Raw genomic sequence first — 144,179 nt, 5'->3', positions numbered from 1 at the left:
AGGCAGACCCCGTTTGCCAGCAAGCATACCATTCCGAATTATCGTTCAAATATATAGAATGGTCATGGCTGGTACCATCATAGATGAGGGGGCTTCTGTGAGTATCCTTTCCTCTATTTCTTGGAAAGCGCTTGGTTCGCCATCGCTTTTGCCTGAGATGAGAAATCTGACAGGCTTTGATAAGGGAACCAGTCGACCTTTAGGGATCCTTCCCGATGTGCCCATAACATTGAGAGGGAAGACAGTTCGCATGAACGTCATGGTAGTTCAAGGACCCTTGGATTATAACCTACTCCTTGGACGAGACTATATTTATTGCATGGGAGCCATCGTCTCCTCACTCTTTAGAGTAATGTGTTTTCCGCACGAAGGAAGAGTGGTCAAGCTCGTAGACCAGCTTTCATTTCCCGGATCACGCATAGCAAATAGTCATATACCATCCCTAAATGGTCTCTTCACGCAAGAAATGTCTCAATCCCCAATCCGTCCTCCTGATGAGCGCGAGTAATTCGGAGGGATATGACTGAAACCCAGGGGGCATGCGTCCTGGTCTGCTTCGACAGGAAAACTTCGGGTATGGGGTAGGTTTCCGTGGGAGAATATGACTAGTCTGTACCCCGTCCGTCGGTGGAAGAGGGGTTATTCTAGAATAATATTCTCTTGTCAAAGTTATGTGAGTTGGCGGATGTCGTTGCTCGCCCTTGTTTATCTCGATAGACATCGCCGAAGAAGTGTTTTGTTTGCTGTGTGAATAGAGCAATATTTGGGTAACCTGTAAGAGGTAGGCCTCTCCTGATAGAACAAATGTTTTGTCTACAAATTGAGGGGTAATCTTGAAACCATATTTTATACCTGGGGGCATGCAAACCTTTTGGAGTGCAAGCGAAGGGCGACTATTTATTTTTTAAATTTTTAGGTCCTCCCTTTAAACCCGTAGGCTAACCCTTTAAACTCGTAGGATTAGTCGTCACCTAACTTGCATAAAGAAAGGATGTGGGGCAAAAATCTAAAAGTTGCCGTTTTTATATGAGACATTCTTATCATATGACTGGATTAATTGAGCAGTTTTAGCGCATAGTTCAAGCTCGTTAAAAAATAAACATAAGACATGAGCAAATGTTTCCACTCGCGTTTAAGCTCGTTAAAAAATGAACTATTCCCCGGTAAATAACCACCGTGAATGAAGCATTTCAGCCATTAAAGCCTTCATCGTGTTTGCATCGTCACCTCCACTTTTCCATTGGCCGATCATTCACCTCCATTTGATTGTTTACCCATTTTGAGGAACAGCTGCGAAGAGTGATTTCACTAGCCATCCTTGTGACACTGCCGTGATTGGAAAATTCCAAACCTTACCTGGAATCAGCTGCTACCCATTTTATCACTCGTTCCTCAAAAGACGAGTCTTCTTTAAGCTCTTTTCAACTGACTCGTAAAATATGAAAAGATTTCCGAGTTTTGGCCTTCCAGCTCGTTAAAACGACAGGAAGTGCTATCCCTCCTCTAGATTTTAATCTTTTTGGACCTGAGGGATTATTGCACAAAAAGATCGAGCGCTTGTTTTGTTCGGCTCGTTAAAACTATCGAAAATTCATCCCTTCTGTATTGTTTTATACTTTTTCGGACTTAAGGGATTAGATGACGAAAAAGGAATTTCGGAGTTACCTTTACGTACCTTTTCAGACTCTCTAAAAATGAAAAGGACCGAGTTATCTTTTTCGTTAGACTCGTTAAAAAGATTAATAGCGACAAACTTGTCTTTAGACGAGAACGAGTTTCACTATCGCTAGGCTCGTTAAAACATAGCGATGGGTTTTCCCGAAGGGAAAATTATAGAACAAGCATATGTTATCCTCCTCAAGCTTGACAAAAATAAAGAGGTACTGGTCAGCAATGACTGGGGAAAAATTGGGAAGAAAACTTAAAGAATCTTTATTGGTAGCAAGTCGCTCTTGAACATGACACTTCCACTCCGTGCCCGAGTCGGGTTGGGTTGTTTCATTCACCGGTCGCATCACCATGGTCACGCCATACCATCCATATTTGGGGTAAATGCTACCAATCCATCACATAAGTGTCACCGACATGTTCAAGAGAAGTCATCCAGAGAAGTCACCTATGTCCCATCCACTACCATACATTATACTTCATTCTTTCATGACCGCCATCCTGAACCATATATCACCAGATCGTTTTCACCTCCATCAAAATCATTTGCTTTGTTCCATGTCATTGATGTGGGATTCATTAAGGCCCTCCTCTGACGGATCACTTCTTGTCGACATCAGCTCATTATCCAAGAAGTTGATCTAGGAACACCCCATTCAGTACTTTGAAGCTTTCATGCCTCAATGGCAAGTTTCTCACTTCCAGCGATAGGTATACATCAATGACCTTCGACCGAAAGATTTTGCGTGGTGTTCGATGCCAAGTCTTTTATTCACACCACGTGAATTGTACTGCAGTACCTTGAGGGTCATTATCATTATCGGTGATTCCTCTCGCGCTTGTTAACAGTTTACATCATTGACTGGTAATCAAGCGATGTCTTTCCATGTTCGACTTCAAAACATTTCTCACATGGATCGAATTGTACTTCGAGTGAAGATCGGATGAGATTGAAGACCCCGGATCTAGTTTCATCCATCCGGGCTGCGATATATATTCAGGAAAATAAAGACATTAAAATGTACAGCATTGCAGCACAGATAATCATCCTACCAAAAGGATGATGACTCTATCAGAATCATCAGTCTACCATCAGACGATTGTCTGTCCTATGTACATGAAAATGAATTTATAAAGCTGAGCATGGGAATGCCCGCCTCAGCTAGATCATGAAAACAGTATGAAGATAATGTATTGTATTGTATCTTATTACAGGTCTCCTCCCAGCATTGAAAGAACTTCGGATCCTCCTAATAAAGCATTTCACCCGATAAACGGCCTCATACTTTAGGGGGCAACTGTTATAGACATTTTTGTGCCTTACAGCTCTAAGCATGAAATGTCCATAAACCAAGGGCTCCTAAGTCCCTAAAAGTGTTGTTCTAACTCCTAAAGGAACAAGGTCAACAAATTACAGCTTCTCTCAGAAGTTCTCCACCAGAAACTGCTCAGAATCAGTCAAATCAAGATCATTTCAGCTGCTCCACTAGCCAATTGCATTGCATAGCACCCAAGTCCACTAGCTAGGTGTGTTGCAACGCACCTAAATGCACTACCAGGGTGCGTTGAGCGGGAATTGACAAGTGGCAGAGTCATTCCACGAGGTGGAGAGACAATGGAAGCTTCCAGAATCTTCTCCAATGACACTTGCCTCACTGAATTCGACCAAGGATGAGTAAGAGGCTCTCAGTCTCCAAGTGGAAGCAAGAACTGACAGAGAGAAGACACTAGTCAAATCATAAGCTGACTCATACTCCTTGCATACATCTATATATGGATCCCTCATCCCAGAGATCCAGAGGCTGGAATTTTGTACATTGCAAAGAATTGTTGTTGGTTTTGAGATAGATATCAGAGTATTGGGTGATTTATGCTTTGATGGAGGTGAAGAGGGGCTTCTCTGCTGGGAGGTTGATGCTGGATCAGGAATCATCGGTTGTAACTCCTCCTGAATCATCTTGTTATATCAATAAAACTATTTGAGTTTCTTCTACATGCTTGTGTATCATTGTTGCTTGTTACATTTGTATGTTTAGCTTAAATCTGATCCTAAGCTTTTTATGAGTATGAACCCATGTCTTTGTATAGTTTCCTTCTTCTGTGATCTTGCAGGTAGCTGGAAGCTGTCAAAGAGGAGAGAGATTGGATCAAAGGACTAGCGCAAGACATAGGTTGGTTCATCCTATTTCTCTTTGTTTATAGTTCATAAATAAGAATACAAAAGTAGTTTTCTCTGTTTGTTTCTAAGGTCACTGTCACACCTTAGTGGGATAGGGTCGTTCTGAATAGACACTTTTCCCGTTAACAGGGGGTAGCAACCCAATGCATGTTTAATGGCACATTCAAATCCTCTGATGCGATAAGGCATATCGTAATGGGCGATCGACGAAGTTATAAGAGCATAAGAAATAAGACTTGAATCCATCTCCGATTGCAATGCGTTAAATCAAGGCGCATGTTTCGAAAACGTAATTAAAAGGCTTGCATGCGTTGTATCTCCTTTCAGTAATCGAAAGATATTTTGGACAAATATTGAAGCCTTTCTATTCACATTACCAATCGCTGATTGCGATTTACTTCTGATTATCCGCCAAAGAATATAAGCCACGCTTGAATGGATCATTCATCATATAAACGATATAATGGGTATTTAAAATTCCTTTACCATGATTGACAGGTTAAACGACCAATTAATAAAGAAGTTATGGCGAGATTTTCCTTTAGATTATATCTGCTGCAGTTTCACTATAATCCTTTATTATCCACCAATTGACATAATTATTTCATATTGGTTTATACTAGCTATTCTCCGTATCACATTGGTTTGATTCCTTGTGCAAAACTCCACCAAAATAAATAATTTGAAACAAATGGGAAAGAAATCCAAGAAATTCGTAGCAGCAGCGGCTCCTACAACAACAGTGCAGCCAACCAATGATCCAGGACCAAGTAAAAAAGGTTTAATCTCAGACACTACGTGTCTCGGCCTTGGAAATACAAGTTGGCAAAGCATCTACAATTTAATTGAAGCAGAGGAGCCTGAGGAAGTATCGGAAGAAGCTACTGCAGACTTAACTAATAAATTGGAAGCTTCTCTTAAATATTTAGCCGATTCATATTTGCACAGGATAGCAGCGCGTGAGAAAATTCTTCCATACACTAATGTAGTGAGATGGGTGGTAAAAGAAATTCCAGTTTCAAATAGAACTTTTTGCACAGTTGATGGAAGGATTTTTGGCTCATTTCAGCCTGATGACTTAAGAAAGATGTATCACTTGCCCGAAGCTGAAAAGAAATACAACAAAGCCTTTCTTGAAAAGTTCGCAGAGGAGAATGAGACTAAATCAACCCTAATTAAGCAGTGGACACAGAATCCCGCAAAGCACAAACATGAATCATCGGGTAAGCACTCTATGTAATCATTGTCATCTCCTTACTGTTATGCTGGAGAAATGATGTGTAGAATGTGGGGAATGCATGACTCTACAAGGTTCACTATTGAAATGGTTCCTTTAATGGAAGCGACAGTTAGTAGTTATGTGATGGATTGGGCAAACATATTGTCCGATAAATTAGCCACTACAATTCTTGACTTTAGATCAAATTCACGTAAAACCACCAGGACCATTCCCCCTTTTTATTATAGTGCTTATATTATGGATATTCTTTGCTTTAATTCTGAATATCCTGTACTCGGGTGGAGATGGACTTCACAAGACCCTAAGCCAATCCACATTTATCATCAGATGTTATGGAAGGCACACTATAAAGACCACTTGTACCAAATCTGTAATGGTTTCATGTTGCCTATCTATTATGCCATTTTTGATAAGCCTGCCCCAAGGATTTCCAAGGAAGCAGGGATTGACTTGACTGCTGTAGGGAATTGGTTCGGGGAAGACAAGTTCACATATATAAGGGTTTATGGTAGCCTTGCAAGACCCCATGTCCTTCCTCTGTATGTACCTGATAAGCTGTTAGCTCGAGAATTGGCCTACCAGATAACAACAGTAGGAACATCCAAAACTCTTAGGAATTCTAAAAAGCAGGTGTTGCCTACATTTCCTTTGAGATGCAATGTTTACACTCTACATGATTACAAACATGCAGAAAAAGAGGCAGGAAAAATAAACATGCTCAATCTTGCAACCATTCCTAATAGGCAATACGATCCAAGGAAAGTTGCCTATAATGTTCTTGAACAAGCCAAACTTACAAAGTTTGATCATGAAAAAGATGAATTTGATGACTTGTTTTCTTCAGCAGAATCATTATTTCATGTAAAAACATTGGCCAAAATGAGATATAAAGATGAAGGGTGGTAGAATTCAATAGGCTCAGAGAACAGAGGTTGCAAACTCTGCGTCTGGACTTATTAGCTACTACCCCAACAACCCAGTCAAGCGAGCCTGAACAACAAATTATTGACAAACCTCCTACTATGGAGAAGATTCCCAAGAAAGGAAAAGAGCTAGAACAGGAGACATAACAGGAGAAAGAAAATGAACAGGACAGTGAACATATTGATATAAATACTCAAATTGATCCCAAACTCCTTAAAGAATGGCAACAATTTAACTCCATTATAAGCAATCCTAAAACTTCACAAGGTTTCAACACACCTCAAGTAACAGTTGGTCAAGATACAGTGACAACTATGGTTCCAATTGAAAGGACCAGCAGCCTACCCACCAGCAAAGATGTAGAAATAATTCCTAAGGATCCATCCGATCAGATTGTTTTGCAGATAGAAGACATACCACCATTAGATGTCTTTTACAGTCCTAAACATAGGGCTGTAGTGAAAAGACAAAGGAAAAAGAGAAGACTTGATCAATCTTCCCTTTTACCAGCACAAACAGAGATGGTTGATGTGATATGGAAAGAAGAATTTAATCCTTCCGATGACCTCACAAAACTTTCTCAGTATGCCGGAGCCTATTCGGCAGCCATTATGGATAAAGCATCGGAAGTAAGCAATCTACTTAAGGAAAAAGACCAAACAATTGTTTCATTGCAGTCACAAGTGTCCGAAAGACAACAAAAATTAGAACAGTTAGAACAACAACTATCAGCACAGCAACAGATAAACAATAAATTAAATGAGCAATTACTCAAGGAGAAGCAGAGGATAGACCTAAGCGCAGTACAGAAACAAAAATAATTATCCGAAGCATTGGCCAGGTTGAAGAGAATGAATGAACAAATGAGTAAGACGAAAGATGAGTAAATCACTCAACTGTCATACCAAGTAGAAAAGTTCAAGAATCTTCCTCAACCAGCAGATTTCAGGTCCGAAGCTCTCCAAATCAATAAAGCATTGATTACACAGCTAAAATTGCTATGTCATAATATTTCTCTGGTTGAGCCCCTCTGTGAGATTACTTCATCAATAATTGACAAATCAGTTGATGCCAGACAGGATTTGGAACAGGTCGATGAGACTTTAACCAACTTTCTTGCTTGGCAAGAAACCAGTGAAGGGTAAGCCGTGAATCTACCTAAGATTCTAGAATCACATAAAGAAATCCTTTTCCTAGAATGGCAGTCACAATTGATGAAAGCAGAAAGAGAAACCTCAAGATGCAAATTATCAACCAATAATTTAATTGAGTTAATCAATGACGCTCTTTATCTGTCTAACTTGATTTCACAGTGCACTCCAGGTAAATTGCCGTCAGCTAAAGAATTGGAACAAACATGCAATCAATAATTGGAGAAGAATGGAAGATTAATCGCCGACATCCAAAGTTTAACTTGGAATACCTTTTGGTTTTTCTTAGTTAAACCATACAGTCAAAGGGGCGCACTCAAATGTTTAACCGATGCGATCGGTTACATGATTCATGAAATCCATGATGCCACATACTCAGCCCAACTACATTCTCGTCTGATTCACCCTCCAGAATTGCAACCAATGCTTGCTATCTGCTAGCTCAAACCAAAGGAAGATCATCCGAAACAATGAATCATGCTGCCGACTACAAACAGGCCTATTTTGAGGAGATTCTCATGATTTAGTTATACCACCTAATAACATTTTTATTTCATAATTAGTTAGCTTAGATAGTATTTATAGACCCTTTCATTGTCTTTAGAGGGGTTCCTCAGTTTTTGTATAAACTCATATCAATAAGTCACATTATTGTGCTTCTGATATATTTTTATAAAGACTGGGCCAATATTTCAAATTTTAACGAAGAAAGCTTTGATGAAATATGCACTATTGCTTTGTTATGGAAGTGGTTCTAAGTTAGAAGAAGGAATCTAAATGCGATTGATATCGAGAGTGATCCAAATAACATATGGTACTATTATCTATGCTCTTTCTTTATTCTTTCATGTGAATCAACATTTATTTAATCTTGCTATCATTGGATATATGTATGTGTTTTAACAGTAGTCTTTATACTTATCACTATTGAATGTCTAAGGAGTGTTATTCTTTCAATCATATTTATGTCAATGATATATATGAAGAATAGTGTAATAATGTTTTCATGATTACTTGGTTCAACTACTTGAACAAAGTAATTATCATATGAATAAATGTCTTGGTTTACTAGTAGAGTCATCTATATGCCTGTTTGTAGATAAAGATCATCCAAAGTTACACTAAAGAAGAAATTTCTCGGGATAGGATAGTTGATTATAATTTTACTTTTTTAGATTAAATCATCCATCCATTATCGTTATATATTAGAGAATCAACCACTTATCCATCCTATTTATCAATTATTGGGAAACTGGTCCCATTATTTCTAGTCGAAGCCACCACACCAAACGGAAAAGGAGCTGCCTTTAAGGTCCAGACCGGGTGGTTTTCCCCGATGTTGTTGCAGCGATTTTCGAGGCATCAACATTTTTGGCAATAGAAGGAGGGCCTGAACTATGAATTGCAAGCCTACCCAAACCTATAACCCATTCTGAGAGTAAATTTCCCTCCACCTCACCTCAGACCTCCTGTTTGCATGCTGGGACACCAATATTCAAACGAGAAGAAGAGGAGTCAAGTACCACTGCTCAAACCCATCATACTTCAGAATGATTAAGTCCTGAGTCCCCTGAAGTTCAGTCTCTTATCCATAAACTTCAAGGCTTTTCGATATCACCACAGAAATCTGAGGTATCTCAAGGCAGTGAAACTTCGCAATTCAATCCACCTCACCCTCTCACCAGACTTCAAAGCGGAAAGCTCGGTATTGAACCTACTGAGTTGCCTTTACCCAAAAGGAAAAGGGCAAAAAAGACTACTGAAGGATCTGATAGTGAGACTTTCTCATCATCATCCTCCATTTCATCTTCTCCAGTGCGAAGTCAACCATCCACTCCTCCATTACACATTGTTGTTCAACAGGGATCAGGAACTTCACCACCTCAAACCTCAATATCAACTCCTTCCCAAACATCTGGAATTTCATCGGCAATATCATCTACTATTAATTTTACAATGGCTTAGAATCCATGGAACAATCCTGGTGCGATCACTATGCCTACACCATTACATCCATTGCCAGCACATCTTGAAAAATGGTTGCCAAAATTTAATCCAGATGCAGGAATACAAGCCGACGAACATATTAACAATTTCATGTTATCAGTTAATTTAAAAGGAGTGACAGAGGAAGACGTTGTTGTTAGGCTTTTCCCTTATACCTTACAAGGATCAGTTGGGTCTTGGTATTTCTCCCTGCCCTCTGGATCCATTACTAGTTGGAACATTTTCCAAGAACAGTTTTTGACTAAGTATGGCGATGACAGATCTTTAGCAACATTAATTAATGATCTCTTGAATCTTAGGATAGAATCCAAAGAACCTATAAAGGAGTTCAACTCACGATTTAATAAACTCTTGAATAAGATTCCAACCGCCTCTAAACCAAGTGAGAAAATCAGAAGCGAATAATATATAACAACCCTACCTTCAAATATAGCTATTTTTGTAGATAGAGATGCAAAACCAACTTTAGCTGAAAACATGAAAGAGGAACTTGTTGTAGAGAAACGCATTATTGCTTTAGAAAAGAAAGCTGTTCTTGAAGATAGAAAATCCAAAAAAGTTTTTTTTAAGGATGATTCAAAGAAGAAAACACCTAAAGATCCATATGATATGGAGGGCCTACAAAAATTTCTCAAGACTATTTCAAATGAAATGGTAGAAATCAAGAAGCAAGTAGCTGAAAATTCAATGAAAAAGCCATTTAGAAATTTTAAGAAACCTAAATCAAAACCACCAAATGCTATATCCAATGCAGACTAAGATCCTGAAGAGGAAGAAGAGGATGAAACAGTCTTGTCATCCAAAGAACCTGAAGAAGAGGAGACTGTTGAATGCCATGGGATATGGGACTTTATCTTACCTAACTCCGATACAGAAAATGAACAAGAAGCTTTCCCTGTAACTACCAGAAGTAAGGGTACTCCTGAACTTGTTCAGACAACTTCGAAAAAAAGAAATGCAGGTACCACTACTACCAAAGAAAAGCTCCCCACAAAGAAAGCTGCAGTGATACCATCCCAAAATCAACCATCATCTTCAAATCTACCTTCAACATCTAAGACATTAGTAGTTACACATTCTATGGACTACAATATTATCGAAGACATGAAGAAGAAAAAGGCAAATATTACTATGTTTGAGCTTAGTAAACTTAAACATCAACAGAAATTACTTCTTAAGGAGTTAAATGCTGTACCTTCTTCTCCTCTTCCTAATGCAGTATTGTCCAAAGCTACTAATGATTCAGGTCAACCACCTCTTGGTAGAGTAAAAGCTATTGATGCTGTTTTAATTGGGGATAGATCAAATTCTCATACTCCTCCTTTCCTCTTAACCTATGAGATCTATAATAGAAATCTACACAACTGTTTGATTGACTCAAGGGCTTCCTCTAATATAATGCCAGCTCTAGTTTGTTCAAAACGAAACATTGAACCCCAAAAGTCTGCAATTCATATTGTACAGTTGGATAGAACTAAGGTCCACGTTTTAGGGGAAATCAACTCGGTGACTATCAGGTTATCAGCTGATCCAAGAGTGGTTCAGAGAATTGATATTTTAATCGCTGATATACTTGAATTCTATGGTTTGATTTTGAGTAGAGACTAGTTAGAGAAACTCCATGGTTATATCTCCAGCGATTGGTCCCATATGTGGCTTCCTTATAAAGGAAAGCCAAATCAGATCAAGATCGATCGGGAGAAACACATGACCCATATTGTTACTGAATTCGAACAAGAAAATCAACCAATAGCATTCAATAAAAATATTTTGGGGAATTACTCATCTGAATCATTCTTTGGCAATTTTACTGCCCAACCATCTCCTTTCTCAGTTAATAATTTCACATCTCAAATCAAAAAAATTTCACAAACAGATAGATCAATATGTGTTAATATTACTGAAGAAACTGTAAACAAAATTGTTGATAATTCTTTATTTTGGTCATTATACTTTGATGGGTCTAAATCTAGTGAAGGTGCAGGAGCAGGATGTATTTTAGTTAGTCCCGAGGGAGAAAAGACCATGTTATCATGCAAATTAGAATTTGAATGCACAAACAATACAACTGAATATGAGGCCTTAGTTCAATGACTATACAAAGCAATTGGCCTTAAAGTTCAATATTTAAAAGTGTTCGGTGATTCTGAAATCATTATAAAACAAGTTAGAAATACAATTCATTGCCTTTCTAGTCATCTCAAACACTATCAGTCTTTGGTGCAGAACTCACATCTCAATTTTTAGCATTCAATATTTCTCCCATCCCTAGGTCCCAGAATGCAGCAACAGACCTACTAGCTAATGTTGCTTCCAAACTCCTACCATCCAAAGATTACAGCCCAGATAGATTTTCAGTAGAATTAATTTTTAGACCATCAATTCCCGATAACGTCACCAATTGGTGAGTGTTCAATCATGATGAAGACATTTTAAATTTCTTGACTTCTGACAAGTCCTACAATGATCAAATCATTCATGAAAGTGATCATGACCTTCAAATGAATGAAAAGCAAGAAGAAAACTCAATACCTAAACCAGTGCTCAAGCTTGAAGATCTTTATGATATTAAAGACAGGTTTAAATAGGTGACCAACTCAAAGCTCCAGAGTTCCAATTTAAGATTTGAATTGATAAACCAAGGTACTAAGGAAAACCCTCAAAACATCAATTTGGGATTATGACTTTCTTTAGAAGAAAGAATGGCATTCATTAGATTGTTGTGGAAAAACAAATATGTTTTCACTTGGAAATATGATGATTTGAAAACATACGATGCATCGATCATTCAGCATACTATTCCAATGCTTTCCGAACAAAAGCCAGTGCAACAGAAGTTAAGAAAGATTCATCCTAACCTAGAGAGTCAAATAAAGGCTGAACTAAATAAACTCTTGAAGGCTAAGATAATTTTTCCTGTCAGGCATTCAAACTGGGTGTCCAATATGGTGCCAGTAAGAAAGAAAAATGGCGACATTAGGATTTGTATCGATTTCAGAAATCTTAACAAGGCAAGCCAAAAGGATAACTTCCATTTACTTACAATGGAGCAGACACTCCATTCGGTAGCTGGTTCTAAGTTAATGTCATTTTTAGATGGTTTTTTAGGATATAACCAAATTTTGGTCCATCTTGAGGACAGGCTTAAAACTACCTTCAGAACTAAGTGGGGAACTTATGCTTACCAAAAAATGCCTTTTGGACTTATCAATGCTGGAGCTACATTCCAGAGAGCAATGGACATAACATTCAAAGGATTGATCAATAAATCAATAGTTGTCTATTTAGATGATATTACTGTATTTTCCAAGAAAAGATCTAATCATTTACATGATTTGAAACAAATCTTTGAATGCTGCAAAAGGTATGGTATCTCACTTAATCCAAAGAAGTCCTTTTTTGCTCTTAATCAAGGAAAGCTTTTGGGCTTCATTGTTTCAAAGGATGGTATTTATATTGATCCAGATAGAATTAAAGAGATTTCTGATATTCCATTCCCTCATAATAAAAAATCCATGCAGTCATTTTTGGGTCAAATTAACTTTGTTAAAAGATTTGTTCCAGATTTTTCCCAGATTATTTTACCATTGCAAACGATGATCAAGAAAAATTCGGTGTTTAAATGGGGACCTACAGAGAAAGAGGCATTTGATTCTATCAAACAATCAATCATTAATGCCCCTACTTTAAGCACTCCCAATTTTTCAAGTCATTTCATGCTATATACCCTCGCATCCGCCTCGTCTTATGCAGCAGTGCTGACCCAGATTAATGATCAAAACTTGGAAGCACCAATCTCATTTTACAGCTCAAATCTTCAAGGTGCTGAACTTAATTACTTGGAAGTTGAAAAACAAGCCTTTGCTGTGTACAAAGCCATTAAACACTACATACCCTTTCTCTTAAAAGTTCACACAAAAGTTATAATACATTTTTCAGTAGTAAGACAATTACTAGTTCAAAGGGAATTAGGAGAAAAGAGAGAAAATTGGGTCACAACATTACAAGAATATGACTTAGAAATCAAACTAGCAAAGATTGTCAAAGGCCAAGGTTTTTGCAGGTTGTTAGCAGGAGCATCCAATATTCAAGAACCTGAAGGTACAGAAGATACTCAAGAAATGAATCAGATAAGTATCACAAATCCTGAATCACAATATGCAGATATGATTTTCTATTTAAAAAATGGATACGCTCCTTCTAATATTTCCTATAAAAATAAATGCACCATTAGATTGAAAGCGAAAAACTTCATAATTGTGAATGATGTATTGTTTAGGCGAAATTATGATTCAATTTTGTTAAGATGTTTAGAAAAACCTGAAGCACAAAAGGTTTTGCAGGAGCTACATGACGGACCAACAGGAGGACATTTTGGAGCTGGTACAACAACTCACAAAATCATTCATGCTGGATATTATTGGCCCACCCTGTTCAGAGATACTCATGAATACGTAAGGAAATGCCAAAGTTGTCAAACCACTAGTGGAAGACAAAGAAAGCCGGCCTTCCCTTTGCAACCAGTGAACATTGAACAACCATCTGAGCAATGGGGATTGGACATCATTGGGGAAATCACTCCACATTTATCCAAACAGCATAATTATATCCTTACCTGCCATTGATTACTTCACTAAGTGGGTTGAAGCAATTCCTTTGAAGACAACAAACTCTGAGGCAATCATGGAATTCATAGATCAATTCCTTATTACCAGGTTTGGTGTCCCAAATGCTCTTGTTTTTTATAATGAATCCTATTTCTCTGGAAATTCTATATTTGAGTTTTCTATTAAAAGGGGATTTAAATTGAAGTATTCTGCAAGTTACTACCCTCAGGGTAATGGTTTAGCAGAATCCACCAATAAAAATCTGATCAAAATTATTAAGAGGACTATGGAGCATAATCATAAAAAACTGGCATAAATCTTTGATATTCGCACTATGGGATGACAGAATAACACGGAAGCCCTCCATAGGAACTTCTCCATTTAATCTAGTATTTGGAAAGGAAGCTGTCATACCAGAAAATCTACTACTTCCATCCCTAGCTTTAGTGCAGTTTATTGAAGAAAGTCCCTCATCTTCTATTCAAATAAGACATGATCAAATCTTGAAATTAGAAAAAGAAAGGGAAAAAGCCAGAATCATACATACAAAACATCAGCAAATTATCAAGTCATCATTCGATATAACTTCGACCAGTTCAAAACAATTACAAGTCGGTGATCTAGTTTTAAATGGGACAAAGCCCATGAAGATAAAGGGAAACACACTAAGTTCCAGAAAATGTGGCTTAGACCATTTCAAATCAGCGAAAAGATAGGCCCTTCCACATTCATATTGCAAGATCTATCAGGAAAGAGAGATTCTCTTCCTGTTAACGGCCTTATCTTGAAAAAATTCTTCAATTAAGGAGGTAACCCATTCTCCCTTGTAAATATTCAATTTTTAGTAAATTTGTGTACATAGTTTATCTTTTAGAATCTTAGGAAAATAAAGTTGTATGAAGCTTCCCATTAGTTTTTGCTATATTGAAGAGTTACTAAAAAGAAATAGTTTTGGTATTTACTTTTGAGAAATGGAAGCCTTAAACGAAAGAAAATTTTCTATGGAATTAGGTATATTTAGATTTTGAAAACCCCATTTTATTTTTGTGCAATCTTCTCAAGATTTAGAAGTACTGTAAATCATTTTAATGTTTTCAAGCAGCCTGAAAATGGTTATCAATACAAAATAAAAATTGATTCAATTTTAGCATCTGCAACTCTTACCCTACCATCCATGTTCTCTTAAGGAGAAAATTGTTCATCCGATTCATCAAAATTTATAATTACTCAGAGTGTAATTCTAAAATATGTATGATATAAAAGATAAGAGGTCTTATTACAAGCCTGCTTACCATGATCATTAGGGGAATAGTTAAATTGACATTACCAATACTGCATACCAAACAGGGTAATGGCTTATAATTATAAGACAAGGGGTCTCATCACGAGCCAGCTTGTTCAGTTAAATTACAACCAGTGAATGGCATTGTCTAAACAGCTGGCCACCAAACCAGGGTAATGGCTTTTTATCTTACAAAATAAGGAAAAAAGAAAAGTAATACAAAATATGGAGACATATTTTTTAATTCATTCTTTTTTATTATGCTCTGAAACGGATGGAATAATGAATGATCAAATGGTTAAAAGGTATCCCTGTCGAGACTATAGACGTTTGCTGGTAGCAGAGGCTCTACCTATGACAAAGGAGTTGTTATAAAGCTAAGTTGGAAAAGTCTTTTATTTTATCATTATCAACCAATTAAGGCTAATTTAAAACATAGAATGTATTTAATTTTAACAAGAGAAGAAAATCGCAGAAATAGTTATTATTATATTCAGGATTTATGATTACCTAGTTATATTAGAATTCTTCTATTAGATGAGATTTACAGATTAAGAAAGTTTAAGTATTTTAACATTTCTCAGAGATAACTGTTTCTCCCAGTGAATCGCTAATTGTTGTGTTGTACAACAACCCCCCATTTCATAAAATTTTACTTAAAAAAATCATAGTATGAAATGGGTCCCTTTTAAACTTAGATGCGTGAATAAAGTAGTATTAATCCATCATTAAGAAAACCCTCATCAAAAGGTCCAATGGAAATGATATATTTTAAAATAAACCTTTCTGAATAGAAATAAAGTCGGTCTTGTAAATAAATGTAAAGTTCTTTGTTATTGCGATAAAACGATCGCAAGATCGCATATCGCAATAATAAGGAAAACATATACAAACACCCATTGACTTACTCCGATCTGAAAAGTAAATAACTATCAGATATCACGAAACGTGAATCACAAGTATAATGAAAGACACTCCCTCATTTCTCCCATGCGATATCGCTATCGGCAATCGGGGGTAGCAACGCAACGCATGCTTAATGGCACATTCAAATCCTCCGATGTGATAAGGCATATCATAATGGGCGATCAGTGAAGTTATAAGAGCATAAGCAATAAGACCCGAATCCATCTCCGATTGCAATGCGTTAAATCAAGGCACGTGTTTCGAAAACATAATTAAAAGGCTTGCATGCGTTGTATCTCCTTTCAGCAATCGAAAGATATTTTGGACAAATATTGAAGCCTTTCTATTCACATTACCAATCGCCAATTGCGATTTACTTCTGATTATTCGTCAAAGAATCTAAGCCAAGCTTGAATGGATCATTCATCATATAAACGATATAACGGGTATTTAAAATTCCTTTACCATGATTGACAGGTTAAACGGCCAATTAATGAAGCAGTTATGGCGAGATTTTCCTTTAGATTGTATCTGCGACAGTTTCACTATAATCCTTTATTATCCGCCAATTGACATAATTCTTTCATATTGGTTTATACTAGCTATTCTCTGTATCATGTTGGTTTCATTCCTTGTGCAGAACTCCGCCGAAATAACAAATTTGAAACAAATGGGAAAGAAATCCAAGAAATCTGTAGCAACAATGGCTCCTACAGCAACAGTGCAGCCAACCAATGATCCAAGACCAAGTAAAAAAGGTTTAATCTCAGACACTACGTGTCTCGGCCTTGGAAATACAAGTTGGCAAAGCATCTACAATTTAATTGAAGCAGAGGAGCCTGAGGAAGTATCAGAAGAAGCTACTGCAGACTCAACTAATAAATCAGAAGCTTCTCTTAAAGATTTAGCCGATTCATATTTGCACAGGATAGCAGCATGTGAGAAAATTCTTCCATACACTGATGTAGTGAGATGGGTGGTAGAAGAAATTCCTGTTTCAAATAGAACGTTTTGCACAATTGACGAAAGGATTATTGGCTCATTTCAGCCTAATGACTTAAGAAAGATGTATCACTTGCCCGAACCTGAAAAGAAATACAACAAAGCCTTTCTTGAAAAGTTCGCATAGGAGAACGAGACTCAACCGGCCCCAATTAAGCAGTGGAGACAAAATCCCGCAAAGCACAAACATGAATCATCGGGTAAGTACTCTGTGGAATCATTGTCATCTCCTTACTGTTATGTTGGGCCAATGATGTGTATAATGTGGGGAATGCATGACTCTACAAGGTTCACTATTGAAATGGTTCCTTTAATGGAAGCGGTGGTTAGTAGTTATGTGATGGATTGGACAAACATATTGTCCAATAAATTAGCCACTGCAATTCTTGAATTAAATCAACTTCATGTAAAACCACAAGGACCATTCCCCCTTTTTATTAAAGTGCTTATATTATGGATATTCTTTGCTTTAATTCTGAATATCCTGTACTCGGGTGGAGATGAACTTCACAAGACCCTAAGCCAATCCATATTTATCATCAGATGTTATGGAAGGAGCACTATAAAGACCACTTGTATCAAATCTGTAACGGTTTCATGTTGCCTATCTATTATGCCATTTTCGATAAGCCTGCCCCAAGGATTTTTGAGGAAGCAGGGATTGACTTGACTGTTGTAGGGAATTGGTTTGGGGAAGATAAGTTCACATATATAAGGGTTTATGGTAGCCTTGCAAGACCCCATGTCCTTCCTCTGTATGTACCTGATAAGCTGTTAGCTCGAGAATTGGCCTACCAGATAACAACAGCAGGAACATCCAAAACTCTTAGGAATTCTAAAAAGAAGGTGTGGCCTACATTTCCTTTGAGATGCAGTGTTTACACTCTACATGATTACAAACATGCAAGAAAATAAGCAGGAAAAATAAACATGCTGAATCTTGCAACCATTCCTAACAGGCAATACGATCCAAGGAAAGTTGCCTATAATGTTCTTGAACAAGCCAAACTTACAAAGTTTGATCATGAAAAAGATGAATTTGATGACCTATTTTCTTCAACATAATCATTATTTCATGTAAAAACATTGGCCTAAATGAGATATAAAGATGAAGGGCTGGTAGACTTCAATAGGCTCAGAGAACAGAGGTTGCAAACTCTGCCTCTGGACTTATTAGCTACTACCCCAACAACCCAGTCAAGTGAGCCTGAACAGCAAATTGTTGACAAATATCCTACTGTGGAGAAGATTTCTGAGAAAGGAAAAGAGCCAAAATAGGAGACAGAACAGGAGAAAGAAAAGGAACAGGACAGTGAACATATCGATATAGATACTCAAATTGATCTCAAACTCCTTAAAGAATGGCAACAATTTGACTCCATTGTAAGCAATCCTGAAACTTCACAAGGTTTCAGCACACCTCAAGTAATAGTCGGTCAAGAGACAGCGACAACTACGGTTCCAATTGAAGGGACCAGTGGCCTACCCATCAGCAAAGATGTAAAAATAATTCCTAAGGATCCATCTGATCAGATTGTTTTGCAGATAGAAGACATACCACCATTAGATGTCTTTTACAGTCCTAAACATAAGGCTATAGTGAAAAGACAAAGGAAAAAGAGAAGCCTTGATCAATCTTCCCTTTTACCAGCACAAACAGAGATGGCTAATGTGGTATGGAAAGAAGAATTTAATCCTTTCGATGACCTCACAAAACTTTCTTAGTATGCCGGAGCCTATTCGGCAGCCACTATGGATAAAGCATCGGAAGTAAGCAATCTACTTAAGGAAAAAGACCAAACAATTGTTTCATTGCAGTCACAGGTGTCCGAAAGACAACAAAAAATAGAACAGTTAGAACAGCAACTATCAACACAGCAGCAGATAAACAATCAATTAAATGAGCAATTACTCAAGGAGAAGCAGAGGATAGACCTAAGCGCAGTACAGAAACAAAAAGAATTATCCGAAGCATTGGCCAAGTTGAAGACAATGAATGAACAAATGAGTAAGACAAAAGATGAGCAAATTTCTCAAATGTCATACCAAGTAGAAAAGTTCAAGAGTCTTCCCAAACCAGCAGATTTCAGGTCCGAAGCTCTCCAGATCAATAAAGCATTGATTACACAGCTAAAATTTCTATGTCATAATATTTCTCTGGTTGAGCCCCTCTGTGAGATTACTTCATCAATAATTGACAAATCAGTCGATGCCAGATAGGATTTGGAACAGGCCGATGAGACTTTAACCAACTTTCTTGCTTGGAAAGAAACTAGTGAAGGGCAAGCCGCGAATCTGCCTAAGATTCTAGAATCACAGAAAAGAATCTTTTTCCTAGAATGGCAGTCACAATTGATGAAAGCAGAAAGAGAAACCTCAAGATGCAGATTATCAACCAGTAATTTAATTGAGTTAATCAATGACACTCTTTATCTGTCTAACTTGATTTCACAGTGCACTCCAGGTAAATTGTCGTCAGCCAAAGCATTGGAACAAACATGCAATCAAGAATTGGAGAAGAATGGAAGATTAATCATCGGCATCCAAAGTTTAACTTGGGATACCTTTTGGTTTTTCTTAGTTAAACCATACAGTCAAAGGGCCACACTCAAATGTTTAACCGATGCGATCGGTTACATGATTCCCAAAATCCATGATGCCACATACTCAGCCCAACTGCATTCTCGTCTGAGTCACCCTCTAGAATTGCAACCAATGCTTGCTATCTGCCAGCTCAAACCAAAGGAAGATCATCTGAAACAATGAATCATGCTGCTGACTGCAAACAGACCTATTTTGAGGAGATTCTCATGATTTAGTTATACCACCTAATAGCATTTTTATTTCATAATTAGTTAGCTTGGATAGTATTTATAGACCCTTTCATTGTCTTTAGAGGGGATCCTCAGTTTTTGTATAAACTCAAATCAGTAAGTCACACTATTGTGCTTCTGATATATTTTTATATAAACTGGGCCAATATTCCGAATTTTAACGAAGAAAGCTTTGATGAAATATGCACTATTGCTTTGTTATGGAAGTGTTTCTAAGTTAGAAGAAGGAATCTGAATGCGATTGATATCGAGAGTGATTCAAATAACATATGGTACTATTATCTATGTTCTTGCTTCATTCTTTCATGTGAATCAACATTTATTTAATCTTGCTATCATTGGATATATGTATGTGTTTTAACAATAGTCCTTATACTTATCACTATTGAATGTCTAAGGAGTGTTATTCTTTCAATCATATTTATGTCAATGATATATATGAAGAATAATGTAATAATGTTTTCATGATTACTTTGTTCAACTACTTGAACAAAGTAATTATCATATGAATAAATGTCTTGGTTTACCAATAGAGTCATCTATATGCCTGTTTGTAGATAAAGATAATCAAAAGTTACACTAAAGCAGAAATTTCCCGGGATAGGATAGTTGATTATAATTTTACTTTTTAAGATTAAATCATCCATCCATTATCGTTATATATTAGAAAATCAACCACTTATCCATCCTATTTATCAATTATTGGGAAACTGGTCCCATTATTTCCAGTCGGAACCACCACACCAAACGGAAAAGGGGCTGCCTTCAAGGTCCGGAGTGGGTGGTTTTCCCCGATGTTTTTGCAGTGATTTTCGAGGCATCAACAGGTTCCCCCCCAAAATCTCGTCCCCATCACAAGGTATGGTGAGGATAAACAATATGTCCCCGTGACCTAATAGAATAGAGAAGGATCTACTAGGAACTTGCTTTACGACATGAATAGAAAAGAAAAATAGAGCCGATGATTTCCCCCTAATGCACCCTAACAAAGGTAAACCTAGGAATGTATAAATAAAGAAAGAGAACGAATAATAATGCAGATAAGTTGATGTGCTAATTATGGATTCATGTGAAAGTTTAATGATGATTGATGTCCTAAACCATTTCAACCTTAGGGAATAATCATACTAAAATGCCTCCTATTTATCATATAGTCACCCGTACTTAGTTCAATGATTTTGTTAACCCATAAATTTTACTTAGTTCAATGGTTTATTAACCCATAAATTTACTACATAATTCAATTCTTACTTCACATAATAATATAAATATTTGGAGAAACAAATTACCACTTCTTTTATCCAAATATTAATAACTTTTAGTTTATTTTCCAATGGTGAAATTTTTAATTAACATTAATTTAATAACCACCATAAAATTCAGTTCTTCTACCTTTAACTTATTTAAACAAAAAAAATACATATATCTCAACATAATATAGTTAGTTAAATATTTACCAAAACCACACGCTAATTTTATTTCCTTTATGTCCATAAATAATTCCCGTTGCACTTGCCATCTCTTTTGAAACACATCCATGTTATGTTATATTATGAGCCATGAATCTTTTTATTGAATTTAAAACTTACCTGTGAGAGTAAATATGAGGACCCATATATTCATTTTTTAAATTTGTACTTTACCTTTGATATAAATGTCAAAGTACTCACTTTAAAAGCTTTCACCTCACGAATAGATTCATATTATATTTAAAAATAATTTATGACTATTCTTTTTATGTTAATTAATTTACTTCAATGGTGAGTTGCCATTCACCATTTAACTTATACTAAATAAATATATTTAATTCATATGGACAATGTTATCTTTAAAATGTATTTTTTAATATTTATTCTCATAACTGAAACATAAATTTTAACTTTAAAATTCTTTATATATACATACTCAAAATAAGAAGTATAATTTATACATATACACAATTCATTCTCACAAAATACTCTTAAAATCTAATTCATAAAACCACTACACGATTTGAGGACAATTCCAATATGTATATATTTAAATGAAATTTATCTTTTAATTCTAGTTATTATATATATAGATTGATAAATAATGAATTAATATTTATATTTATATTTACACTCATAAATATTAATATTAATTACATAATTTAATTAATTAATTTTTTATTTTTTTTTTGCTAATGTAAGAGTTGGACCTTCTATTTTAGTAATAAAGTACAAAATTTACATCTATCCACAAGGAGTTGTGGACCAAGGAAGAGACCCACAAACTAAACAAAGAACGGGCCCGGGGCAAAAGCCCCTACCCCGAAAAACCCAACTTCTAAACTCTTAAAGTCAAAACAAAGATGAGGCCTACATCGTAACCAAAACAATTAGTCTCCCGCCTGAGACAAAATTCCTCCAGCCAAGAAAAAGTAGCATAAACTCTTCCCGCCAATTTCTAGACATGCCGCTTTAATCGTCACTGTTGAGCCAGCTGACCCAATCCGACGGTAGAGGATTAATTCGCCCAATCAAGAAGCGCTAAACTTACCCGCCTAGACAACCAACTGGCACGATCAATCGCAGCCATCGATCCGCCTTGCTTGATCCGACGACAGAGGTTCATATCGCGCTGGTCAATATCACTGGACTTTAGCATGCGATGAGGGCGATATTGTAGCTAACCCCACCACAACATGTAGCTTACTGTATGGAATCGCTTCCAAAACGGAAATACCATTTCCCACTTGGGAGGCTCGCGATCGCCGGAAAATCGCCCCCGACCCGGTAAATTGTGCACGGGCGGAAAACCCATGGTATTGCAGCCGCTGAAAGTGCTCGGTTTCTGTCCTTCTGTTTTGTCTTCTCCTCCAGAATCGAGGAAAGAAAATACGCTAGCTGACCTGCCTATCTTCGAAGAACCAAAGCCACCCGACTAGCTGCCGCATGGAATTGTTGAATTAACCAGACTCCGCCTCCATGGTTCTACTCCAAAACACGAACCTGTCTTCATCTGCCTGGTCATTACAAATCACTTTTAACCTACTCTAAGGCAACCCTTTCCAGCTCATCGCAATCATGTTCTCTGTGCTGATCACACCTTGATTGGCCGGAAGATTTGCCAATTTATTGGCCGATCTTCAGACATGTTTGAAGTTGACTGTACAAAGGCTTTGGAAATGTTGTTGAATCCATTGAAATCCCTGGATCAGCCTCCAGTTCCTTGAGACATTTTCCGACTTTGTTCCCCAGCTGATCCTCTTAACAAATTTGATGATTAACTCAGAATCGGCTTCAACTATCACATTTTGTCGGTTATCATGTTCCATGAGATCTAAACATTGCTCCATAGCCATCAATTCCACCACGTTATTGGTGGCTTTCCCTAAATGACAGTAGAAGAGAAAAAGGACACTTCCATCCTCATCCCTTAACACTCCCCCATAATCAGCGGTACCTGGGTTGCCTTTAGAAGCCCCATCAATGTTGAATTTCAAAAAGCCCTTAGGGGGAGGATGCTAGAAATCTTGCTCAGAATCCAAGGAGAATACAGTCCTATCCAGTCCTTGAGGAATAAGTCTCTGCAACCCCAACTCACTGAGAATTCTCAAATCAGCAACTGAAGGTGGGTTCTTAGGGAGAGTTCGCACAATAGTGTCGACTGTTTCCTTGAGTTGATTTAAGATCTGCTCAAAAAGGCATTGTGAAGGCTTCTTTTCATTCTTGAAGATTCTATTGTTTCATTCTTTCTAGACATTCCAAATAATGAAGCTTGGAATGATGGCCCATGCTGAGCCAAGAATTTCATTATCTGAAAAGTTTCTTCTCCATTTGTTTAGGGTATTGATGATACTCCCTTTGTCCCTATCTGTCTGTTGGAAAATGGTGGCAAAAGAATCCCACAAACTGGAGGTGAAAATGCAGTTGTTGAGAAGGTGCTCCATTGTTTCCTCTTGGGTTTCACAGTGTTGATATCTAGAAGGCCCTAGGAAACCCCTCTTCCTAATATTTTCCAAAGTTAGAATTTTCCTATGCTAAACCAACCACATGAAGAGTTTAATTTTCATCCAGCCTTGATGTCTCCATAGGCCTTGCCAAATCTTATCTGGAGCTTGAGAGTTAAGGTCAAGGAGAATGAGTTTAGATTCCTTGAGATTAAAGGCTCCCTCATTATTGTTGCCCCATCTTAGCTAGTCTTGCCCCTATGACCTCAAAATATTCCCTTGTTCTACCATTTTTTTTAGAGTCTCTGCTTTAGCCTTCAGTGGGTTGTCATCCCTAAAATCAAAGTTCCTCTAGGTTCTCCATTTTCCCATACTGTGGTTTGTTCCCAAAAGTCTTTTACTTTAGATAACCCTTTGGTATCTGTCTCTTCCTTGAGATCCCTCAAATCTTCTTTTAACAAAATAGGTTCTTGTTGCCATCTATCCTCCCAGAATAGGGCTAGGTTTCCATCTCTGATTTCCCAGAAACTATTTCCTTGGACTAAGCCCCGGTTATCCCATGCCTTATTCCAAATGTGTGATCCCTTTCTATATCCTGACATTCTTATTAGATCATTGTTTTGCCAATTGTTGGCATATTTTTCTTTCCAAATCATAGCCCACTGGGCCTCTGGGTCTTTTACCCATCGCCACCATAATTTAGCTCCTAAAACCTTGCTTAGAATCTCAGGATCATCTAATCCAAGCCCTCCATAGTTTTTAGGTTTGCAGATTTTTTCCCATGCTACCAAGGCCCATTTCTTTTTTTCTTCCCCCTTGCCCCAAAGAAAGTCTCTTTGTATGGTTTTGAATTGATGCAGGACTCCTATTGGTGCCGGGAGAGTTGATAGCATGAAGACTGGGATTGATTGTAGTACAGCCTTGGTTAGCACCAACATACCAACCAGATTTAATGATCTAATAGTCCATTTCCTGATTTTGTCTTGCAATTTGTTAATCAATGGTTCCTAGATACTCTTGTGTAAAGGTTTGGTCGTTAGAGGAACTCCCAGATATTTTGAAGGGAGGATCTCCCTTTGAAAGCCCAAAATTTTGGAAATATTTCTCTGAATAGCAACGTGAGTATTAAAGAAAAAAATCTTAGTTTTGGAGAGATTAACTTCCAAACTTGAAGCCATGGCAAAGTCTCTCAGGATTTGCTTATAAGAAAGAGCTTCTTTGACCATGGGGATACCCTATAGCATGGTATCGTCGACAAATTGTTGATGAGTTAAGGCCTGACCATCTTCAGAAAGTTGGATACCTTTGACTTTCCCAACTATTTTAGCATGCTTGATAGATTGACCTAGCCCTTCCATCATGAGTATGAAGAGAAAGGGAGAGAGTGGATCCCCCTGCCTAAGGCCTCTTAAAGGAATAAAATTTTCCAAGGGAGATCCATTAACAAGAATTGAAAAACAAGCAGAGTTTACTAAGGCCATTACCCATCTGATCTAGTTATGATCAAACCCAAAAGCAATGAGAAATTTTCTGATATAGGTCACGTTTAGCTTATCATAAGCTTTGGCTATATCTAATTGCATGATCATTCCAGATTTCCTGTTGATTTTCAGTGAGTGCACCACCTTATGTGCTTGAATGATGTTGTCGAGGATTTTCCTGCCTTCCACATATCCAGATTGTTCAACTAACACCAGGGTAGGAAGAAGAGGTTTGAGTCTATTGGCCACAACTTTGGAAATTATCTTGTAGACAAAATTGCACAAGGAAATGGGTCTAAACCTATCAGGGGCTTGAGCCAATTCCTGTTTAGGGATCAGGGAGATAGAGGTTGTATTAAGTGCCTCCAATATAGTCTTGTCCCTCCTGGAGTCTTCCACAACGTTCATAATGTCTTGTTTTACTATATTCTAGCAAGATTTAAAGAAATCTACATTGAATCCATTTGGGCCTTGTGCCTTACCATTTTGCATTTCTTTTAGGACCTCACTCACCTCCTCTTCTGTCACTGGTCTGTTAAGGTTGAATTTGTCCTCTCTGGAAACCAGCTTGGGTATATGTCTTGATATACACCTGATGGATTGCTCTCTGTTTGAATAGGTTTCTTGTGCAATACCATGAAAGTGTTGAACTAGAACCGCTTCTATTTCTTCATGGGAATTGAGAAGGTTACCTCCCTCATCCTTGATCGAAGAAATCCTATTGTGAGCTCTGTTAGCCATAGTGGATCTGTGGAAAAATCTAGTGTTTCGTTCTCCTTTTAGCCATTGCACCTTGGATTTTTGCCTCCAAAAAAATCTCCTCTTGTTTGCATAAGTTCTCCCATTCTTGATGATATTTGGTTGCCTGATCACTTCTATCTTTATCAAAACCATCCATGATAAGGGTTTGGTTGAGCTCCTGCATTTTTCCTTCAATAGATTTTTTTGCTACAAAAACATTTCCATATTCCTTCTTGTTCCATTCCTTGAGCCTGAATTTAATATGTTTGGGGCTTTTTTGAAGAAGGAACATTCTTGTGCCCTGAATATTCAAATCTTCTACCCACCAGATGGCTATGTTGTTGCTGAAATCTGGGTGGGAGAGCCAGATGTTTTCAAATCTGAAAGGTCTATTCCTGGGGGTACCAATGCCCTGAATTTCCAATTGTACCGGCCAGTGATCAAATCCTCCAAAGGGTAGAAATCTAGTAGCTATGTCCTTGTCCTTGAGCATGAGATCCTCTGAGATTATGAATCTATCTAATTTGGAGGCTACCTGAGATTCTCCTCCTCTTTTATTGTTCCAAGTAGAAGTCCCATTATTCATTACTATATCCACTAGCTTCATATTGTCTATGAAGGTTTGAAATGCACAAGAGTCTTTATTTAGAATTTTGGTACCCCCTTTTTTCTCCGATAGCAATTTGATCATATTGAAATCACCCCCAATGATCTAATGGATTCTTGCATGTCTTTCCCAGAGATCCTGTAGGGAATCTAGGAGCTTGAGTTTGCCATCCATTCTTTGGGGGCCATATACATTTGTGACCAAGTAAATATCCTTATCTCCCACTGGTTGCATGACCACTGAAAGATAATCCCTAGATGCCTTTGCATCTATAATGTCAATTTTTTGGGGGTTCCAAAGCATGAGAATGCCTCCTGCTGTATTCTCTTCTTTGACTTCCAGAAACTCAAATATATTGAGCCATTTGTTGTGAATCTCTTTTATTTTTTGAATGGAACATTTAGTTTCCTGGATGAAGATCATGTTCGGTGTTGCTTATTTCATCCTATTACTAAGTAATCTTTGTTTTCTTTTACTGCCTAGACCCCTAATATTCCAAGAGATGAACTTCATTATTAAATATTTGTAAAGGAGTAACTAGATAGGTCTTTCATCTTACCTGAGTCTATCATTAGCTTTCCACATTCCATTAAAAGCTTGTTCTGCTTTTTTTCTGCCTCTTTTCTTTCCTGGGTTTCTGGGTGCTAATCCTGGTTTGGTTTTCATAGATTTCACACCTTCGTTGCCCTGTCTTCCATTTTTCCTTTGCTTTTATCGTCCTATGGTCTGAGTTTTCCATATGAACAATTGTTGCACTCTACTGAACTCCTCTGGAGGTAAAAAATCCACTCCCTCCCTGGTTCCTTGTTTCAAGAATCCTTCTAGATCTAGATTCTCATTCTCAAGAATCTCCTAAAGTTCATGGTCTTCCATCTCCATCTCACTCTGGGTCATTTCCTGGTCCATCTCCCATTCTATGTCACTCATCATTTCTTATTTCTGTTTATTTATTTTTTGTGTTTGCTCATCATTATCTCTGTTCTCCTCCTCCACTAGACTGCCTCCCTTGGCCTGATCTACTTTCGTTATCACCTCTTCCTCTTCTAGTGCTTGAAACATGTTTTGGCTGGCCAGTTTCTTTTCTGTTTGAAGTGGCTTTGATCCCCTTTTGTTCCCTTTTCCTTTCTAGACCACTTTATGAAAGCTTTCAGTATCTTTCATGGTGTTGGTTTTACTCTTGTTTTCTGTTTTACTGAGAGGGCAATCTCTGAATAGGTGCCCATGCTCATGGCATTTGCGACATCTGAATGGAATGTGTTCATAATCCACTGCTTGCACCCATTCTTCATCAAACACTTCCAAGATTACCTCATCCGGCAGAGCTCCTGAAAGATCCATCTCCACACATATTCTTGCAAAGGATGTGTATTTTCCCTTTCTGGTGGCCTCAGAAGCTTTGACAAAATGCCCTAACTTATTTCCTATGGAAGATAAGGATTCCAGTTGCCAATAATCCAAAGGTAGAGAGTAGATTCTAACCCAAACTGGGACCGAGGTAAAATTTTCTCGTTCCATGACAAAATTCATAACCCATGGTCACATGTACAGGCCTGCATCTGCGTAAAAATAAGGCCCTCCTTCAAATACTCTATCCTTATCTTCAATATTTGCAAAAACTACAATAAAGATGTAGAAATTTTGAATAATATGACACTTATTCACATATATTATCCTGATTATACACTATTGTGGAATACATGCATAATACATAACCTCCTCTACGTTGATCATCAATTTAACATCATTAAAATCAATGAAACATCAATCGCATGCACACATTAACACAATATGTAACCTGGGGAAAGCTTACAATTGAAAACCCCACACTATCTGTATATTATAATGATTGAGAACATGTAACAATACATAGTACAATACTCCTCACAAGTGCTCAGTACTATCTCCACTTGTTACACACAAAACTAGCTCAGATCTGAAAAAGTCACAAGTTCAAATCTCCTCCACTGCTTTGCTTGCCTCCACTGCACAATCCAAAGTTAAAATCACGTGAGCACAAGCTACAATTGCCTTGGTATTGGCCCACACTGCGCAGTCCTCATTGGCATTACTCAATCCCTTTGATTGTGCAAGATCTCATGCACAACTATAGTCACAACTGATAGCAATCTCAACCTCTAACACCTGTCTCCACTGAACTGTACATGCACTGAGTTAACTGATGTATTCTTTAGTTTCTTTATGAGTTAATAATTAGTGAATTAATTAATATTTAATTCACAGTGTATTCTTTAGTTAGACTAAAATACAACTAGTTTAACCAAGTCAAACTGAACACAACTCCATCAACTCCTCAATCAACTCCACCAAACTCAACCACATGAGTTCTAACTGAAGTCCTGCATGCAATAGCTCAACTGACCCACAAAGAAAGCGTATTTCCTTCTGACAGCTACATGTGCCACACCTGTAGCTCGAACTGAAGTGCTCCAAGAGGATAAGATAAAGTTTATAGTCCAAATATTATTATGAGACAATAATATTCGACTGTTCGATTTTTAGCCTAACAGTCTAAAAATAGAAACCTACCCATATGTCTAAAAATAGAAGTCCATCTATTTTTACCGACATAAACAATCATCCACAAATAACATACTGCAACTCATAGACCATGATCCATATGTCTAAAAATAGACATAGTCTAAAAATAGACTTTGCGCCAAAAATAGCTTGCGGGACCACTTAGTGAAGGCGACTCCTTTCCACTAAGCTCCATCATCTTGTTGCATTTTCAACAAAAGAATCCTTTTGACCCAAGATGTAGTTCTATGATTCCTTTTGGTTTCCAGTGGTATTTAATCCATGTTTGTAAAGCCTTTTCGGTGGGCCATAAACCCATGGATTTACAAATGATTGCATATGTCTGCATGTGGTCTCTATGTGCCTGCAGAGCAGGATCATTCAAAACTACTCTGGGCGTGATTGTGGTTTTGGGCTTGCATGGTCCCTTTTGTGCTTTGACTTTTGCTCCCTGTTTCTTGTCCGTTACCTCATTTTTTGAAGAGTTGTTGTTCTCCTTAGATTTAGAGCCTTCCTGCTCCTCTTCCCTGTTTCCTTTCCTTCCAACTGAAGGACCTTTGTTATCTTCTATTGGTTTTTTACCTCTGCTGGCCACTGCCTGCTTGTAGGAGGGAGTGAAGCTCCCTCCTTTACGTCCTTCCATGGAGAACAAACTCTGCAAGCCTGTAACCCTAGCTCAAAACAAACCCAATTACCATTTAATTAATTTAAATTAAAAAAAATTATTAAATTAATAATATTGATTAACTAAATTAATATTTAACTAATTTAAATTAATATTGAATTAATTGAAATTAAGATTAAATTAATATTAATATTAATTTTAGATCTAAGATTTTTGTGATCCATAATGTAGCTATAAGTCTTTCGAATTAATCACATTGTTAAGATTTGGTCAACGTTTTGAATCAACAAATGTGGTCAATACTCAGAACAAGGTGAAGAGTCAATCGATCTTAAGGAATAAATAGTCTGGATGCATCATTGTCTAGAATTTTCAACAGCGAATTCTGTGCAATGATGCATCCATGCTATTTATTCCTTAAGATCGATTGATTCTTCACCTTGTCCTGAGAATGGACCACATTAGTTGGTTCAAAATTTCGACCAAATCCTAACAATGTGATTAATCCGAACGTCTTATAGCTACATTAATATTAATTATTAATAAAATTAAAATATTAAAATTAAAATTATAATATTGTTAGAGATTTCCGGAATAGTATTGTGTCTCATTGTTAGTGTCATTGGAGCTCCCACTCATGCATTGAGCTATTATCTAGCCACCAACCTGCAACAATTTATGGGCTCCACTTCTTCTTACATTAAGGATTCTGCTAACTTCATTGAGAAGACCAAAATCATCCCGATTGATGAGAATGGCTTGTTGGTCAGTTTTGACATTGTTTCCCTTTCCACCAAGATCCTTGTCCCCGAAGCTCTTCACTTGATCTCCCAATTAGTTGACCAAGAAACCCTAAACATGATCCAAATTTGCTTCAACTCTACCTTCTTCTCTTTTAAAGGCAACATCTATGAACATAATGAAGGCACAACAATGGGCTTTCCCCTCTCTCTAGTAGCGGCTAACACCTTTATGGAACACTTTGAAATCAGAGCTCTTAATTCATGGCATCTCAAACCCAAATAGTGGTTTCGGTTTGTTGATGACATCTTTGTCATTTGGCAACACAGATGCCATGCCCTTGACACCTTTCAGTCCCATCTTATTAGCATCTCCCCTTATATCTAGCTCACTATGGAAACCGAATCCAACAAATCCCTCCCTTCCTTCGATGTCCTTGTTACTTGCCTCCCCAATGGCTCCCTCTCACATCAAGTCTATAGGAAAAAGACTCATACTAATCATTATCTCCATTCCCTTTCTCATCACCACCCATCCCAAAAGTCTAGTGTTCTCAAAACCTCTTCTCTAGAGCTTTAAAAATATTGGCTCCCTAGTTTCTTCCAACTGAAAAATCCATCCAATTAAGGATTTCAAAGCCAATGGCTATTCCTCTGCTCATATCTCTAAATCTCTCTAGTATGTTTCTCACCCTAAACCCCAAAAGTCAAACCCCTCACCCTCCTGTGGCCAAGTCGCCCCCCACATTAAATGGACCATTGATCTTATTGCAAACATTTTGGCTAAGAAAAACGTAAAAACCGTATTTAAACCTGACAAAACTCTCAAGCAATTGTTCCGATAAGAGAAAGACTTATCAGATCCCATTCTAGGATCAGGGGTTTATAAAATTCCTTGTTCTTGCGGTAAATATTACATTGGTCAAACAGGTTCCCCTTTCAAAGCCTACTTCAAGGAGCACATAACTGACACCAACCATAACCATCTTTCAAATTCTTCCATTGCAGAACAATCATATAAGTCCAAGAACTTAATTTGTTTCAATCAATAAAAAAACATAGCTTCTGCACCATTATACAACTCTCGTATTATTCTAGAAGCCCTCGAAATTGAGAAGAACCCTAATATCTTTAATAGGGAAGATGGTTACAGGCTCAGCCAATCTTGGAAACCTATCATCCACCATCTCACCCAATGACTTTGACCCGACCCTAATCTTTATTTCTCCCTTTCAAGTGCCTCTTATTAGTTTTTTCCTTTTTCAATCATTTTCGTATCTTTTATCTAAAAAAATTTGGTCATCTTAAAGAATTCTTATTTCTTAACTTTATCTAACTAATAAATATACTTATTCTTCATCATCAAAGTTTATATTAATTCTTAACTCTGTTATATATATATATATATATATATATATATATATATATATATATATATATATATATATACATATTTTTTTTCTTTAATTCTTAACCTCTTTATTTTTCTAGCTATATTTTTTACCATTAACTATAAAATAAGAAAATTCTTGTTGATTTATTAATTCCCCTTCATCTTAATAATCCCTAATTCAATTAAAAGTTGGATCAAATTCAACTAATTTGTCATTTAGCATATTTAATTTCATGATACTAATAACAAATATAGATGAATATATTTGTTATTATTTCATCTATGTTTGTTATTAATAATTTTTTATTTTTCAAGTAATTATTTAATTATTTTTTAAATAATTATTAATTATTAATAATTTCCAATTTTCAACTAATTCTTTTTTTCAAAAATAAAAAAACTATTTCCTATTTCTACTAGTTAATTTCTCTATCAAATTTGTTTAATTTTTCAAAATTAATAAATCTTAATAATTATTTTATTATTTTTTCATAAAGTGGATGGTCAAATATTATATTTTTTTCAAAAAAGTGAAACTGGTTAAATATTATTTATTAATTTTAACTTTTGACCATTAATCCAAGCCAATACATAATTCAAAAAAAAATCCTATTAAAAAACTCTCCAACACTCTACTCACGAGGATTTCTTTGGTTCCTCATGATGGATGGAGTTCCCATCTGAAATGTTGGAAAGATCATATGTATTACATAGTGTTATTCCAAAAATCTCTAACAATATGAATAAATGTGAAAGTCTTCAATCAACTCATATCTAACCTCTACGGAGAGGCAAATCAAAGAGATAAAAACTTTTGAGAAACTGTGCATCAAGTACTACAAACGAGTTGTTGATTTAGCCTTTCTCAAGCGTTAGATGCTGGAATCTTTCCTTCTTTCACCCGTCTCCAATTTCCACAAAAAGGAGGAAATTTGGGGAGAATCTTAAAAATAACCAACATGGCCATCCTCCGCACTGAAATTTGATTGGTCAGGGATGAACTCAATAATCTTTCTCTAAATTTTTTCTCTATTCATATCAAACTAGCTTCTTGTATTCTCGCTAATATTTGGAATATTATTTATCGTCGCTCATTTACTACTATTCTTGCAGCCTTTCAATTCGCTTCTAGAATTCAAATTTGTAAATTTAACAACTTGCAATCCTCCCATCAAAAATCATATCATAACATCTTTCGCTCTAGGATCGTGGACCCCCTCCCTTCATTTTCCACCTCTGATGGTCTACGGACTTCCGTCACCCACACTTTACAAACCATCTCGCCTCTTAGCATCCGTTCTGACCCCTCTGTGGCGCTCACTAACTTGTAGCTGCAATCATCCTCCTCACCCTATCCGTTAACCCCCACTCATCCCTCTTTGCAATCACCCGATGTAGAAACCCATTGATGAGCCCCAAAAATGGATAATTATATGGGCTCATTCAACCTCCTAATTTGACTTAATCCACCATTCTCATTAGTTCATTGCATGTTTTTGATTATATTTATGCTAATAGAGTGAATTGGGTTAGTCATTATGCCAACAAGTCTAATGTGTGCTTTATGTAGTCTTTTTGGTCAATTTGGAGACAAAAATGAAGGTTTTAATGAGCACTTGGCAGCCAAATTCGTGGGAGAACAAGGGAGAGGATTTGTAGGAAGGTGTCCCCTTCATTTATGGGCCCTTACCTCGAATTCTCCACCATCAGCTCGAAGTTCAAGGGCCACCAAATCAATTAGCACAAGGGCAGCCAAGCAAGTCAGGTAGGACTGCTGTTAACTACAAGTTTTGGGCAGCCGAGTCCCTAAAGTTTAGGAGGACTGTTGGGGTCCTCAATTTGTATAAATAAGAAGGTTTAGGGCCTCATTTTGGTTAGCCAGTAGATAGTCATTTTGTATTCATTTTGTAGTCATTTTGTAGTTCAATTTTTAGGCAGTAGATTAGCTTTGCTTTCAGCACATTTTCAAGTTCTCCTTGTGGGCAGTTTTTGGAATGTAACGTTTCTTTTGATCAATAAAGATGAATCCAGCTTTGCACCAGCTCTAAATCTCTCTTAGGAGGCTGTAGCTCTTGGGGTTGGGCCCATCTCAAGCGCCTAGTACCTCCTTTGTTTACTTTCATGTGTCTTTGCTGCATTCTTAGAATAAAATCTGTTATTTAGATTTAAATCTTGTTTTGTTATTTAGGTTGTTTTTGATGAGTAAAATAACTTTTCATGCTCAGATTTATTTGATCGGTTGCTAATAGAAAAAGCTTCAAGGAAAGGGCCAAAAAACATTTGTGGTTTCACCTCTCCCTCAGTGGGATCAGGAGCTGTGACTAGGATGACTTTGCTGCCCACAAAAACACTGATTTTGCTTTGCCATGCAACCACTAGTGTTTGATCTTCATGTGTAGAAGTTGATTACAAGGTCAGACTTTCGTTTGCTTAGTTTCATGAGTTAAAATACATGGTTTCATTGCAGGTCACACTTCTGTTCATTCCCTTTACTGACAGCTAGCAAATTAGGTCAACGTAACTAGGTCTTTGAATTTACAAGTCTTTGTTGGTTCAGATTGGAAAAACGACTTGCAGAGCACTTGTACCATTCCTTCATCTGCTTATTCTCCATCAGCACCATCCACTCCACCCTCTACTTAGAATCCTTACCTCACGTTTGCCACATTTTCTCACATAACCCTAGTTTTTGTACATCATTGTTTCAACCTTCTTTGAGCCAACTTAGCTATCTACACCTTCTCACCACTCCATCCACCAGTCCCTGGGCCACTTCAGACCCCTATCCTACCTCCATATCCGTTCATGCATCTTCCCTCACTCACCCATCCTCCAAAATCCAATTTTTAAACATCCTGTAGAAATTTCTGAACATCCTGTAGAAATTCCTGAAACATCCTGTAGAACCCCTGCAGACTTCCTGTAGAAGCTCACAAATGAGGTTTATTGATAGCCAAACTTTGTGAAACTCTCTGGAAGGGTGTTAGGGACTCCTTAGACCCTCTCTGAACCTTCCCAACCTCTTCCAAGCATTTCTCCTCCTTGATGCACCCCTGCACAGTCAAAGAACAGTGAACGCATATACATGATGAAACTGACAACTTATTCAAAAATACAAAAATATGTTTCTTTTCAGATGTTATTGTAGAAGCAGCTTAGACACATGCATTTTACCTTCCTAGAAGTCAATGGAATCTCTTTCAATAGCTTGCATCTTCTTTTTCGCATTAGTAGGACTTAATGGTAAAATTAGGGTTTGCTAGGGTTTATGTTTCCTTTCAGCTTTTCAGTTTCTTTCTACAAGTAGATTAGCCTCGTTTTAGTTAGCTTTCGTCCATCAGTTAAAATGCTTCTTCTCAGAGCTCATAGAAGTTGGCTTAAGCTCCTAGCGGACTTGTGCCAGCTGACCAGGTGATAGCTGCGGCAAGATCTAGTACTTGTGCATACAGCACCGTCGCTTCCAAGTTTGTTACGAACTACCGAGTTGATAAAATTAAAGAAGGGAGTTCCAGGAGTTGCAGCATTATTGCTGCAATACTGGGGCCCACCACCCATCACCAGTGAATTTTCTCTCATCAGCATGAACCTCCCTTCTATCCCTCAGTGCAACATGCCTCCTCATTGGTCGATTGTTTTAATCGCGACTCCGTCTCCAGTTTCAACCTGTTGAACCACATCTTTGCCTTATCAATTGACTCGAACCCTAATTCTACATCGCTCCTATCGATTCGGATTTGAAATTTATTACTTTTGCCTCCAATTTGATTTCTCCCTTCGGTCAATGAGGCATTCAACCCTAATGCCTCATCAATTGTCTCTAACCCTAATTATACTCCCACTCCTCTTGATTCTGATCTGAAATTTATTAATTCTGCCTCCAATTCGCTTTCTTCGATCATTCCTTCGGTCAACACGGTAGTGAACCCTAATTACCCATCCAAAATTCTTATCTTGTCCCATTTAGCTAATCCCTCTCCTTCAAATTTCTGCTCCAAGGTTGCCCTATTCAAATTACTCTCACAATTATGAAGGCCCCAACCATTTAATCAATATATTCAACTTCCCCAATGTTCCATCTGTCATTCATTCTAATTCAAATTCTAAATCGAATCATGCTAATTAAAATCACTCTATTGGTTTCGATTTCCCCAGTGATCCCTCTATCAATCACTTAATTTGGAACTCTAATTCTAATTCGAATCATACAGTTCGAATCGATCTAATGATTTCAATCTCCTCAATAATCCCTCTATCAATCATTCAAATTTTAATTTTAATTTTAATTCGAATCATGCTAATTTGAATCATTCTAATTCTAAGTCATTTAATAAAGTCCACTCAATTTGATTTCTAATATTAGTTATGATCTTTCCCTTCTTCATAAACCATTATCTCCTTTTAATGTAGATCTTTCTAGTTCAATTAACATGTTTGATAATAATCTTAATAATTCTTTATCAGTGGCCAATTCCTATACTATTCCCTTAGCCTCTTCTCCCTCCAATTCTAGACCTCCTTATGTAGTGAACATCTCCTCACTCTTCATTGACCCCCATACCCTCTAGCTCCTGGAAAAAATCTTCAACTTCGCTTTTTCTCCTCACAAGATTCCCATTGAAGAGATCCTTTACTCCATAGAGCTTATTTCCCAAAACCTCCCTTCTCATATTACTGAAGAAATTTGGCAAGATTGTGGAAAAATTTTGCATCACGGTAAAGTGCCTAACCCTAACTTATCTTAAGATGAGTTCCAAGCCATCAAGCTTCTCAATGATAACCCTCATGTCCTTGTCCTCAAGGCAGACAAAGGTAATGCTATGGTTATCATGAACACTACAGATTATGATTCTAAGATGAAAAGACTCGCCTTCTTCTTCTTATAAAACATTTCCCAAGAACCCCCTTAATGCCATTTCTCTACTAGTCATCAAGGCCATAAAGTCCTCTTCTATACCTGTAGCCAGTCAACACAAGTTCATTCCCCATGCCCCCCAAACTCCCAAAATTTATGGTCAACCGAAAATCCATAAGCAAGATATCCCCCTCCATCCCATTGTTAGTGCCATTAGAGCTCCCACCCACACGCTGAGTCGTTATCTAGCCACCAACCTGCAACAATTTGTGGGCTCCACTTCCTCTTACATCAAGGATTCTGCTGACTTCATTGAGAAGACCAAAACCATCATGATTGATGAGAATGACTTGTTGGTCAGTTTTGACGTTGTTTCCCTTTTCACCAAGATCCCTGTCCCCAAAGCTCTTCACTTGATCTCCCAGTTAGTTGACCAAGAAATCCTAAAACTAATCCAAATTTTCCTCAACTCTACCTTCTTCTCTTTCAAAGGAACCATTTATGAATAGACTGAAGGCAAAACAACTGGCTCTCCCTGGTCTCCAGTAGTGGCTAACATCTTTATGGAACACTTTGAAACTAGAGCTCTTAATTCATGGCATCTCAAACCAAAATGTTGGTTCTGGTTTGTTGACAACACCTTTTTCATTTGGAAACATGGATGCCATAACCTTGACACCTTTTAGTCCCATCTTGGTAGCATCTCCCCTTATATCCAGTTCACTATGGAAACCAAATCCAACAAATCCCTCTCTTTCTTAAATTTCCTTGTTACTCGCCTTTCCAATGGCTCCCTCTCACATCAAGTATATTGAAAAAATACTCATACTGACTGCTATCTCCATTCCCTTTCTCATCACCACCCATCCCAAAACTCTAATGCTCTAAAAACCCTCTTCTCCGGAGCTTTAAAAATATTTGCTCCCCTGTTTCTTTCAACTAAAAAATCCCATCTAGTCAAGGCTTTCAAAGCCAATGGCTATTCCTCTACTTAGATCTCTAAATCTCTCCAGTCAGTTACTCAGCATAAACCCAAAAATTTAGACTCCTCACCCTCTTGTGTCCAAGTCACCCTCCCTTGCATTAAAGTGACCACTAATCCTATTTTAATATTTAGGCTAAGAAAATCATAAAATTGTATTTAAACCCCACAAAACCCTAAAGAAATTGTTCTGATCAGCCAAAGACTTATTATATCTCATGCTAGGATTAATAGTTTATAAAATTCCTTGTTCTTGCAGTAAATATTACATTAGTCAAATGAGTCGTCCTTTCAAAGCCCACCTCAAGGAGCACATAGTTGACACCAACCATAAATGTCTTTCAAAGTCTGTCATCGAAAAACACTAATACAAGTCCAAACATTTAATTTGTTTCAATCAATCAAACATCATAGCTTTTGCATCATTATACAACTCTCATATTATTCGAGAAGCCCTGGAAATCGAGAAGAACCGTAATAAATTTAATAGGGAAGATGGTTATAGGGTTAGCCAATCCTGTAAACCTATCATCCACCATCTCACCCAATGACTCTTGACATGACCTTGATTTCTGTTTCCCCCTTCCGAGTGCCTCGTATTACCTATTTCCTTTTTTGATATATATTCTTCGTGACAAGCTAGGATTTAAAGGAGGCATACTTGAAGAAACAAATCGAATACATACATGTGACTATAGCTGTGCTATCTGTGACTGGGGAGCAGTGTCATACCCATGAAACTGAATATATGCTTGTAGAAAATCATTTATATATGGATCTGTTAATGACACTTGATATCGAGGAACCACTAAAGACCAGACTGGACCATTATTTAAGGGGCTTTGAAAACCGCCTATTAAAGCATCTTCAAACTTATTGTGTCTGGTGTCAAGAACACATGTAAGACATGAATTGTTTAAACCTGGTCTGACTAGAGGGTTGATACCAAATTGAATGAGTCCAATATGAATGTACTTATATCCATGACTCAAACCCCATTCAATATCTTCTTTTCTGATTAAAGGAATCTGATAGACACTCTGCCCTACTGAAACTGGAGCATTTACAGAAGAAAACCTGAAAAGAGTAGCAACATGAAACTGGAAGATGGGTAGCTTGTAAATTTTATCAGTTTTGATAGAAGGTAATTCCCAATTGGGTTGGGGATTGAATTCTTGTTCAACTACTTTATCATCAAACAAAACATCTTTCTAATCATTACTAGTATACTTAGTTAACCATGACCATCTTTTCTCATGAGCTGCTTTTCGTGACTCAGCTGAGAAACCAAAATTTGAACTACTAGCCATATCGATGAGAATAAAGGAAATAGAAACACCTGGTGGTAGAGCAACAGTAGGAGTAATCTGCCCAACGCCCTAACGCCTATCCTTCAACAACAATGGGACTTATCACAGACTTACGAGCTCCCGGTGGTTCTCCTATGCACAAATTCTTCTTTTCCTTCACTCCGAAAGAATATGGATACTGGCTCTGATAACACAGATAGATGATCAACACAAGTAGATGAAACACAAAACCAAACTCTTGAAAATAAACGCAAAGCTTCTATTTCATGTAAATCTCAGTAAAACAAAAGATGTATTGGACAAAGGATCTTGCTTCCATATATAGGAAAACAGAGAGGTCTTCCAATCCTCCTTTCCCAAACTACGAATCTTTTCTAAAGATTTCAATAGTAACATGATATGAAACAAAGTGGAGATTCCTGACAAGGGGAACCCACGAAAGCCTGTACAATAATGGAGAATTTTTATGAAAAGTAAAGTGATGGGATACAAAGTGGAGATTCTGATAAGGAGAATCCATGAAAGCCTGTACAATAATGGAGAACCTTTTACAGAAAGTAAAGTCATGGGATACAAAGGGAAGATTCTGATAAGGAGAATCCACGAAAGCCTGTACAATAATGGAGAACCTTTTACTGAAAGTAAGGTGATGTGATACAAAGTGGAGATTCCTACCAAGGGGAACCCACGAAAGCCAAAAATTATTTATTAAAGCTTTGTATTAAAGCTTTTTACTAAAAGTTATATACATAGTACCTCAAGAAATTACCATTCTCCTTTAGGACTTTTGTTTGTATCATAATCACTAATGTCAAGACTAGAATCATATTCTTGAACAAACCTGTCTAAATCCAACCCTGGTAGATTTTGTAACCATGGGGGTTTGCTACCAAAGCTGGCAAAAAAAGCAGAGAATCTCATGTAAGGATCTAAAGAACCTAGAGGGATGCCCACTTCTCCAAAGTAGTTTAACTTCATTCTAAAAGACCCATCTTCTAATTCTACTAGATCTACAACTTTGTACAATAAATCAAACTCAAATATGTCATATCTTTCAACCCCATCTTTCATATCTTGATGGAGAATTGATAGAGTTGTAAACTCAGTTAACCTTCCCCGGTCTTCTTTTCTTGGTACAAATTAAGCCATTGAAAAATTAATCCAGTTGCTCCAAATACAAAATGAGGACACAACGTCCTCACGATACATAATTATATAAACTCTATCATAAATTCGGGATGTCTGAAGAATACAGTAATAATCTGACCAATTCAACACTGGGTCAAAAATATATACAATTCTTCTGTATGGATGCATCACTGGCCCAAAATAAATATGAACATTATTTATATTGGCAAGAGGAAGACCGTAACCCATCTTGGCATCAATAGAACAAAACCATTTCTCTATAATCATCTTTTGAATTTCAGTGGCCAATCTTTTAATTTTAACCAGAAGGAAATCTATGCAAAATGAATAATGACATTGGGGACATAATTGAACACAATATTTTTTAAAGGAGGATGAAATTTCTCCAATTTCAAACTTATTCATTTCCTTTTATTTTGATGTATCCCATCCTTCTCTTGTCATAAGATCATCAAGATAATTTTCTTTGCCTGCTTTATAAATTATATCAAAGTCATATCCATCTAGCCAAAGAGCCCATCTCATGAGCCTGGAGTTACCCTGTTCTAGAAGTCTTTTGTTTTGGAGCATTCCTTTCATATGCCTGAGGTCAGTATTGACTGTAAAATGAGTGCTCTTAAGGAACAATCTGAATCTTTTAATTCATTTCTTTACAATAAGAATTTCTTTGTGTGAAGAAGGGTAATTTAATTCTGGACCAGAAAATGTACCTGGAGTATAAGCACAAACCTCTCCTCTCTTCCCATGTTTCTGTAAAAGGATTTCCCCCCAGCAACAATCTGATCCATCCATTTTTAGTATAAAAGGAAGATCTTCTTGAGGAAGAGTGAGAGGTGGTAGCTGCTTAATCTTTTTCTTGATATTTTTAACTGCTTCAGTCATTTGACCAGACCAAATGCTTCCCTTTTTTAAATGATGTTGTAAAACTTTTGTATATTTTTCTTGTTCAGGATAGAATTGTCTTATATAATTCAAGCATCCCAAAAAAATTTGTACAATTCTGATGTCTAGGAGAATATTAGGAAAGTTAGCTAATGAATGTAGAACATGAGGCTGTAATTCGACTTTCCCCTGAGATATAAACAATCCCAAATATTCAATGCGAGTTTTGGCAATAATGAATTTATCAGATGAATTAGAGAGGGCAAGTCCATGTTGATGGACTGTTTGATAAAAACTCTCTAAATGAATTTTATGTTCTGCAATATCTCTGCTATACACAAGAAGATCATCAATATATACAATAATAAAAGAAAAATCTTTAAAGATATCTTCCATCCTTTTCTGAAACTCTGAGGGAGCATTCTTCAAGCCAAAAGGCATGACAGTCCATTGATACTGTCCTCCTGGTACTACAAAGGTTGTTTTGTATCTATCCTCTGGGATAATCCCAATTTTCCAAAATCCACTTTTCAAATCAAATTTGCTAAAAACATTTTCTTTAGCAATTTTGGATAAGAGTAACTCTTTATTGGGAAGAGGATACCTGATCGGCATTAGTGCTTCATTTAAAGCCTTGTAATTTATAACCAATCTCTTTTTCCCTTGTTTTTTCTCAGAGTGTTTGTTGACATAAAATGCAGGACAAGCCCATGAACTTTTACAAGGTTCAATAAGCTTTCTGAGCAGCAGATCTTGGATTTCTTTATTACACAATTCTTGTTCTGAAGGGCTCATATGATTTGCAGATGCTTTCTGAGCCATAATTGTGCCTTCTTTTTTGAATGGAAGAGAGACAAAATATTTCTCCCTGGACCAAAATGCATCAGGATGATCAGAAGTACAATTTTCTTTGATTTTCTGACTAATATCTGCAAGAACAGTAGCACCATGTGTATCAGCATGCTTAACAATTTTCTAGATTTTACTTAGATTAGCTAGACTATTCTCTTGATTAAGAGCTTCATCTTTAGTGTATATATATTCTTGGCTGGTATTGGACTCTTACTTCCCTGTACATTAAAAATGATTATATTTTTGTCAATTGTAATGGGCATGAATTTTTCATAAAATCTTGTCCTAACAATATATCTACCCCTGTATCATAATTAAACAGAGTCACAAAAACTTCTGTTGCTCCAAGCAATAGAGGAAAATCTAGAGCAATATATGAAATATGAATAAGATTTTTATTGACTACTCTGAACTGAATTTGAGTAGGCTTCCAGTAGTAAGCAGGGATTGCCTTGTATTTACAAAAACTACTCATAGTACCTGTATCAATCTGGGCATCTAGAGTATATTCTTTATGTCCAAGGACTTTTATATTTACAGGGATTGCCATCTTATCATCAATCCCACTTATATCTTGGATATTTTCATTGTTGGTTTGATTCTGTGTGGTCAAAGCTGTCTGAGAATCTGCAATATAGAGAGAAACAAACTTAGAATTTAATTCATCTAATTCTTGCATTTGAATTTTGATTTTGTGTGCAAGATCCCTCATATGTGCCCTATCTTCTTTTAAACTTTTTTCAGCCTGGTGAATTTTGTCCAATATTTTCTCTACAGTGCTAGTGGACAACTAAGGGTCCCAATCCTGGAAATATTCTAGTTTAATAGAAGTTTGAGGGAGATCATTTTTCAAATGATCTATTTTCTCTTGTATCCTTCTTCTGGGTATGAGTAAACTGGGATGTAGAGATGCCTTATCCCTTTCTAATTCTTCCACCTATTGTTTAAGAGTATAGAAGGAGAACATTAAGCAATCAGAGATATATGTACAATCACTCTGATTATCATCTAAATAGATTTATCTGAAATCTTCATCTAGATCTGAGGAACTGTTTGTTTGAGTAACAGAAAAGCTTTCAAAATCAAAATTAGACTAAGAGACAAGATCCCATTCTGCTGGATCATGTGCAGACTTAAATATAGAAGAAATTTTCTTTTGGATCTTTTTCTTTTCTTTATTGGGACAATTATTTGCCCAATGACCAAGCTTACCACAGATAAAACATTTTGTTTGTTTGGCTGGATTATTCCTCTTTCTGAATATAAATCTAGATCTTTGCTTTGGAGATGAGTATCTTTTCTTTGATCTAGAGGAATATTGCTTGGTTTTTCATTGACATTTATCAATTTGGTTTCTTTGAGAACCCTTCTTGGAGGTGTTCTTATAGCATCCAAAATGATATGTCTCTGAAAATGAGTCTCAAATAGCAGGACTGAAATGTAATTGTTTTTTGACATTTTTCTTGGTCTTATATGATGCACATTCGTTTTTCAATATTGTGAGTATATGCTGGTGTAATGTTGCTAATGATAATGTATCAATAGAAATATCATGGGCCAAAAGTGACTGATGAACCAATTCTGGAATCTTACCAGGCATAGATGCTATGTAATGCTAAGATATGCAGTGTTGTGATGATCAGGAATCTTATAATACAGATTCTGCATGGTGCAATAATATTCTGATAAGAGATCTAAACTGCACAGTCTTTGACTCATAAACATTTGGGTGAAGTGCTTATTATCAGAAGATATAATTCCCAAAAATTCATGGGAGAGAGCCCTCAGTATTGCTTGGAGTGGATTGTCACTTTCTAGAATTTCATTATGTTCATCTTTTTTGATAGTTTCCCACCACAGTCTTTCATTTCCAATTAGATTCCATGTGAGGAGAATTACTATATCTTTCCATGAAGCTTTTGTATCAGCTTTCTTTTGGGAAGCCCAAGCATTTATCTGCTGCAAAAGAATGAGGGTTTGATCTCTTGTTAAACAATCAAAATTTATAAAGAAAGTATTCCCCTGCTTATCAGACCTGAAAGTAGAAGATGGATCATAGTTGAATTCTGTAGAGGCAAGATTTCGTGTCCATGTGCTAAAGTGACTGTTCTTTGATTGTGATCCAATGTCAAGTCTTGTTGTTCATGTTTTTTTTTTTTTGAAAAATTAAATCTTTCATTCCTTTTGTTCTTTGGGGGATTTGATGATCCTTCATCTCCTGACTGGCTTGCCATCTTGATTTCTATAGTACAAAAATTTTCAATTTTTTGTTTTAGTAGATCCAGATTTTCCTGGGCTAAGCTAGTGCTTTGAACTAAAGTAGATATCTCGCTATCATTTCTATTCATCATTTTAAGTGAGAGTTTTTGTGAATTTCCAATGGCTTTGGCCAATGTGAACTTTAGGCCTTCTTCTTCTATCTTAGAGTAATTGGGGGGACTGTCAAACTTGAATATAGATGCTTCAAAGCTAGTTACAGCTCTACTTATTACTCCTAGCTGATCATTGATTATTCTGATCTGGTTTTCATATGTATCTTGAGAAGCATACATGGTATCAATACTCTGATGAATTTTTCTGACATGTTCTTCGACTTCAACCACCTCCTTGGCTAAGTCATCTATGTTCTGGGCTATACAAACTGACTGATAATTACCATAGTTTTGCATTTTAGTGAATTCATAAGGTTCTGGATCTATAGTTGTTCTATATTGCAAAAACTCAAGGTCACTTTGAACAACACCATCCTTTAATTTAGGTGTACTATTAATTGGATTTAATCTTCTTTATGGTAATTCCCTTCTATTTCCTGGCTTCTCTCTAGGGAGGGAAATCATGCATAGATCTCTTGCCAGAGGCATGATACATTCAGGACAATGTGAATGTTGTCCTAAATGTTGAGTTGTTACCACTGTTTGGTATTGTTTTTTTGTTTTTTCTTCTTTATCTCCATCGCAGTAAATGTAGTCTGCTAATGGATTGTTCTTATACTTATTCAAATACTTAGAAAATGTTGATGAAATATGTACTTGGTGAGGTAATCTGGATTTCTGACTTCTAACTAACTTTTTTGCGAGGCGTCTGATTGGAACCTGAGACTTGTACTACCATCTGGTCTTTTTATAGTTTTTAACTGTTTGGAGGAAGTATCGGCCAATTGTGGATATTTCTATGACATCAGGGTATATTGACTATTCCATTCAGATGGTAAACTTAAATCACAAAACCCTACTTGCAAGGGAGTTGTGTTTCCAGGGCCAATAATAAGTACATTCATATTGGACTCATTCAATTTGGTATCAACCCTTTAGTTAGACCAGGTTTAACAATTCATATCTTACATGTGTTCTTGACACCAGACACAATAAGTTTGAATATGCTTTAATAGGTGGTTTTCAAAGCCCCTTAAATAATGGTCTAGTCTGGTCTTTAGTGGTTCCTTGATATCAAGTGTCATTAACACATCCATATATAAATGATTTTCTGCAAGCATATATTCAGTTTCATGGGTATGACATTGCTCCCCAGTCACAAATAGCACAGCTACAGTTGCATGTATGTATTCGATTTGTTTCTTCAAGTATGCCTCCTTTAAATCCTAGTTTGTCACAAAGAGCTTTAAAAGAAGGTGTTATTGTTGGCCCTGGAAACACAACTCCCTTGCAGGTAGGGTTTTGTGATTTAAGTTTACCATCTGAATGGAATAGTCAATATACCCCGATGTCACAGAAATATCCACAATTGGCCGATACTTCCTCCAAACAGTTAAAAACTGTAAAAAGACTAGATGGTAGTACAAGTCTCAGGTTCCAATCAGACTCCTCACAAAAAAAGTTAGTTAGAAGTCAGTCCTCCAGATTACCTCGCCAAGTACATATTTCATCACCAGTTTCTAAGTATTTGAATAAGTATAAGAACAATCCATTAGTAGACTGCATTTACTGCGATGGAGATAAAGAAGAAAAAACAAAAAACAATACCAAACAGTGGTTACAATTCACCATTTAGGACAAAATTCACATTGTCTTGAATGTATCATGCCTCTGGCAAGATATCTATGCATGATCTCCCTCCCTAAAGAGAAGCTAGGAAATAGAATGGAATTACCAGAAAGAATATTAGATCCAAGTAATAGTACACCTAAATTAAAGGATGGTGTTGTTCAAAGTGACCTTGAGTTTTTGCATTATAGAACAGCTATAGATCTAGAACCTTCTGAATTCACTAAAATGCAAAACTATGGTAATTATCAATCAGTTTGTATAGCCCAGAACATAGATGACTTAGCCAGGGAGGTGGTTGAAGTCGAAGAACATGTAAGAAAAAATCATCATAGTATTGATACCATGTATGATTCTTAAGATACATATGAAAACCAGCTCAGAATAATCAATGATCAGCTAGGAGTAATAAGTAGAGTTGTAACTAGCTTTGAAGCATCTATAATCAAGTTTGACAGTCCCCCCAATTACTCTGAGATAAAAGAAAAAGGCCCAAAGTTCACATTGGCTAAATTCGTTGGAAATTCACAACAAATCTCACTTGAAATGATAAATAGAAATGATAGTGAGCTATCTGCTTTAGTTCAAAGCACTAGCTTAGCTCGGGAAAAGCTAGATCTACTATAAAAAAAAAATGAAAATTTTTGTACTATAGAAATCAAGATGGCAAGCCAGTTAGGAGATGAAGGATCATCAAATCCCCCAAAGAACAAAAGGAATGAAAGCTTTAATTTTTCAAACAAAAATGCAAGAACAACAGGACTTGACATTGGATCACAATCAAAGAACAATCACTTTAGCACATGGACACAGAATCTTGACTCTACAGAATTCAGTTATGATCCATATTCTACTTTTAGGTCTGATAAGCAGGTGAATACTTTCTTTATAAATTTTGATTGTTTAACAAGAGACCAAAACCTCATTATTGTGCAGCAGATAAATGCTCGGGCTTCCCGAAATAAAGCTGATACAAAAGCTTCATGGAAAGATATAGTAATTCCCCTCACGTGGAATCTAATTGGAAATGCAAGAATGTGGTGGGAACCTATCAAAAAAGATGAACAAAATGAAATTCTAGAAAGGGATGATCCACTCCAAGCAATATTGATGGCTCTCTCCCATGAATTTTTGGGAGTTATATCTTTTGATAATAAGCACTTCGCCCAAATGTTTATGAGTCAAAGACTGTGCAGTTTAGATCTCTTATCAAAATATTATTGCACCATGCAAAATCTATATTATAAGGTTCCTGATCATCACAACACTGCATATCTTAGGCATTGCATAGCATCTATGCCTGGTAATATTCTAGAATTGGTTTATCAGTCACTTTTGGCCCAGGATATTTCTATTGATACATTATCATTAGTAGCATTACCCCAACATATACTCACAATATTGAAAAATGAATGTGCATCATATAAGACCAAGAAAAATGTCAAAAAATAGTTACATTTCAGTCCTGCTATTTGTGACTCCTTTTCAGAGACATATCATTTTGGATGTTATAAGAACACCTCCAAGAAGGGTTCTCAAAGAAACCAAATTGATAAATGTCAATGCAAAACCAAGAAATATTCCTCTAGATCAAAGAAAAGATACTCATCTCCAAAGCAAAGATCTAGATTTATATTCAGAAAGAGGAATAAGCTAACCAAACAAACAAAATGTTTTATCTGTGGTAAGCTTGGTCATTGGGAAAATAATTTTCCCAATAAAGAAAAGAAAAAGATCCAAAAGAAATTTCTTCCATATTTAAGTCTGCACCTGATCCAACAGAATGGGATCTTGTCTCTCAGTCTGATTCTGATTTTGAATGCTTTTCTGTTACTCAAATGGATAGTTCCTCAGATCTAGATGAAGATTTTAGACAAATATGTTTAGATGATAATCAAAGTGATTGTACATATATCTCTGATTTCTTAATGTTCTCCTTCTCTACTCTTAAACAACAGGTGGAAGAATTAGAAAGGGATAAGGCATCTCTACATCCTAGTTTACTCATACCCAGAAGAAGGATACAAGAGAAAATAGGTCATTTGCAAAATGATCTCCCACAAACTTATATTAACTAGAATATTTCCAGGATTGGGATCCTTAGTTGTCCATCAACACTATAGAGAAAATATTGGACAAAATTCACTAGGTTGAATTTTTTTTAAAAGAAGATAGGGCACAGATGAGGGATCTTGCACCAAAAATCAAAATTCAAATGCAATAATTAGATGAATTAAATTCTAAGTTTGTTTCTCTCTCTATTGCAGATTCTCAGACAACTTTGACCACACAGAATCAAGCCAACAATGAAAATATCCAAGATATCAGTGGGATTGATGATAGGATGGTAATCCCTGTAAACATAAAAGTCCCTGGATATAAATAATATACTCTGGATGCCCATATTGATACAGGTGCTATGAGTAGCTGTTGTAAATACAAAGCAATCCCTGCTTACTACTGGAAGCCTACTCAAATTCAATTCAGAGCAATCAATAAACAACTTATTCAGATTTCATATATTGCTCCAGATTTTCCTCTACTGCTTGGAGCAACAAAAGTTTTTGTGACTCTGTTTAATTATGATACAGGGGTAGATATATTGTTAGGACAAGATTTTATGAAAAAGTTCATGCCCATTACAATTGACAAAAATCTAATCATTTTTAATGTACAGGGAAGTAAGATTCCAATACCAGCCAAGAACAGATATACACTAAAGATTAAGCCAGATGAAGCTCTTAATCAAGAGACTACTCTAGCTGATCTAAGTAAAATCCAGAAAATTGTTAAGCATGTTGATACACATGGTGCTACTGTTCTTGCAGATATTAGTCAGAAAATCAATGAAAATTGTACTTCTGATCATCCTGATGCATTTTGGTCCAGCGAGAATTATTTTGGCTCTCTTCCATTATGGCTCAGAAAGCATATGCAAATCATATGAGCCCTTCAGAACAAGAATTGTGTAATAAAGAAATCTAAGATCTGTTGCTTAGAAAGCTTATTGAACCTTGTAAAAGTTCATGGGCTTGTCCCGCATTTTATGTCAACAAACACTCTAAGAAAAAAATGAGGGAAGACGAGATTGGTTATAAATTACAAGGATTTAAATGAAGCATGAATGCCGATCAGGTATCCTCTTCCCAATAAAGGGTTACTCTTATCCAAAGTTGCTAAAGCAAACGATTTTAACAAATTTGATTTGAAAAGTGGATTTTGGAAAAATGGGATTATATTAGAGGATCGATACAAAACAACCTTTGTAGTACCAGGACGACAATATCAATGGACTGTCATGCCTTTTGGCTTGAAGAATGCTCCCTCAGAGTTTCAGAAAAGGATGGAAGATATCTTTAAAGATTTTTCTTTTATTATTGTATATATTGATGATCTTCTTGTGTATAGCAGAGATATTGTAGAACATAAAAGTCATTTAGAGATTTTTTATCAAACAGTCCATCAACATGGACTTGCCCTCTCTAATTCATCTGATAAATTTGTTATTTCCAAAACTCGCATTGAATATTTGGGATTGTTTATATCTCAGGGGAAAGTCAAATTATAGCATGTTCTACGTTCATTAGTTAACTTTCTTGATATTCTCCCAGACATCAGAACTGTACAAAGGTTTTTGGGATGCTTGAATTATATAAGACAGTTCTATCTTGAACAAGCAAAAGATACAAAAGTTCTACAATAGCATTTAAAAAAGGGAAGAATTTGGTCTGATCAAATGACTAAAGCAATTAAAAATATCAAGCAAAAGATTGAGCAGCTACCACCTCTCACTCTTCCTCAAGAAGATATTCCTTTTATACTAGAAACAGATGCATCAGATTGTTGCTGGGGGCAATCCTTTTACATAAACATGGGAAGAGAGAAGAAGTTTGTGCTTATACTTCAAGTACTTTTTTTGGTCCAGAATTAAATTACCCTTCTTCACACAAAGAAATTCTTGTTGTAAAGAAAGGAAATAAAAGATTCAGATTGTTCCTTAAGAGAACTCATTTTACAGTCAAAACTGACCTCAGGCATATGAAAGGAATGCTCCAAAACAAAATAATTCTATAAGATGGTAACTCCAGGATCATGAGATGGGCTCTTTGGCTATATGGATATGACTTTGATATAATTTATAAAGCAGGCAAAAAAATTATCTTGTTGGTCTTATCACAAGAGAAGGATCAAATAAATCAGAAGAAAAGGCAATCAAGAAGTTTGAAATTGGAGAAAGTTCATCCTCCTCTCAAAAATCTTGTGTTGAATTATGTGCCCAATGTCATTATTCATTTTGCACAGATTGCCTTCTGGTTAAAATTAAAATATTGCCCACTAAAATTCAAAATATGATTATAGAGAAATGGTTTTGCTCTATTGATGCCAAGATGGGTTACAATCGTCCTCTTGCCAATATAAATTATGTTCATATTTATTTTGGGTCAGTGATGCATCCATACAAAAGAATTTTATATATTTTTGACTCAACATTGAATTGGTTAGATTATTATTGTATTCTTCAGACATCCTAAATTTATGATAGAGTTTCCATAATTATGTATTGTGAGGACATTGTGTCCCCATTTTGTATTTGCAGCAACCAGATGAATTTGCTAATGGCTTCATTTGTACCAAGAAAAGAAGACCAGGGAAGGTTAATTTAGTTTACAACTCTATAAATTCTCCATCAAGATATGAAAAATGGGGCTAAAAGATATGACATATTTGAGTTTGATTTATTGTACAAAGGTGTGGATCTAGTAGAATTAGAAGATGGCTCTTTTAGAATGTAGTTAAACTACTTTGGAGAGGTGGGCATCCCTCCAGGTTCTTTAGATCCATACATGAGCTTCTCTACTTTTTCTGCTAGCTTTGGTAGCAAACCCCCATGGTTACAAAATCTACTGGGGTTGGATTTAGACAGGTTTGTTGAAGAATATGATTCTAGTGATAACTAGTGATTATGATATAGACAAAAGTCCCAAAGGAGAATGGTAATTTCTGGAGGTCCTATGTATATAACTTGTAGTACAAAGCTTTAATACAAAGCTTTCCTAAATAATTCTTGGCTTTCGTGGCTTCCCCTTGGCAGGAATCTCCACTTTGTATCACATCACCTTACTTTCAGTAAAAGGTTCTCCATTATTGTACATGCTTTCGTGGATTCTCCTTATCAAAATCTCCACTTTGTATCCCATCATTTTACTTTCTGTAAAAGGTTCTCCATTATTGTATAGGCTTTTGTGGATTCTCCTTATCAAAATCTCCACTTTGTATCCCATCACTTTACTTTTTTTAAAAATTCTCCATTATTGTACAGGCTTTCGTGGGTTCCCCTTGTCAGGAATCTCCACTTTGTTTCATATCATGTTACTATTGAAATCTTTAGAAAAGATTCGTAGTTTGGGAAAGGAGGATTGGAAGACCTCTCTGTTTTCCTATATATGGAAGCAAGAGCCTTTGTCCAAGTCATCTTTTGTTTTACTGAGATTCGCATGAAATAGAAGCTTTGCATTTATTTTCAAGAGATTGGATCCATGTTTCATCTATCTGTGTTGATCATCTATCTATGTTCTTCGTATTTGTTCTTCATATATATATATATATTATCCTAAAAGTTTTGGTCATCTCAAAGTATTCTTATTTCTTAACTTTATCTAACTAATAAATATAAATTTTCTTCATCATCAAAATTTATATTAATTCTTAACTCTGTTTAATCCTTTAGTACAAATTTATTTTTTATGTTTTATTTTTAATTATATTTTTTCTTTTATTCTTAACCTCTTTATTTTTCTAGCATATTTTTTACCATTAACTAAAAACTAGAAAAAATCTATTGATTTAATACTTTTCCATCTTAATAATCCCTAAAACAATTAAAAGTTGTATTAAATTCAACTAATTTTTCATTTAGCATATTTAATTTCATGATAGTAATAACAAATATAGATGAATATATTTGCTATTATTTCATCTATGTTAGTTATTAATAATTTTTAATTTTTAAATTTTTCAAGTGATTTTTAATGCTTTTATTAATTTTTAAATAATTATTAATTATTAGTAATTTTCAATTTTCAACTAATTCGTAAATTAGTATTTTTTTTTTCAAAAAATAAAAAAATTATTTCCTTTTTCTACTAGATCACTTCTCTATCAAATTTGTTTGAAAAAAATCTAGAATTAATAAATCTTAATCATTATTTTATTGAAGTATTGACGAATTTTCACAGTTAGATATCATTTTTTGGATTCAACTACGTTAGGTAAGTCATTCATCTATAACCATTTCCATGAGAGGTAGTCATAAGTGACTAATTTCTCATGATTTTTGAATAGTCCACTTAGCACTCATTGCATCGGGTGATGCTCACAGGGGTGAAGAAGTGGGATTGAAACTAGTGAAATGAATGATTTTTGAATAGTCCACTTAGAACTCATTGCATCGGATGATGCTCACAGGGGTGAAGAAGTGGGATTGAAACTAGTGAAATGAATGATTTTTGAATAGCCCACTTAACACTCATTTCATTGGGTGATGCTCACAGGGGTGAAGAAGTGGGATTGAAACTAGTGAAATGAATGATTTTTGAACAGTCCACTTAGCACTCATTGCATTGGGTGATGCTCACAGGGGTGAAGAAGTGGGATTGAAACTAGTGAAATGAATCACATAGCGTCAATCAACTAGGACTTGCACTCGGTAACCAAGACTTCCTCGGAGGTCACCCATCCTAGATTACCTATGGCTTAAGCACACTTAACTATGGAGTTTCCCCTACAATCAAGCCCACTTAGCTTGCTATCCCATTTGCAAAACGTTAGCAAGTATTTTTTTCCCTTGGAAAAAAGTCGTAATTTTCATTAATGAGGAAAATTACATTTTGTAGATGCCAGCGGCATATACTATATTGTGGGCTAGAAGCCTATTCTTGTGAGTTCAAACTAGATAGAGGTGCACTCCACGCAGGGAGACACTGCTTTGAGCTATGATCTTCAAAATTACTTATGTACTTACTCTATGCAGAGAGTATCAAAAAATAACTGTCATGTGAAAATAAACTACTTGATAAAAACTTCATATAAATATTTATATAAAGACAACACAAGAAAATATATACAACAAAACTTTATGTCATCTCCCATTGAGCTTTACTAATCTGATATCTATATGAAAGGACTATGATAATACTGATGGAAGGCTCCATCAATTTTCTCCAGTATGCTCCAAGTGCCTATAGGCCTGTGCGCTGCTTCCTTGGATAGTAGATCCATAGCTGTGTTCCTCTCCCTGTATATATTTTGACAAGTAAATGTGTCAAATAAATTTATAAGTCTAAAAATTTCTTCCATGATGTGTCTCAGAGTAAAAGCATGACAAATTGTAACTTTGTTAATCCAATTGCATATAGTTTTTGAATCTCCAAATAGTTGTAAGTTTCTGCACTGTTTTTCCAAGGCAAAGTGAATGGTGTATTTTGCTACTGAAAGCTCAGCAAAATTGTTTGTCCCTCTGCCCAAACCCATTTGAATTTTGTAAACATGATTTGATGTAATATGGAGGACAATGCCTCCCCCATAGCCAATGGCTTGAGCTGAGCCATCAAAGCATGCCTAGGGGTGGGATTGGTTTATGCTTTCGGGGATGATAAGCCTAGGATTTGGATTTGTTTCCTCCTTTGGTATCTATTGGTAGTCTGCTAGGATTTGTGCAGTAATGGCCGGCTAGTGGGGGGGGGGGGGAATTTTGAAATATGATTATGTTTCGAGTAATCCAAATGGCCCAGCAAGTCAGTATAGGGATGTCTTTTGTTCTTCCTAAGGATACATTAGACCACCATCCCTCCCAGACTTCCTAAGCGGTTGTGCCTTGCCACCTAGGGAGGGAAGGTATATGAGAGTGGATAGTATTCCAAAGCTCCCTTGTGCAAGGGAAAGTAAGAAAAAGATGATTCCTAGATTCATTGTCTGCTTTGCAGAGGCCGCACTAGAAGGGTCTATGAAATGATCCATTGATCAAATTTTCTCTTGTTGTGATTTTGTGATGTAGAATGGTCCACATGAGGAGCCTAGACCTAGGTGGTGTTTTAAGTTTCCATATGCTTCTCCACCAAGGTTCACACTGCGGAGGTTTCAGAGAGTTTATAAGAGCTATGTATCTCTCCTTAGGTGAGTATTTCCCATGCTTTGCGAGTGCCTAGATAAGCTCATCCTCCCCTTCCTGTATCCTGATATGGGGTTCCGTGAGTGCCCTCGTGTATTCCTTCCAATGCTACTGCCATTATGGAGGGATTTGTAATGTCCTTCCAGATTTCCAAGCTTGTTGTAAAAATGTAGGGCAACTACTGTCTGCTATTTGGTTAAGGTGTGAGATCCCTCTGGAGGTGAGGTATGCTCTGAGCTCATGCAGGAGTCTGTAGCGTTCCCACATCCAATACAAGGGTCCATCCCTATTTTAACAACTTCTCCTAACTGTATTCTCCATGTGAGTCCATCCCTAATAAGGGGCATAGCTTGTAGGACAGCTTTCCATATGATCTATTTTCTAGCTTGTGTCCACTGGAGTTATCAAATCCAGTCCATATTATTTAAAGGGGCTATGTATTTAGACATGGCCACTTTAGTCCACAGGCTGGAGGACATTACTAGCTGCCACCCTAGTTTGGCCACCATGGTTGCGGATAAAGAGTCTAGTCTTTTTATACCCCATCCTTCCCACTTCTTTGGGAGTGCCAAATAATCCCAATTTGTCCAGGCGAAGATCATTTCGGGTTGGTTTCCCTCTCCATAGGAACCTGCAGCATAGGTTTTTGATTCTGGATAATATTCCTTTAGGAATCCATGCTAAAGACATCCAATAGATTGGAGTTGCTTCCAGCACTGCTTTTATGAGTATTAGTCTTCCTGCTCTTGATAAATATTTTAGATACCAAATGTTTAGCCTTTTCTCCAGTTTGGTTATGAGCTAGATCCAATCAGAAATCCTATAACCATGTGGTTTTAATCTATAGCCCAGATATTTTAATCCCTCATCCAGATGTAGTAGGTTATAGGGGAATCTTCTCAGGGCATACTAGACCTTGTATGGAGTGCATCCTATAGCCGTTATAGAGGATTTTCCATTGTTAACCATCATGCCAATGGTTGCTAGGAATATAGTGAATGTATTGAGAAGTGCAGTCACATCTCCTATACTCCCATTTAGGAAAAGTAACACATCATCCACAAAGAGCAGGTGCGTTAATGTGCATCCTTCAATGATGTAGATCTCGCTAATCCTGCCTCTTTGTTGTTCTTCCTTTATCAAGAAACTGAGACCTTCCATGATGAGTAAGAAGAGGAGTAGGGACAAAGGACATCCTTGCCTGAGGCCTCTTTCGGAATGGAAGAAAGGCGAGGCCGCACAGTTTACAAGGACAATGTATGATACATTAGTGATACAACTCATAATCCATCTTATGAATTCAAATGGGAAACCCAGGTGTGTTAAGAGAATTCTGAGGTATAGCCAGTTGACTCTATCAAAGGCTTTCGAGAGGTCAACTTTCAGGACCATACCCTTCAACTTGTTGGTTTGGATAGAGTGTAGGATCTCTTGTTCCATTCCGACTGCCCCATGTATTTGTCTATTCTGTAAAAATGCAAATTTTTCAGCTGAGATATGGTTGGATAAGATTGGCCGGAGTCAATTTTCTATAATCTTGGAGATGATATTGTAGATACAATTACATAACGATATGGGTCAGAAATCATTGAAAGATGTGGGATTGTCCAATTTGGGAATAAGGGTGATAAAGGTTGAGTTGAAGGCCTCATACATTCTTCCAGAGGTTTTGCGTTCCTCTTTAACTTGTAATAGGTCCCCCAGGGTATCAAAAAAAGCTACATAGAATTCCACAATCCAGCCATCTGGACCAGGGCTTTTATCTCACTTGAAACATTTGAGAGTGTCCTCCAGTTCCCTTAGGGAGACCTCCTTAATCAAATCCCCTCTATCATCTTGGTCTACAAACCTTGGGAAAAGTTGGGATGTCTTCATTATGTCTCCCAGGGTGGCATTTGGTGGTGACTTATAAATGTTACAGAAGTGGGCAGAGGCCATAGCTGCCAGCTAGGGGAAGGTGTTCACTGGTTCTCCATACTCATCTAAGAGTTGCCAAATAGTATTGATAGTTTTCCTCCCATTTGCGAATTTGTGGTAAAACTTGGTATTGTCATCCCCTTCCTTCACCTAAATGGCTCTGCTTCTCAGTCTCCATCTCTCTTCTCTATTCTTTAGAATCTGGTTTCTCTTGGCCAGCAGAGAGGTAATTTGCTCTTTGTGATCTGGGGAGGAGAAGATTCCTTCATGGCAGTTTTCATACTTCTTGATGGCTTCTTTAGTTTGTTTGAGAGTATGGTCTTCCCGCTTTCTCTTCTTATGAGCCCATTTATTAGAGAGGCTCTTGAGTTCTTTAAGGTTTTTTGCAAAACCTTTCGATATAGTCCTTTCTGCTGCTGAGGATGATTTCTCCAGTAATTTGTGTCAAGGTGGATGTATTCATCATCCCTCAGCCAGGTTGCATTAAATTTGAAAGGACCTTTAGGCTTTTTCATACCTCCTCTGATTTCCAAACAAATTGGCCTATGGTTTGATATTCCTCCAGAGCCCACCCACTACCTATTTCCTAGTCTCAGGGTTAATATATGCTCCTTAATGAGATATCTATCATGTCTTCTAGAGAGGCTGTCTACTCCTAATATGTTGTTCCTCCAAGTGGGAAATATTTTTGGTGAGGGGATATCTATGAGATTGTGATCCTCCAGTTTGTCCTCGAAAAAATATGAGAGGATATCCCTTTGGGCATTATGTCCCCATGATTCCACATAACCGATGGAGAAGTTTAGATCCCCTCCCCCCCCCCCCAAGGACGAGATTGTCCTTTTGAAGAATGTGAGAGTCAAGGAATCTACTCCAAAACTCCTATCTGTTGTGACAGGGGCCATATATATTTATGATCCTGAGCTCGATATCAAGTTTTGAGGAGTATATATGATCTCCTATGTGCCCTGAACTCCCCCACATATTACAGATTCTGATAGATCAGTTTTTTACTCCTAACACCAGCCCCCCATACCTCCCTGATGCATCGAGGGTATGGAAGGTCCATCTAGGTAGCTAGGTTTCCAGGAGGTGGGTAATGACACTCCCATGGTCTAGGGTTTCTTTCAAAAAGAGAATGTCAACAGGTTCCGTTGAGAGTAGTCTCTTCATGGCTAAGTTTTTTGTAGGGCTAGCCAACCCTCTACAATTGAAGGAGAGTAGTTTCATGGAGGAGGGGCCTCTTGGGTATTCACTACTCTAAGTACCCGATCAATCGCCTGTTGTTTTCTTGAAACAATCTCTTCCCCTACTTGTACCTTGGCTTTGGATAGGGAGGATGGTCTACCTCTAGCCAATTTTAGAGGAGGAGGAGAGGTGATGAGACCGATACCCAGAGAGTCAGGGGCCTATGAGCGAAACCTAGCTCTAGTGGGGTATCTGAAAGGAAGAGGGATGGAATGAAAGGAAGGACCAAGTAATTGGGAATTTGGGGGAGGATGTTTAGGGAAAGAGGGTTGATTGCAAGAGATGGTGGGGGAGGGGGGTTTGATAGGGCATTCCACAACCTTAGGGGGAAGAGAGGTGTGAGAGGAAGATTGTACTGAAATGAACTGTTCATAATAAGTTTCAATGCCATGCAGAGATGCATTAGATTAAACAGAGGATGAGTTTGTAGCTGACATACCCATGGAGAACGCTGCCTCAGCAGCTACCCTAGCTCTTGTAAGAGGTGGAGAGGGTGCTCCGATGGGTGCCTTTCCCCGGTTCTTTCTAGTCTCCTTTGAGGGCACAAGTAATGCGTTTGATTTTGCCCAATTTGAAACTTCTTCCCCATTAAAGGGGATTTTTTGAGCTTGGGTTTTTTTCTGCATTGTGTCCTTCCCCCTGTCTCTTGCCCTTTCCTTCTTATTCAGTGGACAGTCTTGGTACAGGTGTCCCACCTTGTGACAATGTTTACACCGGAAAGGGACACCTTCGTAGTCTAGGGTTACTTATGGGAGAAGGATTTCCACTGTAAAGTAATGTGCTCCTAAAGACCGCCCCAAGTATCCAAGTGAACGAGAATCCTATCATATGCCATCATACCTGAGGCTAGGTATGTTCTTTCATGGTCTAGATAGGTGCCCAACATGTTGCCTATACGACAAAAGATATCCTCTGACCAGAATTGCAGGGGTAATCCTGGAAGCCGAACCCATATAGGGCCGACTCCCTTCTGTTCTTTTATAGGGTCAAAGAGAGGGTTCCATCACCGAAGGAGAACTGGAACATTTTCGAAATGCCAAAAAGATGATAGGACCCAGTTTGTGTGCTTCTCTCTAGAAAAAACAGAGCAAACCATCCTCTAACAAATGTTTGTACAGTTATGAGATCTGCCAGGTGTTGCCCCAATACCTCTGAGGCCCATATCTTAAGCCTGGCTGCTGTATAAATACGACCGCAAATTATACCTACCAGAACTCGGTCTGCCGTGTCCATGGTGTCACCCCACTAAATGTCCTTCCCAAGTCTGAGAATGACCTCCTCACTTCAGACCTTGAAGCACTTTATCTTCTTTCCCCTCTGCGACGACACTTCAGGGTCTTCTGTAATGTCCCCTGGCTGGTTAGGGTTTGGGTCAGGGGTTTCAGGGTGAGGGAGCTCAACCACTGGGATCCATTCGGAGAGAGGGGTTATCGTCACATAGCTGCCAGATGGATGCGCCTCAAGTACTAGAACTTGTGGTATTTCCTGGGCTAGAATGTGAGCTCTTAGATGGTTGGATGAGGGTTCACCAAGGTGAGATGAGAGGGGGGTTTGAGAGCTAGCTGCCTCAAGGTTTGTGTGAAGGTAGGAAAAGACAAAAATGGAAGGCGAAAGAGACAAAAATGGAAGGCAAAAGAGACTGCAGTGGTGAGGGAGGAAACAACCAGATCGGAGGAGGCTCTTAGAAGGTGACAGTGGAGTAGGGAGGTCTAGAAATGGAAGGAAGGCCCTCAATGGTAGCCGACAGGTCACAGCAGAAAGGAATGATGTTGTCGACAGCGGAGCGAGGGGTTTGCCAGATATTGACATTCTCCAATGGGTCTTCCAAGTAGTCTACTAAGTCAAGTTCCATACCTGTTCCAATGTGCTCTCCGCCAGTTGCTTCCAGGACCATTGTCACCGTCGTCGTAGGTAGGGTATCAAAAATTAGTTGAAGCCATAGTGAAATGGGGAGGGGACGATAACAACACTGTTATGGAGAGATCAGTGAGAAATGGATGTCACGAACCACTGCGGGTGATGCAGCCGGAGGAGGGAGCAGATGTCGACAGCTAGCAGGTAGGTGGGGTGAGTAGGGAGTCCTTGTGTCGCCATCAGCTGCAGCAAAACCTAACCCTTTTAAGACATCCTCATTAGCGCCATCTCGCCTTCCATTATCGCACATACTGTACCTTCATAACTTTACTTTTACGCAAATGTAGAGAATAAATATTTGTCCAAGTTGATAATGATTTTTCCATATTCATTTCTTTTAACATAATGCAATAATACATAAATTACAGTCCTTCTACTGGCCACTGCATATGTTACCAAATTTTGGGACAAATTAAAATCCCTTAGAGTTAACGACTACAATTATCATGGAGAAAAAAAAATTGAGAAAGAGGAATCCGCTCCAACAAGCTCAAAAAACTTGTAATGTAACTAAAAGAAGCATTGAATATTTTAGGAATAAGTTCAATAATATGAGAGAAATGGTTTCCTTAGCAAGTATTGTGCCTCATGAACCATTATTTTATTATTTTTTCATAAAGTGGTTCGTCAAATAGTATATTTAAGAAAAAAATGAAGTTGGTCAAATATTATTTATTAATTTTAAATTTTGACCATTAATCCAACAAATACATAATTCAAAAAAAAATTCCTATTAAAAGGTTCTCTAGCACTCGTTTACTCACAGGCTCTCTTTGGTCCCTAATGATGGATGGAGTTCCCATCCGAAACATTGGATATATCACTTATATTACATAGTGTTATTCCAGAAATCTCTAACAATATGAATAACTGTGGAAGTCTCTAATTACTCGTAAAATTAAAATATTAATTTTTTTACTACTAAAATTTATATTACTACTATTATTTTAATATTTTTATTATTACTATTAAAATTAAAATTAAAATTAATACTAATTAATATTATTATCACATACTAAAATGTTAGCCTCACTCTCTTAAAAACAATTGTAAATCCAAATAAAATAATTAATTAAATTAAATCATGAGAGTTAGTTCCTCAAACTAGGGAGTTTAGTTAGGAGGAGAGATTCTCTCCAACTAGTTCTCCTAAGTTAGTGTGTAGTTGAGAAATTGTCTCAACCATAGTGTCCAAGATAGATGTACTATCTTGAGACCAATTTCCTCATGTATTTATGTGTACTATTATCATTATTTGTACATTGGATTGATTAATAATAAGAATGTGAGGAATGTTGAAGGCACTTTGCCTTTTCTGCAAGTTTGTCTTTTGTGTGTTGCTGGTTTGATTATTGAGTATTTATTTTATGTGTGTGTTTAATATTGTTGAGTGAGTTTCCTTCATGTGGTATCAGAGCCACCAAAGTTCAGATCAATTTATTTTCTTATTGCTTGAGGACTGGTCGAGATCCGCCATCATTGGGCAATTGCATGAGTAGCTGTGTGATTGGAAGAAGTGACTATTGTGGGTTTATCGCAGGACTGGCGAACAAATACTATAGATGATGCACTATATCAGTAAGTCACTAGTGTGCTAAAACAAAAAATTCTTTTTGAGAAGTTTTGTTGTTCACCGCTGAGTTACCTTGGCTCTCTAGCGAGAGAAACGATCATGTGAAATATGTCTTACTAAATGGTTGAGCACAACATTGGTGTCAATGCAGTTTGTGGCAATAAATGTTGTCTCTGCCTATATTTTTTTAGCAAAGTTGGTTGGCTAAAATCTGGGCACAACTCTGGTGATATTTCAACAATTTCAATATTAAGCAAGAGATGTAGACCATTATGTACCGCCTACTTATTCAATGCTGTCAAGTGAAAATTTGTGCGTGGAAGAAGCTTGGAACATGGTGACCTGTGTGAAGGAATTGGAGCTTGGATCATGGCACAAATAGAAAAAAGTCAACAATTGAAGTTATTCTCAAATCATTTTATTGAATTGCTTTAAATATGTGTTCAGGATTTTACAGATGAGGTTTGGTGAATTTTTCTTTTCTCTTTGCCCTAGTTTGATATTGCTTTCGAGGTTTCTGACAGCTGAAGGTTTTCTGTTGGGGTTTTATAGTGATTTTCTGTTGATTTGTGATTCTCGATTCATAACGCCTAACAAATGACAAGCTTCGATGACTTCAACAATAATCCAAGCCAACTCTGCTCTGGTTGTTGCAGTTGACTCTATTCAAAATTTCATGCTGATTTGAATGATCCCCAACCTAGCATCCCTGTCGTTGTTCATGTAGTTGTTTTTTGTTGTTGCTCCCTTTGCTGCAGATGTTCCCCATCTTTTTCGTGTTTCTGTTGTTGCCTCTGATTTTCATCATGTTGTTGAGAAGTAAACGGCTACCAACGTGCACCAGATAAATTTGAACCTGCAAGTGCTCCTTTGGATAATTCTCTGTTGTTGCCGTGTGACTCGGACACCGAATCTGAAGCCGAGATTGGACTTACAGTCGATATTCCCCCAATGTCTCTGTTTAGGGCAGTGTTGAATGCTTCCACAACTTCACCCGAATGCATATGCTCATCCTCCACTTCTGCCTAGGGCTTGATGGAACGAGTTCAACTCCTAAGGGAGCCCACATCCTAGAGGAACTAGCCAAAAAGGAAGAGTCCCCTTTGTAAAGCCATGAAGGAGCCAACAAAACCGTCGTTCCACTCACAGGTCAACAAATGATTAATTCATATTACTTACTTTTCAGAAATCACTTAAATGAAATCTTCACATTACTTTTTATAAATCACTTTTGTAAAGTGATTTGAAAGTTTTATTAAATTGTTTTGTAAAGGTTTTTTTAATGTGGCCATGAAGTTAATAAAGGATAATGTATGTAATATATACTTTTTGGGAGTGATAAGTGAGTGGGGGTAATAAGTGATTTTTTTGGGAGAAATAAGGTATTTTTTAAGAGAGCTATATTAAATTTTTTATTTTGGAGAGATAAAGAGTGTATTTGTGGAGAAATAAGGTGTAGTTTTTAATTTTGAGTGATTTTTGGAGTGGATCAAATATTTTTTTTTTGGGAGTAATAAGGGTGAAGCTTGGGATTAATTTTGGATAAGGTGAGATTTTGTGAAGTAATAAGGTGAAATTATTTTTATATTGGGAGTGATAAGTTGAATTTTGGAATTTTTGTTATTTTGGAGTTAGAAGGAGTGCTTTAAATTTTTGGAATCAATTTTGTAATTTCATAAAATTGTTTTTGAAGTAAAGTGATTTTTTTTGTAATGGAGTAATAAGTGATTTTTTGGAGTCACAAGGTGCATCTTTTGTAAATTTGGAGTGATAAATGAATTTGCTTAGGTGAAAGATATTATTGTACTCTGTTATGAAACCAACTCACAAAAAGATAGAAAAGATAGATCAACGCAGTAGAATTCAGCCTCTTCGAGGGGGCAACCTCCTTTACATTACATAAATGAACAATTCTTTGATGATTCAAATGAAAAAACCTCTTTTCTATATATAGGAGTCTAACGAGTCACAATATAACCCAACTGACCTAACAATAATAATATAAAGGCACAAAAATAACAATAGAGGGATTCTATGGGGCACAGTAATAACAATATGGGGACAATAGGGGCACAACAATATTAATAAGGGATACAACTACAATAGTAAAGGAGTAATCACTATTATTATAGGGACCTAACATGCCCCTCTCCTTCAAAAAAGCATTGTCCTCAATGATTGAGTAGTTCTGGATGCTTCTGTATAAAATTCTCATCCTCCCATGTGGAATCTTTAGCGGATAAGTTCTTCCACTTGATGAGATACTGCAAAATTGATCGATTTCGTAGCTGTTGAGTTCTTGTTTCTGTGACTGCTTCCGGTTCCAATATAATTTTCCTTCCTCATCAAGTTCCGGCAATATTGTTTGAACTGGGATCTTGTCACCTATAACCTTCTTTAAACATGAAACATGGAAAACTGGGTGCACTCGAGAAGCTGCAGGAAGCTCCAATTTGTATGCCATAGTACCAATATTTTGCAACACCTTGTACGGACCATAATACTTTGGTGATAATTTATTATCCTTCCTAGCTTGCTTGAGGGACATTTGTTTATATGGTTTTAGCCGTAGGAATACCCAATCACCTACATCAAAACTTCTTTCACTACGATGTTAATCTGCCTATTGTTTCATTCTATTCTGCGCCAACACGAGGTTATCCTTTAAGAGTTGGAGGACTTGTTGTTGATGCTCGATGTGATGTTCCACTGCTTGAACCTTAGAATTTTCTCTTAAATATGATGTGATGGATGGTGGTTGATATCCATAAAGTGCCATAAATGGGGTCATTTTTGTTTCTGTATAGAAGGAAGTTTTATACCACCATTTAGCCAGAGGAAACCATTTGACCCATTGTGTCTGTTTATCAGATACAAAGCAATAAAGATATCCTTCCAAACATTTGTTTACTATCTCAGTTTGCCCATCAGATTGAGGATGATAAGATGAGCTATGAGCTAACTGAGTACCGAGACAAGAAAATAATTCTGTCCAAAAATTTCTAGTGAAAATGGGATCTCTGTCACTTACAATAATCTTCGGGTTTCCATGTAGCTTTTGAATTGTTTCCATAGATGCAGTAGAAACTATACTGGCTTTAAATGGATGTGATAATGCACAAAAGTGTGCATACTTGGTAAGTTTGTCAACTACCACCATGATGACACTCTTTCCCTCAGACTTGGGTGAACCTGTGATAAAATCCATTGAAACCTCCTCCCAACTTTGGCTTGGAATGGATAAAGGTTGTAATAGACTCGGGGTCTTAATTGTTTCAACTTTATTTTGTTGGCAAACCAAACATTCTGCCACAAACTTTTGAATATCTGATTTAAGGCCATCCCAAAAAAAATCCTTCTTAACCCTGTGGTAAGTTTTTAAAAATCTTGAGTGCCCTCCAAAAGGAGAAGTGTGCAATTCCATAAGAATCTTTTGTTTGAGTTGCGAATTCTTACAGAGGTATAAGCGATCTTTGTACCATAACGAATCATTTTGCCAACTAAATGTATCAGATGTACTGGAATATTGTTGTAACTTTCGAATAAGTGCCCATACTTCTTCATCATTCTTCCATTCCTCCCTTGCTTCATTTATCCAATCTGGTTGGATAATAGAAATGGCGCACAACAATGCTTCCACATCCTCATCCTTTCTTGAGAGTGCATCTGCCACCACATTTTGATTCCCTTTTTTGTGGATGATTTCAAAGTCATAACCCAACATCTTTGTGACCCACTTTTGTTGCTCTTCAGAGGATAATCTTTGTTCTAAAAGGTGTTTAAGGCTATCATGATCCGTTTTTACCTTGAAGTGTCTTCCCATTAGGTAGGGTCGTCATTTCTTAAGTGCATGTAGTATTGCCAACATTTCCTTCTCATAAATAGCTTTGTGTAAAAACTTTCCCTTGATTGGAAGACTTTCAAAAGCAATGGGTCTTTCATCTTGCATTAAAACAACACCAATTCCATTTCCTGAAGCATCACATTCCACAATAAAGGTTTTTGTGAAGTCCGATGTAGCTAAGACCGGTGCTTGGCACATTTCCTCTTTAAGATGTTCGAAGGCCTTTGTTGCTTCTGGAGTCCATGAAAATGCATCTTTCTTCAATAATGTTGTTAGAGGTGCTGCTATTCTCCCATAATTCTTAACAAACTTGTGATAATACCCTATCAACCCGATAAATCCTCGCAGATGCTTTATGGATGTGGGAATTTTCCATTCCTTAATGGCTTTAATTTTGCTAGGGTCTATCTTAACTCCTTCATTAAAGCATTGGGCTAGTCAATACATATTCTCCCATGGACAGCTTGATATTATGGCACTTTCCAGAGCAATTTATTATTCCTCCATTTGCAACCATCACTTGACACTTTGGTGCTGGATATAGGAAGCAATTCAATTCTTTTGCGACCTTACAATGAATAAAATTGTGGGTACTTCCTGAATCAATCAACACTATTACCTTTTTCTTTTTGATTTGTCCTTCTATCTTGATGGTTTGAGGGGTGGTAATTCTAGCCAATGCATTACAAGATATGGTCAGATTCATTTCTTCTTTATCTAGGCTTTGTTCCTGGAGTATATCGTCTTCTTTTGACCTTTCTTGCTCATTTTCTTTTTCCTCTTCACAATCTATGTAGAATAATTTATTCTCAGCACACTTATGATTTTTAGTGTATTTGCTATCACAACTATAACAAAACCCTTTTGCTCTTTTTTCTTCCAATTTTTGTGGTGTCAACCTTATAGGTTGTGGAAGACTAGGGGCAACAACGCTTCCATCTTTATAGTTGTGAGTGGTATGCTTCCTGGTTGCCATAATTTTGCTTTCCATTTTTCTTTCTAACCTGAATGCCTTCTCTAATGAATCAAGTTCCCAAAGGCGAACATCATGTTGGATATTATCCCTTAAATTCCCTATGAACACATCAATCCTATGCTCCTCTAGAATATTTTTTACCCTTATGTACAATTTTTGGAACTCCTCAATGTGCTCCATTATTGAACCCTTTTGTTTGAGACTTATCAATTGGCTAAAAAAAAGTGTTGCTTTTTGTATCCTCATAATGTGCCATCAATTCTTCCGTAAAAATTTCCCAAGTGATAATTTGTTTACGAGAACAAAGCCATTGATACCATACAAACTGATTTGGTTCCAAATATAAAGTTGCAATACGTACCTTTTGTGTGTTTTGCACATTATTGAGATCGAAAAATTGCTCCATCTGTAATATCCATGTTGCGGGATCCTTGCCATCAAACTTCCTCATATCGATTTTTGGAATATGGCGGGTCTTCAATCCAACATTAGAGTCTATGAAATCATGATTAACATTTCTTTTGTTCGTATCATGAGTTTCCTTTACTACCGTTTCACCATTAGTAAGTATTTCTTGTAGAAAATTTGTCAAATCTGTCTTCAAATCTGCCATGCCTATCTTCAAATCTGTCTTCAAATCGTCCATCTTAGCTTCCACGCCATTCATCTTAGCTTCCACGCCCTTTAACTTAGATTCCACGCCATTTATCTTAGCTTTTGTTATCTTTTGTGAGAGTGACATTTGTTGCACTTGGTCTTGCAATTTTGATATATCATGTAGCATTTCTTCCTCTTCTTCATGAGTCATGCTAGAGCTTTCAGGTTGCTTACTAAGTGTTTGCATTTTCTTTTCTCGGGGCATCAGTTACCGATAATAATGCTCTACTATGCCCTTTGAATTCCTTCAAAATAGCTTTTCAAACCAAGCTTAAGCAAAAATTCAAAAAAATATACACACCTTTTTTCACTTTGTAGGAGCTCGATATTGCCTCTGATGTATCTCTATAATTTCATATCATCCAGTTCTAAAGTTATGACTTGCAGTAGCTCTCTATCTCCTCTTTCCAATGCCACCAGTTTGATCCAAATTGGATTCTCCAAGGAAGAGTTATGCCAAATCTCCCACAGTGACCTGATTATAGACTAGTTCAGTAGAGTGAACTTGTACGACTTGCCACGTGTCCCTGTTTCGACCTTTGGCTATGAAAAATATATACAAGAAACTACATTCTCTCCCCTTTTTGTGCCTTCTTACGAAATTTCAATTTGATGCTCAGAGAGAAAGTTATGACGATTTTCCCAAGGTCACTGGTTAATTTAGGAGTCTGCAAAAAGACCAACTTCCTCAAATCATATCTCCACAAATATAGCACATAAAGCCCTGAAATTTGGACCCAAGGTTTAGTACAATTTTGCCTCAAATGGATTTTTTCTTCGCTTCTGAAACATTGCAGAAAAAAAAGTTATAGCGAAAATGCCATGATAACTTATTTGGAGTAGCAAAACCTTAGAATCCAAAGCTCTGATACCAAATGTTATGAAACTAGCTCACAAAAAGATAGAAAAGATATATCAACGTCGTAGAATTCAACCTCTTTGAGGGGGCAACCTCCTTTACATTACATAAATGAACAATTCTTGGATGATTCAAATGAAAAAACCCCCTTTCTATATATAGGAGTCTAAGGAGTCACAATATAACCCAGCCAACCTAACAATAATAATATAAAGGCACAGTAATAACAGTATGGGGCACAGTAATAACAATATGGGGACAATACGGGCACAACAATATTAAAAAGGGATACAACTACAATAGTAATGGGGTAATCACTGTTATTATAGGGACCTAACATACTCCAAAGTAATCTTTTACTTTAAGAGTGATTGAGTCACTACAAGCAGTTTTTTTGAAGACAGATTGCTTCAAGGAGTTCTCACAATTTGTGCTTGAGAAATTTCATTCACGATGATGTGAAGGTGAAGGTTGATGTAATTCACTACTTAATAAAAACATATTTTTTTGGTGGTGATTGTGTCCTAGATTCGCTCGAAATTGAATAAGGGGATCTTAGGTACACCATGTGTATGTTTGTGATGGCGCATGATTCTTGATATTGTTTTTGTTTCGTGTCTAGTTTTCACACTAACCTTCTTATGGTATCTTTCTAATATGGTACACACAAAAAATTAGCAAATTGCATGCCCATAGTCAATTCCATTCAAGCTTATGTAATCACGCAAAACTACAAGCAATCAAGAAGCAACAATACATAATCAAGTTGTCAACGACATTTCTACATCAACATCCAATCAAGTTGTCATCCACATCAACAATTTTTGCAGCAATTCAACAACAATTTTTTGGCAATTGCACTTGCACCATTTTTTAATAAGCTCAATACAAAACTGTAACTTGCAAGTTGGATTGTAATCAAAGTCAAATTAAGTTGAATTGTAAGGGTGCGTTTTCGGTTGTAACCGACACCCTCATTTTCTTTGTTAAAGTGCATCATTAAGTCAAGTCAGTTGTTACTTGAACATTGAATTTATCATTTTTCATTTGGGTGCATTTTAGACAGTGTCTGACACCCATCATTTTTCAGCACATTCAATGCATCACTATGTGCAGTAATCAACCAAGAGTTCAAGACAACATGTGTTTAAAGCAAGTACAATAATCATCAACAAGCAACCCTGTGTAAAGTTCATTAAAACACTCAAAAAGTTTCATTCAAGCAAAGCAATCATCATCAAGTGAGCGTCAAATCAACAGTTCAAGCAAGTGTTTAAAAGCTTCAGCAACAGTATAAGCGAGCGTGTCATTTCTGTCATCAACTCAAGTGCACAATTTTCAAACATGACTTCTATGACAAGTGAGCGTGACTTCCAAGTAAGAAAGACAACATGGCGACACACATTCAGTTGTCCCAAATTATTAACAATTTAATGTTATCATCAGCCAGTGACATGGTGCAGATCAACAAAACCACTCTTGCTGACATTCACGTGCATATTCAACATGCACATGAAACAATTGAGTTCCTTCAACTAGAGTCGCAACTCCAAAGAGATGAACTACAACAGAAGAGTACTTCTTCCAAGTCATTCAACCATACAGATGAAGATAAAGATGTTGATTCCAAATCACTCATCCAAACAACTTCAAGTGTCGAAGTTGTTCATGATCAAATTCAACTTTCTTCCAAACCCATCATCAAGCCATGGGAAGAAATTCAAAGTAATCGAAATCGACGTGGCTTAGGATATGTCGAAGATGACGACAACTTACATATCCCTGATTATTCAAAGCCCATTCAGTTCATCAGTGCCGGATTACTTGAACATATCACCTTAGCAAGTTCTCCGCAAGTTGCAGACAGACATCAATGCACACAAACTGAAAGTGCAGACAAACAGAAATGCATGCAAACTCTAGTTGTAGACAAACCGAAATGTTCTCATTGTCAAAGAACCGGTCATCTGGAAGATCAGTGCTTTGATCTCCATCCTTGTCACCATTGTGGCAAGTAGAATCATTCATCAGAGAAATGCTGCAAACAAGACCAACCTGCCAGATTAAAGATAAATTATTCATGGATTGATCCCTGGGAATGGTCATCCACAGCCAGAAGATTGTACAAGTTTTACAATCGGATTCACTCACACATATTGCAGCAAACAATCAAATGATGATGGTATTCTCATGCAGTTGAATGAGGGAGTACAACAGTGAAACTCTCCTACACCTAAAGGGGGCGAGTTTAGATATATTTTGGAGAAAATTGTCTCTCCTTTTAGCTGAAAAAGGAGGGAAATGTCAATGAAATTGACAAGTGGTTGTCAGAATGAAAGTCTCGACAACATCAGTGAAGCATCCAGTGGGCATCTTCATCAACTAGTGGGAATTTTTCATCAATAGTGACCATCGGCAAATTCGCCAGTGAGCGATCGAAAACAAAAGCAGTTGTGAGCAGCTTTCATCATGGCAAAAGCAACATTGAGTTGTTTTTCGACATCATTAGCCAGTGGGCGATCATCATCAGCAAATACACCAGTGGGTGTTCATCTAATTGTGTCAGTGGACACTGGATGTTGTTTTCAAGCAAAGGGTAGTTGGATCCTTTTGCAGCTTGGCATGTGATGGAGTTGTCAAGCATCATTCAGAGATGAATTAGGCATGCAACTGATTCATGTTCTCTTCAGATTTGAGTTTCTTCAGCATCCAAATTTGACGGTTTTTTTAGGCATATGATTTTTGAGGAGCAACTTGAGAACTTGGAAGATAGTTCCTTGTTCTTTTTGGATTTATCATGGGGGGGGGGGGGGGGGGGGGGGGGGGGGGAATGTTAGCCTCACTCTTTTAAAAACAATTATAAATCCAAAGAAAATAATTAATTAAATTAAATCATGAAAGTTAGTTCCTCAAACTAGGGTGTTTAGTGAGGAGGAGAGATTCTCTCTAACTAGTTCTCCTAAGTTAGTGCGTAGTTGAGAATTTGTCTCAACCATAGTGTCCAAGATAGACGTACTATCTTGAGACCAATTTCCTCATGTATTTATGTGCACTATTATCATTCTTTGTACATTGGATTAATTAATAATAAGAATGTGAGGAATGCTGAAGGCACTCTGCCTTTTCCACCAATTTGTCTTTTGTGTGTTGTTGGTTTGATTATTGAGTATTTATTTTATGTACATGTTTAATATTGCTGAGTGAATTTCCTTCATAAAATAAAAGTTATCACTAATTCAAATTAAATTTATTAATTTAATTAATTAATTAATATAAATTAATTAATAATAATAATAATAATATTTAATTAATTTAAATAAATATTAATTACAATTACTATTATTAAATATGAAAATAATAATAATAATAAAAATAATATATATTATTATTGATATTGATTATTAATATTAAATTAATATTACTATTACATGAGTGGAAGTAGGAAACCAAAAAATCTATTAAATGATGTAAGTTGAAAAAAATACTCACATTATAAAATTTAGACTATTAGTGATATCAAACCTGCTAATGGCTTCGACCGTGATATCTATTATGTCCTGACTATGACATCATAGGTCAGGATCCTTTCCATAGGTCGGGGTCAACCCTTTTTTTTTCTCTCCACGATGGCCGATTAGTTTTGGGCCTCAAAGCTAAAACACCATTTGTAACTCTGAGATGTGTAACCTTGAAAGCTTCCTCTTATTGTATTGAGCCCCTTCTAATTCTTTTATACTATGAACCGTGTTTCCTTCTGCTCTCCTATTCAAAGCATAGCCCTCTTTACAACAACAAAACTCCTTATGTTTTCATTTGTTGAATGGCGCTGGCTCCATTTAACTACGCTCCCCTCTCATTTTATGTTCTTGGAAAGTCAAAGCCCTTTTTACAAACTCGTTGTATGATGTTTTTTTCTTTTTTATGAAAATCCCATGGATCGACTATGTTATAAGGGGTCGAAGTTAATCTCCTCTTGCGAATTTCCAAATCCATCCGGGAGTATAATGAGGCAAAGGAATTGTACCGAAAGTTATGGAAATTTCGGTTATATTTAGAGAAAATCTGGCAAGGATTTTTGTAAATTCAAGTTATAGTTGTTAAAATTTAAAATTTTAGGTGTCTTAGACGTTTTTGATGGTGCTGAATCTATTTCCACCATCAAAAACATGATTCAAAGACTGCCTCTGCAAGTTTTTTTGGAATTTTTTTGCCCGGAATTTGACCACTTGTGGCCGTCCTAGCAATTCCTCTGCCTCGTTAGATGACTCCCTTTCAAATGAACTTAGTCCTGACCTCCAACTAGTCGGAGTTGGATATTTTCAAAAAGAATTGGAAAGAAATGAATTTCCTATCATATTTCACAAAAATATCATCGATGTCTATAGAATATAGATAAATATTTATAAATTTGAGCCAATGTTCTTCAAAATAAATCATTTTTTATATTTCAAAAATTATCATGGAAATATTATATATATCCAATAAATTTCACAAATATATCATTAAAATTTTAATGATATTAAAATTTTTTTCACAAATTTGAAGAATTAAAAAAAAAATAGAAAATTTTGGAAAGAATTTAAAAGAAAGTTCACTAACTACTTCTGCATCTTTGAAAATTTACATAATGTGGCTAGTTCAACCTGGTTGGTAATATAATTGTCGACTACGAAAAGGAGTTGCATCCGGATTAAAATTAGTAGCAGATGCAGTGTCGATATCAGTTACCAAGTGTATTAATACCAAGACGAGTGGCTAAATTTCTACCCCATTTTCTTTTAAAACTTTACTAAACAAGTTTGGATGTAAAGATCTAACTACATCTGCATTTGTAATATACCTCCAAGGAAAAATCTTTTTTTTTTGTAAGTTTTATTTTACGACAGCCAAGAAATGGACATAGATACAATAAATATGCTTGATTTATTTAATTTCACAGTAGGGTATTCATTTTTTGTACTTGAATACTTTCTGGATTAGATCATTCCCGCTATGGACTATATATTATTAGACTCATGGAACAAGGTACATTTATTCTAATTGTTATTGCAATCTTAAACACTTCCTTTACCTATGGCACCATGAAAGATTATTTAAATTTGGAGGGTTAACGAGCTCATCCGACCTATGTGCTCTAAATCTCGGTAGTGGTTTAGAGATATATTAATTTTGGAAAAATCAACCTACCTTGAGTACGTACACCAACCCATTTCGATGCTTCTCGAGACCATACTCATGTGTTGATTGCTAGATTTAGAATTTAGAATTTTTGTTTAATGTTGTTAGCATCAAATCTACGGTCGGAAGTGATTAAGGTTGGATGAAGGACAACGATTAGAGTGACGTGATTATGGGAGTAATTACCACCTTCCACAATGTTGCATCACCTCATTTGCTTCCTCCCCTTTGTTGAGAAGCTCTGCAACTTAAAGAAAAATCAAACTCCACCGCTGATAGAACCCCTCCCTTCGCTGCATTAATTCTTGGTGGGTGCTTTGATAAATTTAAATTCTTACATGAGTTCACATGCCCTATTCTGCAATTCATTTCATTCGGCGAGGTAAAACATAGCTCAGTGCTCTCTTCTGGTTCTCCCTTGCCTAGGATATTTGGTCAACACATTCTTTGGTTCCATGAAGGTAAGTTCTCCACCACCCACTTCTTGTTTTATTCTAGTTATTAAAACTAAATTATTTGTAAACTATGGCTAATTGTGCATTGAATCTTTGTAGGTGTTGAGTCTACAGATACCTCCCAAATCTACTTCTGCTTGTAGTTTTTTTTTAACAGAGATATTCATTAAGGGTTGAACACAGCCATCATGTCAAGTTTCAATGATTGACCTCCACCCAATTCAGATTTGTGCCCAACAGGTTCCCTTCCAGTCAATTATAGTCCAAGTTTCTTATGTTGCTATGATTTCTATGTTGCTCAAGGGTTGCTACTCGAGCATTCCAACCCTAGCTAGAGTAATTTACCGATATACAATATTGACTTTACAATCTCAAGTATTTACTGAAGGGGTTATTTTATTCTAATCCTCCATTAATTTCTTCACTTTTATTTATTTGTTGTACATGACTATAGGAAAGGTCCACTTCTTATATAATTTCTCATGTAAAGGCCCATTCTTCATACCTTTATTTTTATTTTATTTTATTTTCATTTAATATTCTAGCATAATTTAACTTGGTGGCCTTGCAGGTGAGGTTCTCTTCCTAGTTTTCAATGGTCGACTTTAGTTGCAACACTATGAGTTTTTCAGGTTTTAATATCAAACCTTGCTTGTCTCCAGGTGTCTACGAGTTTCGCGTTTCATTTTCCGATTAGAATTTCTTGGGAATAAGCGTTATGTACAATTTTTTCAATTAGGTTATAGTTCAAAATTATCTGGTGCCATGACCACGATTCTCTAGCCCTATTCTAGAAAAAAAAGCTCCCAAGGTTCTCACAATTTATTTTGGCCTAACGACCAAGAGTAAATTGTATTTGTTCATCTGTAACATTACTTTATTTTGAAACAGTGTGGTAAACTATATAATACACTATTTCCTTATGTCATGTGTGGCAAACTATATGATACACTATTGCTTTATGTCATTCATAGCTTCATAGTGAATTTCCTTTTTATGTATTAACTATGGCTCTTTCTGTATTGCGGCTATGCTTCCTTTTTTTCCTCATAATGTATAAATTTCATTTGGTAAACAATTATTTTAAAGGGGTTGATACCCTTTCTTTCTTTTCCTTATCACTAATAAATATTTATATAATTTTACTTTGAATGTTAATTCCCATACTCTAGTTATGATTCTACACCTACCGTTCCACCATATACACTATACAACACTATCACTATTGTAGTTGTCTTGCACATAGTACTTGTTTTGGTAGTATTAGCTTGGGGCATGTTATTTGTTATAGTAGTTTAGCATTATGCGGTATATTTAGTAACATAGTTTATGTTATAGAATTCAATTTTCAACATTTAACTTTATAGTAACTGGTATCTATTGTTTTTTCCTTTTATTTATTTTTTTCTTGCTGATCTAGAATTTCTAAATGGGACCTAACCTAAGGACCTGCTCTAATTATTTTAGAATTATTTTCTAAACTTAGTATTATTTCTCTAGGCTGTTGGTTAGATGAATAGGGCTAGTAACGAACATGGATTCAAGGATTTTTTTCTTTCTTTGAAATCAACTCAAATCACAATTACAGTTGGTAGATATTCATCACAGTTTCTCTATTCTTGAAAAATATTCACCAACAGACATAAACATCTAATCATTAGATAGAAAATAATAATACACAACAAATTGAAATACTTATCTTTTCTTTAATTTGGTCCAACCACAAAATCACCAGGAAAGAGAGTGCTCCACCCAACTAATGAGTACTGTATTTGCACACCAAGTCTCCCCCCTAGCCACTTTTTTCCCAAAAAAGTTACTTGACAGTGACCCAGTTAGGTCTATCTAGAGGCATCAAGACGTTTCTAGTCCAACATAGGAATTCAAACTCACAAGTTGTCTCAAGGATACCACTGGCCTCCCACCAACTCAATGATAACTCAAATGGGAGCATCCTGTCAACCTTCAACAATGTCCTTTTTTAGGTTCCAAAGCTTGATTCTCTGACTCCTCTCTTGAACCTCTTCAACCAAGTAAAAAGTTTCCAAGGCATCCTAAGGTTTTCTTCCCTCTGACCCTTTTGGTTCCCTTGTCCCAACTGAGATTATTCATCTCTAGGGAGAGGAATAACTATCCTAACTGTCTGGTAAATCAAACTCTCTTTTAGCACTTTTTCCCATAATTTTATGGTTGCCATAGTTTATATTATTTATAAAAAAATAAGTTCAATTACATAAAATAAAATTTATGTTTTACCATCCACCTTGGCCTTTACTTGACTCACAATTTTACCAAGTCATTTGCGGTAAAACAAAGCATTTACGACTTTTATCAAGGGGTGCAAAATCTTCCCCATCTCGAGCAAAAAAATGTCCTCGGTGTTTTCTTAGCCCTCAAAATAGGCTAGAATATGCCTCACACATATAATAATCATCTTCCCAGGTAGCCTCTCCCAGCTGAAGTGCCCCCACTACACTTAACCTAGGTGATCACTCATCTCTGCAGCACGACTTTTTTATTATCCAGTAAATAATACATAGCAGTTTGATAAGGAAATTTTCATTCAACCCAACCTACATTCACTGTCATCAAGGTTATTATTATTCCCCCTTAATTATTATTTACGAAGCATGTATACAAATTTAATAATTTCAAATGCTTTCACAAACATAACCAATTGTTACTTGTGTATTTAGTAAGGTCTTCAACACACTTCACCACTCCACAAGGTTAGCAACTTGCACTCAATAAGAGGCATCATTATATCTCATCAACAATATCCTTAATCCTTTTTACTTAGCCAATGGTTGTGCCAACTACTAAGGACCCCATCATGTGGTTCTATTATAAATCTCAGTTCATGGAAGTATCAACTATTTACATGGTAATAATATCTCAATAACCTTTTATTATTCTCTTCTCTCTTTTCTTCCATTTAAATGATGGATTACAGCTACTGCATTATTGTACTAGGTAGCATTTCAATGTTCTTATGATTTTATGTTACATGTGCATTAATTATGCTTCAAGTAAAGTTTGGGACAACTTCCTTTTCTTGCCATATTTAAGATGGCTATATTGTTGTCCACTTATCCAAGTAGCTCCTTTATGACTATATTAGATTGCTTGTTGTCTTCTTCCATCACAACACCAAAAGTTAGCATTCCCTCAATTTTGTCCTTTTTCCATGCTGCATTATAGGTGATAGATAAAACTTGTATGCAATTCGCTTCTATGTGTGGTCATGAAATTTCTCTCTTTCACATTTACACTCCTTCGTTAGTATAGTATATTGTTTCCTTATATATATATCTATCTATCTATATATATATATATATATATATATATATATATATATATATATATATATATATATATATATATATATATATATATATATATGTATGTATGTATATATGTTAGTTCTTCATATGTCATTTACTTCATTCAATCAACATGTTACTTTAATACATTTAAACTATAGGGTCCTAGAGATTGTTAAAAGAAAAAGAAACAACAACCTTAGCTCAATATGGTTTCACTATTCATTTCACACTAGTCATACTTGTTATCATCATCATTCTTTTATTCTTTTTATTTCATTTTATTTTGAGGGAGAGTCCCTACTTTGTCCCTACGATGGCTTGCAACTAAAGATATGTTCTTTAGACACCATCATTATTCCAAAATTTCATAACAACACGTTACCAAGGTTCTTGGACAACTGCTTCATCCCACCATTTCCACAGTAAATGCTACCTCTATTCTTGTTCAGGTGGACCTGATTTCGTCCGCATTGTTTATCTGTCATTATTTTCACATCGAAGTCGTAATTAGAATTTTATAATTCCATATATATATATATATATATATATATATATATATATATATATATAATCCATTCCTTTCCTTTGTTCTTTCCCAATACCACCAAGATTTAAAAGCACAAGATAATATTAATGGAGTCACCATGATGACTTAAGAACACAACTCAGAATAGTATGGCATACTTAGAATCAATGAAAGAAGACAATAAATTCATGTCACCAAATTTCATATCAGTATTTTGATAACTTGCCCCACGTATGAGTTCCTATTAGTTGTCATCTTCGTGTTTATGTCCTTTAGTTCTGCAACCATTAATTAGCGTGTTTGGGAAATCCTTTTCCCTTCAATATGTCATCTTTGTGTGGTTATCTTGACATGGTAATTTTGTAAGCAAAAATTCATTCTAGTCAATCACTTGACCAAACTTCATTTGTGTCTATCGAAGTCATATTTGAGGTATTTAACTAGGTAATATTAATTGGTGGCATGTTTCCCTTTTCATGTTGTAATACTTTTGTTAATGTGTTATCAACATTTTACTTGAACCCTCTACCCATTTTTTAAGGCATGCTAGGACGATGAAATATTAGAATTATACGTTTGTTGTCGTGTATATCTCACACACACATACATTTACATATGTTTTCATTTTCAACTTTATGATTTTGGCCAAAAAATTTAAAGAAAATGTATCAAGCCAACAAGGACCATAATTTATAACTGTATCATTTGGTGTTAATCTAATTTCCTACAGCTCCACTAAATTTCCCATAAAATCTAGCATACATTTACTCATATTCCTTATTGTATCAACTTGCCTCAAATACTTTAGATGTCATAGGAATTTCAATTAATCATGTTTTTTTGTCATCTTGTTTTCAATCACACTGAGCCTTTCCAATTGTGGGGTGGTTATAAAATAGACCACTTAGCGAGTCATTCTAGGATTAGTATTCGTGGAATCCTTGAGCCCTATGCCCTCACAAGGGGCATGAATTTCAAACTTATATGGATTCCTTTCTTATGTTTTAGAGACATTGTACTCCTTAGTTAATTTTCATGTTTAGACTCTGATCTTACTTACTTTATACTTGCTAAATTTTGATATAATGCAAACATCTTTTCTAGATACCAGCAACACCATTTTGACATGCTTCCACATTTATTTGGTATCGAGGAATAACCCAGATACACACTCCTACCAACTTAAAGGTTCCAATTATGTGGTTTACTTATTACTTGTGAAAATAATTTCCTTCCATCATACTTGTCACAACTTACCTCTATTTCATTGGTTCTTGAGCAGGTTTCTTGTCGAGCCATTCTACCACTACTCACAACCACTTAACTATTATAATCCTCTATGGTAATGGTTTGTGCCAACTGCTCTACTATGGTAACTATTCCCTTTATGGCTCCCTTTTAAAAAGGATTTCCAGTGCAAAATTCATTAATTCCTTTATCAATTTGGACCTTATTTTCCATTAATCATGAAATATGCACCAGAAAGTATGATTGCATTGGACTTATTTATACCTAAGATATAATATTGACATAATTTTTGTCTTTTATTTTCATCATTGGCAATATCTGCCATATCAATCGAAAGGATTCCAACCATCCCCACCAATCACCCACCATGGACTCATATTTGTACATATATTTTGTTATCATGAGCATCCTACATCCTCATTAAACTTGGACAAGAATTATCCTTAAGTGTGCTCAACTAGCTTCCTTAGGTATATCAGTATATCTTGCAGAAATTTGGTGATAGAATTGTGACTACTCAAGAAATTTTAATCTAAATCAAGAGACACAATTCTACTCTATTGATCTACGAAATTCAATTCCCAATTTAGAACAACAATCTCAGACATGCAATAAGAAATAAGACACATGCACAATATTTTTTCTAGGGGAACCTAACTGGGAAAAAACCCTCAAGCCTCTTTGCATTAATCATATCAATAGAGATGTAAAATTTCTAGCTTAGTTTGAGCTCAACCTACAAGTGAATAACCTCTCTCTCTGCTCAGTGAGAATTTTTGAACCCAAACTTAGTCAATTTCTGCGTCTGCTTGAGCCCTTATTTCCTTGTGAAATTCCTAGAGAATTAGCCCCTATTTTTTATGAATTTTCCTTCAATTGATTGTGCAATTCCAAAGGTTTAATCATCTGCTTGTATGCAACACATGTACACTCAAACTAGTTTACAACTTCTTGTTACACTTCCTTGGAATCTCCACCACACTTGGGAACTGAAATTATCTACATGCACTAGTTATTTTAGGCTAATTGATTAGTTAATTGGATGATCAATGAGTTAGAATATTGTCCCACTACACAACTAACCTTTCACTAGTTCCTCCAAATGTTAGAACTAGTTTAACTGATCTCAACTAGATATAATTGAACTGGATTACTAAAATTTAAAAATTACACATGCTTAATTGAACTCCAAGCCCTCTAACTCAAATTTACTGAGCTAACTGAGTGAAAATAGCCATGTTACACAATTTAACTACATCCAAGTTGTCTGCTGATGTGTAAATTTGAATCTTCTTAATTTGACCAAGGCAAAGTCAAATTGAGTATTTCTTACTCCACTTCATAACACTCCCTCTTAGAAAGAAAGTGATTATCAACCACCCCTGTCCTTCACCTGTGGAACTTGAACTCCCCTCTTGATAAATCCTTTGTCAAGATGTCAACATATTGTTCCTCTGTCAGAATTTATTGTAGCAAAATTATCCACCTTTGCACACAGTCCCGTAAATGATGATATTGAATATCTATATGCTTGGACCGATCATGAAATACCAGGTTCTCAAAGAGCTTAATGAAACTCTAATTATCACAATATATCAGAGTTGGATCCTTCATCTGACAAAACAATCCCACAATTATATATCTCATCCAAATCACCTCACATGTTGGTTGAATTGCAACCATGTATTATGCTTCTGTCAAGCCGAGTGCCACAAATATTTAATTCTTGTTGTACCAGGAGACCACTACCTACCTAACAGTGAAAATTCCACTCAATGTACTCTTTTGGTCAAATGGACTCCCTTCCCAATATGCATCTATGAATCCACACAACTTCACTCCCTCTTTCCATTTGTACCATAATCCATACTAGGTAGTGCCTCTGAGGTACTGTAAAACATGTTTATATGCCTTCCAATACAATTTGGTTGGCCTAACCATAGCTTGGCTCAGCTAGTTGACTGCATAGCACATATTTAGTCATGTGTTCATAAGGTACATTAGTGAACCCACGAACTACTGGTAAATGATAGAATCCACTTCTTCACTTGAAGTGGCAGTCTCCTTCCTCCAGTTGGTCACTAGAGATGTCTCCATGGACTTACAACTCTCCATGCAGAATCTAAATAGTATCTCATTGGCATACTTTCCTTAAGACACAAACAATTCCCCATTGCCTTTCCATACTTCCAGCCCAAGGAAGTAGTGCATGAGACCCATGTCCTTCATTTCAAATTCCCTTGCAAGGTCCTCGTTGCAAGAGATAATCAACTACTCATCACAAATCAATATTAATTCATCAACATATAAAATAATGATAAGAAAGTTACCTTCTACTAAGATATTATAGAGGTTTGTATCCGCTTCATTTCTTGTGAAGCCCAAACCAGTGAGGTAACTGTTAATCCTAGTGTACCAAGCCCGGGGTGTCTGCTTGAGACTGTACAATGCTTGCTTAAGTCTACATACATAAGAATCCCAACCAAATGTCTCAAAACCTTTTTGTTGCTTGATGTACACCTCCTCCTAAATAACACCATTGTTTTTACATCCATCTGGTGGATCATCCAACCCATCTATGAATCTAGGGAAATAATTTATCTAATGGATGAATACCTTGCTACAGGAGTGAAGGTTTCCTCATAGTCAATTCCCTCAAATTGAGATAACCCTTTGCCCATAAAAATGGCCAATACTTATTTATTCTTATTTCTACTAAATTCTTAACCTTGAAGATCCATCTCGAACCCAGAACTGATTTATATGTAGGTTTTGGGACCACATCCTAAACAATTTTCTGTTAGAAAATATATATTACAGAGTAATGGAACACATAAAATATTGTAGAAATATAATCACAGAAAATGCATAAAAACAGGAGAGACACAAATTTATGTGGTTCACCCATTTTGGGCTACATCCACAGAGAAACAACCAGTCCTTCTTTTATTATATTATCCAGTAAACTGAAGAGATACAACCTATAGCATATCCACTGTAACTCCCTCTTCGCTCAAAATATCCTCTCTCTTCCTCACTCAGAATACAGATCTGATATACATAGACGCAATAAAATTCCCTCATATATAGTGAGGGGTTGCTTTGTAGGGCAAAAAACCCTAAACTAAACATAACTTCTACAGTCAGATCATTTGCCTAATGAATGACCCAGATTGACTACGAATTACTAGACTTTTACAAGGCAATTTTACATCTGTTTTTAGCTTCGAGGGCACTACCCCTGAACCCCTGTTGGGGGACCGCTGGCCCCCGTACCCCCTTGAATACCTGCGGGGGGAACAAGTCACCCCCGCACCCCCCCGCGTGGAGGGGTGTATAATATTCCTGGGGTATACATCTGGCTGAGACCTTTGAATACAGAAGATAATCAAGCTCCACACCCAACATTTTCTTCATGTTGGATTCATATTCTTCCACCATTACATCAACCTAAACAGGTTTCTCTATTGCTTCCTCAAAAGAGGATGGCCTAGTCTCTACAAGCTTAGTCATTAGATCCATCTAGCCAATGTACCTATCAGGTGACCTCCTTTTCCTGCATAAATTTGAAGGAGCTCCCACATTCTCCCTCATATCTTGCACTAATCTATCAGCTTCCTTGGTTCTTTTTCTCCCTTCTCTGGATAGTTCTTCTTGAGTGGATGTCTCCACTCTCTGCTCCTTTATTTCTAGTTTCTCCACAACTCCTTGAGGCTCCTCCTTTGGAGTTAAAATCTCCTCTTCTGGTGGGATCCAAGGCTCCCACTCAAGAGAGCAATGCATCAATTTCTCCTCATAAAACTTTACATCCCTTCACACAACTGTCATTTTGAGGGAAGGTAAGTACATATGGTAATTGTGTGGAGTTTGTTTGTAGCCCACAAAAACTCCCAACTCTATTGTTGGCTCAAGATTCTTCCTCGAATCTTTGGAGACATGGAAGCAAGAAAATGCTCCAAAAATCCTGAACTGAGATACATCTAGATTTCTCCCCAAGAAATCCTCCTCTGATGTAATCATACCAAGAATCTGATGAGGAATTTTGTTATGCAAATAGATTGTTGCGTTACATGCCTCTACCCACAAATTTACTGGTAGGCCTTAGTCATGTAGCATGGTTGTCGAAGCTCCAACAATGCTTTGGTTATTTCTCTTAGCTACCCCATTATGTTATTTGTTGTGGGGTGTTGTCATCTCTCTTTGAATGTGTTATTTTGCATAGAACTCCTTGAAGTCATTTGAAACAGACTCACCTCCATTATCACTCTTGAGAGCCTTCACCTTCTTGTCTGTCTCTTTCTCAACTAGTGCCTTAAATTATACAAACTTTTAGAATGTCTCATCCTTCTTCCACATGAAGAAGATCCAACACTTCCTTGAGAAATAATCAAAAAAAAAAAATGCGTCTAGAAGTGGAGGTTGTTGAGAAAGGTCCACAAACATTAGAGTGGACACATTCCAAGTCTGCATGTGTTTTTTTGTCTCACTCATGGAATGTGGATTTCACATACTTCCCCAAGGTACAAATTTTTTAGACATCCTGCTTCTCAAATGCTCCTTCAAGGAGGCCAGTGGTTATTTGTTGCATAATTTTCAGGGTGCCATGATGCAAATGACCCAATTTCCTATGCCAAAGTTCACTGATATCATGACTTTGCAATTTCTATTCCTTACTACTTAATGCAACGTAATATTCCACAATACATGTTCTTCACTGAAGATCACATCATAACCATGGTTTTCCAAAATGACTACAAAGATGAGATTCTTCTTTAGGCCTCGAACAAACATGACATATTTGAGGTGAAGAGGAGATCTCAACTCCTTCTAAAAGGTTACTGTAATAATTCTGATAACATTGTACCTTCCATCATCTCCAAGTTCAATATGCATATGAAGATATTTATCCTCCAGGTCACTTAAAAACTCTTTACACCCTGTTGTCACTTAGTGAAAAATGTGTTTTCATCCGTCCAAAGAGTAAATTAGAAGAGAGGTTTTCAGTCATTTTCCAAGTAGCAGAAGGACTCAAAGCCTAAATCAAATGCTGTCCATTGGAAAATTCTCTAAACAAGCTTTCCAACGATATGTGGAAGTCCAAAAATGGAGTCCTGGATCAAAATATATGGTTTGCCGAAGTTTTAAGGATTTAAAGCCTTAGGAAAGAAGGAATATCGAAGGTCACAATATCAGAGGTCTAGAATATCGGAAATCACATATCAGAGGTCTAGTATCAGCACATTAGAACATCGACGTATCACATAATTGAAACTTCTTAAAGTGAGACCCTTTAAAAAGTTGTGATATCATAAAGTGTCGTTAGTATTAGAAAGTGTCGAGGAACGTCGATAAAATATTAATAGTGGATTTCATTGCAAAACCAAAGGTTGACGAACCCTTTTCTCTCTCCTCTAGCGAGACACATGGTAGCATACGATTGGCTCTTATAAAGACACATGACATCATATGATTGGTTCTGATAAAGTGACAGTGGCATCTAATGTCAACATGACGTGGCAGTACGACAAGACATGTGGCAGGAAGTTTTGGCATTTTGAGGGGCCTAAGGGGACAAATCTGGATGAAACGTGTCACCACTCATGAGGTGCCACATGGAGTGATGACATAATATTAGAGGTCAGTGTATTGGAGGTTGAAAATGTTGGCACTTTGTAACACTTGATACTTGAAAAAGTTCCGATATGGGGGCTCCGATATGGGGCTGACACCATGGTTGCAAACACTAAAAGAACCAAGGGCACTAAGCACTAAACAAAGGAAAAATAGTCCCCAGGTAGGAACAAAATTCTCTAGAAATTCAAATCTAAGTAGAAGGTCACAAGCCTGTGTCCTATGGTGAGAAATGGAGGAAGGGATAAGCGGAAGGAGCTCATCATATCAGAGGTCAGCAATTGGAATATTAGAATATTGTACCACTCTGAAGATTGTGATATGGAATTTATTCAATAAGAATGGTATAGAGAGTTAAAGTTGTATGGGTCGGAAGTTGCAATATTGAATGTGGGAACATAGGATTTGATCTTAGGAGTAATGGTGATTGTTAAAGATCGCTGGGTTAAGGCAGCAAGGACCATGAACCATAGGAAATAGTGTTGGGTCAACCTTGAAGTCATACATGCCATCTATGTGCTCCATTGCACGTCTTCAGTGAGACAAATGGAGATATGGACCTCAGGATGTAGTGTGTAGATCACCTGAGAATTAATTTCTCAGCATGGAGCTCCACATAGTTAGATAGTGAAGGACTACCAGGTAGATCTCTATTTCTACTTTGTGACAAACAACTGACAGTTGATCTCTCCCAGCTCCAGAGATTGTGGAATTCAAGAAGTTAATGTGAAAGCAACAGGTGAATTGTTCGAGCAACTAAAGAGGAACATCATGGAAAAGACATGGTCTGATATGAGGCTATCACAGGTGTTACACAAAAATATCGTCACCATGATTATTTGCAGTCAGTATGGGTCTATCATCACTTGTACTGTCCTCCTAAGCAAGTCTCAGAACTCAGCTCTTAAAATCAAGCCTTGGAAATGAGAGAAAGACATTAAAAATCAATATAACTCTGGTTCCGCACTTTCTCTCATGGTCACCTGCGGTCCCGCACCTTCTGTGTACAAAAACTGCGGACCTGCCCGCTCTGTCCCTAACGGTGTAGGTGCGGACCCCTATGAAAGTCAAAAGGCACAAGTTTTATCTTAAAAAAATCACTTTGGGTTAATTCTAGAGGTTTCTAGAAGGAATTTTGACGTGGATTGTTCGCTCTGAGGTGGTTCATGCATCCCAAAAGAGAAGGAGCTAATCCCTTGATGAGAGGAGCTATCCCTTTGAAGGAGGGCTTTATCCCTTTGAAGGAGGACCTAGTAGCCTCCCTCCATTGCACTATAAATATAGGCATTGGGCTGGTTGCTAGGGAGGTTAGAAGCTGAACATTTTTGAGGGTAAATGCTGGTGAAATCAAGAATTCCTAGTTGAGCTTAAGAGGAGATATCACACATCTTTTTGGCTTCATTGGGGAGTGAGTGAAACTTGTCAAAGTAGAGGAGACTTCTTGCTGGACCCTGGGAGGAGCTTGTACAACATTAAGGCAAAGGTTGTAAAGTTCTTCTTCTTTTGAATTAATACAATCAAACTCATTTTTCTCAACAAGTATCTTATGTTATTTGTTTCATGGACTCCTTGACTTTCATGTTAAATATGTTTTATGCAATTGGCTTTTCAGGTGCTATTTAATTTGTTTGCCTTGTTTGTGTTTGCAGATTTGCGAGAAGGAGCTCATTTGGATCCAAGGAGCGAGGACATCCACAAGCTTGCGTTGGACCTAAGGTAGGCCCTAAAAACACTTGTTTGCTATTGTTTATCAAAGCATATTTAGAGAAAGATAGTGTCTGGTTGGTTTGCTTGTCATTAGGTCTTTTTTAGATTCTAGGAAGGTCTATCTTGTCCGCAAGATCGACTTATTCTGTGTGACAAAATGGCGACTCCGCTTGGGACTTGATTGTTTTCCTTGTTTTTACTTTGACCTGAGAAACTCTATTTTTGTTTCTGTTTTTGGCTTGTTGTGTGTAAAATTGGGTAGAGTTTGTAGATCTAGGGTTATTTTTCGTTTTTCATAGCTTTGGGAGAGGACCGCACCCTAGCCGTTTGACACAGTGCGTACCTACCCACAGCTTGGCTTTTAGCACAGAGCGGGACCACACCTATGCCAACTGTGGGCCTGCAGACTCTGTCAAAATTTTGAAAACCCTAAGATTTCCTCTGTTAGTCAGCTTAGTTTGTGTTTAGAAATTGTTATCCACTGCCCAGACCTGCATATAACTTGTCAGAAGCTTTCCTTGGATTGATTTCGTTAGTGTTAGGGTTTTAGGTGAAATTCCTAGGAGTTTTGCTTGTTGGGTTTGTTTTTTCATTGTGGTTGTGTAGTGGCTCTGAGCTTAGAAGCTATAGGGACTTTAGATCACCTTAGTGTCTACCAGCCTTCTTATGAGTCTGACCATTGATGAAATCTCCCCTTGTTTGAGGAATCTGCTTTGAATTTTCTCTTTACAAAACTTCGAAAAGCTTGTGTTTAAGAGTTTGGATTTTCATTTTCAAAAAGAAAACGAAATTGGTTGTTCTTGACTGATTTATGATTCTGCATAAATTAGTCCTTAGCTTGCATCTAGCTGAGTAAAACATCCTTAAAAAATACTTTTAGTAGGCTTTGACTTCAAATAGGTTTTTATAGTTTGTAGATCTCAAAGTTAGTAGTTTGCATTAGTTTTGAGTGTTTTATTAAAAAATATAAAAATCTATTTTGGAAAAAAGTTTGTTTTTGTAGTGATTGAGTGCTTTGAAACAAAAAGGGAAATTTTTGTGAAATAACTAGTTGTCTCGTTTTTTGAGTGCTTTGGAAAGGAAAAGCGCTTCTTTTAATTTGTTTAATTGAGAAAGATTTGTGTTTACAAAGTATTTGCATTCTCAAACTATTTCTTAGTTTAGAAGTTCATCGAAGAGAAAAAAAGATTGTTTAGATCATCTTAGGTGCATTTTTAGTGATTTTGAGTCGAGTCTTCATACCACAAGTTTCATCTCCGCACCTTTGGACTTAAACAAAAACCACTAAAATTAACGCTTAAAGTAAAATTCACCTAGTAACTTTTTTATTTCTAGGGCTTTGATACACCAACTTAGCTTAAGCTAGTGTCTTGGAGTAGGAGAGTAATTAACTCTCCAAGACAGTAAAAACAAACAAGTAGCTGTATCTTGTGGTAGGGAAGAAATCCAATTGTTGCATTTATGCTCTGGAAAAGCTCCTCTTAAAGGAGAAGCACGAGATCGTGTCCGAACCAGTGTGGGAATCAATCCTTCCTCATTGGGAACGACGACAGATATTCACGTATTAAAAATGGTAAACCTCGGATTAACCATTGTCGAGGAGCCTGGAGTCACTTGTTGGTAAACCTTGGATTATGTCAAGGAGCCTTCAAGGGGATTGAGCTTGCTACTCTGCCCTTGCGTGCGTATCGGATCGTAGATTGTTCCCCCAGGTATATTTGTCTCAGTTGGTAACCTTAGTGGCCATATTCTTTAGGACTCTTCCTGAGGTGATAGTGGTGGGAAGATCCCACTGTACCTGGAGTAGAAGTCGGCTAGACTCACTTGGATTTTCTGGGGGGTTCTCTTCACTCGAGACGGTTAAGTGGAGAAACTTGTGCCAGTCTATTCATTAAGCAGGTTGCCGGGGTAACTGTTCCAACCGCCATTTCTGTATTGAACTCTGCGATGTTGGATTTCATCACCAACTAGTGTTTTCAGTCTGGAAAGTTATTTTTGGTGTGTGTTTGATCTCCTAGATTCTTTAGGCGTGTGATTCAAATTTGTTTGGTTCTTTAGAGACTTTAGGTGCTTTTCATTGAGATTTTACTTTGTTTGCATGTGAAGTAGTTAAAAGTTTTTAACTGTGGTTGAATTACCAAGACAATCCTGTAGACTTCGGGGCCAGTCTCCTGAGTTTGTAGATGTGGCTGAGTTACTGAGGAAGTCCCGTAGACTTCGCGGCCAACCTCCTGAGGAAGTACCGAGCCAGCTCAAAGGCTTGAAAGTCCTCGTAACTCCTAGAGACAATAGAGTTGGGTCACCTGAGGAAGGAGAATCTTCTTTGATAGTACATCCCGATTTTCAACCGTTAGTAGCAGAGTATAATCCACAGTCAGTGTCTGTCTCCGAAATCGCTGGTAGCTTTTCATCTACTAGCGATATAGGTGAAGAACCCGAAATATCCGAGCCTGAAAGTGAATTTGCTGCTACTCCGACATCGGGGTTTGTTTCTCCAACTTCTAGTGGTCCTGGTTCACCTAGGGTAGAAAGAGTAATCACCCAGGATCTTCCTTCTGGACTTATTGCTATTGAAGAACTTGCTTTGGAAGAAGAAGTAGGCATCCCTATCCCTGAAAATCAACTTGTTATTGAACTAAGGGAGCGTGAATCAATTTTTTACAAAACCTAGGAGTAGTTCTTGGTATCTTTCTTTGACTAATTTTCTAGAAAACGCAGGGTTAAGTTTTTCACCACCTCGTGCTCCTTATCACCCAACACCTAGAGGTTTTTATACTCCCGTCAATATGGCAGGGCAGTCATCCATGTTTACTCAATCGCTCGAATCTTTTTTGTACGGCGGTCCTTCTGTTCCCTCCGGGTATCAGTCACTTTCTGGTACTTTTTCGGGAGCATCTCCTCAACCCATTGAGCAAGGGTTATTAACTGGAAACAATGGTACTAAGCCGTTGAGCGTAGAAGAAATTCTTATGATGTCAAGTTCTAATCCTCAACCTCAAGGTGGCCAGTTACCGCCTGGGGGGCAGCCTCAATTAATGCCTGGGGGGCAACCTCAAGGTACATAATTTGCATCTGGGGGGCAACCTCAAGGATAGTACATACCTATGGGACAGTACGTTCCTCAAGGTCAAACCCAGACTCAATATGTACCCCAAGGTCAACCCCAGTATCAATTTATACCTCAAGGTCAACCCCAGTATCAGTATGTGCCTCAAGGGTATCAACCCCAAGGTCAGTACTCGAACCAAGGTTTCCAACCACCCCAAGGTCAAACGTATGTTCAAGGAACGGGAAAAGTACCTTTCAATTATCAATCCTACCCTCAACCCGGTTATGGTCCTCAATATTCTCAACCTGTTATGGGTCAGTACCCCGGAATGAATATAGTGTGGGGTCCATCGCAAACCCAACAGGTGTTGCAGCCAAGTGTACAGTTGTCATCTCAAACTGGACAACCCTTAGTTTCTGGTTCACCCCAGCAACCAGTCCAGTCTAACATTCAAACTTCTGTACCTTCGGTAGTTTCTCAGCCTGGGCCTAGTACACCTCATACTCCGCCTCAAACGACTGCTACAACTGCCGCAACATCTGTTCAATCTACCCCACCTACTTCTGGAGTATCGACAGCTCTGGTTTCTACTGTTCCTGTATCTACTCCTCAGACATCTTTACCACCGTCTGGATCTACGATTCAAACTTCGGTTCAGATGCCTGTAGGACAACCTGGTTTAAGTACGGTTGTCACAAGTCAACCACAATTCACTTATCAACCGTACCAGGGACAGTACCAATTCGGTCCTGCTGTGCAACAGCCAGTTTATCAGTATCAACCGTACCCTGGGTACACTTATCAACAACCTCAACAACCCTAGTACGGTCCGGTTAATCCTGGTTTTCTAGGAGGATACAATATCCCGAACGCCATTCCTATTCCTAGTTATCTTGGATATCCTCCTCCTGGGGCTGGTCTCATGACCTAGAGTTTTAGGGATCCTAATCGACAGTTACCGTTTATCACAACTTTGGACTTACCTGACTTGTCACACCTAACGAACGATCCCATTAATTATCTTTCGTTTTGGCCGCCAATGCCGAATAAGTTGCCCAGTGACATTCCCAAGTTCGAAGGTAAATCAAGAGAGGACCCGTCGAACCATGTGATGACTTACCACCTCTGGTGTGCGTCTAACTCCATTACAAATGATTCAATCCGTCTTAGACTTTTCCAGCGCACTCTAATTGGTCTCATGGCCAAGTGGTACATTGAGTTACCATGAGGCACTTTTTATAATTTTAGTCAGTTAGCTACCTCATTTTTAACTCATTTTCAGTTGCCAGTCCGATATGACAATGGCATAGAATTGTTAACTTCGCTAAAACAATCGACATCCACTTACATTTCAGATCATATTCATGAGTGGAGACGTTGACGACGTTTAGTGAAGGTATTTATTCCGGATCAGATCTTGGCTGAGTGGTTTGTAAAATCTTTGTTGCCAAATATCACTGAAGATGTTGCTAAAGCCAGAGTTGTTACTGAGGAGCAAGTAATTGCTCAAGCACAGTACCTTGACTTGGTCTATACTCAGTCAGGTACGTTACACGAAAAAATCCCCGATCTTCCCAAGCAAAATCAAATCGCTGCAGCTCCTTCGGGATCTCATGCCGCCGATGGTATGATTGGTACGGTTAACACTAAAAGTAAGAAGAAGTCTTCTAAGAATTCTTCCCCTATCATAACCTTGCCTGACTCCCCAACATGAGATTCTTCTGCAGAGATTTCCGCCGTAGAGTCATCTATAGCCAAATCAAAATCCGGTGGGAAGAAGAAAGGAAAGAAGAAGAAAAAAATGAACAAAAGTTCAAAGGAGAAACCTGAAAAGGTGGAATCCAATGATGAAAAGCGCAAACCTCGTTATCCTTGTCTCATTTGTGACGATGAACATTTTACAAGAGACTGCCCTCATCGTGCAGAGGTTGCGAAGATTGTCAAGGGTTCCCAAACTCCTGCTGTTTTGAAGGATCCCTTTCTAGCTCAAGACAGTAAGATGATAGGTTCATCCTCAAATGCCAATGAAGAACCTATACTGATGATGTCCCATGTTAGGATTGCGACTCGATTGCAAGATTATGGTAGTAAAAGTCCTGTTGATGGTAAAGAAGCAGAATCTTCTCATTCTAATCCATCAACCTCAGCTCCCGGTTTCGATCCACTACAGATCGAGAAACCTAATCCAGACTTGGTAATCAAACCGCCCGCCAAGGGTATACTTCAAAAGTCAGCTTTCAATCCACATGTGAGAGCGGCTCAGAATTATAACATTGTTGAGGATTTAGCTGTTTCACCCTCAGCAATGTCGGCTTTGGAAGTGCTGCAATCATGCCCAGCACAATGTAAATTACTTTTGTCGGCTATAGGAGCTGTTGATGTTCAGGACCCGAACCTAATAATCTTCGATCTAGAAAATAGTACACCGCGTTTGCCTCATCAAATGGCTTTCCAGATTCCAGTGATAGTAAAAAACAGGCCTATTCATCGGACTGTAATTGATGAAGGAGCCTCAAAGTGTATTATGTCGATACAGTGTTGGAGATCGCTTGGTTCTCCTTCGCTAAATCAATCCCTGACGATTCTAAAGGCTTTTGATGGCCGTGGGTTTCATCCTTTTGGCATTCTACAGGATTTGCCTATAGGGGTTGAAGGAAAAACCGTTAGTCTAGATGTGGAGGTGGTTGATGCCCCTCTAGATTACAACCTTCTCTTGGGTCGAAGTTGGTCTTACGCTATGACAGCGGTCGTTTCATCGGTCTTTCGAGTAATAAAGTTTCCACACAATGGAAAGATCATAACAATAGACTAGCTGGCTTACTTTTCATCCGACCCAGCCTCTTCGAAGAGTATTCAGCATGTTGGTAAAACGACTATCCCATATAAGGATGTTGGAGTAGGACTAGTTAAAGATGCTGATTTACTGGGAACTTTTCCTTTTCCTCCGATCAAAGCATCATCTTCATTTGCAACCATTCATATGATTACATCAGACACCATTATTTATGATGATCCTTGGATTGTCCCTTCTGAATCTGAGATAGACTCATTTGGTAATACCATGCCTTTGAGTCCATATGAAATTGCCTATGAAGCCGTGCAGTCATTTGCCGACCCATTTTCAATCGAAAATGACTTAATGAATGTGGTCCATGAGGAATCACTTTTCACATCAACCTCGGATTTAACTACGTTTTCTAAACTTGTTCACTCTGATGAGCAAATTCGTGAAATCCTATGTGTAGATGATTTACCATGGGAAGATCTCCATCACAGATCTTCGTTTTTACCTGAGGATGATCGTTTTGAAAATGATTTCTCATCAATTTTTACAACTGAATATGTCAAGGAACCTCAGAATCCAATGAAACATCCCGATTCAGAGTTAAATTTGGGAAACATCTCTCGAACTATTCCTATTGACATTTCGGTTAAGCCCGGAATTGTTGAGAACATTCATATAGGTGCCTCGTGTACAGATGACAAAATTCAATTATATAAGGCCCTATTTCAAGAATTCTGCGACGTGTTTGCCTGGTCCTATGAGGAAATGCCAGGAATTGATCCCGTGATTGTTGTTCATGAAATCAAGACTTACCCGGACGCTAAACCCGTCCGGCAACGTTTGCGTCAGATTCACCCACGAAAAGCTGCTGCAATTAAAGCAGAAGTTGAAAAATTATTGAAAGCAGGTTTCATTTATTTGATCCCGTTAACGGATTGGGTATCGAATATTGTTCCGGTTAACAAAAAGCAGGGAACAATAAGAATATGCATCGACTATAGGGATATTAATCGAGCCTGTCCAAAGGACAATTACCCAACTCCCTATATCGATCAAATCATTGATGATTGTGCTGGCAATGAAATATTTTCCTTTATGGACGGTTTTTCCGGATACAATCAAATCAATATTCTACCTGCCGATCAACCAAAAACGACTTTCATTTGTCCATGGGGGACATTTGCTTATTGCAAATTACCTTTTGGGCTTAAGAATGCTGGAGCAACTTTTCAAAGGGCAATGTCTTATGCATTTCATGACATCAAACACATTGTGCAATCATATCTCGATGACTTGCCTGCTCATTCCTTACATCGAGCTGATCACCTCGTCCATTTACGAGCAATTTTTATGAGGTGTAGGCATTATCGGATTCGGTTGAACCCACACAAATGTGTCTTCTGTATAGAAACAGGTCGATTGCTGGGGTTTGTAGTTTCGAAAGTCGGCATTCACGTTGATCCCTCGAAGGTCGAAGCTATCATCAAATTGCCTCCTCCTTCGAGTCTTCGCCAACTCCAAAGTTTGCAGGGGAAAGCAAACTTTTTACGACGATTCATTCCTAACTATGCCGAGGTTACAAAGGGTTTTACCCGGTTGTTGAAACAAAATACACCATTCTATTGGGATGAGATAGCTCAGAAATCTTTTGATGCACTCAAACACGCGTTGACCCATGCACCGTTGTTGCATCCTCCCAACTACAACCAGGATTACTTCTTGTATCTCGCCGCCTCTCATTCCACCATTGGAATGGTCTTAGTTCAGGAAGATGAAATCGGAACTGAACATGTGATATATTACCTTAGTCGCACTTTAAATCCAACTGAGCTAAAATACTCACATGTGGAGAAATTGGCATTGGCAGCCGTTCAAGCTGTCCAGTGTTTTCATCACTACATTTTACTACGTAAAACTACGGTAATTTCGGATTGCAACCCTATGATCTACATTTTGACCAAGAAATTGCTAGGGGGCAAGTACTCTAAATGGATCGTTATCCTGCAGGAGTTCGACTTGGAATTTGAGAAATCTAAGTCTAAGAAATCTTTAGTTTTTGCGGAGTTAATGTGTGACTTCCCGCGTGCTGACACGAAAATTGTGGCGGAGGAGCCCATTGCGGACGAATCCTTGTTTCTAATCAGCACTTTAGATCCGTGGTATGGGGATATCATCGTTTATCTCCAAACCCAATCCTTTTGGCCAGAAATTTCACGGTCAGAACATTGAAAGGTTCCTTTCCAGTCCCAACAATTCAGGATTATTAGAGATACTCTTTATCGCCGTGGGGCAGACTCTGTTTTTCGACGTTGCTTAACTCACAAGGAAGCTGAAAGGGTTCTAAATGACTGTCACTCTGGAGTGTGTGGCGGTCATATGTCTGGGTTTGCCACAGCCCAAAAGATATTGCGCGCTAGCTACTTCTGGCCGTCTTTATTTAAAGATTGTATTACAGTGGTCCGAAAATGCCACAACTGCCAAATTTTTTATCGTAAGATGCGTGCTCCACCTGCTCCTCTCCACCCTATAATTGCCGTTGGTCCTTTTGCCAAATGGGGTATCGATTTTATTACATGTAACCCTCACTCGGCCGGGGGGCATGCGTATATCATCCTTGCGGTAGATTATTTTACTAAGTGGGCCGAGGCGATGCCTACATTTGAGGCAGACGGCAAGACAGCTGCAATTTTCATGTTCAATCATATAATTGCTAGGTTTGGTGTCCCACAAGCGATAATCACTGATCATGGGCATCATTTTCGAAATGTTATGATGACCGAACTTACAGGCCAGCTTGGTTTACGTCACGATAGTTCAACCCCTTATTATCCACAAGCGAATGGTCTGGTTGAATCCATCAACAAAGTTTTAGTTATCATGATCCGACGAATCATTGGGATTCATCGGTTGAATTGGCACAACATGCTATTTTCAGCGCTTTGGGCATACCGAACTTCAGTAAAAACATCAACAGGGTTCACTCCTTTCCAACTAGTCTATGGTTTGGAAGCTGTGTTACCCATTGAATGCGAAATCCCGTCACTGCAAATGGCCATCGAGTTACTTCCAGCCACTTCCGAAGAGGAAAAGAGTTTGTTATACTTGGCTCAATTAGATGAGAATCGACGTGATGCTGCATTGGCGATCGAGACTCACGCAAAACGAATGAAAGCTCAGTATGATCGAAATGTGACCCCTCGAAATTTTTCGGAAGGAGATCTAGTCTTAGTTTACGATCAAGCTAATGATAAATTAGGCGCTGGAAAATTCGTTCCTATGTGGCATGGTCCCTATGTTGTCAAGCGAAAGCTAGCCAAAGGGGCTTATGAATTGGTAGACTTTGACGGGGACTCTTTGGGTAAACCCAGAAATGGCCTTTACTTGAAGAGGTATTATGCTTAAAAGAATGGGTATGGAGATTTTTAGTTAGGATAGTTTTTCTTTCTAGCTGGTGTGTTTTAGTTTAAACAGTGTGCTTAGCTTAGAGAGTGTTTTTCGTCATTATTCCTGCTTATCTTGGTTTTACTCTTGATATTGCAGATGTCGATGCCTCTCCAAACATACATTGGTTTCGCTGATGGTGCTTGTCGTAATACATGGAACATCTCTTCCGCAGCTTGGGTTATCTATTCACCCTCTGACGAGTTAGTATCTATGCATGGGGTAAGCCTCGGTCAAACAACGAACAACATTGCCGAGTATAGTGCAGTGATTGAGTTATTATCTGAATCTATTTCATTTGGGATTCAGAGTTTGATAGTGAGGTTAGATTCTGAACTCGTTGTATTACAGCTTAATAGAGTGTATGCCATTAGAAATCCAGTGTTATTAAGATTATTTTTGAGAGTGCGTCTCTTGGAACGTGAATTTGATTACATTGAATATCAGCATATTCCAAGATCTTTAAATACATTAGCAGATGCAATTGCTTCTCGAATGTTAAATAGACATTTGCAATAATCATACATGTAAATTTAAAACCATTCCATAACATGATTTACAAGATAAGCCGGTAATAGTGATATATATATATATATAGGAGTGTGTCAAAAAATACATCGTCCTCGATCATAGGTTGAAAAACACCTTATGATCGGCAAAAATGATAAGTACAAAAAACAAAAATGTCACATGTGCCCACAATAGGCGATCATCCTATCACTGGTGATGATCTCTATAAGAAACCACTGCACGGGCCACCTTGCAAAGGAACCTCCTAAAAGGTCCCGGGACTCCAATCACATAGCGCTGAAGTCGACAAGGAATGTCGTCTATAGTGGTCTCAGGAATATCTCCTGTCAAGCGCTCGAGATGACCCTCCAACTCAGCCAAAACCTCTACTGATTCATCCTGTGGGGCTGGCGCAGGTGCAACTGGTTGCCTCCTCTCGTAAGGCCGGAGAGCAGCTAGTCGCTGTGGACCCACATTTGCATTTGAAATTTTTACTATCAGTTTTGAGACGATGAAAAAAAAATAACAAAAAATTAAAATAAAAAATGTTGAAAAGGATTTTACCTGACTCGTCCCACTGCTCTCCTGGTGGAAGAACCATGTCTGGGTCACCACGAAAATCTATCCCAGCGTAAAGGAAGTCCTAAATAGAAAAAACCTGGTTTTCCAGCCATTGGAAATACTTAGGTTTGAATCGAGCAACCTCTGTCCTCTCGTCCGGGTGACGGGCCATGACTGCGACCCATCGCATCAGTTTGGGCTCTCGAGGAAGCCTAGCTCCAACAGTAAGGTGCTGTGGGATCAGCATAGGAACCCTCTCCAGGCCAAAACTCACGACCAAAGCCCCATAACCAAAGGTCTTTAGTCGTCCGTTCTTGGCCCTGGTTAGTTGGCCTTTCACATTGGCCAACACAGCATCGCACCAGTTGAAGATGGTGCCTCGAAAGCAATCAACTTCCATACGCATCAGGGATCCGGTGGCAATATGTAATGTGGCAGCTCCGCAAAGTCTGGTGACAGTGAACGCAATCACCATGAGCTCAGGACGGGATATGGTCTTTATGTCTATCCCTTTGTCTCTAGCCTGGCTGTTGCAGTACTCTAGCCGGAGGCTATCGACACACTGGCCACCTGGCCTACTCCCATGCAGAGTCAATTCTTCGCCTCTCTTAGGCAAACCAGTCAAGAAATATATGTCTGCCAGCTCGATTTTGAGCTGGTGGCCGCCAATGAAGAAGCACTGGTCCTATATGCTCCATCTGTTAACCAGCCACTGTAAGAAATCCACCTGAGCCCTCATGCCAGGAATGGCCCAGAATTTATACAAGCCGCACTCCCTTAAAGCATCAAGTGAAGGCTGATGATTCCATGCGGCAGCATCCACGTCCTCATGCTCTCGTTCATGCCAATCTAGCATGATGTACTCTCTGCATCAAGTATAAAGACAAATTAAAATGCTAGAAAATATTTTGTGTGGTCCATTTTTGAGAATTTTTGGGTTGAAAACCCTTGCGGCGAGGACCGCACCCTCCAGGTTAGACGTAGTGCGTGGGACCGCACTTTGTCAACATGGAAGGTGTGGACCCCGAGCTTTTTCCCAATGGAGAAAAAGTCAGGGTCCGCAGGGCCGCAATGGTAAACCTACGGGCCCTCGCGCGTGGGTTTTGCGCCTAAAAACCCTCCCAAAAATGAAATAAATGTCTAAAAAAAAAAATTAAACAGTTAAAAATGAAGAGTGGGATGATGTGGATTACCTGGAGAAGACGGAGTTCGATTCCAACGGTTGGATTTTCCGCAATCTTCACGGGAAGTTTTCTGAGCAAAAGCACTATTTTCTCACCCAAACTCAAACGGTAAAAATGAATTGACAAAGGCCCTTTTATAAGTTTTTTGAGTAAAAAAATTGCAAATTTGTTTATGTTTCACTTTGAAAAGGTATTTTGCGACATTTTTATCCATTTCAAACAGGTATGAGTAATGTTTATGTTTTTGTGCAGAATAAAGGATTATTCAGGAAAAATCTATCATTTTCGACGAAAAAACATGTAGAGTCATCTTTAAGCTCTTTTCTAACTCCTAAAACATGAAAAGATTGCCGAGTGTTTCTTTTAAACTCGTTAAAATGGAATTAAAAGACGGTCCACTTACAGCTCTTTTCCGACCGTAAAAAACATGAAAATATTGCCGGATTTTTGTCGTTTCAAATTCAATATCGGTCATAAAACGACGTGTCGTTGATCGCTTTTTTACTTTTTCGGGTCAAAGGCACTAATAACGAAAAAGAACTCCCTGGTCATAAAAGATCAAGCAGTTCTCTCAAGTATTATTTTATACTTTTTCGGGCTTGGGAGACACAAATTTATGAAAAAGGTCAACCCTGGAGTCTTCTTAAGTTTTTTCAGACTCTCTAAAATTGAAAAACGCCGAGTTTCTCCTATACTGGACTTGTTAAAATTTCACAGTAAAGGACCTGTTCAATTACAAACAGGAACGAACCACTCCTTCTTAGGGTTCAAATTTAAACTAAGTTGGACTCATCCGAAGGATGAGCTTATAATCAAGCAAATGTTATCCTCCTCAAGCTTGTCAAAAATAAAGAGGTACTTGCCAGAAATGGTGGGGAAAAGAGAGAAAAATGAGCCTGTTTGTCATACTTTGTAACCACTCTTGAACACGACACTTTCATTCACCTGGGTTGGGAAATCCTTTGCCTAACAGTTGATCAAACCACATTGAAAGTCTTCAGCCGGTTTCTGGGTATTAACTTTGGGTCAATTGTCACCAAACCATCTGTCGTGTCGTTATGTGTTCAAGAGGTCACTGCCAATAAGCCATTCATTTGCAAAATATTTGTCATCCATCTTGACCATCCCTGAGTCAGTCCTTGCAACTAAATTTCTTCAACTTGATCTATGATTTCGTGTTGTGGGCTTGCCTACGACGGATCGCTTTCTATCGACATCAGCTCATTATCTAGAAAGATGATCTAGGAATCGTCAGTACCTTGAGATCTGCATGCCTCAATGGCAGGTTTCTCACCTTTGACGATAGTTTACATCATTGACTTTCAATCAAAGGATTCTGTGATATGTTCGACATCAACACATTTATTCGCATCTCATGGATTGTACTGGGTACTTTGAGAGCCATTGACATCACTGGTGGTTTCTCTCACACTTGTTAACAGTTTACGTCATTGACTGCTAATCAAGTGGTTTCTACCATGTTCGACATCAACACATTCATTCGCATGGATAGAATCGTATGGTTTCTGGAAGTAGAAATGAAGACCCTGGATCTAGTTTCCACAATCCAGGCTGCGAGGAATTTTGTATTCATTATATAATGGACTATTCATAAACAATTGGCTGCGTCCATACTGTGTCCACATGAGTCTTTACTTGTGATGTTTTACAAGATCATTCCTGTATCAGAGCAGTAGTTAGTTTTCTAGTTAATTTTGATCTGAGTATGGGAATGCCTACCTTAGCGATGATATGATCTCATATATATATCTTGCATTAAATGTTTTTACAGGTTCCAACCGGGCTCTCCACAAGATGATCCTCGAAATGATAAAGTACTTCACTCTTCCTAAATGATAAGAAATCCTCATCTACTACAGACTTCGCACTTTAGGGGGCAATCTGTTACACAAAAATATCGTCACCATGATTATTTGCAGTCAGTATGGGTCTATCATCACTTTTACTGTCCTCCTAAGCAAGTCTCAAACCTCAACTCTTCAAATCAAGCTTTGGAAATGAGAGAAAGACATTAAAAATCAATATAACTCTGGTTCCGCACTTTCTCTCATGGTCACCTGCGGTCTCGCACCTTCTGTGTACAAAAACTGCGGACCTTCCCACTCTATCCCTTATGGTGTAGGTGCGGACCCCTGTGAAAGTCAAAAGGCGCAAGTTTTATCTTAAAAAACTCAATTTGGGTTAATTCTAGAGGTTTCTAGAAGGAATTTTGATGTGGATTGTTCGCTCTGAGGTGGTTCATGCATCCCAAAAGAGGAGCTAATCCCTTGATGAGAGGAGCTATCCCTTTGAAGGAGGGCTTTATCCCTTTGAAGGAGGACCTAGTAACCTCCCTGCATTGCACTATAAATATAGGCATTGGGCTGGTTGTTAGGGAGGTTAGAAGCTGAACATTTTTGAGGGTAAATGCTGGTGAAATCAAGACTTCCTAGTTGAGCTTAAGAGGAGAGATCACACATCTTTTTGGCTTCATTGGGGAGTGATTGAAACTTGCCAAAGTAGAGGAGACTTCTTGCTGGACCCTAGGAGGAGCTTGTACAACATCAAGGCAAAGGTTGTAAAGTTCTTCTTCTTTTGAATTAATACAATCAAACTCATTTTTCTCAACAAGTATATTATGTTATTTGTTTCATGGACTCCTTGACTTTCATGTTAAATATGTTTTATGCAATTGGCTTTTCAGGTGCTATTTAATTTGTTTGCCTTGTTTGCGTTTGCAGATTCGCGAAAAGGAGCTCATTTGGATCCAAGGAGCGAGGGCATCCACAAGCTTGCGTTGGACCTAAGGTAGGCCCTAAAAACACTTGTTTGCTATTGTTTATCAAAGCATATTTAGAGAAAGATAGTGTCTGGTTGGTTTTCTTGTCATTAGGTCTTTTTTAGATTCTAGGAAGGTCTATCTTGTCCGCAAGATCGACTTATTCCATGTGACAACAGGAATGGCAAGGAGATATTTTCCTCAACCATCATTTAATTTTCTTTATGTCTATTATTCCGTAATTTTTGAATTTTCAAGAATGAAATCAAATCTAATTGTAATCATTTTAGGCAACAAAACCTTTGCACACTAAGATAGTTATTCGATTCAACAATTGGAGCTCAATTGAGATATTTTGTAGCTATTGTTCAAAACTCCCCCTCTCCTTATAAATATAGGGAATAAACACTTAAGATGGGTTCCCAATTTCTGCATTCTAGAGGCCTGAATTCTGCTTTTATAAGTTATGAGCTCTATTTGCAAAGAGAGTGGTTCCACTTTGGTTCAATTTTCTTGTTCATAAGGTGCTTGGGCACATACAATTGTTAAATGTAATGGACTGGTGATTTGGAATCCATCTTCAAATATTAATGAAGTATTTTTGTTGATTCCAATTGGAGCAATGCACAATATGTTTTCCCCTTTGTATATCATTTCATGTATGTCTTTCCTCTTCTAAAATTGTGTAATGAAGTTGTCGGTTTCACTCTCTCATGGTTGTATGCATGCTGCTAAGTAGTAAAAAGTATTTGTGTAAACGCATATTTACTTGTGTTATTTGATAGCCTACAGTACCTGTGTAATCACATATTTACTTTTGTTATTTGATATCCTACAATACCTATATGTAAGCAAAGATTTAATTATGCTAATTGATGACAAATGTATTCATGAGGCATAGAGCTTGAGACGCTAATTCACGCTCCACGTTTTTTTGCATTTTTACCTCCTCACTTTTCCATATTTATGCTTGGGATTATTGCTTAGGATTCTGTGTTATGTACAACCCTCTGCATCAATTTCCCTCCCTTCCTTCCTCCTTTTCATCTATAGTACAATAAAAATGTTAAAATGTGTATTGTTGTGTGTTGGCCATGAGAACCAACACATTTCTCTTTGAGATTAGCCATATCTACCCGTGTTTATTTTGATCTGTGTGTTTTCTTGAGTTTATCTTGGCAAAGGGCTATGGAACCAATTACGTGACATATCGAATGCAACAAAAAACCTTTAGATAATATTCAAAAGCACTCCTCTTGGATGCCCTAAGCACTGGACTCTTATCAACCCAAAGGCTATCTCTAGGAGGCTTCTATATATTCTGAAAGAAATTGTGTGAAAGGAGATAGAAAAATATGCAACACACCATGTCATGTGGAATGAGGCACCAGAGTCCAAGTACCACACATTCTGTGTCATGTTGGTCATGCATGCGATAAGGGTGAACTCTAGCTCAAAATTTGAGGTCAATGCCTCGCATGCTACTCCTTCTAAATTCTTCTTGCCATACATTTTGTGTGGAAACTTTGTAGCGTAGTGCACGAATTCATGACAATTGAAGAATTTTATTTTTAGCAAGTATTTGTCTTACCCCCTTGGCTAGATTATGGTTTGGGTTGAGATTTCTTCCCTTTCCCCTTCTTTCCAAACAATGAAAATTTTTCTTCATCGTCACCCTTAGATGAAGTTCCATCTCTGGTATTCCACCTAATCTCTTATTGTACCAAATCAGACCACAAGTGTTCCTAATTCAATAATTTCTCCCTCCAATTCACTGAGTCCTGGTAGGTATGCCAACTTTTTGCAAGGCCTAGAAGAGCGAGGCTCACTAGGTCATCTCCTACAACATTCACACCAACCCCTCCAAGATCATCATGAACTTGGGTAAAACTCTTGAGATACTATGAAATTGTATCATTCTTCTGCATCTTAATATTTTGAAGTTTATCAGGGCTAGTTTTTTATGGTCGTTGATATTCTAGAATAGGTCTATCAATTCCTTCCACATTGCGAAAGGAGTTGTTTCCCATGGATATTTGAGACAATGTGGTCTCACACTCCCTCCAAGATTATTCTCATAACCTTGGATACATATTTCTTCCATTGAGCTAGGTTATGGGCATCAACTAATCTTGGTTTTGCAATGTCTATCTTGACATATTCCAGCAATCAATTGTCATCAAGCACGAGCTCCATGTGATCCTTCCATGCAATGAAATTCGAGTTTCCTTCTAAGGCATACTCTAATCTCATCCCATTGAAGGTAATTTTCACAACTATGAAGAGATCCTTCTATACTGAAGCTACAAATTCAAACCTCTTGAGAAATAACTTCAAAGTTATTTCTCTAATGTGAATCCTTCTCTAATACCATGTAGAAATTTGGTGATAGAATTGCGACTTCTTAAGAAATTTTAATCTAAATCAAGAGATATAATTATACTCTACTAATCTGTGAAATTCAATTCATAATTTAGAACATCAATATTAGATATGAAATAATAAATAGCACTGCACAATATTTTTTTCTGGGAGAATCCAACTCTGAAAAACCCGTCAAGCCTCTTTGCATTAATCAGACGAATAGAGATGTCACTAAGGGAATTTTGAGGTCTAAAATGGGCCTCCTAAGAAAAATGTACAACAAAAATAAACATTATAAGAACCAATAGGATTCAAGATGATGATGTCAACCTTGGGGGATGATTCACCATTTTTGGAGTAAAAGAGTAAAAATATTTAAAAACAATAAAATAATAAAACTACTTTTTCAACTCATATTTTCAACTTATCTCCCTAAGGTTTTAATCAAATTTCGAGTGGGAGTACTTGTTTGATGCAAAATTTAATTCCTCATCCAAGGAGTACCCATGTTACATACATTCGATGGATCCTACTACACGACAAATGAGAAATACATGAAAAATGTGATTGCAATCAGGTTTCTCATGTATTTCTCATTTTTCGTGTAGTATAGTCCATCGAAAGTATGCAACATGGGTACTCTATGGATGAGGAATCAAATTCTACATCTAACAAGTGTTACCGGTTGAAATTTGATTAAACCCATAGGGAGATAAATTGAAAATACGAGTTGAAAAAATAGTATTTTTCCTTTTTTCCCTCTAAAATTTGATGATGTAATCTACTCTTATTTTATTATTTCCACTATTATTTTATAATTTCCTTAGGAGGCCCATTTTAAACCTCAAAATTCCCCTAATGATTATAGTTTCTAGATTAGTCTGAGCTCAACCTGCAAGTGCATAACCTATCTCTCTTCTCAATGAGAAGCTTTGACCCAGAATTAGTCAATTTATGCCTCTACTTGAGCCCCTATTTCCTTTTGAAATTCCTAGAGAATTTGGCCCTATTTTTCAGGAATTTTCCTCCAATTGATTACACAATTCTCAAGGTTTGATCATCTTCTTGCATGCAACACCTGTACACTCAAACTAGTTTACCACTGCTTGTTACACTACTTTGGAATCTCCACCATAGTAGGGAACTATGGATTCTCTGCATGCACTAGTTGTTTTAGACTGACTGATCAGTTAACTGGATGATCATTGAGCTAGACTATTGTCCCACTGCACAACTAGCCTTCCACTACTTCCTCCAACTGTTATAACTAGTTTAACAGAACTCAACTGGATATAACTAAAATAGTTTACTAAACTTTAGCAATCACTCATGATTAACTGAACTCCAAGCCCTCTACCTCGAATTTACTGAGCTAACTAAGTGACAAGATCAATGTCACAAAAGTTAAATGCATCCAAGTTATCTACTAATCTAGAAATTCAAATTTTCTCAATTTGACCAAGGCAAAGTCAAAATGAGACTTTCTTGCTGCACTTCTCAACATACCCTACATTTTTCTTTATATATAACAAGTGTTCTTGATTTTCCTTTTATTTGAATGCATTTATCATATTGAGTGTTATTATTATTATTTAATTTTGCAATAGCGATAGGTGCAATACATCAGAGATAACTGTTAAATTTTATTTACTTGATGTTAGTAGTATATTTAACTTTTTCTATACATGTCTCCTTTCTTAATCAAAACCCTTATAAATATTTTCCTTACCAATATCACTCTTAGAATATATGCCTGGAAATTATTCTTTTGTGACTTAACATAAGAATTTTAAAACCACTAACATGTAGTCATCCTACAAATAACCCCAAGCTTCTCAAAATGATCTTACAAGCAACATCCATCTTCCTTTACTTAGTTTATCAATATTCTCCTTTTGATTTTTTGGTGCATACACTTCCTCATCGTTTTAGATTCATGATATTTTCATTATCCTATCAGTAACGAAATATGGTATGCTTGATTATCATTCATTTTCAAATAAATCTTTTAAGTGGTTTCTTGTTCTCTCAAGCATTCAATAAGTGAATCTTTGTAGACAAGGGTGGCCTCAACTATGACTCAATTAATAATTTGATAATTTAACTATGTAATGAAACTACTTCAATGCACTCTTAATAACATAAATTTTTTCTCCAATTGGCCTCAAGAAGGCCACAGTGTTGAACCCTTCAACTTTGATAGCACTTGTAACATACCTCTATGACAAATTCTTTGCTTTAGTAAATTTTACATTACCATAGCTAAGAAATGGACATAGATACAATAACTTTGCTTGATTTATTTTATTTCCTAATAGGGTATTTTTTTATATACTTAGATACTTTATGCATTAGATCATTCTTTCTTTGGACTATATGTTATTAGACTCGTGGAAAAAGGTACCTATCTTCTAAATGTTATTGCAGTCTTAGACACTTAATTTATCTATGGAGCCATGAAATATTATTTATATTTGGAGGGTTAACAAGCTCATCTGACCTATGTACTCTAAATTTCTATAATGGTTCAAGGATATATTAATTTTAGAAAAATAGACATACCCTTGGGTACACACACCTGCCCATTTCAATGTTTCTTGAAACCATACTTTTGTATTGACCACTGGCTTTAGAATTTTAAATTTTGGTTTAATGTTGTTGGCATTAGATCTATGGTCAGAAGTGATTAGGGTTGGATGAACGGTGGAGATTAGAGTGGGGTGATTATGGGAGTAACTACTCCCTTCCACGATTTTCCATCACCTCATTTTTTTCCTCCACTTTGCTAAGAAGCTCTGTAACTTAAAGAAAAATAAATTCCACCACCAAAAGAGACCTTCCCTTTACTACATTAATTATTGGTGGGTGCTTTCATAAATTTAAATTCCTACATGATTTCACATGCCCTGTTGTGCAGTTCATTTCGTTCGAAAAGCTAAAACATAGTTTCATGTTCTCTTTTGGTTCTCCCTTGCCGAGGATGTTTGGTCAACACATTCTTGGTTCCATGAAGGTAATTTCTCCACCAACCACTTCTTGGTTTATTATAGTTATTCAAAATACATTATTTGTAACCCCTATCTGACTGCGCACTCATCTTTTGTAGGCGTGGAGTCTACATATACCTCTCAAATCTACTTTCTAGTAGTTTTTATTTTATTTTATGGAGTTATTCATTGAGGGTTGGACACAGTCGTCATGTCGTTCTTCAGTGATTAGCCTCCACCCAATTTAGATTTATATCCTACAGGTTCCCTTCTAGTCAATTATAGTTCAATTTTCTTCTATTGCTATGATTTCTAAGTTTCTTAGGGCCCGCTTCTCGAGAATTCCTTCCCTAGCTAGAGTAATTTACCGATATCAAATTTTGACTTTACAATATCAAATATTTACAGAAGGGGTTATTTTATTCTAACCTTGCGTTAATTTCTTCAATTTTATTTATTTGTTGCATAGGACAGGTAAGGTCCACTTCCTTTAGAATTTCTCAGGTAAAGGCCCATATTTTATACCCTTTTATTCTATTTCTCTTCCTTGTTTTCAAGCGTCGACTTTAGTTGCAAGAATATGCGTTGTTTAGGTTTTAATATTAAACTCTTGCTTGTCTCCAGGTGTTTGTGAGTCTTGCATTCGTCTTCCGACTATAATTTCTTTAGAATAAGTGTTATGTACAATTTTTTCAATTGGGTTATAGTTCAAAATTATTTTGGTGTCATGACCACAATTCTTTGGCGTTGTTAAAAAAAAAAAAAAATCTCCTAGGGTTCTCACAATTTATTACAGCCAATGGCCAAGAGTAAATTGTATTTGTTCATCTATAATTGCCATTCACTATTTTAGTTTGAAAGACTCTGTTGCGAACTATATAATACAATATTGCTTTACATAATTCATGGCTAAAAGGTGAATTTATTTTTTATGTATTATCTATGGTTCCTTCTGTATTCCAGCTATGTTTCCTTCTTTTGCTCATAATGTATAAATTTTATTTGATAAATTGTTACTTTAAAGGGTTTCAATACCCTTTCTCTCTTTTCCTTATCACCAAAAACTATTTACATAATTTTACTTTGAATGTTAATTATCATACTCTAGTTTGTAGGTTTTAACCCCATATAGAAAATACCTGCATACGAATTCTAAAACACATAACATAAACTATGCAAGAGCATAACACATAAAACACATATACACAGAGATTTTCTCCTAGATCCCAAAACTGAGACTACGAGCTTGATTTTTCATTATGTTCCTTTCAATTTTACAATACATATTTATACATGCCAAAGCATCCAATACCATGGACTGAAAACCATCATGTCCAAAACCATGGACCAAAAACCATCGCGTCTAAAACCATGTGTGAAAATCATGCACAAAACCATAGGTGGGTCCGCCCAACCTAACATAGGGTCCAAAACCAAAATTTTTTGGGCCGCTGCCTCAAACCCCATAGAGTGGGGTTACTTGTACCCCTCAAACCCCCTATGACTCCCCTCGCTACGCAATCAGCATAATGAAGGGGGGTCGGACCCCCTGGTTAACTACGTGGGCTAGTCGTGGAAAGAATATAACACAACCCAACATTCTCCCACTTGTTATTTTCTTTACATAGGGTGCCATAAGAGAGCTTAGTCATTTATCCAGCCCTGCAATGCCCATTGTTTCTCTACACCAAGCGAACTTCTCAGAGCTCACAGATTTTTTCAATGCATCTGCAGTATTCTTCAAAGTGTCCACCTTTACCAGTAACACCTTTTTTTCTTCTATCATATCCCTCACAAAGTGATACTGAACATTAATGTGCTTTGTCTTTGAATGATATGTAGGGTTCTTTGCCAAGAAAATTGCACTTTGGCTGTCATAGTCTATCCTTATAGCTCCTTGTACTAACCCCATAGTTGAACAAAATCTCTGCAACCAAACTGCTTCCTTACTTGCATGAGTGGCTGCCATGTATTCTGCCTCTGTAGTTGATAGTGCCACTACAGATTGTTTCTTACTCATCCAACTGACTGCACCTCCAAATAGGTTAAACACATACCCACTTGTAGATCTTCTCTGATCAGGGAAAATTTTAAGAACCCCCCCAAATTTACATGTATAATAAATGGGAAAATCTCCATGGTATATAGGAAAAATGGAAGGCGATTTTATCAATAATATGATATGTATATATAGTTTTTTGGCGAATCTCTCACCAGGCATGGCGAATATTTTACTCAATTATGAAATCTTGTGTTTATTGAATACACAAATGAAATCATTGCATTTCTTTAAAATATCTTTTGAAATCAAAATTACCGAAATTACATATCGATAAACTAGTGGGTGTAGGATAAAATTCACCCGTGCCATTCACAGAAAGCATGCGAAAAAACCTAATACTATATATAAAACCAAGAAAAATTCAAATTCATCACTTCTAGGGACCTTGTAACCACCCTGCCAATACACAAGTATGTTCATGTTGGAAAGTTATAGAAGGATGACTAGTGCAATCAATCCATTCCTTTTATCCCTGGATTTGTTTCAGTTTAAAACAAAAGTATACAAATATACTTGTCCAATGTCTATGATTTAACCATTCACCTTAAGATGTTTTTACAATATAATTTCCTAAGTCTATTTAATATCTTCATTATCATAAAAACCAACCTATATCCATCTTAACTCCACATCTACCACTCTTAGGGGGACGAAATCTATTTATCCCTCTGAGCACTTGGTAGACCCAGAATTAAGATGGATCTAAGATGATAGAATTTCCCCTTTAAATAGTCTATGCTCACATGAATACCATAGTATTACCATGGGTTATCATAAACCTGGAGCTTAAAAATTACTATTAGTAATTTATAAAAATTAATAAAATTAATAGTTGATTTTTATTTTATTTTTTATTTCAAACAAGCTAAAATGTTTAACATACATTAAATTACAACATCCATTTTTACTCTTGATCGCATCAAATATTTTTTCACTCTATGCTAGTTTGCATATCACGATATTTGATACCTCTCGGGGGTTAGTAGATCTAGAGTAAAGATGGATCTATGCTAGTTTAATTCCCCCATTTAAATAGGCTACATTTCAGGTGAATACCATGGGTCAATACCATGTGCCATTTTGGTGAATACCATGGGTCAATGCCTTGTGCTATTTTTATTTTTATTAATACTAATATTAGGGTTAATAATGTTTTTTTGCATGGTATTAATAACAATCTAGTCCATGGTATTTGTCCCATAGTATTTTGCCCATAGGTTTCACCTAAATATAACGCATTTTTTGAGTGTTCGTAAATATAAGGTGACTTATGGAGTAAATATAAAAAAATGCTTTATTTGTTTACCATACCTCTCGTTTATTTATATTTTTATTAATTTACCATACCTCTTTTACAAATATGGTATTGGGCCCATAGGATTCACTTAAATAAAACCTCTTTCTTGAGCCTTCATAAATAGAACGAGGGTTATGGACTAAATATAAAAAGAGGGTTTATTTATTTAACATGCGTCTAGTTTATTTATATTTTTATTTATTTACCAAACCTTTTGGGTAAGTATAAAAAGACATTTTATTTATTTACCATACCTCCACTTTACTTATATTTTTATTTGTTTACACCCTTGCATGTATATAAGGTGACTTATGGAGTAAATATAAAAAATGTTTTATTTATTTACCATACATCTCATTTATTTATATTTTTATTAATTTACGATACCTCTTTTATAAATATGGTATTTGGGCCTTTGGCCCATAGGATTCACTTAAATAAAACCTATTCTTGAAAATGGGCCAATGGATTCACTTAAATAAAACCTATTCTTGAAAATGGGCGAATGGAAGGTTGTAACTCCTAATTTCAAGGGCTAAATTTACCTTTTTTACCCTCTCCCTTAAAATAAGGTTGGCTATTTGAGGTGATTTGTAAAAATGTACTATGATACAAAATATTCGCCCACTAAAAATTTAAAACCCCTTAATTTCGCCAAAGGGCGAACATTCACCCCTAAAATTTTCTATGTCTCTGATCCAGATCTCCAGTTGAGTCTGCATCAACAAATCCATTAATATCCAACACTCTGTCCAATCCTGGTCTTCCTTGGTAGCACAAACCATAATCACTACTGTCACGCAAATACCTAAAAACCTGCTTCAATGTTGTCCAGTGCTCCTTCCCTGGTTTTAACATAAACTTGCTCAATACTCCCACTGCATGTGCAATATCTGGTCTAGTACAGACCATCGCATACATCAGGCTACCGACTGCACTTGCATATGGAACACAGGACATGTCCTCTTCCTCTTCTTGTGTCTTGGAACACTGTTCAACAGATAACTTTACACCTACAGGAACCGGAACCTTCACCGGTTTAGTATCCTGCATATTAAACCTCTGTAGTATCGTCTCAACATACTTCCTCTGGTTTAACCAGAGCTTCCTCTTTGCCTAGTCTCTTTTAATTCCCATGCCCAATATATAGTTTGCAACACCAAGATCTTTCATGTCGAATTTGGAGGACAATTGGGTCTTCAAATCCTAGATAATTTCTTTGTCATTTCCAACCAGCAACATATCATCCACATATAAGACCAGATAAATAACACGGTCACCAATTAATTTAAAATACACACAGTGATATGCTTTGCTTCTGGTGAAGCCAAGTCCCCATATAAATGTATGAAATTTTTGATACCACATCCTTGGAGACTGTTTTAACCCATACAAAGACTTCTTTAACTTTCATACCAGTTCTTTCTTACCCTTCACCACAAAACCTTCAGGTTGTTTCATGTAGATCTCCTCTTCCAGATCCTTATGAAGAAATGTTGTCTTCACATCCATCTATTCTACCTCATAATCAAAAGCAGCAACAACAGATAACAGTAATCTAATAGAAGCTACCTTGGCAACAGGAGAAAAAATATCACCAAAATCAATTCCTGGCACCTAGGAACCTTTTGCTACCAATCGAGCTTTGTATTTCTTCACCTTTCCTTCTGCATTTGTCTTCTTCTTGAACACCCATTTGCTGCCAATGGGTTTCCTTCCAGTCGGCAACTCCACCAGATCCCAAGCCTCATTTTTGTGCAAGGATGCCATTTCATCAACCATGGCCTCTTTCCAGAGTTTTCCATCCTCTAAATCTACTACTTCCTTCATAGTTCTGGGATCATCATCAGTAATAGATAAAGTGAAATTTGAACAGAAAGTAGATGGACTATACCTTTCTGGCTGCCTTCTTTCTCGAACTGATCTTCTCACACCCGGAGTTTGTGGCTCTTCATCTTCTGATTCCTCCTCTGTTGTAGAGTTTGATTCTTCCTCCTTTAGCTCAAACTCTATCTTCCCAGGTTCCTTTGATTGGACTTCATGTTTAATAACATCTTTCACCACTCTGAACACCACATCTCAATTGTACACAACCTTCCTTGTTACTGGGTTCCAAAGCTTATAACCCTTTAAACCATCCTTATACCCAATAAAGATGCACTTTTCAGATTTACTATCCAACTTGGTTCATTTCTCCTTCGGAACATGTACATATGCAACACAACCAAATACCCTTAGATGTGAAAGAGAGGGTTTCTTACCAGTCCATACCTCTTGTGGAGTCTTATCTTCCAACGCTGATGAAGGTGATCTATTGACCAGGTAACATGGTGTCTCCACTGCCTCTGCCCAGAATTCCTATCCTAACCCAACACCACTGAGCATGCTTCTTTCCCTTTCCATCAACGTCTTATTCATTTTTTTTGCAACTCCATTTTGCTAAGGTGTATATGGAGTAGTCTTCAGCCGTGCTATACCACACTTCTTACAAAATTCTTCAATTTCCTTAATACAAAACTCTCCACCGTTATCTATCCTCAGCACATTTATCTTCTTCTCTGTCTAGTTTTCCACTAGAGCCTTAAATTCTTTAAACCTATCAAAGACTTCAGATTTCTTCTTAAGGAAATATATCCATGTATTCCTTGAGAATTCATCTATAAATGATACATAGTACACAGACTGACCCAGTGATGGAACCTTCACAGGTCCAAACACATCACTATGCACAAGCTCTAATATCTATTTCGCCCTCTTACCATAAGAAGGGAAACTCACCCGATTCTGCTTCCCATATACACAATTTTCACAGAAATCAAAATCCAGAGAGCTATTACTCATACCTTCTACCATACCTTTACCATGAAGTATTTGAAGGCCCTTCTCTCCAATATGTCCAAGCCTTTGATGCCACAACATGGTCTTCTCTCCAGAGACCACTAGATTTTCTGCTCTGCTTTCAGGATTCATAGAACTATTGCACCCATCAACAACCGTGCTACCTTGCAGCTTGTCCAGTGCTCCCTGAACCATCTTGTAGATATCCTTCTCGAACACTATTTTTACACCTGCATCATCCAACTTTCTTATAGAAATCAAATTTCTAGCCAATGCAGGAATATGAAGAACACCCAGAAGTGTTCTAACCTTTCCACTTTGTAACTTCAACTTTACTTTTCCACGACCAATGATTCTAGCCTTCCTATCATCCCCTAAGAAGACATCACCACCATCGTATTTCTCATACTTGCAGAACCACTCTCTATGGGGAGTGAAGTGAAAGGATGCACCTGAGTCAATCAACCATGCCTCATGATCTACATGTGTACTTGAAGAAGCCAAGTACACATCCCCACTTTCATCTAAGGTGGTTTTCACCTCTACAAAAGGAGCATCATCAGATCCCTTTCCTTTATCAGGAGCTTTAGATTTACAGTCCCTTTTGTAGTGCCCTTCGTTTCCACATTTCTAGCACACCACCTTTACATGTTTTCTTGGAGATTTAGATCACCCTCTAGATTTAGATCTCCCACTCGATGACTTATTTTTGTTTCTATTCTGGGACCGTCCTCGTATAGACAAGGCATCACCATTCTAGCTCTCCATATTTTTCCGTTTCATCTCCTCCGTCAGCAAGGATGAGACTATTTCATCAAACTGCAAGGTAGTTGCATTGCTACCTATTGCAATAACGAGACTATCCCACGAATCTGGTAGAGAACACAACAAATTGATGCACTTATCTTCATCTGAAATTTTAATATCAACGGATGCTAACTAACTTACCACAGTATTAAATGCATTCAGATGCTCTGTCACCGAGTCTCCATCTTTCATCCTTAGGTTATACAGCTTTTTCCATAGGAACAATTTATTCACCAGAGACTTAGATTGGTACAAAGTCCCTAACTTGTCCCACAAATCCTTCGTCGTAGCTTCCCCTGATACATTTAGCAATACTAAATCTGAGACACATAATCGTATTGTGTTCTTTACCTTCCGATCCAACTTCTTTCATTCTTCATCAGACACTCCCGTTGGTTTAGTACCCAGATCTACCGCAATCCACTGATCTTTATCCACCAACAGATCCTCCATCTTGAGTTTCCACAACTCAAAACTCTGATCATTAAATTTCTCGATCTCTATCTTTTCACTACTCGCCATCTTCTTTCACCACTAGAATCGATCTCACAGATCTCCTACTGAACAAGGTCTACCACAGGCCCGAGAGAAACCCCTCAGCAACAAAGGCATCCCCTTGAAGCCAAAACAGTTCCAATACCAAATGTAGGTTTTAACCCCGTACAGAAATTACCTACATACAAATTCTAAAACACATAAAATAAACTATGTGAGAGCATAACACATAAAACACATATACACAGAGATTTTCCCTTGGATCCCAAAACCGAAACTACTAGCTTGATTTTTTATTATGTTCCTTTCAATGTTACAATACATATTTATACATGCCGAAGCATCCAATACCATGGACCGAAAATCATCGCGTCCAAAACCATGGACTGAAAACCATCGCGTCCAAAACCATGTGCGAAAATCATGCACAAAACTATAGGTGGGTTCGCCCAACCTAATATAGGGTCCAAAACCAAAATTTTCTTAGGCGTTGCCCCAGACCCCATAGAGTGGGGTTACCTGTACCCCTCAAACCCCCTATGACTCACCTCGCTACGCAATCAACATAACAAAGGGTGGGCTCTGCCCCCCTCTAACCCCCCGGTTAACTACATGGACTAGTCGTGGAAAGGATATAACACAACCCAACATAGTTGGGCTTCCGGACCTACTGTTCCATGATATAAGCTATACAACATTGTTACTATTATAGTTTTCTTGCACATAATACTTGTTTTGGTTGTATTATCTTGGAGCATGGTCTCTGCTATAGTAGTTTAGAATTATACGATTTGATTACATACATAGTTCATGTTATATAATTCAATTTTAATCATTCAACATTATAATAACTCATCTCTATTGTTTCTATCCCTTCATATTTTTTTCTTGTGATATGGAATTTCTAAATGGGACCTAACCTCAAGACTTGCTTTAATTATTCCAACGTTCTTTTCTTAACTCAGGACTATTTCCCCAGGCTGCTGATTAACCGGCTCGGCCTGATAACTAACCTGGGTTCAAGTTTTTTTTTTTTTACTTTACTTTGAAATCAACTCAAATAAAAATTATAGTTGTTACATATTCATAATACTTTCTCTATTCTTGAAAAAGATTCACCAACAGACAAAAACATCTAATTATTGGGTATAAAATAATAATACACAACAAAATGAAATACTTATCTTTTCTTTAGTCTGGTCCAACCATAAAATCACCAGGAAAGAGAGTGTTCCACCCAACCGATGAGTACTGTGTCTTCACAATAGGACTCCCACTAGCCAATTTCTTCCTAGAACAGTTACTTTACAATGACCCCATCAGGTTTGTCTAGAGGCATCAAGACATTTCTAGTCCAACCTAGTAATTCAAACTCACAAGTTCTTCTCAAGGATCCCACTGGCCATGCACCAGCTTAATTATACCTCAACTGGCAATGTCTTTCCAACCTTCAACAACATCCTGTTTCATGTTCCAAAGCTTGAGGCTTCAACTCCTCTCTTGGACCTCCTTCAACCAAGTACCAAGTCTCCAAGGCCGCCTTAGGTTTTCATCCCTCTCACCCTCTTGGCTCCCTTGTCATGAATGAGATTATTTATTTCTAGCAAGAGGAATAAATGTCATAACTGTCTGGTAAATGAAACTCTCTTTTAGCACTTTTTCCCGTAATTTTATGGCTATGTATAGTTTAAATTATTTATAAAAAAAGAAATTCAATTACATAAAATAACATTTATGTTTTACCATCCACTTAGAGCTTTACCTGGACCACCATTTTACCATGTCATTTACTATGAAACAAGGTACTTACAACTTTTACCAAAGAATGTTACAACATCCCTGAAATTTCACATAATTGTGGTTAGTTTAACCTCGTTGATAATATAATTGTTGAATATGAAAAGGAGTTTCATCTAGATTAAAATTAGTACCAGATGCAGCGTTGATATGACTTACCAGGTGTATTAATACCAAGACGAGTGGCTACATTTCTACTCCATTTTCTTTTAAAACTTTACTAAACAATTTTGGATGTAAATATCTACATGTACAATGCATAACTTATGAGTGCACTCGGCTTGATATAATTCTAATGAACAATAATGAAGTCAACTTATTAACCAATGTAAACTATTCAGTGGACTTCATTTTCTATCAAATTTTACTATTGCAACCTAGAGAGTAACAACATCAAAGTTCCATGTTGCTAATTAAAATAATGGATATTAACTTGAGCTATATTTATTTTATCCATATATGATAACGAATTTAACAATTGCTCACTTCAATGGGGAGCAAATTACAAATCATTGTAAAAATTTATGATATTTTATAATAAATGGCACGTAGTTTATATTTCACAATTATTGTTAACATTTTATAATTAGATAAAGTGTACCATTTTTTAATGGTTATAAATTTCGATAAAAATTGGAAAGAAATGAATTTCCTATCACATTTCACAAAAATACCCTTCATGTATGATAGAATATACATAGAGTTTATAAAATTTGAGCAAATGTTCTTCAAAATGAATCGTTTCTTATAGTTTAAAAAATATTTTGAAAATATAATATATATCTGATAAGTTTCAGAAATATATCATTCAAATTTTATAGATATTAAATAAATTTTCCCAAATTCAAAGAATTAAAAAAATAAATATTTTTAGAAATAATTTAAAAGAAAGCTCACTTACTACATTTGCATCCTTGAAATTTGCATAATTATGGCTAGTTCAACCTAGTTGGTAATATAATTGTTGGCTATGAAAAGGAGTTAAATCTAGATTAACATTAGTACCAGATGCAGTGCTGATATGAGTGACTAGGTTTATTAATACCAAAATGAGTGGCTAAAATTCTAACCCATTTTCTTCTAAAACTTTACTAAACAATTTTGGATGTAAGAATATACATGTACAATGCATAATTTACGAGTGCATTCATCTGGGTATAATGATTAACCAGCACAAGTATCTTAAAACTTCTCTAAATAATTTTGGATTTAAATATCTACATGTATAGTGCAGAATTTATGAGTGCACTCGTCTTGGTATAAACTAGCAAATGCTCCAAAAGTATAATGATTAACCAGCACAAGTCTTTTAAAACTTCTCTAAATAATTTTGGATTTAAATATCTACATTAGGGAAAATTTTAAGAACCCCCTCTAAATTTATAAATATAATAAATGGGCGAATCTCCATGGTATATAGGAAAAATGGAAGGCGATTTTATCAATAATATAATATGTATATATAATTTTTTGGCGAATCTCTCACCAGGCATGGCGAATATTTTACTCAATTATAAAATCTTGTAAGATCTTGGCGAGTCTTTCACTAAATAATAAAACTTTGTAATGTCCTAGTGAATCTTAGAATAGGCTACATGCTGGTTTAATTCCCCCATTTAAATAGGCTACATTCCACGTGAATACCATGGGTCAATACCATGTGCCATTTTGGTGAATACCATGGGTCAATACCATGTGCCATTTTTATTTTTATTAATTCTAATATTAGGGTTAATAATGGTTTTTTGCATGGTATTAATAACAATCTAGTCCATGGTATTTGTCCCATAGTATTTTGGCCATAGATTTCACCTAAATATAACCCATTTTTTGAGTGTTTGTAAATATAAGGTGACTTATGGAGTAAATATAAAAAAATGTTTTATTTGTTTACCATACCTCTCGTTTATTTATATTTTTATTAATTTACCATACCTCTTTTATAAATATGGTATTTGGCCCATAGGATTCACTTAAATAAAGCCTTCATAAATAGAAAGAGGGTTATGGAATAAATATAAAAAGAGGTTTTATTTATTTACGATACGTTTAGTTTATTTATATTTTTATTTATTTACCATACCTTTAGAGTAAGTATAAAAAGATGTTTTATTTATTTACCATACCTCCACTTTACTTATATTTTTATTTGTTTACACCCTTACATGTATATAAGGTTACTTATGGAGTAAATATAAAAAATGTTTTATTTATTTACCATACCTCTCATTTATTTATATTTTTATTAATTTACCATACCTCTTTTATAAATATGGTATTTGGCCCATAGGATTCACTTAAGTAAAACCTATTCTTAAAAATGGGCGAATGGATTCACTTAAATAAAACCTATTCTTGAAAATGGGCTAATGGAAGATTGTAAGTCCTAATTTCAAGGGCTAAATTTACCTTTTTTACCCTCTCCTTAAATAAAACCTATTCTTGAAAATGGGCTAATGGAAGGTTGTAAGTCCTAATTTCAAGGGCTAAATTTACCTTTTTTACCCTCTCCCTTAAAATAAGGTGGGCTATTTGAGGTGATTTGTAAAAATGTACTATGATACAAAATATTCGCCCACTAAAAATTTAAAACCCCTTAATTTCGCCAAAGGGCGAACATTCGCCCCTAAAAGTATCCTTGATCTACATGTATAGTACAGAATTTATGAGTGCACTTGTCTTGGTATAAACTAGCAAATGCTCCAAAAGGTGCAAAGATACGCGGAAGGAATATAAGATTTCGGAAGATCATCTCCCAAAGAATAAAGCCAAAAATAAGCTCATAAATAAATTTTAGAATTTGAAATCAACTACATAATTTCAAAAAAAAAACTTTTAATAACACGAATAATCATAAATTTTTAGTTATAAAATACAAATAATTAAATAAATTTAATTACAATCAAAATAACGAGGACAAAAAAATATTCATTTTTTACTAAAACGTTGGTTGATCACAATTAGAAATGATCAAGAATGATCATCCATAGTTAAGCAAGTCAACTATGGAGAACATCATCAACATTGTCAAGATACCCAACCATGGTCAACCAATGTCAAATATGGTCATCATATGTTCAACATTGTTAATTGAGATTAATTATTTTCAATCATGCTCAATATGATACATGGTCAACTATAACTTGTATGTGCATCTTAGTTAGCCATAGTTGATCATAGTCATCTACAGAGGAATGCTAACATCCTTGTTCAATCATGTTCACCATAGTCAAACACATGTTGACCATTGTCAATCATGGTCGAACAAACTCAACCATGGCCAGACATGGTCAACAAGTAAAACCATGTGTAACCTTGTTCATCCATGTTCAAACAAGGTCAACCATGGCTGACCATAACTAACCATGGACAACATGGTCGACCATAGTCAAACTTTCCAACCCTTTTCAACCATTAATGTACATTAAGACTAACATTAATGAAACATTGACACTTACATTAATGTAACATCATCCATGGTCAACCACAATTGATAAATATTATGTGACAAAGATCAACATTAATGTGACACCAACATATATCCATCTTAACCCCATATCTATCAAGCACTGGTAGGGATCAAATCTCTTAAGGTGTAAACCTTTTCTAGATTGCAAAAATTGAATAAAGGTTTGCACATTGAGAAATTTGATCCCTCTAGTTACTTGATAGACTCATATTTAACATGGATCTAGGAGATGTGTACTTCATTTTGTGTTCAGGTGATATGTGATATTTTTTGGTTTGCCTTACAGTAAAAATCTACGTGATATTTATTACAAATTAGGAATTTCTTTAAATATATGTTATTTAATACTGTGTTGAGGGATAGATCAATTGGTCAAGTTGTTATGGTTAAATCACTTTCATTATTGAGAGGTGAAGGTTTAATTTTTTCTAGTTAAACTCTATAGTTGAGATGGCAGGAAGTGATCCCTACGAGCTGATATGTTATACAAATATTTTGTAAACTTAGAGATCGCCCATATCTGGTAACCAATGCACATTTGTACACAAAAAAATGACTTGTTCCCCTTTTTTATCAAATGAAGACCCATCATTATTAGAAAATTTAGGGAAAAACATGGTTGAATGGTTCGAAGATAACCAAGCTTCATTTCCACATGTTTTCTTTGGAATTTCTTACTTAATAGAAGAGAGAAAACAGAGAAAACTAGGAGAGAAATTGGTGTGATATTAAATCATTACGAACATTATAAGAAAATCTAAATACAATTATGTATGGGAAGTATGGTAAGTCTTCGAAAATCGTATGATCATGTCCAAAGAAGGTTTTGGAATTTTAAGAAATTGTTTAGTCTAATCATTATAAGCATTGGTCATGTAGGCTTCTTGTGAATAAAACTTGAAAATTGTAAGTTGGTTAAATAACTTGACTACATATGTTTTGGTTCATCCTTTTTCTAGCATGTTTTGAATGGCTAGAATCAATCATCAGATTATTGGTGGGTAGCAGTTTGTTAATGATTATTACCCATGTTTTTGGCTAGCTTCCTACTACGTATTCTAGTTTTGGTGGAAATTGCAATCCTGGTCTATATATAATTCTTTCAATGTTTATTGGTGCTCTTTTAATTGGAGTTGAAGGTGTGCTTTTGACGAGAGTCCAGACAGATTTTGTGAGGTCCTCTTGACTTCTCACATATTTCAATTTTTTTACAATTTGGTTGCACTATTCCAGTCATATTAGATTTGATGATTCTCAATTCTTCGGAACAAATATGTTCAATCCATCGACTTAGTGATTTCGTAGTTTCTTGAAATATTGTTGCCTAATGCACCTGTGTGTGAGAGTGGGAGGCAGAGATCTTTTGATGTTTTTCAAAACATGTATTGTGGTTCCTTTATAATTTTTTTATTCCAATTCGCTTTATCCTTCGAGGTCCACAAGAGATACAAGAAATATTGTGAACAAATGTAGATGGTTATTACATCTTTTGAATCTATAGCTGGTCTAGGAGCGAAAACTCCATACATTGCCTTGGCCCTGAAGGCAATGTAAGGCACTTTAAATGTTTAAGAGACACAATCAATAATCAGCTTAGAGTCACAAGTAAGGCATTAGACGACGAATCCAGTCTTGTTGGTGTAAGTAGAGGGGAAACACCAAGATTAATATTTATTGATCAAAACCTTAGGAAACAACGTGCAGTGCAGCATTTAGGAATGCTTGAACAACATGCTTGGCCTCCACAACAAGTTTATTTGAGCATTTTCTCCACCCATAAGTTGCCAACTTTTAAAATAGAATTTGTCAAATAAGTGAATATCCATAGGTTGATTTATGTTGGAGTGTTTGATTCATTTTTTTTATGGTGGAAATGGATTCAACACCATCCATAAACCCCAGACACCCAAAATTTTGAAGTTTGACAACTGTAACCTAAATTTTCAATTTTTTTTGCCGGATTTTATCATAATCTTACAAAAATTTCCATTATTTTTAGAGCTAATTTGTGAGTTTCTCATAGTATGCTTTTTAGATATTTTAGATATTATGCCATGCATTAGTTGCTATTTTTCTACCTTGGGACAAGCATGACTTTTACAAGGTAATTGTAATTCTTGGTAAAATTCTATTCACAAAGGTAGTCATCACTGTGCATAGATACATGTTTGAATTATAAGATATAGATGTATCCACTTTGTATTGTCGATAAGCATATGTTGGCTAAACAAACTGGTCTTTCAAGAAGTCAAGTATCCTAGCAATTTAAAGTTGCCACACATTATTGAAAGAAATCCTGAAAAGTGTATAAGAGTATCCATTGGAACAACCGGAAAAATAATTGTTTTCATTCATCAAATGTTGTTAATGCAGGTTTAAAACTAGTTCATAAATGCGAGAGTTAGGCTCTAGAAGCTGATGGTGGAAGATATGTACCTGCGGGAAAGCAAGGAGTCATCGGAAATGGATATCTCTCTAAAAGTAAAGTGACTCCAGAGATAAAACTGAGTGTTCTCTGGGGAATGAGAAAAATATGAATAAGCACGGAAAGACGATCTTAGATGGAGGGTCAGATAAGCAATTTGCTTCTGAAATCGAAGCTTCCAAATTTGAACACAATGGAAGCACATCGCAAACTGGTCAAGAAAGATATGGTACAGGCTATAGCTATAAGCATGCCCTATGGAATCATAATTTAGGCTAGCTGAAAAAGTTGAGAGCATGAGAGAAGCAAATACGAATGCTAATATAAATGTTCGTGAAACCGAGTCTCCACCCTTAGTTAATGTTTGTTAGACAGATAATCCTAATGTTTGTTAGACAGATAATCCTAAGGGTCTTTGACTCTTAGGTTGGTTTAGTTTAAGTACCTATTGGAGTCCAAGAAGACCTGAAAACTAATTCAACTGTTTCATGTAAATAATCGTTCTTAGATCAATTAATATACAGTTTATTTTGTTTCCAGTTTGTGTGTTTTACAGTGGTATCAAAATAGATAGTTCATCCACTCGTTGATTGAGTTGATTCACTAGTTTTATGGCCAAAGATAATTTATCAAAATAGATAGTTCATCCACTTGTTGATTGAGTTGAGTCACTAGTTTTATGGCCAAAGATAATTTATGTGTCGTTGATGAGGTTTCCATATTTGATTTTATGATTAAATGAGGTGAAATGGAGTGTGGACCTGTTGCAGCAAGAAAGATACCGCCTTCATGAGGCTCACCAAAAAAGCCACTTATGCTAAGCTACACGTTTTTGAAGAGAAAAATTGCAGATGTGGAGGGGTTTAGTCCCTGTATGTGCGAATGTAATATGAATCAATGATTGATATTGTGAACGAGTCAAGAGAAGTCAAGCACACTCTCTTGTGGGTGATTTCGCATGATGTGAATGTGTTTGGTACAATCTTGCAAAGAAGGCATCCATAAAGATCCCTGCCTCACTTTCGAATTAAACAAGTGTGTGAAGTCATTGCCATTCACCTTTGCATGCTAGATAATACTGCCACCACTGCACCTGGAGAAATAAAATCCAACCCTGTCATAACATAAATCCAATGCATATATCAAAAGGTATTTCTATCTTAGCATCTATCTTTCCATTGTTGTTTGAATTCGTGCCTACTCCTACATTTTCTTGTTGTAAATCTATCTATGGCATCGAATATTAGTGTACAATCGTTGATATAGTTATAAAAGAACATTAAATATGGATCCTAGGACCAAATGTTGGAATCAGTCATCCGAATAATTTTTTATTGCGACCTGTTTAAAGATATTACAGAGTTTTGTATCCAGCACTCCGTTATGGTTGACTGCAATGATTCATGAGAACTGGAAAATGTGTCTCTGAAGTGAAATTTTGAAAGAAATCTAGTATAGTTCGAATGGAAACCGCCCACTGTTATTCATTTGGAGTTCCAAGGAAGTTGAAGATCACAGTTTGGTCAATAGAAGAAGACGCATGATGAGTAACGGTCGTAACTGTAAATGCTATGAAAATTCATAGACTTGTTGGAATGTTGTGTGGAGGCAGAGCAACAAGAAGGTGTTTGTTGTAGTTCTTCCATGTTAAGAATCCTCTCCTTGTCATTTGAGCCAAGGGTAATATGACCCGTGGAGCTGTCAGCTGATTGTTAAAGAGCCATCGAATAATTATCACGTGCAGGGATAAAAGCATGGAAGTCAACACCATGGAATTACAACATCAACTGTTTATGTGGGACATGCATTGGTGGTTTTAGAAACCACCCCGACACCACTGCCCGGTGGTTTTAGAAACTAGTTGTGTGCCCCCATAGTTAACCACAACCACTAATTTGGTGTTGAATGGGTTTTGAAAAACTGCCACCCGGAACCCCAACGATCGTGAAAGATCGTCAGGAGGTGTGATGTCATGTGCCATTGGATTGATCTAATTTATCGTACTTGTGTGAAAGATAACTGGCCTTCTCCATTGACCAGTACTATTTGAACTCATCTTTTTACTGTCATTGAAGGGTTCTTGGTAGCAACAAATAAAAGAATCTTTGTAGCAGTCTCCAAGAGGAAAGGTAAGAAGTCTTCAATCAAATGCTAATGTGAACATCATAGAGGAAATGCATCGGATCAAAGTTTGGGTTGTGCTTTGACACATGAAGATCTAGAAGAATGTGACCACAACGCAAATGTGCATCTACGATGTAAGGAAGTGCAATGCCTATGTAGTGTGATTAAGAACATCTTCCAGGTATTCTGTGTTTTTGATGTTATCATTGTCTAGAATTAATTTGGAATTTTGTGTGTACGGATGGTGATATGATGGTTGTTGTTCGTTGTCTAATTTTAGCTTCCTCGGTCAGTGTGATAGTGTGATTAATAGAGCAAATCATTTTGAAATTTTGTTTAATCAAAATTTTTGTAGGGCCAAATTGTGTAGTAATTTTCTGATTCAGTGACAAAATTTAGAAATTGGAAAATAATTTTTTATTTATTTTACCTTCACACTCACATAGTATCTGAAAACATAATACTTTTCCCGAGCTCATGAGGAAAATAATCCATATATTAGCCAACATACTCTTCCAGAAATTTGGCAGTGTAGACGTGTGAATTTTTGAGTTGTATTCCTTTTCTGGGTGTGGGAGAATTTCATGTGCAGTGGGACTCACAGAGCCTATGATCGAATGTGGTTATGTATATTTCATATTTAAAATAGGTGTTCATTGAAGCACATTTATTCTTTGGCGTGTAAGCATGGTTAATTTGTTTATGATATCACATTGGGTTGGAAAATATGCATTTATTGATCCGGTGGATGTTGGTGGCCACCCACCTATCCCACTTGGACCCCCACAATTGTCTTTTTAGTTTTTTGGTTTCCATAATTATAGCACAATTTACTATTTTTAGCAATTTTTTAGGTCCTGAACTTCCAGAGCCGTTTTGAGGCCCTAAACGACGTTTTTTTGGGAAATCTAGAAGCAACATGGGTCCACGTCCAAAGTTATAGTTCTCGGATAGATCTTTCTAACAAGCTATTGTATGCGTCAAACGGAGATTGGGTGCCAAAGTTATGACCCTGGGAAATTGATGTATCAATTTACCTAAACGGGGTCCACAATTTGGCGTTTCATCTTTTAGGATTAGTTTTTGAGATGTTAAGAGTTTTCCGTTGTTTCTCAACAATAAACAGGCCTTCGAGCCTCATTATAACATAGTTCAGAGGCATGTGGCCGCCGCATCTCTTCTCAGAGATAAGCTACCATCGCCATAGCTGGTTTATTTCCAATTCTGTTTGTAAGCATATTTTTGTATTTTACATTAATAAAATGAAGTATTATTTCCACTGCATCTCTATGTTTATGGTTATCTCTGTAATTTGTTGCGTTCCTGTTTAAATTTGGATCAGTGGTATCAGAGCGGTATGCTTTTTCTCTATTTTTCTTTGCATGTCCCCAATGAGGTCGGGATATAAGGAGTTAGGGCTTGAACTGGTCAAATCTTTGCAAGACCAGCCTCGCAAATCCTAACGGCCTCCCATAGCGGATGAGAAGAAATATGAGGGGGCAGGAGATCCTATCAAAATCTTGCTGGAAGAAGCCCTTGAGCGATAAAGGAACGCAATGATGGACAACTTTGCGCAAATCCTTCAGCGGCTACCCAGAGGCGATGCATCAGCTTCCAACAGCTACTCTAGAAATGCCACACCATTTAAGGTACAAGTTAATTTTGAAATCCCCATATTCGAGGGTCAGATAGACACAGATGTCGTAGATAAATGGTTAAATCTCCTAGAGGGTTATTTTTCTGTTCATGAATTTGCAAGTCAGGAAAAGATTGTTTTCACTCTTCTTAAAGCAGCCCCCCACGTCAAGGACTGGTGGGAAACCTACTGCGAGCAGAAGAATGAAAGTACGTGCTCACTATTTTCAGCCGCACCCACTTGGGATTCATTCCGGGATGCCGTCAAGGAGCAGTACTACCCTGGCAAAAGCTATGAGGACAAATACATTAAATGGACCACACTGCGATAGGGAAGGGACCAAGATGTGCCGGATTTCACAAACATTTTTCATACCCTTCGCACACAGTGGGGTATCAAATATTTTGAGATACATCTGGTACTCAAATACCACGGCTGCCTACATAGATACATCCAGGGAGATATGGAGTTCCTAAACATCTCCTCGCTTGACATGGTGTACCGATACGCTGTCAAAAATCAAGCAAAAGTTCAAACATAAGAAGTGAGACTTTGGATCTGCGAATCAGAAGACCAAAGAACAAAGCCAAGGTGGGGTGACCCAAGACAACCCGTCAAAGCTGCAAGAAAAGAACAACACCACGAAGTCGAAGAAGGACACAGGAAAGTGGTGTGAGTTCCACAAGAGTCTCATTCATAACACAAGTGAGTGTCGGACCAAGCAGTTGCTGATGGCCGAGTTGAAGGCTTCAGAATCAGATGCATGTTCCGACCTTGAGTCAAAACCCAACAAGGGGAATGGTAAATGGAAGCAGATCATTGATGCGGAGCCCAGCATCATTGTTGCCACCGCCAAGATCTAGACGAATGAGCCCGAAGATCTAGAGGAGGGGGAACATCATTTCCACTCACAGATGTGGGTGAAGGGTTCGCCGCTGCAATTCATTGTCGACAGTGGTAGCCAAAAGAACCTCATTTCAGTAGAGGTTGTGACTACACCACACTCGCAGTCATACAGTATCGGGTGGCTTCATGAAGGACGAGATCTCAAAGTTCACCAGCAATGCCGCCTTCCCTACAGCATTAAGCCCTTCACAGATGAGGTATTGTGTGATGTTACACCTCTGGATGTTTGTGATGTATTATTAGGCCAGTTATACTTGTGGAGGTGACATGTTGTGTATGAGTCAAGGCCTCACGCTGTCATTATTTCTTTGGATAATTCATTATATAGGATACCGGAGGTAGCCCAACCTACCGCCATCTCTTTGATCAATGCTAAGAAAGGCAGCAAGCTCATCTCATAGACTATGAAATTTATTTTCTATCTGGTTCGCTCCCAAGGTAAGGGGAAGATCGTTGCTACATCCATGACCCCCACGAAGGTTTCCTTCACTCAACAGCAACAGCAAAGGGATACGGTCATGACAAAACACAAGAACAACTTCTCCTCACCCACAGGGGTACCACACAAGTTTTAGGTGGGCGACAAAGTTTGGTTACATTTGCAGAAGCAACGCCTTACAAGAGCCCAGAGAAGCTCAGACCACTCTGACATGGTCCTTACAGAAGTACCAAGGCTATGGAGAACAATGCTTTGGAGCATAGCATTCCTCCATTCCTTCGCTTGCACCAAGCGTTCAATGTGGACCATCGTTGACCATGCTTCCGACCATTACTGGACACATCAGAGATTGTAGAATAAGTTCATCAGATGGAGGAACTCAACGCAATGGGGACCATTTCTTCCTAAGGGGGGACGAATGATCCAGGTGGATGTTGGTGGCCACCCACCTATCCCACTTGGACCCCCACAACTGTCTCTTTCGGTTTTTTAGTTTCTGTAATTGTAGCACAATTTACTATTTTTAGTAGTTTTTCGGGTCTTGAACTTCCGGAGTCGTTTTGAGGCCCTAAACGACGTTTTTGGGAAATTTGTGAGCAACATGGGTCCATGGACCGATTTTGCTCTTCATAAAGGTATAGTTCTTGGATAGATCTTTCTAACGAGCTATTGTATGCGTCAAACGGAGATCGGGTGCCAAAGTTACGACCCCGAGATATTGATGTATCGATTTACCAAAACGGGGCCCACAATTTGGCGTTTCATCTTCTAGGGTTAGGTTTTGGGATGATAAGGGTTTTCCATTGTTTTTCAACAATAAACAGGGCTTTGAGCCTCATTGTAACACAGTTTAGAGGCATGTAGTTGCCACATCTCTTCTCAGAGATAACCTACCATCGCCCTAGTTGGTTTATTTCCAATTCTGTTTGTAAGCATATTTCAGTATTTTACATTAATGAAATGAAGTATTATTTCCACTGCATCTATGTGTTTATGGTTATCTCTGTAATTTGTTGCGTTCCTGTTTAAATCGAGATCATTTACACAATAAAATTTTAACTCCTTCTGCTTGTGGAGCTTGACATGCAACAACGAAGGTTTTTTTTCCATATGTGCATTCTAAAAGTGCCCAGTTGAGTAGAGTTGGAATGGTTTGTCACGTCATTAAGAAATTGTTTCTAACCAAGTATATTTACAGTGTACATAACACAATTGGGCATATTTCTTCATTAAGAAAAGTACAGTCAAGTTTAAGTGGGAGATTTGTTTAATAAACTAGACATATCATAGATCTGATGGTGGAGTTGAAGCTCAAGATTGTTAACAATTTTTTCTAATTGTTGTGTTGCTACTTTTGGTTGCCCTAATTCTGAATAATATTCTTGACTAAGAACAATAAGTTGTGAAGGTTTATGCTAACTTGGATGATTGTTATACACTCTATTGGAAAACACTTGTTGTTTTGAGCACCCGGTATCAGTGAGTTATTTCTTGCTGATTTGAATTGTAAGGGTAAATTTTTGGTTGAACTCGACACCCGAAATTTTGTAAAATGGCTCAAATTAAGAATGTATTGGAAATCCTAAAAAAATTCATTAGTTCTACTACTAATGAAGCGATATATATTAGAAAAGTAAGTCTTGTTGATATTATAGTTCATTTACATGATGCTTTGGAGACAATTGAATTTGTCCAAATAGAATCGCAGTTACAGAGAGAAGAACTACATGAATTGCAGAAGAAGAATTTTGAACTTGTCCTTATTCAGAATAATAGTTTGTCTGAGCCTGATCATCAGTTAGAGAATGATCAGAGTAATACCATCATTTCAGAAAAAAAAATTAGATCTAAATAAATGTCCTCATAAGAAGCCTATTATTCCCAAAACTTTTATAAGACGGTGGGAAGATATTATACATAATAAACACAAAATTAGTTTGGGTTATAATAAGGATATATTGGATGTATCTTTTCACATTCCAAATTTTTCTAAACCTATACAATTATGAAGTGTTGTATTTCTCGATGGTGTTGTTCCATAACAAGTTGATAAATGGCAATAGTGTAATAGAGTTGGACATGTGAAAGATCAATTTTTTTATCTTCACCCATGTGATAATTGTGGAAAGTGAAATGACCATACAAATAGATGTTCCAGAAAGAAGATTACTGCAAGAGAGTAGATAACTTTTGGATGGATTGCTTCTTGGGATTGGACAAAAACAACCAAGAAGATTTACACATCATATCGAAGGATATGTTCGAGAGTAATGACCAACCTTGCAGTGATGAAGAATACTTCTCACTCTGTATTCGACAAGGGGGGAATTGTTGATGGTCTGTTATAGGTTTGAGTTCGAGTTGTCAAGTGAGCTTGAGTCAGAGATCTATATTTATCTTGAGCCAAAACCCGTACCAACTAGAGCCAGAGTTGTGAGACTTTAGTTTTTGCGGATTGAGTTGATTAAGTTTTTTGTGAATGAGCACTTCCATATTTAGAATTGTTCGAGGAATTGCTGTGACAGTTCCAAATTTTGTGGTCACCCTAAAACCACATTTTTAGTTATTCTCAGAACTGCTATGAAGGTTCTAGAGTTGGTGTTGGTTGAGACCTTGAGTTCTCCCATATTGGTTTGTGGTCATCCTTAAAAACAATTTCTTGAGAGACATTCAACTCTTGGTTGAAATGAATTTTTTCATTTTGAGCTCTCATTTTTAGAATTTGGTACATCCCTTCAGATTAAGGGGGGAATGTTAGATAGCTAATCCTCGAGGTTAAAGATTGGGTTAGTTTGAGTATTTATTGGGGTCAAAGAATACCCAGAAACTAATTCAACTATTTCCTGTATGTATTTATATGTACATCATGTACATCATTCTTTGAGATCAATTAATACATAATTTATTTGGTTTTAAGTTTGTGTGTCTTACAATGTTGCAACCACAGGGGTTGATAGAAGGCTCGATGAAACTCACGGGTGTCATAATTTTGATCACAACACCAAAATATTTTAGAAGGTGACAAAAACAAGCTTCAAAGATTTAAAAATACAATTGATTTTTATTCCTACAATCATAGCTCTGCAATAGGTGGTACTCGTAGGTATTCGCATGAGGATTTCACACCTCCATTTGGGAGTGATTTCCTATCTTTAACGTTGGTATGGCGCCATAGTGGAGGTCAAGAGAAGTGCATAAATGATCTTTATTTATCTAAATATGATGCAATGCCAGATTCGAATCACTATTATAATATCCAACACATTGATGTGCAAGGCATGCAGCTAAGAAAGCATGCATGAAGTTAACTCTTGCATTGATTTAGTGGATTAATTAGGAACTATAGAAACACTTAGGAGTTTCTTGCAGAAGATGAAATCTTATTGCAGACATATAGCCTCCCTTTCACGGAGTGATAAAGTCTTGATGCGGTTAAGGTGGAGAAGGTTGAATTTGAAGGGGATGTTAAGCAATGTATGTTTTAACCCCATACATAAATTACCTACAAACAAATTCTTAAAAAACAAAAATAAATAATGAAGAGAATATAGAACAAATACACAAATATTTTTGCCTGGATCCCAAAATTAGGACTACCAGATTGATATTTCATTATATTCTTTTCAATGTTAGAATACATATATATACACATCGAAGCATCCATAAATACCAATCCATTAACCCTGGATTAGAGCATAACCATAGTTCTCTTTATTGGATCTACAAAATGCCATGGGTAGAAAACCATCATGCCCAAAACCATGTGTGAAATCCATGCACAAACCATAGGTAGGTCTTCCCACCTAATATAGGGTCTAAAAAATATTTCCTGGGGTGTTGCGCCTGCCTCAATGAAGGGGGGTTTTCCCGCCCCCCAAACAATCTCCCACTTGTTGTTTTGTTTCCACATGAGACATTAGTCATTGGTACAACCCTGTAATTCCCATTGTTTCTCTAAACCAAGAGAACTTCTCAGTGCTCACATACTTTGTCAATGCATCTACAGTATTCTTCAAAGTGTTCAACTTTACCAGCAACGCCTTTTTCTCCTCAACCATATCCCTCACGAAGTGATACTGAACATCAATGTGCTTTGTATTTGAATGATAAGTAGGATTCTTTGCCAAGAAAATTTCACTTTGGCTATCACAACCTATTCTTGTGGCTCGTTGTACTAATCCCATACATAAACACAATATCTGCAACCAAACTGCTTCCTTTCTTACATGAGTGGCTGCGATGTATTTCACCTTTGTAGTTGAAAGTGCCAATACAGGCTATCTCTTGCTCATCCAACTGACTGCACCTCCAAATAGGTTAAACACATACCCAATTGTATATCTTCTCTAATCTAGGTCTACAATCTAATCTGCATCAACAAAGCCATGGATGTCAAAAACTCTATTTAATCCTAGTCTTCCTTGGTAACACAAGCTATAATCACTAGTGCCATGAAAATACTTGAAAACCTGCTTCACTGTTGTCCAATGCTCCTTCCTTGGTTTTGACATAAACTTGCTCAATACTCCCATTACATGTGCAATGTATAATCTAGTACATACCATTTCATACATCAGGCTACCGGTTACACTTGCATATGGAACACGGGACATGTCCTCTTCCTCTTCTTGTGTCTTGGGGCATTGCTCAACAAATAATTTTACACCTACAAGAATAGGAACTTTCACCGGTTTACTCTCTTGCATATTAAACCTCTGCAATAATGTCTCGACATCCTTCCTATGGTTTAACCAAAGCTTCCTCTTTGGCCAAGCTCATTTAATTTCCTTGCCCAAAATATAGTTTGCAACGCCAAGATATTTCATGTCAAATTTGGAGGATGATTGGGTCTTCAATTCCTGGATAATTTCTTTGTTATTTTCAATTAGCACCATATCATTCACATATAATAACAAATAAATAACATGGTCACCAATTAAATTAAAATACACATAGTGATCTGCTTTGCTTCTAGTGAAGCCAAGTCCCCGTATATATGTATCAAATTTTTGATACCACATCCTTGGTAACTTGTTTTAACCCATACAAAGACTTTTTTAACTTGCGTACTAGTTATTTCTTTCCCTTCACTGCAAAGCCTTTAGGTTGCTTCATGTAGATCTCTTCTTCCATATCCCCATGAAGAAATGTTGTCTTTACATCTATCTGTTCTACTTTAAAATTAAAAGCAACAGCAATAGATAAAACTAATCTAATAGAAGCTACCTTAGCAATAGGAGAAACAATATCACCAAAATCAATTCTTGAAACCTGGAAATAACCATTTTCTATCAAACGAGCTTTGTATTTCTCCACCTTGCCTTCTGCATTCTTCTTCTTCTTAAACAACCATTTGCTGCCAATTGGTTTCCTTCCGGCCAACAACTCCACCTGATCCCAAGCCTCATTTTTGCGCAAATATTCCATTTCATCAACCATGGCCTTTTTCCATAGTTTTCCATCATATAAATCTACTGCTTCCCTGACAGTTCTCAGATCATCACTAGTAATAGATAAAGTGAAATTTGAACAGAAAAGAGATGGACTATACCTTTCTGACTGCCTTTTTTCTCAAACTGATCTTCTCATAATTGGAATTTGTGGCTCTTCATCTTCTGATTCCTCTTCTGTTGTAGAGTTTAATTCTTCCTCCTTTAGCTCAAACTCTATATCCTTAGGTTCCTTTGGTAGGACTTCATGTTTAATAACATCTTTCACCTCTCTAAACACCACATCTCAACTGTACACAACCTTCCTGGTTTCTAGGTTCCAAAGCTTATAACATTTTAAACCATCCTTATATCCAATAAAGATGCAACTTTCAGATTTACTATCCAACTTGGTTCTTTTCTTTTGTGGAACATGTACATATGCAACACAACAAAATACCCTTAGATGTGAAATAGAGGGTTTCTTACCAGCCCATACCTGTTGTGGAGACTTATCCTCCAATGCTGATGAAGGTGATCTATTAACCAAGTAACATGTAGTCTCCACCGCCTCTACCCAGAATTCATGTCCTAACCCGACACCACTAAGGATGCTTCTTGCCTTTCCCATCAACTTCCTATTCATTCTTTCTGCAACTCTATTTTACTAAGGTGTGTATGGAGTATTCTTCTGTCGTGCCATACCACACTTCTTACAGAACTCTTCAAATTCCTTCTTGCATAACTCTCCACCATTATCTGTCCTAAACACCTTTATATTTTTCTCTATTTGGTTTTCCACTAGAGCCTTAAATTACTTAAACCTGTCAAAGGTTTCGGATTTCTTCCTAAGGAAATATATCCATGTATTCCTTGAGAATTCATCTATAGATGATACATAATACAAAAACTTACCTAGTGATGGAACCAACACAAGTCTAAACAAATCACTGTGCACAAGCTCTAATATCACTTTCACTCTCTTAGCACTGGAGGGAAAACTCATCCGATTCTACTTCTCATATACACAATGTTCATAAAAATCAAAATCCAGAGAGAAATTATACATACCTTCTACCATACCATTACCATGAAGCATTCAAAGGCCCTTCTCTCCAATATGTTCAAGCCTTTGATGCCATAACATGGTCTTTTCTCCGGAGACCACTAGATTTTTTGCTCCACTTTCACGAACCACATAACTGTTGCACCCATCAATAAAGGTACTTACTAGAATCTTGTACAAAGTTCCAATCTGAGCTCCCCACATCAATACCAGTACTCGCCAAACCATCTTGCAAGTATCTTTCTAGAACACTGTTTTTACACCTGCATCATCCATCTTGCTTACAGAAATCCGATTTCGGGCAAATGCAAGAATATGCAGAACACTCAAAAGATTTCTAATCCTTCCATATTGCAACATCAACTTGACTTTTTCACATTTTATAATACTAGCCTTCCTATCATCCCCTAAGAAGACATCACTACCATCATATTTTTCATACTCACAAAACCACTCCCTATGGGGAGTGAAGTGAAAGGATGCACCTGAGTCAATCAACCATGCCTCATTATATACATGTGTACTTGAAGAAGAAGCTAAATACACATCCCTACCTTCATCTTAGGTGGTTTTTGCCTCTATAGAAGGAGCATCATCAGATCCTTTTCCTTTCTCACGAGCTTTAGATCTACAATACTTTTTGAAGTGCCCTTCCTTTCGACATTTATAGCACACCTTTACAGGTTTGCCTAGAGATTTAGATCTCCCACTTGAGGACATATTTTTGTTTCTGTTTTGGGACTGTCCTCATACAGACAAAGCAACACCATTCTAGCTCTCCATATTTTTCTGTCTCATCTCCTCTGATAGCAAGGATGAGACTATTTCATCAAAATGTAAGGTAGTTGTATTGCTACTTATTGCAACAACCAGACTATCACACGAATATGGTAGAGACCACAACAAACTGATGCACTTATCTTCATATGATATTTTAATATCAATAGATAAAAATTGGCTTACCACATTATTGAAGGCATTCAGATGCTCTGTCATCGAGTCTCCATCCTTCATCCTTAGGTTATACAACTTTTTTGTAGGAAGAATTTATTCACTAGAGACTTAGATTAGCACAAAGTCCCTAACTTGTCCCACAAAGCCTTTGTCGAAGCTTCCCCTGATACATTCAACAATATTGAATCTGAGATACACAACCATATTGTGCTCTTTGCTTTTTGATCCAACTTCTTCCTATATTTATCGGACATTGTTGTTGGTTTAGTACTCAGATCTACCATGATACACTGATATTTATCCACTAGCAAATCCTCCATCTTGAGCTTCCAAAATTCAAAACCCTCACCATTAAATTTCTCGATCTTTATCTTTCTAGTGCTCGCCATATTCTTTCATTGTAAGAATTGATCCCATAGATCTTCCACTAAACCACGTCTACCACATGCCTGAGAAAAAAACCCCTCAGTAGAAAAGGCATCCCCTTGAAGCCGAAACAAATTTGATACCAAATGTAGGTTTTAACCCCGTACAAAAATTACATGCAAACGAATTTAAAAAAAATAGAAAATAAACAATGACGAGAATATAGAACAAATATACCGAGATTTTCCCTTGGATCCCAAAACCGAGACTACTAGATTGTTTTTTCATTATATTCCTTTCAATGTTACAATATATATATATATGTCGAAGCATCCATAAACCCCAATCCATTAACCCTGGATTAGAACATAATCGTAGTTCCTTTGAATGGATATACAAAATACCATGGGTAGAAAACCATCATGCCCAAAACTATGTGCGAAATCTATGCACAAACCATAGGTAGGTCCGCCCACCTAATATAGGGTCCAAAAAAAATTATTCTTGGGGCATTGCCCTAGACCCCTTGGAAGGGGGTTGGCCGCCCGCCCTCTAATCCCTCGACTTCTCACCTGGGGCTAGTCGTGGAAATAATATAACACACACCCAACAAGCTACTTGGTGAAGTTTCAGAGCTTGCAGTTAACTTTACCCCAAGATATTGTGACGTTATATTTTCTGATCTCAGTCGTATTCCAGACGTTGGAAAGAGGGATTAATGAAATAAAGAAAAGTTCTGAATCTCTTCTTTATGCAGCAGGCACAACAAGCATTGGCATTTCTACCTTTGACCGATCAAAATAGTTGTTCTTAGAGGGAAAAGTTTTGGCTTTCAAGTTGGCTACGCTACCAAGGATTGTCCCAAATAACATGAGAAATGAGAAGTTGGACCAGGAAACAGAATGCTGATGAGTTTGAAATCCATGGAGGAGGAGGCAGAGGAACCAACTGCCATAATGGATGGAACAACGCAGAGTTTGAAAGAATTTTTTTATATACAAAACATGTGGCATATTAACATATTTTGCACATTTTTAATAGATGGAACATTTTCATTCGTTTTTGATGGACGACGAAAGATTCTCAAGGTCCTTTCCCTTAGAAAAAACGCCTTCGGTGTAATTACATGGACTAATAATTTTTGAGCTTGTGGTGCACATATGTCAAAAGGAAATGAAAAGTGTAGACAATATCTACCCTGATCAATTTCAAAAAAAACACCTTCAGTGTAATAAATACCATGACAAGAATATTGTAACTGGTTTGAATTCTACAAAAATCTTAATAACAAATTACGTTGTATCATAAATTAGTCTTTAGAACACATAGAACTTTGCTTCATAAATGAGTCTATTTCCCGTTGAACACATTTTTCAACATGTATGAATGGAAACCATGGCATGTAGTTTCAATTTTTTTGTTTGGTTGATTTGCTTTAAATAAAAATGAAGACTTTGTTGATAGTAAAATTAAAAAGAATACATATATACGAGTTAAAACCATCATCTCTTGTCATGATTTGATTTGGTAATTGTCATTCATTAGGAAAACACACCAAATATGTTTTAAATATTTTGTATTTTATTAAAAAATAAACTCACTTTCTGTTTAACATGCATGTGCAAATTCCTTAATGTGCTTATCTCTATTGGCTAGTTGTCTAAACCCGAGGCTATAGATCTCCGTTAATTATGGAAATCCCTTTCACATTTTGTCCAAAAGTACATACGAAATGGCACTTCACTATTCTCAATCAACAAATAAGAATTGTAATCAAAGTCAAGTTCTAAATCTCACACAGGAACCATTATATTCAAAATCAAGATCCAAATATTGCATGTCGTCCATTATATTCAAAATCGAGATCGAAATCCCGCACGCCAACCATTATTTTCAAGACCGAGATCTAAATCTTGCACTACAAAGTAAACTCAGCTTCAAAATTTGAAAAGAAATCACCTTGAAACATAATTACACACTGGTTCACAATTCGAAACCATGTGCTTTTCACATCTCTGCTAGGAAACAATCACAATAAAAAATATATGATATTTACGGATTGCTTTTCTGCTAAACAATCGGATACTATGAGCTCCAAGGAAGTAAGAAATTTCTTCATAATAGTCTTAGGAGAAAAAACCCTGACGTGTACAAGCGAGTACGTAAAAAGACCGAAATTAAACCAGAGGATTTTGAGATTCTGGGCTCGGAACTAGGATTTGTTACCTGAGAAAAGCTTATGGCCATGCGTTTGAGCAATACAGAGTCATACCCGCGTCAATGCATAGAACTCCATTTTTCTGGCCATCCAGAGCAATCGAAATGGGTTAATGCCCTTGCCGCCATGCAATTGCAACGCAATTCATAATTGGCCATGTTAGGCAGGCGAGAGGCCACTCAGTGTGTCGATACAACGTTCCCACAACTGATCGCGAACACAATCCTAGCGGTTGCAACTATCAAACATGTGTGAGGAGTGTAGCTGTGGCCATCCTTAAGTAGATTGCATCCTAGCGGTTGCAACTATCAAACATGTGTGAGGAGTGTAGCTGCGGCTATCCTTAAGTAGATTGCAGATTTATCATGGTCAATTTTTTGACTGCGTCATGTCCATTGAATTCCCAAATATTCGAAGAATCTACAATCTCACCGTGTAGATACAAAATCCAAATAAAAAATCATTAATTAAAAATTACTGTTCCAATATTGCGACGTGCAAAATGGGAAGGCAGTTTGAATCACTTTAAATCACAGCCTTCCAAAGCTCAATTAGATAAAAAAATATTCAGAGAACAATCGATCTTGTGGAAGCCTCAATTAGATAAAAGATATTCAGAGAACAATCGAACTTGGCCCTTGTTAAAATAAAAAAATGGAAATTCCTGCCATCAACATGCAATTTATAAAAGTATAATATTTTATATATATATATATATATTTATATAATTTATTTTTATTTTAAGATAGAGATTTTTAATCTATAAATAGACTTTGTTACAATTATGGCTTATCAATATTTTATGATAAAAAAATCATATTTCAAGTATATATATTAATTTTTTAATTAAATTGAATAGTAAAAGAGGCCTAATTATTTTTGAAATAAATATGAATCTTTTATTTTGACTATTACTAAAAATATTCTATAGATATTTCATAAAGGTTAAATCCCTACAATCAATAAAAAATTGATAATTAAAGCGTATAAACCTTATTCTAAATAAACACACCTATATATATAATTATGCAACCAAATATATATTATTACTTTTATATTATAAAAATAACATTATACTTTATCTTTCTTGTACTTTTTCATATACTTTCTTTAAAAATTTAATAATTCAAAGTTCAATTCTATTTAATAGTATAATGCCCTAATATTTAGAGCTATATCTCTTGTATTGTATTTGTAATTTGCATTAGAGAGAATGAAAATAGAAGCTTGAAACCTAATAAAACTTAATTACAATTATCCTTGATGCGAAGATTCACATTTACATTATCAACTAATTGTAGTTTAAAAAACCTAATAAAATCTAATTACAACGATATGAAGGTTGAGATGGTAACCACAAGATTCTTAGAACCAACGATACAATGTTTGGTCATGAAGGAAGATGTGGCAAAGAAATCTAAATCTTTTCACTCACTGGCATAAAATTAGATCATGGGGCTAATCAAAATTTCAAGGGACATTTCAAGGATCTCTGGTAAAATGGGGTTAGAATACAAAGGATGCCTTCCAAATAATTTAAGGAGAGTAGGGCATATTTAGAGGAGGTCAACTCAAGAGACCAGAAGCAAGAAAAGGGGGCAAGTATCTAACAAATATGGTTAGAGAAAACATCAAAATCCCCATCCTTGAATGAAATGGTGGTTTACATGGGGCTCATGAGAGAATATGGGATGGAAGGTAGATTGGCATAGTGAAAAAATGAGAGAAGGGTTTTGTCTACTAAAGGAATATGGGATACCACGAACTAGTAAATATATGAAAGCAGACCCTCAATGGCCAACAAGGAATGCAAATAGAAATAGGAGGGGAAGGAATGTAAATAAGGGGGTAATGGATAGAGAGAAAGATAAGGAGTTACAAAGAGGAGGGTGAGTAGATGAGAAAAGTTCCATTAGATGTCTAGGAAAACGCAGGTGGGGAGGTTATGTGGAAGTGGGGAGCATTGGAGCGAAGGGGATAGAAGTGAGTGAGGGTTGGGCTAAAGAGGAAAGAGGTCGCCCATTGGGTCATTGGATGTTGGGTCATGGAGTCACATGGTCATGAGCATCAAGGGTCTCTGAGGTATGAGGATGACAAGCTACAACTTTGTCATGGAAACACATAAGAACTCAAGGAGAGGGGATGCAAGATCTGTTCATAGCACTACGGGGAAAACCAATGGCAAGAAAGGCATGGGAAATATGTGCATGGGTAGCATTCTAATTCTTCATACCACTGTGCAGCCATGAAATATAAACAAGATATAAAAGTGAGATTGAAATTAAGCAAAAAACATAGCTTGTAACTTGTAAGACATTATATTTAGTGGAAAAACTTGGAAGACATTATAGGCTGAAATAGAAAAAATACAAAGATAGGTTAATTGTCACACTAAGAAACAATTTGCAAAGTAAACTCAATGATGTCCTTTTGAATCTAAAAATTATGTGTTGTCAAACATTGAACTACGTGCCATCCACCTAACAATTAAGTGAACTTAGCTAAATCAAAGACATAATACAATAATGAAAGGTTTTCATTTCAATTACCAAATGTGAATTCTTCAGGTATCTCGACCTTTCCTTTGTCGATCTTAGCCTGGACATCCTAAGGATCCTTTCCATCCATCGTGTAGTCGACGAAAAAGCATGTGCCCATAATCTCCTTCGTCATCCTAGATAATTCCTTCACCATGGAACTCGGCCTCATAACCCTAGCGATCTCAATGAAATTATCGAGGGACATATTTCCATTGTGCTTGTTGTTCTCGAGGGAAAGGTTTGGTCACATAAGAAAAGGAGGATTCGAGGTTGAAAAAATCGAATCCCATTTGATGAATATGCTATTTGTTGAGGTGTTTTTAGTTGATCCCAAAAATCTTCGCCAGATTTTATGAATCAAAGGCACAGAGTGTTTGGGAGTGTCGTAACGGGTGCCTCTGGAGTCAATAACCCAGTTTTGCAAGTAGGTAACTCGCTTCATTAAAATAAACCCTTTACCCTTTTTTACTAGTGCCTTGTATCCGCGTTGTAATAATTTAAGATGAAATTGTCCTGATTTTTTTTTCTTAAAATAAGTCTTTTACCTTTTTTTTTCACCAAAAAAATCCAACAATATTATATTAGATATAACAAACTATTTACATATATCATAAGTCACATGTCCGTCACGTTCAGTTGGAATGTTCTATTGAAAAAAAAGTTTACATCAAAATACCTCCATAGTTTAAGAAAGTATCCCAATACCTATATAACTAAAAAGAAACCCAAAATAGAAAAGGTAGTTTGTTGAAGTTTCTAAGTTTACTTCGTTAGAAACCCTCCATGCACTTTATCTGATTTATTCCTACCTAGTTATTTTCCTTAACAAGTTATTTACAATGTAAATATAGAAAATAAACACTAGTGCATGCTCAACATATTATAGATTAGCAACTAAAAGAAACAGAAACAAAAACACCATATGACGCAATTATTTTTGGACTAATGTCCCTGGGAAAACCCAATGTGGGAAAATCGGTGCAGCTATTTGAGGGTTTTCTTACTAAGCAATATCAAAGTACAATCTGGGTGCCGAAACTAGCCTACCCAACAAATAATTTCCTTAGCAGTAATAATTCCTAGTTTCTGACAAATGTTCTAGCTGAAACCCTGGATAATCCTTCTAGCAACTACTCAGCCCAAATCTGCCCCAAAAACTATAGCGTCAGCCTCTCTCTGGACTTCATCAACCCCTCTCTGCCTCATGCTAGCCTTGCGTCACCCCGGATGGGTCTGTGTCAGCCCTGGGCTACATTGCGTTAGCCCTGTGGCCCTCTGCATCAGCAACAATGGCCTTTCTGAGGCTCTGCACAGCTCACGGCTGCCTCTGTGTGGCCCTGTGTGAGCCCTGGCTGGCTCTGTGTCACTCTCCTTGGCTACTGCGCTACTCTCCCGACACTATCTCTGCCTCTCTGTCTCTCTGTACTCAAATTCTCCTCAGTTGCCTCTCCCGATCATTAATTCTATCTCTCTTAGCAAACCCCACTCTAGGGAATAGAATGACTGATCACTTTAATTCTCCAATTGACCCTCAATAGCCGAGATTAAGTCTCTAATCAACGACTAAGATTAGATCTAGCTTGATCCATGTCTTTTGGACCATTCTAACACAGATTCATATTAATACACATTAATATTTTATTTTCCCTAAGTCTAGACTTAGGGACTCCATTAAAGATATTAATTATTTTAATATCTCCTGATCTATTTAGAATCTACCAAAACCCTTTCTGGGTATTGGAGATCTCATGTGCCCCAACCTCTCCACCAAATTTCATGGCTATAACACATCTAATGCTACTCCAAATCAACAGTCCCTCATAGCGAGGACTCTGCTCTAATAATACTCCTGATTGAGTATTACTCTGATCATCCGGCATCGGTACCTATGCTGATGTTAGGCCTTCTTGCCCAACATCCTCTGCACTACTACATCCTATATTGCTACCCATGGTTCTACCACTGCCAGTACTGCATCTGTACGACAACTCCCTCTACATCTGTGTTGATGCTGGTCCTTTCTCCCAGCACTGCACCTCCTCTCATCATGTTGCATTGTGTTGCCCAGTGTTGCACTGCAACTCAATTAATGAGAAGTAAGTAACTGATCTCCCAATCTGACCTCTCTGTTGAGCTAGAGACACCCACTGATGCTGAAGCTCCCTCTGTTGCTGACAAGTGCTCCCTCTCTAACCTCTACATTGCTGCAACAAATCCTTGCACCTCGCACTGTTGCACATCTCTTTGTGCCATCCTGCACTGGTGCAACACTCATGTGCCTCTTGCACTGATGCAACCTAATAGCCTTGCACTGTCTTGGGACTCCTGCACTATAACTCTCTCTGTCGCTCCATCTGCATCCGTCTCTACTTGACTCAGCCAGTCCTGCTACTCCTCGTCGGGGCTCCTATAGCAAGGTCTAATCCAAGAGGCTAGGTACCTCGAGGATTCTACCCCTCATCGCCTATAGTCTGCTTGATTACAACTTGATGTCTCCCCACTTCCACTCAAGTGGTGTGTGTGCACTCATGGCATAGTCATCGTCTGTCAAAACTTCCTTCTCTGCCCATGTTGGCACTACATAGATTCGGAAGACTCTCCCTTACTCTTCTTCCTTGGACATTGGGTCGCATAATGACCCATCTCCACATAGTGGAAGCACTTGACCTTGGAGAGTTCTTTCTTCTTTCACTTCTCCTACTTTCCCTCAGATGCTAGGGCCACATCTTCCTCCTCCTACTTGACTTTGATCCCCTTTCTGCTGCTACCTGCCTTCGACTGCCGTTTGATCTCTTCCTAGCGAAGAGCTACCCATATCTCGTCCCAAGGTGGGAGAGTCCCTCTACCTAGGATACTCTGGACAAATACCTCCTAGTCTTTTGAGATAGCATTCAGGGCTGTCTTGACCATCAACTCCTGATCCGGTGTCACCTCTATAGTAGTCAAATGATATTGGATCTCATTCAGTCCTTCGAGGAAGGTGTCAATCGGTTCTCCCTTCTTCATCTGATATGACCTCATCTGATTCTAAAGTAGCATTCTTCTCTACACATAAGTATGTTGGCACAACTTCTTGAGAGCCTCCCACATCTCAAATTTCGTTTCCTTCTTGGCTATGTGTGGTACTACATGATCCTTGATCCCATTAAGGATAATGCTCTTGGCCCTCGCCATCGCCTTCTCATACTTTTCATTATCATTGGGGTCGATTGGGATAGCTATTACCTTCAAGGAAAAGTTCTTGACATGATCCTTGTCAAGTATGGATAAGATTTTGGCCTTCTAGACTATGAAGTTCGATGCTCTGTACAGTTTATCCTGGTCTCTTACTCCATGTAGTGACATGATGCTCCTCTACTTCCCTCCTGGAAGTTCTCTGTTCGACTCCTCTGAGTCTCTACTTTCTGTCTAGAAGTTATCTTCTGGACTCCCCTTCAGTCCTCATTTCCCTCCTGGAAATCCTTCTACTGCTGTCGAGATGCCCCCTACTCTGATCGTCTTATGCAAATGCACCACTAATCCGGGTTCCTCGGTTGGAAACCCTCGATAGCAACTCCTCTGACCTTGCTTAGTCAGGTACTGTTCTGACTACAGTACCTCACCAACTCCACTCTGCAATATTTCTGCAGCCTTCTAAACCCCATCAACCTGAACGTAAGAGCTCTTAGGCTCTCCGCAATCCCGACACCAACAAACCGGCCTCCTCAGCCAACTATGTTATCCCTCCCAGCTACTGTGTGAGGCTTCTTTTGCCTTCCTTAGCCTCTGCGCTGCCTCTTCCCAGCTCACCCTTGATGACATAGGCACTGCGTCACCCTTCCTTGTTGCTACTCTGCTAGAAACAACTTCTGTCACCTTGGGAAAACTATTTTTTGCTTATATTTCTCAGCTCGGCTGATGTCCTTTAGTCCTACTATGATCTGTAATCATGATCTGATACCATGTTGAAGTTTCTAAGTTTACTCAGTTAGAAACCCTCCATGCACTTTATCTAATTTATTCCTACCTGCTTGTTATTTTCCTTAACAATTTATTTACAATGTAAATACTGAAAATAAGCACTAGTGCATGCTCAAAATATTACAGATCAGCAACTAAAAGAAACAAAAAATAAACACACCATATGACACTGTTATTTTTGGACTAATGTCCCCGGAAAAACCCAATGTGGGAAAACCGATGCAACTATCTGAGGGTTTTCTTATTAAGCAATATCAGAGTACAATTTGGGTGCCGACACTGGCCTACCCAACAAAGAATTTCCTTGGCAGTAATACCTCTCATTTTCAGACAAATTTTCTGGTTGAAACCCCGGATAATCCTTCTGGAAGCTACTCAGCACAAATCTGCCCCAGAAACCCCAGCGTCAGCCTCTCTCTGCCTCACGTTGGCCCTACGTCACCCCGGATGGGTCTGCGTCAGCCCTGGGATGCCCTACGTAAACCCTCCATCCCTCTGCGTCAGCAACGCTAGCCTCTCTGGGCATGAGGCTCTGCGCATCTCTTGACTACCTCTGTGTAGCCCTGCGTGAGCCCTGTTTGGCTCTGTGTCACTCTCCTTGGCTACTGCACTACTCTACCGACACTATCTCTGTCTCTCTATCTCTCTATAGTCAAATTCCCCTTAGCTATATCTTCCAATCACTAATTATATCTCTCTTAGCAAACCCCTCTCTAGAGAATAGAATGACTGATCACTTTGGTGTATTCTCCATGTGACCCTCAAGCCTCCTGTTATACTTTTCCTGTTGACATATCAACGGCCGAGATTAAGTCCCTCACCAATGGATAATATTAGATCTGGATTGAACCATGTCTTTTGGACCATTCTAACACAAATTCATATTAATACACATTAACATTTTATTTTCCCTAAGTTTAGACTGAGGCACTCCATTAAAAATATTAATTATTTTAATATCTCCTTATCTGATTTGAATATGCCCAAACCCTTTCTAGGTATTGGAGATCTCATGTGCCCCAATCTCTCCACCAAATTTCGTGGCTATATCACATCCGATGCTACCCCAAATCAACATAGTTATCATCAGCATTCCACATATTCCTCTTACCAAAAAACATATTGTAACCTGACAGTCCATGAGTTGCAGAAACATGAAACAATTCTCAGTGAACGAAAAACTTTCCACTATGCTGATAGATGGAATTTACATAGAATTTGTAGTGTAACATATCAAAAGGAAACAAAATACCATCCTCAGATAACTTATCACCAACCGAATTGAATTCCATGTGTGTATGTGTAATTGTTAGATCAATGAAGTGTAGCATGATTTTTCAAATTCTACTAAACCAGTTGAAAAGGAGTGGAGGGTAGAAAGCAGATCTATTAGAAACCCACTCAACAACCACTTGTGAATTTGTGAAGGCTTCCAGCTCTACCAACCCAAACCTACATCCATAGAAAAGAAGGCCCCAAAGTGCCATAACTTTAGCTCGTGTATTTGTCCCATTACCTCCATTCCAACATATATGGTACATAATGCTTGACTGAATGGTGATGTAGGTTCCACAACCACAAATCCCATCCTTAGTTGCACCATCGAAGTAACCCCATGGGAAGGGTGTTAAAGTTAGTGGAGGAGAAATTAGTCTAAATGGAAAACTTGGAAAATAAATACCCCCCCTTGCCAAGACCAATTAATGACCCCAAGAGACTCCTTCGTGGTTGAATTCAAAATTAAAATATGTTAACAAATCCACCAACCAAAATGAATTCACTTACATAGTAATAAAGATCCTCAAGAACCCCCTATCAACCAATCCCAAACCAGAGAGGAGCAAGAAGATCCATAAGAACGAAGTTTCATAAGAAAGACCACATAAAACAACCTGCTAGTGTGTCTCAGATAGACCACAAATAAGACCAACAAGTAGCATCTAAGATCCTCATAAATCCCCTGATCAAACTATCCCAAACCAAAGAAGGAGCAGGAAGATCCATAGGAGTAAAGGTTCAGAAGAAAGACCACGTAAACAACCAACTAGTGCATCTCAGATAGACCATGGAATAGACCAACAACTAGAGTGGAAAATAAATTGTTATTAGTGTACCTTGAAACAAGAAAACCAATAGAGATCCATGATATCATCCAAAATCAAGATACAAACTGAACCTAACTCAAATAATTATGCTTAGATGTATTTCACCCAACATCACTAGCAATTGCACCAACAGTTGCACCAACGAAGGCTACATTTAATCCATCTACCTCCACACTAGCAACCAAAATTACTACCCTTGTGAATTTTGTGACTAATTCTTCCACAATACAATCTTTTATTCTCAGTATCTGCTTCTCGCAAAAGTTTTCATAGAGATTATGAAGTAGGAATATTGTTTTCCAACAAATATTCTGTAATTTTCCTCCACCATCCTTCAGGTGAATCTAATCCATGTTTTCGATGATAGTCAGGAGTTCCAACATAACAATGTGTTGTTAACAACAATCAATGAATATAATTAGCGTTCAAAATAAATGAAATAGTAAAAGAATACAGATTAAATGCAATCGATGGAGACCATGAAAAGTACTCCT

Source organism: Pinus tabuliformis, chromosome 2_2 (genome assembly GCF_031772625.1).
Source record: "Pinus tabuliformis cultivar Carrire ecotype Pingquan chromosome 2_2, CPIR1, whole genome shotgun sequence".
Lineage (NCBI taxonomy): Eukaryota > Viridiplantae > Streptophyta > Pinopsida > Pinales > Pinaceae > Pinus > Pinus tabuliformis.
The sequence above is the reverse complement of the archived record's forward strand: the minus strand, read 5'-3'. Positions refer to the sequence as shown.